The following is a 108,108-nucleotide window of genomic DNA, read 5'->3' as shown; positions in this document are numbered from 1 at the left end:
CCATTTTAATTACGAGAAAGTTACTGACACTTGAATAACCCTCACCTTACTCACTGCTTTGAAATTCATTGTTATCCAACAGAAACCTGTGTGCACACTCAGCTCTAAATCTAAACTCAATTCTGCACTGTCAAGGGTGCTCCAGTAACAATATTTTGTTTGCTGTATGTTGAAATGATCCTAAAGATTAAAAAAGCCTAAAAGTGCTCAAAAATTTCTGGCTATTCTTTTAAATGTATTTTTTCAAATGAACTTTAGAATCCTTGCAATGAGTTCTAGACTATAACAAATTCTGTCATCCTGTTAATTTGAAACCTCAAATTGTATTGAATTTAGATGTTGATTTAGTTCCCCCAAGTTGCAGAGTCCTCAATAAGATTTCCCTGGAATATCCTTGTGTCCAGGCTTCACAGGTGGCTCAGTGGTAAAGAAACCACCCACTAATGCAGGAGATGTGGGTTCGATCCCTGGTTCGGGAAGATCCCCTGGATGAGGAAATGGCAACCCACTCCAGTATTCTTGCCTGGAAATTTCCATGGACAGAGGAGCCTGGCGAGCTATAATCCATGGGGTCACAAACAAGTTGGACACGACTGAGCAACTAACACTTTCACTTTTTTCAGACATCTCAGGTTAATGAATTTAGCTCTTTTCTATTCGGAGGAAGATGGAAGAGTCTGGGCTCATTGAAATCATTCCTTTGATAAGCACCTTTGCTGTCTAGGGCTGGTATTCTGTTCTTTTCCATCTGGGTGTATCCTGGTGGTCCTGATGGTATCCTGGTGACCCCATCTGGGTGCACCGACGGGAGTGGCTGAGGGCTTGGCAATGAGCCATCTGTTTCCATCCTGAGTCCCCTCGTGGCTCATGGCAGGAGAGGGCAGCTGCCATGACTGATGGTAGCAACTTCTTTTGTTTACTGATATGGAAGTAAAGGATTTTCATCCACAAGGAAAATAAGGAGATGGAAGCTGAGATTGACACAGCAGTGGAAGTGCGGAGCCTTAACCACTGCACTCCCAGGGAAGTCCCAAGAAATCATTGAGCCTTAACTAGAATGTTCAGTTCAGTTCAGTTCAACCCCATGGACTGCAGCACGCCAGGCCTCCCTGTCCATCACCAACTCCTGGAGTTTAGATTCATGAAGACTAAAGATCAATCAGAAACAGATACCAAGGAGTGTGGGACTTGAGATACAAATTAGATCCACACTAGGATCTGCCAGTTCCTGAAACAACTGGGACAGAGCTGGAAGCAGCCCCTAAGCCTCCTAGCCCAATGGGATGGACTTTTGTTGGAGGAGTGGGATGAGAAAGCCAGGGCAGTCGTTACTAATTGATTACTGTGCTCTTCCCAGCCAGACCTGGATGTGGCCTCAGATTTTCTTAAACAGAGCTCCAGAATTCCAGAACCAACCAACTGGAGTTGGACATCAAGATGAAGCCTGACCCAACAAAACTATAACTCAAAAAGATGCATGCACGCTATGTTCATAACAGCACCATTCACAATAGGCATGACATGGCAACAGCCTAAATGTCCATTGACAGCTAAATGGATAAAGAAAATGGATATATATATATATATATATATATATATATGCACTGAGATCACTGCAGATGGTGACTGCAGCCATGAAATTAAAAGCCGCTTACTCCTTGGAAGGAAAGTTATGACCTACCTAGATAGCATATTCAAAGGCAGAGACATTACTTTGCCAACAAAGGTCCATCTAGTCAAGGCTATGGTTTTTCCTGCGGTCATGTATGGATGTGAGAGTTGGACTGTGAAGAAGGCTGAGCGCCAAAGAATGGATGCTTTTGAACTGTGGTGTTGGAGAAGACTCTTGAGAGTCCCTTGGACTGCAAGGAGATCCAACCAGTCCATTCTGAAGGAGACCAGCCCTGGGATTTCTTTGGAAGGAATGATGCTAAAGCTGAAGCTCCAGTACTTTGGCCACCTCATGCGAAGAGTTGGCTCATTGGAAAAGACCCTGATGCTGGGATTGGGGGCAGGAGGAGAAGGGGATGGCAGAGGATGAGATGGCTGGATGGCATCACTGACTCGATGGACGTGAGTCTGAGTGAACTCCGGGAGTTGGTGATGGACAGGGAGGCCTGGCGTGCTGCGATTCATGGGGTCGCAAAGAGTCGGACACGACTGAGCAACTGAACTGAACTGAACTGATACACACTGAAATACTACTCAGCCACAAAAAAATGAATAATGCCATTTACAGCTACATGGATGGCCCTGCTGCTGCTAGTCGCCTCAGTCGTGTCCGACTCTGTGCGACCCCATAGACGGCAGCCCTAGAGATTACCATACTATGTGAAGTAAATCAGAAAGAGAAAGACAAATACGACATGGTATCACTTATATGTTAAATCTAAAACACGACACGAAAGAAAGTGAAAGTGTCAATCGCTCAGTTGTGTTCCACTCTTATGCGACCCCAGGGACTGTAGCCCGCCAGGCTCCTCTGTCCATGGGATTTCCCAGGCAAGAATACTGGAGTGGGTTGCTGTTTCTTTCTCCAGGGGATCTTCCCAACCCAGGGATCAAACCTGCGTCTCCTGCCTCTCCTGCATTGGCGGGTGGATTCCTTACCACTGAGCCATCTATGCATAACAGAAACAGACTCAGAGGCATAGAGAAGACTCGTGGTTGCCAGGGGGTAAGGAGGCGGGGGAAGGACAGACGCGAAGTTTGGGATTAGCAGATGCAAAGTATTGTATAGAGAGCGGAAAAACAACAGGGTCCTACTGTACAGCCCAGGGAGCTATATTCAATATCCTGTGATATAAATTGTAATGGAAAAGAAAATGAAAAAGAATATGTATGTATAACTGAATCACTTTGCTGTACAGCACAAATTAATGCATTGTAAGTCAGCTATACTAAAATAATAAGTTTAAAGAAGCTATGACCGAGAATGTTGGAAAAACTAATATACATATATAAGCATTCTCTTTATTCATTAGTCTGCCGATGGAGACATAAAGTGCTTCCATGGATCAGCTGTAGTAATTGATGCTGCTATGAAAATGGGTGTACAAATATCTTTGATATCTTGCTTTGAATTCCTTTAGGTATACACCTAAAAGTGAAGTTGCTAGTAATTCTAAGTTTTTTGGTAACCACCACCACAGTGCTCCTTAGGGCTTCCCTGGTGGCTCAAATGGTAAAGCGTCTGCCTGCAATGCAGGAGACCCGGGTTCGATTCCTGGGTCGGGAAGATCCCCTGGAGAAGGAAATGGCAATCCACTCCAGCACCCTTGCCTGGAAAATCCCATGGACAGAGGAGCCTGATAGGCTGCAGTCCATGGGGTCGCAAAGAGTCGGACTGAGCGACTTCACTTCACAGTGTTCCTTAGTGGCTGCAGCATTTTAAAGTCCCACCAACTGTGTACAAAGGTAACAATTCCTCCACACCCTCCCCAACACTTGTCTTTTGTCTCTTTGATAGGAGCCCTTTCGATGGATGTGAGGTGGCCCCTCCTTGTAGTTCTCCGTTTGTGTTTGCCAACGATTAGTAACGCTGAGCATCTTATCACGTTTGTTGGCCACTTGTATATACTTTGGAAATCATGTCTATCCAACTCCTTTGCACGTTTTTAATTGTAACGTTAGTTTTCTGTTATTGGATTATGAGTTCCTTATATATCCTTACATTGTTTCTGTATATCCTGAATATTAACTCCTCATGTTGTTGTTTAGTCGGTAAGTCGTGTCCAACTCTTTGCAACCCTGTGGACAGTAATTCTCCAGGCTCCTCAGTCCAAAGGATTCTCCAGGCAAGAATACCTGAAGCGAGTTGCCATTTTCCTTCTCCAGGAAATCTTTCCAATGCAAATGTCGAACTCGAGTCTCCTGCATCGGTGGCCAGATTCTTTGCCACTGAGCCACCAGGGAAGCCCAACCCCTTATGAATAATTTTCAAATATATTCTCTCATTCCCTCAGTTACCTGTTTGTTTTTACTCTGTGTATTGTGTCCTTTGGTGCACTTTTAATTTTGATGTAGTCCACTTACATATTTTTATTTTGTCGCTGGTGCTTCTGGTGTCACATCCAGGAAATCACTGCTGACCTTTGAGGACCTACTTTATATTTATAGCACAGGAGACTGTGTTTAATGTTGTGTGGCAGTCTGGGTGGGAGGGAGTCTGGGGGAGAATGGATCCAGGTACAGGTATGATTGAGTCCCTTTGCTGTTCACCTGAAACTGCCACAACATTGTTTGTCAATCGGCTATACCCCAATACGAGTAAAAATTTCAATAAAAATAAATACATAAAAAAGGAAAAAAAAAAAAAAAAAAGCATTGCCAAACCCAATGTCATGTAGCTTTTGCCCTGTTTTGTTCAAGTTTTATAGATTTCGCTTGTATGTTTACATATTTGATCAGTTTTGAATTAATTTTTGTATATGGCATAAAGTGAGGATCCAACTTTATAATTCTATGAATATTTATGGCATTTCTTTCTGTTTCTCCCCCAACCTTGGCCAGTACACAAGCTTCCCACTCTCTTCCCATGTGCATGCCTCCACCGAAGCAGCTGTCTGCACCTGGAATAGACAGCCATGAGGTGGCGCTGTTGTCTCTTGTGAATATTGGTGACGCTAAATCTACATCAGCATAATTATGGAGTGGGCTTCCGTGGGGCTTCCGTGATAGCTCAGTTGGTAAAGAATCTGCCTGCAACGCAGGGGATCCCAGTTCTATTTCTGGCTTGGGAAGATCCTCTGGAGAAAGGATAGGCTACCCACTCCAGTGTTCTTGGGCTTCCCTTGTGGCTCAGCTGATAAAGAATCTGCCAGCAATGCGGGAGACTTGGGTTCAATACCTGGATTGGGACGATCCCCTGGAGAAGGGAAAGGCTACCCACTCCAGTGTTCTGGCCTGGAGAATTCCAGGGACTGTATTGGGTCGCAAAGAGTCGGACACGACAGAGCGACTTTCACTTACAATTATGGAATGTGCTGCAATGCAGGAGACCCAACTTCGATTGGATCAGGAAGATCCCCTGGAGAAAGGAATGGCTACCTACTCCAGTATTCTTGCCTGGAGAATTCCACGGACAGAGGAGCCTGGCGAGCTATAGTTGATGGGGTCGCAAAAAGTCAGACAACGACTGAGACTGATCAACAAGCACAGACAAGGCCTTTCCATAGGCCTTCGCATCACTTGATCCTCTCAATGACCCGCAGAAGGAGGTAGTAAGTCACAGAGAGGCAAAGTTGCTTACCCAAAGTCACAGAGCTAGGAAGTATCAGAGACAAGATTCGATTCCATAAGCCAGAGGCAGAAGATTTCTGTAGTGAAATTGTTGGTGTACCAACACCAGCTGTCCCTGCCTGGGGAAAGGCTATTTTTTTTTCCCTGAAATTAGATGCTTCCTACCCTTTAGGTGTTAAGATGGTTTTTCTTCTATGAAATATGGAGACAGTAGATTCGTGGTGGCTTTTTGTGTCCTTAGTAACCAAAATTAAAAATTCCTGGAAATTCCCTAGAGGTCCAGTGATACAGTAAAAGTACAGCACAGGGATAAAGTGATTTAATATAAGTATATACACACATATATATTCTTTTTCAGAACCTTTTTCATTATAGGTTATTAGCATTTATTTAGATATTTATTTTTAAAAATTTAAATTATAGTTTATTTACAATATGATGTTAGTTTCAAGTGTATAGCATGGTGATTGAGTTATACATATATATGTAATCTGTTTTTGTTTTTTTTTCAGATTCTTTTCCATCTATGTGGAAAGAAAATAGGCCTTTTGGAATCAGGAGTTTGTGACAAACCACAGCAAGGTGCTTGCATGGCATTAGGACATTAAAAAAAATTAAAATATGTGCCCGTGGTTGGAGTTCTGTGCTTCCACTGTGGGGGGCACAGGTTCGATTCCTGGTCAGGGAACTAGGATACCACATGGACAGTGCACAGCCTAAATTAATTAATTACTTAAATTAATTACTCCTGTAGGTAGATATTTGTGGCCTCCACAATATCACTATAGGATTCCTCTTCTAAATAAAAGTAAAATTGCTTTTGTACAACACCACCCACATGTACAAATGTAAGACCATCTTCCCAGGAATAATTGCGCAATCTGAGTTTAATTTCCATACATTTTGCTTTCCTGATTTCATAGGGTCAGAGTCACCTCTTTAAGCCTCCCAAAATCACATTAATTGGATCTTTTAAGGCCCATGTAGCTTCCCCAGACTGTCTCTTGCACTTCAAAATTTAGTTGTTGAGAGAATGCTTCCGGCCCAAAAAGTCTTAAGAACTCCCTAGTTCCTATGAGATAATGGGAGGTGGACTCATTGAAAAATACGCCATGAAAGAGGTGCATCCAGGTATCAGGGATGTGAGTCCCCTGGTAAGTGGTTCTTCTTTTGTGTTTGTTTTTTTTTTTGCCGACCTGCCCCTTTGCAGCACTCAACACTACAGCAGAAGCGAGTGGGTCCCCGAGAACCACAAGCTGCTGTGGGGGAAGAGGGACCTGAACACCTGGAACCCCCCCTCCCCTGCCAGAACACCCCCACAGTGACCTGGGTACCAACAGTACCCCTGTGTTTGCAGGCACGATTGCCCCTCCCTTAAGTCAGGACCCAGAGGTGCATCCAAGCAGAGCCCCCTTGTTGCCAGTAGACAGCCCAGTGATACCAAAGGCAAGGCTGCGCTGAGATGTGGGCTCTGGCCTTTACTGCCGGTGACCCTGATTCTGCCAAAGGCACAGTGAGAAGCAGCCTTGTCGTTAGGGTCCCCTCGCCACCTGCCCAGGCTTTGCTGGACACAGAACTGTCGGGTCATCACCCAGCTCACTTTCCTCTGGTTTGGGATCCACACTCCCAGGGTCTAAGCAGCAAAAGCTGACCTAAAGAACAGTTTGCTCAAGAAGCAGCCAGAGCTCAAGTTCCTGTATCCTGGACCTTGCCTCTGGTCTGTCTTTGTTCCTAACACAAACTTATCTCCCATCTGTGCATCCCTCCAGGAAACTGGAATCCCAAGACCTCACAGAGTGTGTGAAGAGAAGGAGGGAGGCAGAATAAGGCGGAGCAGAAGACACCTACTGCCCAGATCTTAAAAGCCACGCTCCAAACAAAGAAACCAGGCCTTCCTGGAGGAGTAGCTGATTCACAAGGAGGCAAGATTCACAAAACAGCCAGGACTTCCGATTCCTGCTGAGATCTTACCCCATTGTTTTTTTATTATTATCCTTATTACTTTCTATTTTGTGAAAAGGTAACATATGTTTATATAACTTTTTAAAAAGCACACTGCTGGAAAGAGTGCACAATTCAGAATAAGTCTCCCTTCCCTTACGTCAGTGAAGGGAACAGGACCCATCAGCAGAGAGAACGGAGCCACATGCAGCAAGAGAAAATCCATCAGCCTCACACAGCCAGAGATACGGCTGTTTGGCTTGTCCTTTTTGTCTATCAAATCCACCTCCCCCACCCCCTCCATATCTTTCCATCAGCTTAAGTGACTCAGAGCGAGTGTCTTTTCTCTCCCGAGAGCCTTGACTGAGCATCTGCTTTAGCAGCTCGATAACATAATTGTATCACTTCGCTAAATTAACGATCCTATGTACACCAAGAATCTCCATAAACATGATGTCATTTGATGCTTATCCTCACAGGTGCACTGGGAGATGAAGAGACAAGTAAAATGAACACCTGTCCCATTTTATAGATGAGAAAACAGACTCAGAGAATAAGGAATGATGTGCAGAAGGCCATGGCTGTGAAGCAGGAACCAGGCATCCTGGAGCCCTCAGAGACCATCGGGAACACTTTTCAGTCCCTCTCATCCTCTCCAGGCCTCACTCAGAGGCACGTGCTCTGATTGGAGACTTAAATAGAAAAGCTGTACCTATAAAACTCTTAGGAGAAAACATAGGGGCTGCTGCTGCTGCTAAATCGCTTCAGTCATGTCCAACTCTGTGCGACCCCATAGACGGCAGCCCACCAGGCTCCCCCGTCCCTGGGATTCTCCAGGCAAGAACACTGGAGTGGGTTGCCATTTCCTTCTCCAATGCATGAAAGTGAAAAGTGAAAGTGAAGTCGCTGAGTCTTGTCCGACTGTTAGCGACCCCATGGACTGTGGCCCACCAGGCTCCACCGTCCATGGGATTTTCCAGGCAAGAGTGCTGGAGTGGGGTGCCATAGGCATAATCCTGGTTTTGGATATGGTTTATTAGATATGGCATCAAAATCACAAGTAACAAAAAATACATAAATTGAACTTCATAAAAATTTAAAACTTAAAAAAAATAAAAAACATTTTTGCAGTATCTTACTAGGCCACTGTCAAGAAAGAAAAAAGCCTACATAATGGGAGAAAATATTTGCAAATTATATGTGTAATAAGAGTCTAGTATCCAGAATACATAAAGAATTCATGCAGCTCACCAACTAAAAGACAATTCAGCTTAAAATGAGCAAAAGACTAGAATAAAATTTCCCCAGAAAAGTTATACAAATGGATCACAGGCATATGAAAAGATGTACAACATCATTAGTCATTAAGAAAATGCAAATCAAAATCAGAATCAGATACTACTTCACACCCATTGGGATGACTTTAATTTTTAAAAAGGAAAATAGTTTTGGCAAGGATGTGAAAAGAATTGAAATCCTTGTACACTGCTGGTAGTAATGTGAAATGGTACAGTCGCTATGGGAAAGAATATGGAGGTTTCTCAAAACATTAAGCATAGAATGGCCATATGACCGATGTCTTTGTCAGCCTGGACTGTTAAAATACCATAGACTGGTTGGCTTATAAACAGCAGAGATTTATTTCTCACAGTTCTGAAGGCTAGAAAGTCCACAATCAAGACACTGACAAATTCAGTGTCTGACGAGAGCTACTTGCTGATTTCTAGATGGCTGTCTTCTTGCTGTATTTTCACATGGTGCAAGAGGCCAGTGAGCTCTCCAGGATCTAAGGACACTAATCCCATTCATGAGGGATCCATCCCCCTGACCTAGTCACCTCCAAAAGGCCCCACCTCCAAATACTGTCACATTGGGGATTAGGTATCAACACGTAAATTTGAAGAGAACATAAATTCTTAACCTGTAGCACCCAGAAGTTACACTCCTAGGTATCAAATACCCAAGTTAAAAACATTTGTCCACATAAAATCTTCTACGCTAATGTGTACAGCTCCATTCATAGAAGCACTCTATTTGTAACAGCCAAAAGGTAGAAACCATCCAGATATCCATCAACTAATGAGTGGAGAAACAAAACGTGGGTATGTCCACACAATGGAATATTCTTAAGTCATAAAACGGAATGAAGTACTGGTATGTGCTGTAACATGGATGAACCTCAAAAATATTACAGTATGTCAAGGAAGCTGGATATAAGGGCCACATATCAGCTCATTTAATTTAATGAAATCTCCAGAATAGGCAGACTCATAGGTACAAAAAGCAGATGCGTGGTTGCCGAAAGTTGTGGGAAAGGGGGAAGCGGGGAGAGGCTGCTTAATGGGTACAGGGTTTCCTTTTGAGGCGAAGAAGTGTTCTGGAACTAGAGCGTGGTGATGGCCTCAGCACACTGTGGGTAAATGCCACTGGACTGTCCAGTTTAAAATAGTTACAATGGTGAATGTTATGTGAATATCACCACAGTAAATTTAAAAGGCTTGCTGGTGGAGAGAATGTGGGATGAGAAAGTAAGAAGAAAGTCAAGGCTCTCTTGGGCTTTTTTAAGGAGTTGTGGACTGGAGGAGCCTTAAGCACTTACTGCATGACAGTCTCCACCACACCCATTCTCTTCTTTGTCTAGGCATGCTCATTCCCACCCCAGGGCCTTTGCACCTGCTCTCCCACGTGCCTGGAATGATTGAGATCTGCATTTATTGACAGAGAGGGATGTTCATTTTCTAAGTGGAAAAGTAGGTCAGTTTTTTTTCTATTCATGTTCATAGAAACAGATGAACACATTCCACGGAATAATTTTATTAGCACAATGTTTTCAACTGCAAGTAAGAGAAAACTCTGGGTCAGTGGCTTCACAGTGAGGCCATGCTATTGTACCAGTAATCAGTGTCAGTTCAGTTCAGTCGCTCAGTCGTGTCCGACTCTTCACGACCCCATGAATCGCAGCACGCCAGGCCTCCCTGTCTGCTTTTCAATTCCAGATTCATCCTTCCATAATAAATGGAACTGTTCAGGGATCTCTGGCCATAAGCCACAGAAGCTGCCTTTGGCTAACTTAAGCAAAAGGCAATAAACTGGAGGAAAAATGCGTTTTCCCAGAGTCCAACGGAGGCTTCTCGGTAATAGGACTGCATTAACGTTGTCTCATTTATACTGAGCACGATGCTGAGTTTTCTCAGTAGAGGGCGCTAAAGGGACACTGCAGGAGGAACAGGCCTTCCTCACTGGTTCTGGCAGTTGCACAAGGGGTCAGCTGCAGAGGTATGAGACAAAGCCTAGGTAGCAGTGAGTCAGATGGTGGGATTCTCAGACCCTGAAGAGGGCTTTGTGACCCAGGAAAGATTGCCTGCTCTGATCTCAGGGAGATTGCGACTCAACAAGCTGACCTTCGGTGCCAGCGCCCCTAGTGGTGAGTGGTCTAACTGCAGCAGAGAGAGCCAAGCTCAGGGTCCAAGTTCAGTCAGTTCAGTCGCTCAGTCGTTTCGGACTCTTTGCGACCCCATGAATTGCAGCACACCAGGCCTCTCTGCCCATCACCAACTCCCGGAGTTCACTCAAACCCACGTCCATCGAGTCGGTGATGCCATCCAGCCATCTCATCCTCTGTCGTCCCCTTCTCCTCCTGCCAATCCCTCCCAGCATCAGAGTCTTTTCCAATGAGTCAACTCTTCACATGAGGTGGCCAAAATACTGGAGTTTCAGCTTCAGCATCATTCCCTCCAAAGAACACCCAGGGCTGATCTCCTTCAGAATGGACTGGTTGGATCTCCTTGCAGTCCAAGGGACTCTCAAGAGTCTTCTCCAGCACCACAGTTCAAAAGCATCAATTCTTTGGCGCTCAGCTTTCTTCACAGTCCAACTCTCACATCCATACATGACCACTGGAAAAAACATAGCCTTGACTAGACGGACCTTTGTTGGCAAAGTAATGTCTCTGCTTTTGAATATGCTATCTAGGTTGGACATAACTTTCCTTCCAAGGAGTAAGCGTCTTTTAATTTCATGGCTGCAATCACCATCTGCAGTGATTTTGGAGCCCCCAAAAATAAAAACCTGAGTCCAGGTCCAAAAAGCTGAGCAAATCCAGGTCCCATAGATGCCCATCTTCCTGTTGCCACTAAAGCAAGCTTCATCAAATCCTTCCTTTAGGAAGAAAAGCTCCAGGTTTTCAAGGAAGGATCAGTACAAGTCACCTTCCCATGCTTTGAGCTTGGTAGGAGAAGGAAAACTTCCCAGGTAGCATTAGTGGCAAAGAACCTGCCTGCCAGTGCAGGAGACCTAAGAGACCTGGGTTCCATCCCTGGATTGGGAAGATCCCCTGGAGGAGGGCACAACAACCCACTCCAGTATTCTTGCCTGGAGGATCCCAAGGACAGAGCCTGGAAGGCTACAGACCATGGGGTCACCAAGAGCTGGACACGACTGAAGCAACTTAGCACACAAATGCGAGAGAAGGAAAACCACAGGTTTTAGGAAACAGACACCAACGTGGGGCTTGGGTGCCCTACTTTTCTAAAGTAACTCCATCATCTTAGGGGCACAGTCAAGAACAGAACCCCTGGATCAGTCTCTTGGACCCTGAGGTCAGAATTCTGACTGCTGTTCACTTGGTTGTTACATATTTTTGCTAAGAAGCAACTGTTTCCTATTCTCTGGGCTCCAAGGGGACTGCCACACCTACACTGGAGATGGTGGGGTGGTAGGACTGTGAATGAGGCTGCCCTCCCCCAGCAGAGGGCCGGCGTGTGACCCAGGCCAGACCAATCAGACACTCCCTTTCTGCAACAGGACCTCAAATAGATGGAGTTCCTATCACCTGAGGGTGGTGCCCTGAACACCCTGTCTCTGTCAGATGATTGTTCAAGGCTCTCTTGCTGGCCTTCCAGCGCTGCCTTGGTTTCACCCTTTTTCTGAGTCCTCCAGCCTCCCTTGGACTCTGGGAATGCCTGTTATCCTTCCAGTCTATACCCTTTTGCAAAGTTAGCCAAAGTCAGCAGCTGTGGCTTATGGCCAAAGGCTCCCCGACACTGACAAATGGAAAAGAGGGGACTCTGGATCCACAGCTGGATATACTGGAGTGGAGCTGGAATACTGGAATACTAGAGTGGGTTGCCATTCCCTTCTCCAGGGGGTGTTTCCAACCTCTGGTTGGAACCGTATCTCTTATGTCTCCTGCATTGGCAGGCAGGTTCTTTACAACTAGTGACACCTGGGAAGCCCGTCATCCTCGACTTCATGGAGGAGTCTTTTTGCTGGTGGAGGATGTGAAATATTATGGGCACTACCAAAATGTGACAGAGACACAAAGCCAGTCGATGCCCCTGGGGAAATGGCACAGATAGACGTGCTGGATACAGGGTTGCCACAAACTTTCCATTTGTAAAAAGCAAAACCCACAATATCGGTAAAGTGCAGCAAAGCAAAGCACTATAAAAAGAAGTATGCCTACAGCAGTCCTAGTAGTAGTAGTAGTAATAATAATAATAATAATAACAGTATAGCAGCACAGCTATCCTTTATGGTTGCTGGCCCTTTCCCCCTAGATGTGTGTTAAGTGCTTTACATTCAGGACTTAATTTAAGTCTCCTATCATTCCTATGAGGTGATCAAACTATATCCATTTTAAAGAGGAGAAAACAGCTAGGAGACTGTCGGTAGTAGCCCCCCACCCCCGCCCCCCACCGCCACATCCGAACCTGGCACACAGCAGACAGTGACTAAGTGATGTCTTTCCCGGCCCCATAGAAGGAAGGTGGGCATGGCAGTGGTCGTGGTGGTGGGGTTCCCCTTGGGAGGGAGGTGCAGGCGCCGGCTCCTCGGGACGCGCGGGACCGAGGGTGTGTGTCGGGCGGGGAGGAGCCTCCGGGAGGACCTGGGCGGCCCGGCGTGGCTCCCGGGAGGGTGGGGCGGCCGCGGCGGGGCCTGACGTCTGGCGCCTGGACCGTCACTCAGCGCTCGCCCCGCCCCGCCGCGGCTGCAGCAAGCGAGTGGAGCGCCCGGGAGCCGCCGCCGCCGCCGCCACCCGGACTCGGATCGCCGCGCGCGCAACCATGGCTTCGGGGCTGGCGGGTAAGGGGGCGCAGGGTGCGGGGGCGGCGGGAGGGCAGCTCCGCAGCACGGCCCCCAGCCCTGGGCTGAGCGGCCGCCCTCCCGTCTCACCCCACAGAGGCGGAGACCCGGCAGAGGCTGCTGCGCACGGTCAAGAAGGAGGTGAGTGCCGGGCGGAGGCGGGCGGCGCGACCCCCCGGGGAGGGGGCCGCCGCAACCACCCCCAGGGAAGCGTCTCCAAAGACGCGTGGCCAGCTGGGGTGGGGGGCCCACCTGGGTGGGGGCTAACCTCCCGCAGGGCTAGAAGCAGGTGAGTTTGGGGGTGGGAGTAGCGAGGTAGGGGGGCCCTGGGTGTTTTTATGCTGCGTACAGGAGCAACTGCTGCATGAGGGCCCCCAGGCTGGGGGGGTGGCATACCTGGATGTGTCTCGGTAGGATCCCCTCTTGTGGAAGAGCATGTGGGTGGGTCTCATCAAGGTGAGAAACGCACCTGGGGTGGAGGGTGGGGGGGTTGCTGCTGTCAGGGCTTGTTGAGTCGGGGAAGCCAGGATGGGGCTGCAGGCAATGGACCAGACTTCCGGAAGGGGGGAAAATTCACTTTGGGAAAATAAAGCTCCCTACACACACCCCTCCCCTAAATTCAGTCCTAGGAGCCATCCCTAGGAGCCAGGGGACCACTCCCTGAGAGTCCCAGGCCAGTGGGTTAAGTCCACTTGTAGGCATGTGTGCGTGCTCTCCTGGCAGCCAGGGTCCCCTGACCTCCCACCCACCCGACTCTGGCAGGAAGGTGAGAATTAGTCAGGGTTCAGCTGCCCCTCTGACCCTTCACTCTCCGTGGGGTTAGCCCAGTCTAGCCTTCAGAGTTAATAGTTCATGACTTCTCACAGAGCAAGAGAATCTATAGTGATGGGTGCCTAGGGAAGCATTTAGATACCTGGACTCTGTGTGTGTGCGTGTGTCTGTGTGTGTGTGTGTGTGCACGCACATGCCTGTGTGGGTGAGGACGTGTAGCTGTGAGTATGTGTATCTGAGCACATCCACGCATCTCCCTGGAGATATCTAAGTGTATCTCTATGTGTCCATGCATCTGTGTGTTTATCTGTTTTCTGATTATGATGTGTATCTGTGTGATGAAGGAATCTGTGAATGAGTGAGCCAGTGGCTGTGTCTGTGCGTGTGACATGGGATGGCGTGAATCTGTGTGTGGATGAGTGAGGCTGCGGCTGTGTGTGTGTGTGTGTGCATTCCCCCCCCCATGTCACTCTGCATCCCACCACCTGGGATCCCATCAATGCCGAGGCTGCCTCACCTCTGCTCTCGGCGGAGGGGGCTGGCCTGGTTCTGTGCCTCTGTGTGTGCTGAGGGTGTCGGTATCTGGGGGCAGTGTTGACCACCAAAAAGGCTCTCCCCGCACGGTGGAAGCCAGCCAGCCACCAAGGGCAGTCTCAGGGCTGGAACCTGTTGCTGCCCCTCCCCCCTCGGGGAGCGTGGGTGTGTGTGTGTGTCTCCGTGTGTGGCACGTCCCGCTGTTGCTGAAAGGATCCGTTCCAGGCTGATTGCACATTCTAGTGTCTCTGAGTAAAGAGACATACACATGAAATCCCTCAGAAAGGCCCAGAACTTTTACGCTCACAGAGACCCCTGTGGGGACCTGAAGAGAGCTCTGTCTAGAACCTCTTTCCATCGAAAGCTACGCATTCAGATGACTGTTTCAGGGGAGAGTGGGTATAGACCGCCCCCTCCAAAAGCCTTCAAAGTAAAAACCTGCAATTTTTGTGTTCGTTGTTTCATTAAATCCAGATGTTCTATGTTCTCTCCAGGGGTTTTCACCCAGAATGGCTGTGTTTTTAAGGAAATGGTTCCACTGAGGGTCGGGGGCGTGGGGGCCAGGGCTACAAGCAGAAGAGATTGTGAGCATGTTGGAGGGAGTGATTTCTGCTCTGGGCAGGCCTCCAGCTGAGGCCCTAAACCCAGCTCTGCCACCAGCTCCCTCAATGCCCTTACAAGTTCCTTCCCCTCTCCGGGACTCAGTTTCTCCACGTCTGGAGGAGGAAGCACTGGTCCAGTTTCCTTGGAGGTCCCATCCATGTCAGTCTGCTTTGGGCTATTGGCCAGGTTGTGGGGGACACTTTGCCCCTGGTGGTCGAGGGCTGCATTTTCTCCTGTGAGCCTCTGAGTTTGGCGATTGGGATGAGCTTTCTGCCTGACTGGAGGCCAAGGCCATCTGGTCTAAGGGACCTTTGCCATCCCACTTGATGCCTGGGCAGGGGTGGGTGGGGGTGCAGAGGCAGACCTTGCAAGTTTGGTAAAGAACTCAAGTATCCATTGACCCTAAAGTGCAATCAGAGGGCAGGACTTTGCAAGCTGATGGCTGATTCTAAAATTTGCATTTCTCAGGGCTCATCATTTTGGTAATTAGTGCTTCCACTTCCTGGAGGCTAGTCTAAGCTGTATCCTGTGTGCACAGTAATTTTATGAGGTCAGTGAGGTTGTCCCCATTTTACAGACACAGAAACTGAGGCTCACAGAGGAGGCGTGAGTTCCTCACGAGCACACAGCCCAGAAGGGACAGACCCTCCCAAGCCTGGTCTGGCATCAGAGCCAGGCTCTTACCGGCTAAATCACAAACATCCCCATCCACGTCTACACGGCACCACAATCTCAGTATGTGTGGGTGCTATAATTTCCATTTTACAGATGAGAAAACTGGCCCAGAGAGAGGGAGAGATGTTTCAGGGACACAGAACCAGTAAAGGGGAACAGTTTTCTGTCACTGACCCCCCTGTTCAGCATGGGTACCCCCCCAAGGGTATGGAGACAAATCCAGCCACACACACGCCCCCCCCAAAGCAGACCTCCTCTCTCCTTTCCTTCCTCTGACCACCTCCTCGGGGAGCATCTCCAGTGGGAAGGCAAAGGGGAGCTCTTTGCTTAGAAAACTAGGAGTCAAGTCAAGTCTTCCTTCCCTGCACCCTCTGGGTTCAAAGCCACATCCTTCCCTGTCACAGCCTCGCCCAGAGGTGCCTCCCATCCTTCTTTCTGGACCGGGGCAGCTTAACAGCGAATTTCTATAGATAAGCCAAGTGGGTCTGCAAGCTTTTGTCTGAGCCATTGAAGCCACAAAGGCCAGCAGAGGCTGTGGGGCTGGAAGCGCGGTTGAGTGCTGACTCGGCCGGGCTCTGCAGATCCCACGGTGAACTAGATGGGCTGAGTCCTCTTGGGGCTGACACTCCAGTATGGTGGACAGACCCTGACAGACATCCCAGGGGTAATGTAATTAAAGGAGTAATTGCAGGCTGTGCATCAAGGTCTGGAGGAGAAGCAAGCATCACCTGGCATTACAAGAGCACGCATCCGGGAGATGTAATTGCATGCAGGTGGCTCAGAAAGGCTTCCTGGAGGAAGTGGTATTTAAGAAGCTGTGTGAAGGATAAGTAGGCTTTTTAGGTGAAGGTATGAGGTAGCGAGAGATAGAGGAAAAACAGTTCCTGGCAGAGGGAACTGCACACACAAAGACTTTGTAGCTGGAGGGAGAACCACAAACTTGGAGGAATGGGCGCAGGGAGGTGGGGAGGGGAGACTCGGAAATGGCTGGAGTGCAGAGGGCTGCATGCAGAGGGGGCAGAGCATGTGATCCTATCCTAAAAGCAAGAGGAAAGGCATGGGGAGGACATGAGGAACATGGAAAGAAGAGGGTGGAGCTGAAACTGCCCGTCAGTTGTGCAATCTCGGACAAGCATCTGTCTTTACCTTCACACGTGTCTGGATTCTAGTTTATTCATAATGGGGATGAAAATTACTCACCTGTCAGTATAAACCATGTGAAAACACCCAACACGTTAGCCTGAGCTTCTCCAGGACAGGAATCTTTTTTTTTTTTTAAACTGTCTCCCTCCCCAGGGACAGCTAGGGACAGGATGGCCTCAGCATGATTTCCTCCAGTCAAATCCAGCCACTCTCTCCTGGCTCCTTGCTGGCTCCCTTAGCCCTCCCCTCTTTGCTCCTCCCTGCCTCCACCCCTTTAATTTTGTTTTGGTTCCCAGAGCAGCAGGGACTGGCTTCCCGTTGCCATGACGACTGCCATTAAAGGAGCCAGCCACGTGACACGGGTTGATAACGGAAGCAAAGTGACTAACTGCGTTGTTTTCCTGCCTCTTGGCTGGGCCTGCTTGGCCTCTTAACCAGAGGGGAGAAGGCGGGGGCTTGTGGGTCGGCAGAGAGACCCCGGGAAAGAGGCTGGGGATGAGAGGAAGCCGCGTTTAGCTCTGCTCCCTGGAGCTGGCGTGAGGGCTGTTCCGGGGGGGCCATCATCACAGCGGCTGAGCCGGGCTTGTTTGGGGAGCTGAACCTCCCTGCCCCTGAGTGGGCGATCAGGGCAGGCGGGTGGGACGTGCTGAGAAGGTTGGAGGAAGTCAAGAAGGGACACGGGTGTTAGCACTAGACCCTGCGGTGGCGTCCCTCTAACCCAGTGGCTCTTGAGGAAGGAGGGGAGACAATTTCGCCTCCCAGGTAGCACAAGGCCACACAGTTAAATTCAAATTTAAGATAAACAATGAATAGTCTTTTGGAATAAATATGCATCGCTAAATCTGGCAGCCTTACCCCCCACCCACTGGGACATTTGGCAATGTCCGGAGACGTCTTTGGTTGTCAGAGCTGGAGATGCTCTGGCATCTAGTGGGGAGAGACCAGACATGCTGCTCAACATCCTGCAAAGCACAGCACAGCCCCCGGCACGAGGAAGTTTCCAGCTCAGAATAGCACAGCTGGGCTGAGTGGTCCCTAGATGCTTACCTCCTTCACCCCTCACAACAGACAGCCCTAACAGGGAGACTTGCCACCTCCTCTGCTGGATACAAGAGGAGGCACGGAAATGGTCACACGGCTGGCCGGGGGAGAAGCCAGGATTCAGATCCCGCTTTGCCAGGATCTGGAGGGCGGCCTCATGGCCCCTCATTCCCAAAGGGCAGAGGTTGGGAACCACAAGCTTCAGCAGAGTCCCCAGAAGCCAGCCGATGTGTGTAGGGGAAGGAGATGAGTCAGGAGAGGTCCCCGAGTCCCAGCCTGTGCAGCGCTGTGAATGCCCGGCTGCAGCGTCTGCCCCCTCAGAGAGTGGGGAGTTCTGGACGATTTGTGAGCAGGGGAGGGTCTTGCTTGGAGTTGTACCTCAGGAGGTTTCAACTGGCAGCAAGGGCCGAGACGGAGCTTTTCTGCCAGTTCTTAGAAGGAAACTTCCTGTCTCCTTTCCACAAACATTTCTTGAGCATCTACTAGGTGCCAGGCACTGTTGCAGGAAGATTGAGAAACGAATAAAAACAACATCCCTGCTCACATGCTCCTGAGAAGCTGTGCTCAGTCGTGGCCGACTCTGTGTGACCCCATGGACTGTAGCCCACCACTCTCCGGTGTGCATGGGATTCTCCAGGCAAGAATACTGGAGTGGGTGGCCATGCCCTCCTCCAGGGGATCTTCCTGACCCAAGGGTCAAACCTGCGTTTCCTGCATTGGTGGGTGTGTTTTTTACCACTAGCACCACCTGGGAAGCTCTATTGTGAAGCTTAATAAATACATAATAAATAGGTATTAGAAACAACGGGAGCTGTGAGGAAGATAAAGCAGGAAAGGCGGTGGAGCGTGGCGGGAAGCATGCTCCAGAGGTGACTCTCAAGGGCGGCCTCTCTGACGGGGTGGTGTTGAGCACAGTCCAGCCGGGCAGACATCTGCGGTAAGGGTGTCCCCAACAGAAGAAACAGTGCGTGCAAAGGCCTTGAGAGGGGCCAGCGATCCGCGGGGAGGCCAGTGAGGCTGGAGCAGAGTGAAAAAGAATGGAGGAGGAGGAGGAGACAGAACAGGCAGCCGGTCGTGCAGGGCCCTGTGGCCCTCAGAAGCTTTGGCTTTTACTCTGAGTGAGATGGAAGCCGGGGTGGGTGGGGTGCGGGGAGGGGTTGATCACGAGAGGAGTGTGAATTCACCTACGCGTGGCTGCCAGATGGGCAGTACATGGAGGGACAAATGAGGATTCAGAGTGGTTAGGCAAGAGAGGAAACTCCTGTCTTATATTTTCTGAGCTTTCCATTCTTGGGCCGGAAATCACAGCCCTACACTCCCCCGCCGGGCCAAGCGCAGGTTCCAAAAACGCTGGCCCAGTGGAAGGAATGACAGCAGGAATCCTGGGTGGGATATTTTGGGGGCGCTCTGATGCTAGCAGGGTTGACTCAAATCAGTTCACGTGTGTTGTGTTTTCAGGCTTAAGACGGCAGAAGTGCTCATGAATAATGCAGCCATATCTGCACATGGCCCGGTTTGATGCTTGTTCTCGTGTATCTGGCAATGCGGCTTCCTGGAGCTTTTGATAGTGGTGGGCTTGGGGACAATGAGACAGGGGAGTCGGGAAGGATGCTGGCTTTCCTGCTTAGGTGTAGTCTGCCCAGGTCCCCCTGTAGTAACCTCCTGGGGGGCTCAGGAGAGGGTGCTGGTTGGCACGTGGGAAAGGGCATTTCCGCCTCCCCCCAAAGTTGGGCCCACAGTTGTTGGCTGCAGACCCCAGGATGGGAGGTGAGGACACCCGAGTCCTTGTCCCCACGCTGACCCTAACCATCTGTGGCCTCCTAGCAGGCCCCTTCTCCCTGTCTCGCTCTCCTGCTTTCTAAGCAGATGCGGTCGGACAGCTCAGGGATTCTAAGAACCTCCAACCATCTGATTTGGCCGGCATCACTTTCCGAGAGCCAAGTCTCCCCCGTGTTTTCTCTACTCTGAATTTGCCAAGTCTGTATTTAAGACTTATTAAAAAAAAACTCAGTAGCTGATAAGACTTTTAGAGAGCTTTCACTCAAGGAAAACAAGGGCTCTACTAAAGCCATTCTAATGGATTAAAGATTTAAAAAAGAAAAAAAAAGAACAGCATTTACTGGGCATTTTATATGAGTGACCTCACTTAAGTATCTCAGTGCCCCCTGAAGTGGATAAAATGTTCTCCATAACAGAGAAGGATATTGGGGCACAAGAGATGACCTTGCCTGCAGTCACGGAGATTGTCAGTGACACAGCTTGGGAGTTTGGCTCCAGTATCCTGCTCTGTATCACTGCGGAGCCCAAACCAGTGACCCACACGTGGTTGTGAGCGACGCTGGAAGTGTGGAGTTGGGGATAAGGCCAAGCTTTGAAAGCAGACAGCCTTGAGTTCAGGTCACAGCCCTGCCCTTTGGGGGCTGCGGGAACCTCTTGGACTTGAGTTTCCTCGTGTATCAGTCCGCTGGGGCATCATCTACCGCTCTGTTGTGCTATCACCGGAGGGCTCTTTGTGCAGGGACCAGGCACAGTGCTTGGCTCACCCACTTAAGAGTGAGATAGAACCCAGTTCAGCGTGAGAAGGACATTTTGCTCCCCTTTCTGGTCACACTGAACTTGCAGGTGCCCTCAGTGTGGGATCGTGCTCTTCTTGGGTCAGCCTGGGGCAAAGGGGGTGAGGGGCAGGGCCAGGGCCACAGGAGGGGTGCTGTGGACGGGGAAGGGGCGTGTTTGGGGATCCAGAGGGACTGAGCCTCCTGAGTAGGAGTCCGGGAAGCTGAGTCTTGACTGACGGCATCACCATCCTGTGGTGGGCAGCTGGAGCGTCCCTCTGTGTCTGGCCACTCTTCGGTCCCCAGTGGAGGTAATTCCTCTGCCTCAGGAGGTCTGAAACCCTCGTGAGCCTGCCGGCCCTGCTGCTTAGGCACTGTGAGCCCCTGGATGAGGCAGCTAGGAGGGCTGGACTCGAGTGGGGGTGGGTGGCATATTTTCCTTTCTTTTAGTGGTACAAGAAGATAGGAGATGAGTAGTTTTTGCTTGGAGGTTTATTTGGTGCTTTTTCTTTGCAAAATCTTGAAGGAATTCAGTTTCTGGGTGTTTGTAAAGGACAGTGACAGGACCTTTTGCAGTAGACCTCCATACAAAAATCGGATACCTGAAGCCCCAGGAGATCAAGGGGCTTGGTGATACTTTCAGTGTTCAGTGAATTCTCCTCTAATTATTATTTAGTGCATTATGTTGAAATAGAACATTAGAATTACAGCAGCTATTATTTTTATTTTTTAAAAAAAAGAAAAAGACATCTTTACCACTACCATTTATTAAACACTAAGTGCTTAGCTCTGGCTCATTTAATCCACAAAGCAGTCTTCCTTTAGGGTAGGTACAGATTGCAGCTCCTCTTTACTGATGAAGAAACTGAAGCTCAGAGAGGTTAAGAAACCAGACTAAGGAAGGTTGCACAGCTGCGAAGCAGCACAGCTGGGTATTTTAACCAGCCCCACCCATTTCAAGTTGGATCATAACTTGCTAACAAAACTAGTTCAGTAAATAAATAAATCTACAAATATAAAACAGAAAGGGAAAGAGAGGCTAAGAAGTGGATATATTGGTGCAAGGGTTTGGGAAGCTGTGGGGTGACCCGCTTTAGGTACGGCTGTATCCAGGGGTTCCAATGATATCATCTCTCCATCTCTCTGCGCTGCTTTTTCTCAATGTAAGCTTTATGCTCTGTCTGTCTCTATGGGGAGGTCGAGTGTTGCCCAGCCGCTCTCAGGGCACAATCTGCCAGCTTGGCATCAACAGAAACCAAGCTTCCCCTTCCCTGTGGTTCTAGCGGAAGTCTCAGGATTAGATCTCACAGAACCAACTGGGTCGTGTGCTCTTTTTGCGCCAGTGGCCGCGGGACGGATTCCTCCGACTGGTCAAGCCTGGGAGGGCAGAGTGTAGAGTCAGCCCTGTGAGAGTAAAGGAGGGGGCCCAGAGGAGAGTCGAGGCGAAACGTCCAGACAGGGAGGTGGAACTCCGGCCAGGAAACCACAGGCGTCCACCTCGACAGCCTGAGGGCGCTGCGTTTGGAGCTCAGCGCCTCACGGTGGAAGTGGCCGCTCTGATGCCCCGTGCCTGGCTGCGATCCCGGTGCTGCCTGGCGACCTACTGCGTGCAGGTGTCTGCCCAGTCAGAGATTTCTACTCCGGGGTGTGCATACCCTGAAACTGTACGAACACTCTGTACTTGCCGTACAGAGAGGGTATCCTCCCTTCTCCTCAGGACCCATAAAGGATCCACAGCCCAAATACTCCAGTACAGTAGGTGTTCTTCACTGTGGTTTTAAATAAATCTTTCACCAAGTTCATAAAAGAAAACACCCTGCAAGGTGCTGGGATACAAAGATCCCAGTACAGTTCCCCGCCCTCCACATGCTCAGAAATGAAGTGGTGTCTCCTAATTTCTAACCCAGTGAGTCTTCTAATAATAATAACAACCCCTAATAGCAATCATGCTGCTGCTACTGCTGCTAAGTCACTTCAGTCGTGTCCGACTCTGTGCGACCCCATAGATGGCAGCCCACTAGGCTCCTCTGTCCCTGGGATTCTCCAGGCAAGAACACTGGAGTGGGTTGCCATTTCCTTCTCCAATGCATGAAAGTGAAAAGTGAAGGTGAAGTCACTCAGTTGTGTCCAACTCCTAGCGACCTCATGGACTGCAGCCCACCAGGATCCTCCATCCATGGGATCCTCCAGGCAAGAGTACTGGAGTGGGGTGCCATTGCCTTCTCCAATAGCAATCATAGTGAGCATTTATTGGCCACCTACTGTATTCCAGACTGGCACTGTCCAGTGTGAACTACTAGCCTCATGTGCCTATTTACATTTAAATCAAGTAAAATTAAATTTAAAATACTGTTCCTCAACCTCACTGGGTACCTTTCATACTCAATAGCCCCACATGGCAATTATACTGTATTGGACAACGCAGGGATGGAGCATGTCCAGAAAGTTCTGTCATGTTCTAGACAGCATGCTAAGTGCTTTACATCCATTGATGTACGTAATCTTTAAAAAATCCTTAATGAACAGGACCTACCCCTGAGGCAGGGATGTCGTTGTTCTTGTTGAGTCACTAAGTCATGTCCAACTCTTTGCGACCCCATGGACTGCAGCATGCCAGGCTCCTCTGTCCTCCGTCTTCAGAGTTTGCTCAAATTCGTGTCCACTGAGTCAGTGATGCTATTTAACCATCTCATCCTCTGCCGCCCCTTTCTCCCTTTGCCTTCAATCTTTCCCAGCATCAAGGTCTTTTTCATTGAGTGGACTCTTCACATCAGGTGGATAAAGTATTGGAGCTTCAGCTTCAGCATCAGTCCTTCCAATGATATATTCAGGGTTGATTTCCTTTAGGATTGACTGGTTTGATCTTCTTGCTGTCCAAGGGACTGTCAAGAGTCTTCTCCAACACTACAGTCTGAAGGCATCAATTCTTCGGCACTCAGCCTTCTTTATGGCCCAGGGCTTACATCCGTACATGACCCCTGGAAAAGCCATAGCTTTGACTATTTAGGTCCTATTTATCATCCCATTTTACAGATGAGTAAACCAAAGCACAGAGGAAGTGAAGTGACTTGCCCAAGGTCACAGAGGTGGTAAAAACCAGGATTCCACCCAACCCTGAGACACAGTATCTCACTGCTTTTCCTCCTAAGGTTTGCTGGAGGTGGCTACTCCGTTTTCTGGTCCACACTGTGTGTGAACCATCTGGGAATTCCATTTCTTACTTTCCTGTGGCCCCTACACCCCCGAATTTCAGGCAGCCTTCCAGAGAATCTCGGCACCATCTGGAGTCTGTGTGCACCTTCCTCATCCACAAGGCCCGTGGGTCTGCAGAAACAGGAGTGTTGCCAGGGGAGCCACCACATGCAGTGGGCAGGGCACCCGGGAGAAACCTGGTGGGGGTCCAGGGTGTGAACTCAGGATGTGAAACACTTGGGCCCTTTCCCCTAGGGACGGGGGACAGTTGGGGCAGCTGTCTTTGAGGCTCCTCCGTCTCCACCATTGACTGGGTATAGGAGTATTGGCTGAAAGGACATTTTGCCCAAGGTGCTCCCTGGCAAGTGCTCTTAGCATCAGGCACTGGGGGAGGCTTCTTGTCAAGGGGTGTCTAGGGCACCCATGCAGGGCGTCCGGTTGGTGGGAACCCCATTCTCAGCCCCAGAACACCTCTCCTTCCCGGCCTGGCTGGCTGGCTGGCCAGTCCTCCAACTCTTGAGAATCAATGCAGGTTTCCTATTTATATGCACTATTTATAGCACATCAGTAAACCATTAACTGGGGCCGAGCTGGCAGCAGGCTGGGAGAGGCGTTTGCTTCTCCTGCAAGCCCCACAGCCACCTTTAGGGTCGTTAAGAGTGAGGAACCGGAGGGAGGGTTTTTCTAACCATCTGAAGACTCACATGCGACCGTCTATCATTTATTTGTCTGCTCACTCCCATCACACGGATGGGCCGGCAGAAGGATGCCCCTGGGGCTTTGCCTTCCTTACCTGTGGATGTGGCGGGCAGGACGGGAGGATGTGGGCGGGGAGGGTGCGGCAGGTCAGTCCCGGAACTGCAGGTGAGAGAGAGTCCAGAAAGGGAAGACTTGATCCATTCCCTGTGGTCGCTGACGTCCTAACTGAGGTCTTCAGACCTCAGCTCTGCGAGACCCTGAAGGCCCCCCTCGGCCCATGCAGACTGAGGGCACGGAGGAGTGCCTTATCCTGTCTGCCCAAAAGCTGGAACCCCTGCCAACATCCTCCATGAACGGCAGAGTGAGGGAAAGACATTTTAAAAAAAATAGACTTTATTTTTAAAAGCAGTTTTAGGTTCACTGTAAAAATTAAGTGGAAAGTACAGAGATTTCCCTTATACTCCCCACCCCCACTTCCCTTGTGGCTCAGCTGGTAAAAAATCCGCCTGCAATGTGGGAGACCTGGGTTTGATCCCTGGATTGGGAAGATCCCCTGGAGAATGGATAGGCTGCCCAGTCCAGTATTCTGGCCTGGAAAATTCTATGGGCTGTATAGTGCATGGGGTTGCAAAGAGTCGGACACGACTGAGCGACTTTCACTTTCCCTTTCCCCACCCCCACACATGGACAGCCTCCCCTATTATGGACCCTCCGCCACCAAAGTGGGACATTTGTTAACAATGGATGAACCTACACGAACGCATCCTTGTCACCCCAAGTTCATAGTTACATGAGGCTTCCCTCTCAGTGATGTACATTCTGTGGGTCTGGACCAATGCATGAGGACAGGTATCCACCATTAGAGTATCACACAGAATACTCTCGTGCGTGCTTGCTAAGTCTCTTCAGTCGAGTCCAACTCTGCGACCCTTTGGACTGCATCCCACCAGGCTCTTCTCTGCCTATAGGATGCTCCAGGCAAGACTATCGGAGTGGGTTGCCATGCCCTCCTCCAAGGGATCTTCCCGACACAGGGATCGAACCCTGCACCTCTTATGTCTCTTGCATTGGCCAATGGGCTCTTCACCACTGAGCCACCTGGGAAGAATACTCTCAGTACCCTAAAAACTGCCCATGCCCTGCCTGCTCATCTCTCTCTCTCCCCCCAGCCCCTGGCAACCGCCGATCCTCTTACTGTCTCCGTAGTTTTGCCTTGTCCGGAATGTCCTACGGGTGGAGTCATGCCGTATGTTGCCTTTTCAGATTGGCTTCTTTCATTTACTAATAAGCATTTCTGCCTGGTCGTTTCTTTTTGTGACTGTGATTCGGGGAACCGATGAGTGGCAGAGAGAGGGAGCTAGGAGGTAAGCTGGGAGAGGTGAGTGATGAAAGATGCCGGCTGGGGTAGAGTGGAGCTGGCAGGCGCTGCTGGACCGCAGCTGTGACGGTGATGCTGGGCTGCGCCAGGCTGAGAGAGCAGGTGCATTGTCCAGCTGACTGCTGGGGTCCCCACCGTGACCTGGGACTGCAGAGCAGGAGACCTGGATTCAGATCGCAGCCTCTTCACAGGCCCGACGGTCTTTGTCCCTCCCAGGTCCACTGCTTCCTTGGGAAAATGAGAATAAGAACAAGAATACCTGTATTATTGTGAGTCTCTGGGCTCACTTTCGTAAAGCGCCTACACAGCATGCGGGAAGCATCTGTATGTGTCTGTTGAATGAATGAATGCGTCTACTGCGTGCCAGGCTCAGTACAGGGCAGACAGTCATGGGTTTGAACCCCTGCCCTGCCGTTTGAAAACCGTGTGCTCTGGGAAGTCGTTTCGTCTCGCCGAGACTCAGCTTCCTCATCTGTAGCGTGGGGAGAGTAATTGTACCCATTTTTCCGAATTACCACAAGGACTGGATGAGATAAACCCCCTAAACACACTGCCAGGCACAGTGAGGCCCTTATAAGTAAATGCTGGTTGTTCTTACGTAAAACAGATGCAGGAAGCACCTGCTGTGCGGGTGCTGTTACATTCAGTGCTCTGTGTTGAGCTGTCTAAGTGTTTATGTATATTTTGGATATTAACCCCTTATCAGTCATATCATTTGCATATATTTTCTCCCACTCTGTTTAGATTGTCTTTTTGTCTTGTCGATGGTTTCCCTTGCTGTACAAACAGCTTTTAAGTTTAATCAGGCCCCGTTTGTTTATTTTTGCTTTTATTTCTTTTGCCTTCAGCGGCAGAGCCAAGAGATACTGCTATGGAACGTATTATCTTATGCCCGTGAGGCCCTACTAAGACAAACAGTAATGTAGCACTAATGTGGATAGTACTCACTGTACGGATGGGAATGCTCAGGCTCAGAGAAGGGACACGGTTTGCCCGAGATCACGAGTGTGTTAGCTGGGATCTGAATCCTGGAAGTTGTGCTGTGGGTGTTATTCCGTGTGTGTGCGCTCAGTCGTGTCTGACTCTCTGCGACCCCTGTGGCCCACCAGGCTCCTCTGTCCATGGAGTTTCCCAGGCAAGAATACTGGAGTGGGTTGCCCTTGCCTCCTCTGGGGGATCTTCCCGACCCAGGAATCGAGCCCGCCTCTCTTGCGTCTCCTGCACTGACAGGCAGCTTCTTTACCTGGAACAGATTGGGGTGGGCAGAGCCTCACAGCAACTTGAGGGCATCTCAGGAGGGAGTGAGAAGCTCACGTTACCTGGTTCCAAGTCTGAGCATCTGGCTGGTTTTCCAGAGCTGGAGATGGAGGTAGGAAGTAGGGTGTCCGGTGGAGAGGACTTCGGAAGCCAAGGTCAGCTGGTGGGAGTCACGTGGGTCACCCAGAAGGGGTGCACGTGCGACTGGGAAGGGACAAGATTTGGCTGGAAGGGAAGGTGGGGGCCACATGGAAGCGGTCACGAGTTGCAGGGCGGTCCCATCCGGGTCCAGCCCCCACATCTGTGTCTGAGCTTTGGAGCTTCCCAGAATATTCCCGTTCCCCTCCCCCTCCCCCACCTATCAGGCCGGTTCCAGCCCCTCCCACCTCTCACCGCCTGCGCGCCTCGCCCGTAACAAATTGAAAAATGCAGAGCCGCCAGCTATTTCCATGTAGTGCTTTTCCCTGCCACACCGTCCGTACATCTGTTCCTTCCTTTGAGCTCCAGGGCGCCTCTGTGGGGGCAGTAGCAGGAGGAAGCTTTTCCCCTCTGCTTTCCAGTTGGTGAATCCGAAACCCAGAGAGTTCATTTCTACTTGTACTTCAGAACGTGAGCATCACCTCCTCCAGGAAGCCCTCCCTGATCTCCCCACCTCCCCAGTTTCCTTGCTATTATGTTCTCATAGAACCAAGTTTTTTCGCTGCAGAGAATTGGTCTCACTTCACACTGGTTGGTGTGATTTAGTTAATATCTTTCCACTCAGCTGGACTGTGACCTCCATGAGGACAGAGACTGAATCTGCTCACTGCCTGATGCCAGATGCGGAGGAGGTCCCCTATGAATGTTGAGTGAACAAGGGCGTTTTGGTTCATGTGATCCATGCTGGGAAGGCAGGTGTCAGCGGAATGTGGAAGAGGCGCACTTATCCCCTTTTGGGATATGGAGAGTCCAGGAAGGCTCCCGGGAGGAGGGGACACCTGAGCTGAAGCCCAAGTTGCAGTTTGCAAGCTGGAGTGTGCATGGAGGGGCGTCTGGCAGAAGGCACCACATGGGCAAAGGCGTGGAGGGGAGCCCATGGCGTTGCCCCTGGGGACCCACATCCAGGAGTCAGTTGTTCCAGGCAGGATTGGAAATACTGGCCTCTTATGGTGTCTGCATCTTGCTCTCAGCATCTGGAGTGCCTGCAGAGGGGCCCAGCCCATCCACCACTCACGCCCTCACCCCAGTCATCGTTGAGGGGGCCTCTGTGTCACATCCCTCTTCTCCCCACTTTCCCCACAGGCTGAGAGTTATTTTTAAAACCACCTCAAAGGCCCTCCAGGCATCCTAATTTAGCGGTCCTCTCCACTGAGTTTCTTGCAGAGTTGTTAAGAGTCAGGCTGCTTGGGGGCCTTCATCTCAGAAGCTGATGCTGCCTCAGCATTAGTCACCCGCCTGCACGGCCAGGCACCGACCCCCTGAGACCCCAGCTGGGGTGGGAACGCTCCTCGCTGGCCTCCGAGGAGCAGGTGGCAGCTCCAGGGGTGTTTATTTAGGCCTCCTATGGGCCACAGGCACTGCGCTGGGTGCTGTAAACAGGGGGTCCCTGTTTGTGGACGGCTCTTGAGCTGAGAGGGCTTTCTACATTACAAGCAGCTGTAAAAACAAAAGAGACTCATTTAGACCATAGGTGGCTGAAAAGGGGTTTGCCAGATTTAGCAAATGAAAATTCAGAACGCCCAATTCAATTTGGATTTCAACATGCACCATGCACTCTTTAGGACATACTTATGCTAAATATATATTTATCTGAAATTTACATTTCACTGGGCATCCTGTGTTTTACGTGGCAGCCATGCCCCAAAGGCTGAAACATTTGCTGTCTGACTCGTTGTAGAAGTTTGTCAACCCCAGCCTTACACAGGAGCAAACAGGATCCATCAGAAGGGCTTAGGACACTGCCTGGAACTGAGTTCCACAAGCACTGGATGCTGGTGTTAGTGTTATTAATATAATCAGAGTGATCACCAAATATATACCGAACTGCTTGTCCGGTCACTGCCCTAGGGGCTCAGGGTTTACTTGGGAGAGACGGACACTGAGCAGGCAAATCCACAGCTGTGTAGTGACGATCAGGACTTGATGAGTTCTAAGGTGCCACGTATGACGCTCTGTTTTAGGGCAGTTCTGAGTGCTGTGCCTGTTTTGTCTTTGGAATCTCCCCATAGCCCTGTGAGGTGGTGCAAAACATCGTCCCCATTTCACAGATGAGGAAACTGAGGCCTAGGATTTCCCCAGCTAACAGCAGAGCTGGAGTTCGACCGCAGCCTGGTGGCTCCAAACCCATGTTCTTACGTCACTAAAGTGCCTCCCTTTATACCGTGGCAACTGTGTGCTGGGTCCCACTTAAGGCCCCCTGCCCGTATTTTCCACAGCCCTTAATGACAGTCCTGCATAGTGATTCCCATCAGGGGCTTGGAAGGGGTGAACACAGCACAGTGTGGGGAGGCAGGGAGGAGAAGCAAGGTGATTTGGAACCTGGCAGGGCTCCAGGTGGGCACCGTAAGAGTACCTGGGTGTGGGCAGGTGGCAGGTATGAGGAGGAGAGAGGATGGCCTGGGGGGCTCCTCAGGAGCCCCCCTTCCAGCTGTGCAGATTGGCCCGGATTTCCCTGCCTCCCTTCAGAGATGAATCCTCCTTTTATGCTGTTTAAATATTTGCAGGTGGAGGGAGGTTGGAGTGAAGGAGGGTGGGGCATTTTTCTGAATGGTTGCAGGGTGAGGCCAGAGGTACAGGGGCAGCTGCTCCAGGCCTGACGTGGAGCGGGGGCTGGGCCACAGCCAGAGCAAGTTGAGGTTGCTCGCCCGAATAGAGCTGAAGAGCCTCCTAGTTCCTGCACATTTGCTGAGTAACTAACCCTCATGAAAGTCCACCCCAGGCCGGGCAGTGAACCTGACCATCACTGTCATCTCAAGAGTCACTACTGTTTGTAGAATCCCTACTATGTGCTAGGCACTGTGTCCACGATCTCATTCAAGCCTCACGTTGACCTGGTGAGGTGAGGGGTGCTAAGACCCCCACACACACACCGTTTTCCAGATGGGGAAGCTTGTCCAGCGTCAGGCAGGCAGTGAGTGGCCAAGGACTTGGCCCCAGGTCAGTGACTCCACCTCCCAAGCTCTTAGCCTGTCTCACCTGCCTCCTGACATCCTATCCTTAGAGCTGAGAAGCTGGTTCCAAAAGGAGTGAGCTCCCCATCATTGGAGGAATGCAAGCCGATGTTGGAGGACTCCTGAGAATGGAACTGGAGAGGGATTGCAGCTTCCTGACCACTGTGACCTTTGAGGTCCCCCCGTGCCTCTGAAGGGTCCCCACAATGGTTAGCAGAGTCACATCCGAGTGAGCCAGGTCTCCTGACTCCTAGTTCAACGCCTCTTTCCAGCCCCAAGTTGGGAGACACCAAGGAGTCCCGCCTCACAAATTTCTCAGCGCCTGACCCATGACTGGGCAAGACTGGAGGCAGGACTCCAGGTCAGGCTGTCAGGCAGACCTGGGTTCAAGTCCTGGCTGTGTGATGTTCAGGCAGGTCATATAAACTCTCCATGCCTCACTTTATCCATCTTTAAAGTAGGGGATAATAATGGTCTATTGATTAAATCAGACTTTTTATACAGCTCACCTGGCACTTAGTAGGTACTGTTAGTAAACATTTTCTTTAATAACAAAAGCAGAATGATAAAACAAAAAGGAAAATAAAAGCATTTGCTTCACAATGGCCTCTGACTTCTGCAGAGAGAGACAAAGTATTATTAGAACAAAGGCCCTGGGTCTGTCCAGGCACTGGCCTAGGGGCTCAAGGTTTCCTTGGGAGAGATGAACACTGAACAGGTTCACGTAGTGATCCACAGATCCACAGACGTGTAGTGACCATCAGGCCCTGGGTCTGAGTCCCGACTCCTCTTCATGGCCTGGGTCAGATTAGCTAATTCTGTGTTTGTGTATCAGTTTCCCCATCTGTAAAATGGGAATAACTTGGGAAATGGCCTCCTTAAGGTTGTGTTTACAAAAACAGTCCCCAGAGCATAGCAAGTGCCCCCCAAAAAGGTGAGAGTACGCTTTAGTGCCATAAAGCTCCTACTGTGTACTGGCCCGGCCTGCCCTTTCACCAGCGACGTCCCATTTAACGCTCAGCGCAGCCCTGCGGGGTGACAGGTTCCGCTTCACGGTTGAGGAAGCCAAAGTGGCAGCAGGGGTGTGACCTGACCGTGCCCACACGGGACACTGGTGGCTGAGCCGGGGTGGGAACGCGGGTCTGTGCGGCTCCAGAGCAGCGCCAACCACAGCCACCGCCTGCGTGCCGCCAAGACGGGGCATGACTCCTGGGCCTAGGCTTGGGAAGTCACACTGGATGCCAGGATGCCACCCTGCCACCCGCACTGTCTCCACACCACCCCGCGGTCCTTCCTAGCTGTCTGCCTCCAAAGTGGACCGTGCTCAAAACCATGTCTGGTGGCCTGAGAGGGGGAAGGTGGTTGAGAGTTTGAGAGGCCCTCTGTGGCTGCCAGGCCCTCTTCCCCCGCCCACAGTGCTGGCCAGTCCTGGGGTATGGTCTCCCCCAACTCATGCAGGAGTGGGCAGCAGCTTCTTTCTTCCCGCCGCAAGCCCATGCCCTCTTCTGCAGGATTCTCAGTGACCTTCCTGGGCAGGCTCCCACGGCATTGCCTTTTCATTTCCGCCCTGGCCTCCGGCTGTCGGCCTGTTATTAACTTCTGGGGAGACGCTCTAGCCCACATCTGGGAGCCAGCGGAAGTGGGGAGGGGTCTTTACTCACCAGAACCCCTCCTTCAGGCTGAGAACACCTCAGTGCTGCGTTCTCCCCTCCAGCCTCCCACCCTGGATCCATGCCCAAGGCTCCTCCCTGCAGCCAGCTTCCTGACTGTGTGACCTCAAGACCTGAGTTTCAGGATCCACAGCTGTAAACAAACAGTCTTCTCTGCTCCGTAGATTTTGAACTTGAGACAGGGCATGTGTGCAGTCAGGGTGCCGATAGGAAGCAGATGGCTCCCCCAAACCGAGGACATTAAGATGAATTTAATAAAAGGCTGTTGACTACGGCAAGGGAAGGATGCTGAGAGACCGCAGGAAGCGTGCAGCACTCTGTGATATTAACACTGGGGAGCCAGGAGCCTCCACTGCCCGCAGCCTGACCGGGGTGTGCGAAAGGCATTCCCAGAAGGAGCTTGCTGTGTGGGGAGGGTCCCTGGACACAGCCTTGACTGCCGCGTCTCTTCCTTGAGGATTTGGGGGCAGTTCCCTGTTTTATATCCTCCCCCACCCTTCCCTACTCTCTCCTGCCCTCCGTCTCCATCTCCTGAGCTCCTCTGTGCAGTCTGAGCGTGCAGAAGATCACTTGAGGGTCTTGATAACCAGCCCGGGGTTTCTGATTCAGTAGGTCCAGGGTGAGGCCAAGCGTTTGCATCTGTAACCAGTTCCCAGCTGGCGCTGGTGCCTCTCGGCCCCTCCTGGCGCAGCTCTGCCAGTCCCCATTGCAAGTGGCTCTTAGGACTAAGGGCCCCTCCGGCCCAGGACTGTCTGACTCCATCCCCTCAGCTCTCCCTACCTCGAGCTCAGTACCCAAGGGCTGATTCTCCTGCCTCCTGACCAGATGAGTTCCCCCTGCGTTTGTATCATTTGCAACTTGTCCCTGGAGATTGCTGTCCAGACGCGTTGATGGGAGGTCAGTGCTGAGATGGAGATCAGGATGCAGGAGGTTTACGGGGGCCCACTCTTGGGGTCAGGTCCAGGGGAGGTGAGGCGGAGCAGCGGGAGTGGGCGGAGGAAGAAGTTGGGCCCGGAGCTGGTCTCCACGGAAGTCCCTGGCAGCCCCCACCAGCCCCGTAGGGAGCTGGGAGGGCCCCTGTGAGCTGTCCCGTGTGAGGGCAAGGATGCCGGATCTTCACAGCCACATGCATCATTCCCTGTATGGCACCCACCCCCCCCGACCTCGGGAAGGAGCGAGACTTTGGAGGGGCTATCTGTGCAGCTGAGGTGACCCTGTTCCAAGGGGACAGCAGCTCTCCCAGCCTCCGGTCCTCATGAGATACGAGTGGTGCCTTGTGGCAGCTGCCACATCATCAGAACCTTCTCACGGCCCACCCCTCTCCCTGCCCTCCTCTCTCTGTCCCAGAGGCCCATGGCCCCTGAACCCCACACTCTTCCTTCCTCTGCAGCCCCAAACCAGAAAGCCCTCTAGCTAGCACTCAAGTGCACAGAGCAACACCCCCACCCAGTTTTTTTGCCCCCAGAGCAAAACACCTGCCCATGGTTTTGCCACCAGTGGACCTCTGAATCTTCATTTTGCTTGGCCAGGCCCTCCTGCAGCTCCAAGAAGTAAAAGCACCCCCACCAAGGCCCCACCCCGCTTGCACTTCATCACTGTCACCTGCCACGCGCCATGGGTCGGGATGCCCCAGGTCTTCCGGAGAGAGAGGAAGATGGCAGAGGTGTGAGTCTGCTCAGGCTGCCATAGCAGGGTACCACACACTCTGCAGCTTGAACAGCAGGAATGCGTTTCCTCACAGTTCTGGCGGCTGGAAGTCCAAGATCAAGGTGTCGGCAGGACGGGTCCCTTCCAAGGGCCTCGCAGGAAGGGTCTGTGCCGGGTGTCCCCCACCGGCTGCCGATGACTGTCTGCTCCCTGTATCTTCACGTGCTCTTCCTCTGTGACCGTCCGTGTTCCAATTTCCTCTTTGTGTAAGGACCCCAGATGATAACAGATTTGGGCTCACTCTGAATGTCCTGATTTCCACTTAATCACTCTGTAAAGATCTCATCTCCAAATACCATCATGTTCTGAGGAACCGAAGGATAAGATTTCAAGATACATATTTGGTGGGGGGCCAGGGAGGGCCATAGCTGAGCCTGTAACATTAGGGGAGATGACGGTTTAGAGGATTGGAAAGACAGTGACAAGGAAAGGGAAGGGAAAGAGTTTAAGGCATCCTGAGCAGGTATTTGAGGTCAGAGAGAGGGGGAAACCACAGCCCTGAGGGGCGGTGCCAGGCTCAGGGCACCTCTTAGTTGATAGCCGAACCAGAAGTCAAAGCTGAGGGATTTTTCACGTGCCTTCAAGAAGCTCACAGCCTCCTTCTGTGGAGGGAGCTGATGGGCCTGGTCATCTCCGCACTCACTGTGGCGGAGGAGGCAGCGGGCAGCAGGGTCCCCGCGTCAGAGCCACTCCAGAGGGTGACCGGCAGATGGCCACCTCCAAGGAACAGGAGGACGTCGGCAGGAGGGCTATGACCTGCTTAAAAGGGAGCCAGGCCTCTCTCTGGAAGGAGCTGGGGCCTGCCATGGCATGGGGCGGTCAGGCTTTGACCCTCCCCGCCACCCTGCGCTTCCCCCGCAAGAGCTGTCCTGCTGCTAAAAGAAGCACACAGGCCCGCAGAGCCAGACGTTCTTGTGCTCAGTCGGCGAGCTGTGAAAACATGCCCCTCCTGTGTGTTTCTCCTTTGCTCTCACCTGTCCCCCACACAGTACTTTGACAGCGGACGGGTGCGTCTTCTGCACAACAATTCTCTGACACCACCTGAGTGTCCTATAGTTAACTTAGTTCTGACACCATCTACCCAGGCGTGGCATCAGATCCTACAGGTTAAGGGCCCAGTCCCATAATACTGACCCCCACCCCACCCCCCCGATTTCAGGCACCGATCACAAATTTCAGGCTGTTCCTCATACTTCTGGCAGACTGGCTGTAGATTAGGGCTCCCAGCTCCTAACCCCATCATAGTGCCAGTTTGGGTTTCTGGGGATGAATTTCGGAGGACCCTGAACTGCCCTTTGCAAAGGAAGGAAGTGTGCTCCCTCCTCCATCTCAGTTCCTCCTCTATAAAAGGCGAGGGTGTTACCATGCCGTTCTTACGCTGATCCAGAGAGGCGAGGCAGGTAGGAGAGAGCTTTGGAAGCAGTGATACACGCAGGAACTATAATCTTGCTCTCTCTATTTGCTTGCAGCCCTCCTTCACACCCCGTGCGGGCTGCCCTTGGTGGCCGTGTTGCCCCTGGGAGGTTAATTTTGGTTTTGTTTCTAATTTGGTTTTACCTGTATGACGGCATGCTGTAGAAGGAGCGCAACCACTGGCGTGAGGTAAACCTGGATCCAAGCCCTGAAGCCGCTCTCACCAGCTGTGTGACGGTGCGCGGGTCACTCTGCCTCTCTGTGCCTTCGCTTGCTCCAGGGATCAGTATGCTGCAGCTCTGTTTACCAATGATTATGCTGCTGCTGCTGCTAAGTCGCTTTCTGTGCGACCCCGTAGACCGCAGCCCACCAGGCTCCCCCGTCCCTGGGACTCTCCAGGCAAGAACACTGGAGTGGGTTGCCATTTCCTTCTCCAAGGCATGAAAGTGAAACGTGAAAGTGAAGTCATTCAGTTGTGTCCCACTCTAGCGACCCCATGGACTGCAGCCTACCAGGCTCCTCCGTCCATGGGATTTCCCAGGCAAGAGTACTGGAGTGGGTTTCCATGTCCTTCTCCGTGATTATAGTGACTGGAGAATTCCATGGACAGAGTCCATGGGGTCGCCAAGAGTCAGACACGGCTGAGCGTGTTTCACATAGTGACAAGAAAGCTTTTTTGTTCCCCCCAGACTAAAATATTCTACCAAAGCAGAAAGTCCGTCATGATCCTTCAAGTCGTTCATTAGTCAAACACAACTTTATTGAGCACCAGCTGTGTGCTGGAGATACGGTTGTAAATCAGGGAGACATGGAGTGCTTGCCCTCATGGGATCGACAGCTTGGCAAGGGGGACAGGTGCTAACAAAATCAGCATCAATATGATGAGTGTTATGAAAGCAGCCACCGTAAGGACCTCAAGCCAGGAGATTTAACCGAAACAGCTAATGTTTCAGCCAGGATCAGAATTAGCAGTGAAGGAGGCCAAAGGCGAGGTTCTAGGCAGGGCAGTGCCTGAGGAAATACAGCTAGAAGCTGGAGGGGCTGGAGCCACGGTGAGAAACACTATTACAGGTTGGAATTCCAGCTCTGCTCCTTCCTAGCCCTGTGGCCTTGGGTAGCCTAGCTCATCTTCCTGAGCTTGGTTTCCCCATTTGTTAAGGGGGCCAGTTCCACAGGCTTGGTTAGCTAGGGTTCAGGCTTTGAAATGCCGCTAGCAGAGCCCGGCTTGGAGCTTGCTGGGCCGGGAGGTTGGGAGCTGTTCACAAGGCAGGTGCTGACTTGGTTGTGTCAGGGCGGGGGTGGCGTGCCAGCTCGGATGGGCACTGCCATGTGATTCTCCAGAGAACACGGCCAAGGATGCTTTGAGTTCTGTCTTCTTCTCCAGGAGGCATCCAGAAGGAAGGGAGAGGAAGGGCACTGGGAGCCTGACACTGCACTCAGCCCTGTGCATGGATGCGCTGGGTGGGCTGAGTCTGGGTGGCCCTCGGGGCAGCCAGAAAGGGGGCCCATCTATGGGGGTGGATTCCAGACTCCCACGTCAAGCCCTGCTGACGTTAGATCTGGGACCAGGCTTTGATATCGTCTCTTCCCACCTCCTCAAGGTGGGAAAACTGATGACCCAGAGGGGAGAAGCGTTTTGCTCAAAGTACTCCAGTGACTCGGGCCCGAATCCAGCAAGGCAGAAGGGCGTTCAGGCCACCAGAGGGTCGCCTCCATGAGCAGAGGCATGACGGCCCTTTGAGTGCCGTGTCCCCTGTGCCTGGCCCCTCACAGGCACTCAGCATTGATCGACTGAGGGATGCGGTGTGGAAAGCACACAGCCTGGGGACGCAGGCCCGTCTTGAAATCTGTCTCCACTCTGGGCCAGGTCTGCCTTTCTGGGTGAATTTCTGCATGTTGCTGAGCTCAGTTTCCCAAAATAAGACCACAAATCCAGCTGGTACAGGTACCCGAGCAGGGATTTGATCTACCGGGTCTCAGGGCTGATATTTCATATTGCACCCCCGCCCCCGATTTTTTTTTTTATATATGCTCATTTCATTCATTCATTCATCCACTCAGAAAATATTTGTGGAGACCTACTACATACCAGGCCCTGTTCTAGGCTCCAAGGATACAGTGGTGAACGAGGCAGATGGGGCCCTGCCCTCAAGGAACTTACATTCTAGAAGTTGGAGACAGACAGTGAGCAAAGAAATAGGACAGGAAGTACCCTGAAGGAACTATAACGGGATGGAAGAAGTTGGAGGCGGGGTGCCTTAGGTTGTGTAGACGGGGAAGGAAATGACACTTCATGTGCCATCTCAAAAGAAGCCCACTCTGCAGAGAGCCTGAAAACGAATTCATTTCAGGGTGCATTTTGGGGGTAGCAGGAGCCACAGGCCTCAGCCCTACAGAAAACACGGGGAATGCAAGGAGGGAACAGTTACCGAAACGTCCCAAGCAACCGGAGAACGCCGCTCAGGGGGCGGGGACAGCGCAGCCGCCTGGGGTGCCCGCTCCCAGGTAGAGTGGGGTCTCACCCTCCGGCGCCTCTGCCTTCCAGGTGAAGCAGATCATGGAGGAGGCCGTCACACGAAAGTTTGTCCACGAGGACAGCAGCCACATCATCTCCTTCTGCGGTGAGTCAGTGACCCCGGGTGGCCTTGAAAAGCGGCTTTCTCTCTGTGGGCTGCCCCGGGGCCGTGGCAGCTTTCTTTGAGCAGAGGTCCCCAAAGGTCATGCTTTCGCTGCTTCGTAACTGCAAAGTGTTTTTCAGATTCCAAAGAGACTCCATTAGGGAATTTGGAAGTAGGGAGAAGATTAGAGAAGAGATTAAGAATGATATCTGTGCTCCGGAAGGACTTCCCTGGTGGCTCACATGGTAAAGCGTCTGCCTGCAATGCGGGAGACCTGGGTTCAATCGCTGGGTCGGGAAGATCCCCTGGAGAAGGAAACGGCAACCCACTCCAGCATTCTTGCCTGGAAAATCCCATGGACAGAGGAACCTGGTAGGCTGCAGTCTATGAGGTCACAAAGAGTCGGACACGATTGAGCGACTTCACTTTCACTTTCACTTTCTGTGCCCCAGGAAGGGGTAATCACGGTCCACATGGAGAGACAACTCCCCTCCCTTGGGCTCCTTTCACAGCAACCCCACCCCAGGCGACCGGGGGGCTTGCCTCTGAGGGATGGGCTCCGTCCTTTCCTCACCCAGGTAGAAAGACAGGATGGATGGGGACTTTAAGGAATCAAGAAGCCATGGACACTTCCCGAGGGATCGCTCCCAGCTGGCTCAGCCAAGGGGGCAGGCCCGGGGCTCGGAGTGTGACTCAGCCCTCTCCCTCTCCTTGAACCTGTGAGGCCCACGGGGCTCCAGAAAAAGCCTTGCTGCCAGGTTCTTACCGTATCTTCACAATGGCTAGAGGCACAGGTCCTGCGTGTCCCTGAAGTCAGGATTCAGCACATACGCAGCGTGTACGTAAATGTGGGAGTGTTTCTTCCTCCCTGAAGACCTTTTAACCTCATGATTGTGGAGTGTCTCTCCACGAAGGACGAGCTATCATGCCCCTCTCACGGTCTTGGCACCACGGAGGGCCCATCAGCTTCCGTCTGGGTGGCTGGGGACACCGCCCATGGGCCCGCAGCCACCTGAACACACGCCACAGCCTGGGAAACCATGGATTTGGCCGCCCAGCTCTGCTCAGATCCCATCTCTGCCACTTCTTTGCTGGGTGACCTTGGGCAAGATCTTATTTTTTTAGGTGATATATCTTTAAGTATATAAATATAAATGAAAGTGAAAGTTGCTCAGTCGTGTCTGACTCTTTGCCACCCCATGGACTATGCAGTCCATGGAGTTCTTTCTCCAAGCCAGCATACCAGAGAAGGCAGCCTTTCCCTTCACCAGGGGATCTTCCCAACCCAGGGATGGAATCCAGGTCTCCCGCATTGCAGATGGATTCTTTACTGGCTGAGCTACAAGGGAAGCCCCCCTCAAAAAAAAAAATATATGTATATACACATACATAAATAAATTATATATTTGGCCACACTGCTTTGCTTGTAGGATCTTAGTTCCCTGAGCAGGGATTGAACTTGGGCCCATGACAGTGAAAGCACTGGTTCCTGGACCACCAGGGAATTCCCCGAAAAATATTTTATGTGTGTAAAAATACATATATACACATGCCCATATACACACATATGTATATGGAAATACATATCTCCATCACTTCATGGGAAATAGATGGGGAAACAGTGGAAACAGTGTCAGACTTTATTTTGGGGGGCTCCAAAATCACTGCAGATGGTGATTGCAGCCATGAAATTAAAAGACGCTTACTCCTTGGAAGGAAAGTTATGACCAACATAGATGGCATATTAAAAAGCAGAAACATTACTTTGCGAACAAAGGTCCATCTAGTCAAGGCTATGGCTTTTCCAGTAGTCATGTATGGATGTGAGAGTTGGACTATGAAGAAAGCTGAACGCCAAAGAATTGATGCTTTTGAACTATGGTGTTGGAGAAGACTCTTGAGAGTCCCTTGGACTGCAAGGAGATGGAACCAGTCCATTCTAAAGGAGATCAGTCCTGGGTGTTCATTGGAAGGACTGATGCTGAAGCTGAAACTCCAATACTTGGGCCACCTCATGCAAAGAGTTGACTCATTGGAAAAGACCCTGATGCTGGGAGGGATTGGGGGCAGGAGGAGAAGGGGACAACAGAAGATGAGATGGCTGGATGGCATCACCAACTCAATGGACATGAGTTTGGGTAAACTCCAGGAGTTGGTGATGGACAGGGAGGCCTGGCATGGTGTGGTTCATGGGGTCACAAAGTCGGGCACAACTGAGCAACTGAACTGAACTGATATATAAATATAGATGTAGATCTCTGACTTTCTTTTTTCTCCTGGACATTGTTATTTGCAAAAAACTTAATATGCATGTCTGTTTCAGGGCTTGCTAGCATACCTACCAATTAAAGACTTAGAAGATCAAGACTTAGAAGATTTTAGCAAGTGATAAGAATCATAATAATTCTCTAACTGTGATCAAAGTTCAGGGGTGAGAGAAACGTGCTGGCATTAAATGAGGCCTGAAGGATGTCCCTGAGGTTTCTTTTGTCCGTTGTTCCTAATGAGCCATTATCAGAAAAAAATGGAACAATGTCTACCAAGCTGGACTAGATCATGAATTTAATCAATGTAAGCAAATGAAAAGTCCTAGATATTTAGGCAAAATCGAAGCTATTTTAAAGATGATCACCCAGGATATTTTAATTCGATGAGCAGATTAGGCAGTATGTGAACAGTCCTTCAAAGCCAAGTCACAGCTGACAGCAGCAGCAAGGATAGGACAAGCAATCGCCCCGAAACTTCTCAGCGTTTCTCCTTACGCGTGGCATGGCCTCGCCAGGCCCTTAACCCTGCACGTGCTGGTGTCCTCCTCTATGAAACAACAGTGACCAGAACACTGGCCTCTTGAGTTTCACTACAGGAATTAGGGAAGGTGAACCTTAATGCTGGTCTGACGCCCAGCAGGTGCCCAGTAATAGTGAGGAGTAGCTCTTAATAAGCTCACATTCTCCCATAGACATGGATTATGCGCCTAGTGCATACCAGTGTGAGTTCCTAGGCTGCTGTGTAAGACAGAAAGTCAGAAGATAAAGGCTGCTGAGGGACTTCCCTGGTGGTCCAGTGGCTGAGGTGCCATGCTCCCATGGAGGGGGCCCAGGATCGATCCCCGTCAGGGAACTAGACCCCTCATGCCACAGCTAAGCGTTCACACGTCACAACTGAAGATCCTGGTGCAACCAAATAAATACATATTAATTTTTAAATTAAAAAAAGTTAAGGCTACTGAAAGTGTCAGATATGTGAGATAGAGGCCATCAGAATGGCGTGCACACGGCCTGTTTCTTAGAAGGGAACAGTCAGGGGCAGAAAGGGAAAGTTATTTGCCTGAGGTCACACAGCAAGTTAGTGGTAGAACCCAGGCTACACCCCGGGTCTCTTGTTTGAGGAGGGCTGGACAGAGCCTCCAGGGGAGACCCAGAAATGGGAAGATTATGACTGAAACCTCTCTTCAAAGGCCCTTGGTGGAGGCACAGATGTTGTGAGCACACGCTGGGCTCAGACGTGGGTATGGAGGCACAGATGTTGTGAGCACACGCTGGGCCCAGACGTGGGTATGACTCCCAGCTCCATCGCTCACTTGCTGGGTGGCCCTGGCAATTCAGTTCACCTCTGGGAGCCTCAGTTTCGACATCTGGAAAACGGGGATGGTTTTCCTTTCTGCCTGGCCATGGCGGAGATCGAATGAGATCCATAATGTTAGCTGTTACTGAAGGCACAGTCGTAATGACAGCAGCGTGAGGCTTTTAACTGAAATAAAGCTAGGCAGTCGCACGGCCCCGGCTCCCCTCCGTCATTGAGAGGAGTCATAGCTAACTTTCATGAAGCACACACACGTGCCAGGCTCTGGGCAAAGTGCCTTCCATGCATTCTCCCCACCTGATCCTGACAGCAACCTTATGAGGTTACTATTCATACTATCCCATTTTACAGATGAGGAAACTGAGACATGCGGAGGGGAACTGATTCGCCTCACCCCATCACACAGCTGGTTAGTGGCCAGGAGAAGATGTGAACAGAGGTGCTCTGACCCGGGGCAGCAAGCGTGGGTTCACCACCAAGCCCTCTTGCTCCCTTTTGAGGGGCTGGACGGTGGAGAGGCATATAAGCTTTGCCCTATGATGCTGTCATAGTGATGCTACATGAAATTCATGACTTTGGGGGCCCCAGACCTTCAAGGCACCTGTGTGTGACCGAGAAAGCCCAGAACCAGGCTGGGCATGGGGGAGTCATGGGCGGGGCCTGCTGACCGCGGTGTCCCTGCAGCGGCCGTGGAGGCCTGCGTCCTGCACGGGCTGCGGAAGCGGGCGGCTGGCTTCCTGCGCAGCAACAAAATCGCAGCGCTCTTCATGAAAGTGGGCAAGAGCTTCCCGCCGGCCGAGGAGCTGAGCCGTAAGGTGCAGGACCTGGAGCAACTGATTGAGAGCGCGTGAGTACTGAGCACGGGGTGTGGGCTGGGGCGCCCCCAGCGGACAGCCTGTGCTCCTCCCTGGGCTCTGCAAGAGCCTGTGCCTCCCAGCACCCTCTCCACTCTCCATTCTGCTCCTCAAAGCTGCCAGGGCCTTTCACACCCCGGGGCCTTTGCACACGCTGTACCCTCCTCCCAGTTCACACCCCTCATCTTCCGTGGTGGCTCCCTTGTCATCCCCAAGGATGGTAATGTCCTCTAACTAGTAGTAAATTCTAACCCTTGCCCCATTTCTCTTTTGTATCAGTCTGTTTATTATCTTCCCAATTGTTATCACCACCTAAAATTTTTCATTCATTCATTTACTGTTAACCTGATTGTTATCAGTCCCCCCCACTGGCCTCTGAACTCCATGAGGATAGGCAGCTGCATATGTGCTGCTCCCCATTAGGTCACCAGTGTCTGGGAGAGCACCCAGCACCCGGGAAATGCCCAGGAAATGATTGTTGAATGAGTAAGTGCCTACTGAGCCAGGCCTGTGCCAAATGCAGGCAGATCGAAGTTTAATATAACCACGTGGTCTCCATCTGCATGGATCTGAGGCTCACGGTGAAGCAGCCACTTATAGGGGCATTGTCTTAGTGGCTCATGGCCTGAAAATGTGTAAATGAGTGCCTCCCACCAGAACCACCCCGAGTCCCAACTGCACAACCAAGCCCCCACCTGGAGCCTGGTCAGGGGTGGCAAATAGGTTTCATCCCCAGTTGGTGCTGGTGGCTGTGAGGTGGTTTCCTGCCAGAGCTCGTTGCTTTTACAAGAGCCCAAAGACCGGCAGAGAACTGTCTTGTGGCAAGTTCTGGAGCTGTGAGTAGGCTTCGTGGGAAAGAGTGCATGGATTGATTAGCCACATGTGTTACGGGCAAGAGAAGGGAAAGAGAGACAGGCAAGTCATGTGTCTGCCCTCGCCACCATGAGTGGCTGCTCCACTCCACTGGGAGAGAAATGGCCCTTTCCTTGCCCTTCAGACCCTGCCAGCCCAGGGCTGCTGGCCAGAACTGCACGATGGGCAGTGCTCTGGACTTGGCATTGCCAGTTCCCATTTGGAATCTGACTCTTCAGCCACCTGGTCTTTAGGTGTCTTCCAGTCCTTCTGCTAAATTCCCAGGTGTCTGCTGATAGCTTCTTAAAGGAGGTAGATTTCCATGGACCTTCCATAACATTGGGAGCAACTTTCTGATGGAGAAATGAGAGATGTCCATTCCAGGGGCCCATTCATTCATTTTTGCAATCATTCTTTTATGGGAATATTTACTGACCCCCGTACACGCCAGGCACTGTGCTGGGCCCTAGAGGTACAGGCGTGAAGCAGGGCCAAAGCTTGCCATGTGGTAGACTCTCAGTGTTTTATTTAAAAAGCAGTTGAATTGCATAATCCATGCCTTTGAGGTCCCATTGTGGAGGGGAAGACAGAGAAGTGAGCCAGAAGTTAAGCTGCCGAGATCCAGGGAACACAGAGGAGGGGCCCCTCCCCAGCTTCAGCTGGTGCACGAGGGCTTCCTGTCGGAGGGGGTGCCCTCCCTGAGACCTCAAGAGTGAGTAGAGTTCAACCAGATAATAGAGTGGGGAGGGAAGCCAGAAAGAAGCAGCAGCTCACAGAAAGTCCTCAGATGAAAGCTTGGCAGCTTCAGGGATCTGCAGAGATCTCTGGCTGGATCCTGGGGTCAGAGGCAGGGAGTGGTAAGGAGGTGGCTGGAGAGGTGGACAGGGGCAAGGTTGTGGAGCACCCTGCTTGTTGTGTTATAAAGCTTGCTTCTCCAGAGCAATGGGGGAGCCTCCAAAATGAGAGAAGAATCCAAGACTCTTCTTGGCCAGCACTGCTTTCCAGCTGAGAGAGAAAAGTAAGAGACAGAGAAATTTCAGTATGAGAATCTGGCTCACCCATCACCAGTATATGAAAGGGTCAGATTTAACCACGTCTTCAACACTCACTGGGTGTTGTTATTTTTTCAACTCTTTTCCCATTCTCCAGGAGCAGTATGGGCTCCTGCTGTTGTTCTAATTGCCATTCTTTCATTTCTTAGAAAAGTTGGACACTTTCCCATTTGCATATCTATCCTGTTGAATTTCCTCTGTTGTGAGTATCTATTCTCTTTCTTTGCTGGTCTCAAAGGCGAAATCAGATCCAGGGCCTCCAGGAGAATGTGCGAAAGCTGCCAAAACTGCCCAACCTGTCCCCACTTGCCATCAAGCACCTGTGGATCCGCACGGCCTTGTTTGAGAAGGTCCTGGACAAAATTGTTCATTACCTTGTGGAAAACAGCAGGTGAGTGGGAAGGAACACTTGGGTGCACTCTGCTTCCACCTGCTGGCCATCTTGGGAATTGCGCCCTCTCTCACAGAGCGGCTTTCTTTTTGCCCTCTTGATATACACTTGATCTGAAAGTGACTAAGGACCTCCTGGTTGTTTGACTCTAAATTAGCCAAGCTTAGAACCGTGGGAAGATTTGGGTGCTTAATAGCAATGCAGGATCTTCAGAACTGGGGTGGGGTGTAAGACTCTTACAGTCTTAAGAGGTGTTTCTTTTCCCATGAGTTAAGCCCACAGTCCATTCACTCTGTGACCCTAGGGGAGTCATTTAGCGTCTCTGTGCCTCTGGTGTCTCTTCTGGTGAATGGGACAGGATGAGAATTGCTGCCACTCTGGAGAAGAGGTGAGAAAAGGAGTTAGTGAGCACACTGCATTTTGGAAAGGCCTAGTGGTATTTTTTACATTTTCTCTCCTAGCTCAGATTGGCCAGGTATAGAGGTTTTATGGAGTTGCACAGAGTCGGACACGACTGAAGCGACTTAGCAGCAGCAGCAGCAGCAGAGGTTTTATAGTGCAAGTCCTCTTGGCATGCATTCATCTGTGGATCTGTTTACTCATCCGCTAAATAATTAATGAACATTTACGATGCCAGGCACTAACCTAGATGTTGAGGATACACTGGTCTTGCCTGTCATGTTAAGGAACTTGGATATTATGAAGAGAGCAGTGAGGAGCTACTGGCAGATCTATGATCTGAGAGTCCTCATGGCCAGCACTCCTTTCCTTTGCCCGTTTGGTAGGAAAATATGTCTGAAAGTGCAGAGCAAAGTGCTTCCCCTCACGAAGCTCGCATTTAGCAGGGAGAGTAGGCCCATAGTAATCGTGATAATCTGTGATGAGTGTGCCAGGACAGATGATGGGTGGCGATTAGTTTCCTCTGGGTAGTCAGGGAAAGTGTCCTGGAAGATGGGACAGTCAAACTTCAATTTGAAGGGCGTGTTACCCAGCAGAAGGGTGTGAGGAAAAGTGTTCCCAGCGGAGGGAACAGCAGGCACAAAGGCCGGAGGCCGGAGAGGAACTGAAAGAAATCCAGGCTCCTGAGCTCCAGTTAACCTCTTCACCTTCTAGTAATTTATAGCACCTCTCTGCCCCCTGCCTTGCTGTGGGCCCAGGGTCTATGTAGTTATTACTGCCTTTGGCATGAGCTTGAGTTTTCCTGCTGAAAAAATTGGTCATGTTTATTTAGTAGTTTATTCGAGTAGCTTATTTACTTATTAGAGTAGTTTATTAGGGCTTCCAAGGTGGCTCAGATAGTAAAGAATCTGCCTGCAATGCAGGAGACCCGAGTTCAATCCCTGGATCAGGAAGATCCCCTGGAGAAAGAAACGGCTGCCCTCTCCAGTATTCCTGCCTGGAGGATTCCATGGACAGAGAGCCTGGTGGGCCCCAGTCCTTGGGGTCACAAAGAGTCAGACATGACTGAGCAACTAAGACACAGATTAGCAATACCAACGCAGTGTTTCTTCATTAAGCACTTTGGATTTTAGATCCACACAGAATTGAAACAGTAGTACAGAGAACTCTTGCCTACCCTAAGTGTTAACTTCCTACATAACCATACTACAAGTCTCAAAACCAAGACATTGCCATTGGCATAGTATTTAACCAAACTCACTCTTTTTTTTTTTTTTTTTTTTGCTATATAATTCTATGAAAGTTTAATACATGCCTAGTTTCATAAAACCCAACACCACACTCAGGCTACAGAATACTGTACCAAAGAGCCCATCACCCCGAAGAGACTCCCTGGGGCTGCCCTCTAAGTCACATCTTGCTCCCATCTACGCCTGCGATTTTTAAGGCATTATTTCCAGGTTGTGGTCACATAACTGTGCTGATTTGGGGAACAGAAACTGAGCGGTGGACTGGAAAGTGTGTCCAAGTATTAGCTTCAGATCTGACACCGAAATGTATAAACTTGAGGTTGAGCATGTCCAGGGCATGTTGTTCTGCCCCAGCCAGCATTCTGGATGACTGAAGATTTCTCTGGGGTGATATTACGATCATGTCACGTTTAGTGAGAACCTCTTCCGATGTCAGAACATAGTACATGTAGCTGGACATTTATTCCTCCCAGCAGCCCTGGGTGAGTGAGTTCTGTCTTTCTTCCTGTTTTATAGCTAAGGACACTGAAGCTCAGAGAGGGTAGTCACCTGTCCAGGGACACACAGGGAGGGAGGAGCCAGGCTGGGCTCCCAGTTAGTACGTCCAACTCTAGATTCTGGGCTCTTCACCCGCTGCTGTTGAACGGGAAGAAGAGCTGAACTGGCTGGAGGTAGCCTACATCCACCTACTGTGTGGCCTCGGGCAAGTCACTTCCCCTGTCTGGGCCTGAGATCCCTCAGGAGTCAGGACAAGGTCCTTTCCATTCTGGAGTTCTGTTTCTAGACTGTATGAATTTGCAAAGAATTCGAGGCCAGTACGCGACAATTCGGGCTTCCCTGGTGACTCAGACGGTAAAGAATCCACCTGCAATACAGGAGACCCTGGTTCAAAAAGATCCCCTGGAGAAGGGAATGACTCCCCACTCCAGTATTCTTGCCTGGAGAATCCTATGTGGGGTCTCAAAGAGTCGGACACGACTGAGCGACTGAGCACACACAACTCAAACGAACAAAAACAGAAACCATTCAGCTCAAACACTATTGATGGCATCGCGTGTTATTTTGGAGAGTCAGAGGCCAGAAGGCATTTCTGATCATGTCAGGCCAGCATCATCTGCATCGGTTACCCAGACGGGAAGGCCTGTTAGTACAGCTTTTGGGGACACACCACAGCTAAAATATTTTATTGCCTCGATAACATTAGAAGGGCAGACGTCATCTGACCCTCTAAGTGCCTTCCTGTCTGAGATGGAAGATGCAAGAGAAGCAGATAGAATCAGCCAGGCCTCAACAGCCTTCTAATGATTGTTCCTGTTATTATCATTAAGGCTTTTCCACAGCCTTTGTATTAGGCAGTTACAGCCAAGTGCCGTGCTAAGTGCCTGACATCTGTTGTCCCTCTCAAACGTCCTTAGGCAGCCCATAATATTATCATTATGCCCATTTTGCAGATGGGGCAGTTGAGGCTCACAGCAGTAACTGGGTGACCAGAGGGACATTGAACCCAGTCTGTTGGCTCTCAACCATCAGTCTGTAGTCAACTGTGTGCCTTCTGGTCACCATCCAACCCTGCATGTCCTTTCCTCTCTTGCTAGTAAGTATTATGAGAAAGAAGCTCTCCTGATGGACCCAGTGGACGGCCCCATCCTTGCATCTTTGCTGGGTAAGTGGCCCAGCCAGTGCCCTGAGCCTCATCTGGATCTCGGTCTCGGCTCGAGGGGTCACCTCCGAAGGGCCTGTCTCGCCCCCCTCCAGCCTCCCACCTTCAAAACTGGTCCCTGCCTCTCGATTTCAGGCTCCTGCGCTGGTCCCTCTTTGGCAGGAGCCTGGGGTACCCTAGCTGCTGGAGGGGAGGAGTAGGGAAATAAGTGGTCCTTCTGGTGGGAGACGGGAAGGAGGACTCTCTGGGGCGATGGGCTCCCAGCCCCATCTGCTCCGCAGTGGGGCCCTGCGCCCTGGAGTACACCAAGATGAAGACTTCTGACCACTTCTGGACGGACCCCTCGGCTGATGAGCTCGTCCAGAGGCACCGCATCCACAGCTCACACCTGAGGCAGGACTCGCCCACCAAGCGTCCCGCCCTCTGCGTGAGTGGGGAGGACAGTGGGGCCCCGCGGGGGAGTCCAGCTGAGTTCTGGACTCGGCATGGAGGTGGGGAGTGGACTGGGGCCTTGACAGTCACTTCAGGCCTCACCCGCCACCTCCCCGCACGTTGCCAGATCCAGAAAAGGCATTCGAGTGGCAGCATGGACGACCGGCCCTCCCTCTCTGCCCGTGACTATGTGGAGTCCCTGCATCAGAACTCCCGCACCACCCTGCTCTACGGCAAGAACAATGTTCTGGTCCAGCCGGTGAGAGTCCCCATCTTGGCCCAGGGCTTCCACTGCAGGTCTGGCTCCAGGTTACAGAGGAGGGGGGTCCCTGTGGCCCCAGGTTGCTCATCCATCTATCCATCCATCCATTCACTGATCCGCCTGTTCATGCATCTGCCAATATCTCCATCTCTCCATCTGTTCACCCACAGGCTGGTATGTCCTTCTATTCAATCATCCATCCATTCATCTGTCAGTATCCCACCCAGCCAGCCAGTCAACTCTCTTCCAGCTTCTGTATTCACCCATCCCTCTGTTTGTGCATGCGTTCACCATTTTTTATCCATCTGCCTGTATTTATATCCACCCAGCCACCTAATTCATCCATCCATCTATCCGTCATTACATCCATCCATACATCCATCCATCCTTCTATCCGTCATCAACTCCACCCATTAGTCATCCATCCACCCATCTTTAACCTCCATCTGTCCATTTGTCCATTTGTTTTCCAGTCCATCTATCCACTGCCTGTCCACCCTGCTGTCTTATCTATCATTCTCCCTTGTCATCACTCACTCACTCAGTTCCCTCATCTGTGCTGAACCTGCTCTACACGGGGTGCTTAGGATATCAAGGGGAACGTCTTCACAGCCAATGCTTATGGAGTGCAGATACTGGTGTGTATGTAGGAAGGAAGCAGCCTTCCTGTGTACACAGTCACTTTTCCAATCAGATCACAGATCTATCGTCTTTTCGAAGACATTTTAAAAAACCCCCATACTCTGCATGTGGAGTAAAAACCACTACACAGAACCTCATTGAGGGGTCAACGGTATAAAGTCTGTAACTGAGTCTGCACGAGACTGGGCAAGAATGACTATGTCACAGTAAGATAACTGCTGATTATGAGACGCATCCCCACTTCGGGTGCATTAAAATGTGAAAAAACAATTGTGTGCCTTAGATTCGATGAAATACAGCAAGGGTGCTACCTCCCAGGGTTGCAGTGTGGTTGAGATGATACTGGTGGAGCAGAGCCAGGCTCGGTACACCCTGAGTGCCCAGTAAATGTTGGTTGTCTGTCTCCACATGTTTTTGGGGGTGGGTCTGAAAGGAGGAAGGCTGCCTCTTACATGTGAGTCTTGGAGCCCCCTCCACCACACCCCACTTGGGATAAAGTGGAGCAAGTGAGAAGCTCAGCAGATGAATTGGGAAGGCGGAGGATGGAGCTGCTGGGCGGGGAGCATGGAGGGGGTATCTGGGGAGGGGCCTCTGGGTAACATCTGTAGGAGGGGACATGGAGCTCAGCTGTGCTCTCTTTCTCCCTTAAGACTGGCCACAGTGATGGCAGATAAATGCCTTCTGTTTTGAAAAAGGTATTGTTGAAAGGGCAGAGCCCCATTCCTTCTTCTAAAGACCACCCCCCGACCCCACCTCTGCATTAGAGCCCTGGGTACAGTGGGCGGCTCTCACAGCTGGACCCTGTAGAACCAAACCCATCCTGGTGGTTGTTTGCAGAGGGCTTTGTTTCGCACAGCCACCTGGAGGGAGGGTCAGGGTCTTCCCAGTGGGCATGGCCTTGCAGGGAATGAGCCAACCTCTTGGTTCTGGTTGTGTGCCCGCGAGTCCCATAGGCCAGGGCTTGAGTCCACTGTGACTCTGGCACCACGACCAGGCCTGAGTCCTCCTTTCTCTGCAGAGAGACGACATGGAGGCTGTGCCGGGGTACCTGTCCCTGCACCAGACGGCCGACGTCATGACCTTGAAGTGGACGCCCAACCAGCTGATGAACGGGTCTGTGGGGGACCTGGACTATGAGAAGAGGTAAGTCCCTCCCTTCCCCTTAGCACAGGGACGATTGCGCCCTGTCCCTTGTGGCCCGCCCCGGCCCTGATCTGTCTGGTTGTTATGGCCATGTGGCCCAGCCTCCCTGCAGCTGTGGCCTCATGGCTAATTCATGGGATCTGAGAACCAACTGGAAGAGTCTTAGGGGGTGGGAATTAGGCAGTGCCTTGAGCAAACACCACTGGGAGAGAGAAATACTAACAAAGATCTCGTAAGCCCAGAAATGGCAATACTCCCCGGTCTCCAGCCCCATTACCCATCACCCAATGCAAAAGGAAGCTGGAGGTGTTGGTGTGAGCATCTCGTCCAGGGCTCCTGGATGCCCTGTGAGTTATAAGACCCAACAAAGGCCCTGGAGTCATGCTCCTAACAGACCTGGTGGCTGGGGATTCTATTATTATTGGACATGTTCTTGACTTCCTCAGAACTTTTGCTTATGGGGAATTTCTAACATAAAGGGCTTCCCTGATGGCTCAGTTGGTAAAGAATCCATCTGCAATGTGGGACACCTGCGTTCGATCCCTGGGTTAGGAAGATCCCCTGGTGAAGGGAAACGCTACCCACTCCAGTATTCTGACCTGGAGAATTCCATGGACTGTATAGTCCATGGGGTCGCAAAGAGTCAGACACAACCGAGCAACTTTTCACTTTTTCACTTTCTAACATGAAAGTAGAAAGAACTCAAGTACCCATCACACAGCCCTAAACCTCCCCCTCACCCTCCTCTGCCCTGCCTATTGCCCTGCAGTAGCAAACAGATGTCATAGGATTATAGGATTTTATCTAGAAGTTTTATACATACTTGTAAATATAAATGTAAATATATGTATGTGTATATACATGTATGTGTTTATATACATGTGTATGTGCGCATGTGTGTGTGTGTATATATATATACGTATAGAATAAGTACTCTCTTCAAGGGCCATGAACAGCACTGTTACTGTGTTCTGTGTGATGTTAAATCTCAGTGTGATTACCGCCAGGCTTTGGTGTGATTAATATCATTCTCTAAGCTGATCACTTCCTGAGCAGAGGTTCCCATCTGTCCTCAGAGAGGGTCATTGGGAGGTACAGTCAGTCCTCAGCTGGGCCAGATAATTCAGCTCCAGCCAGACACCTGAGTTTCTTATGGAGAAATCCTCTGGGAGCCAGGAAACACTCTTGCCCTTGAACCTTATCTCAGCTTATTCATCTGAAACCTCAATATCAGACCTTCTATGACCTCCCCGCTGAGTTCAGATTGCACGGAGCCCTGAATCTCCTTCTTAGCATTTACAAAATCTTAATAAATCTGTCCCTACTTGTGTTCGGACTGTCTCACCCTTTAGATCTCAGTTCTATGAAGGCAAGGAATCTGTCTTCCTCACATCTTCTCCCCCAGCGTCTGCTGGTGACATAAAACCAAACTCAAGCTGCCTGAAGCATTGGCTCGCATGAACCGAAAAAAAATGCAGGGGTGGGTGGTGGCTTCAGGCGTGGCTGGATCCAGGGGCTCAAATGAGGACCTGACCTCTTTCCATCTCTTGGCTCTCCTTCCCTGACTGTTGACTCCGTTCACAGGCAGGCTCTTCTTGCATAGTGCCCTCTACATCTGCAGACTTCTGTCAGCCTTACCGCTACGCTTCTAGCACAAAGAAGCCCTTCTTCCCCAGAGAGTTCTCACGTAGATCTAATAATTGCGTCTCACTGGTTCTGCTTGGGTCAAGGTCCGGAACAGTGTCATATGATCATCAGCCAAGCCAGGGTCAGGTGCCCATTCCTGGAGTCCTGAAGGGGGAGGGTAGGCGAGGTCAGCCTCAGCCACATAGACTGAGGTTAAAGAAATGTGTGTGTAGGGGGAAAGTTGGAAAACTGGGATACTGGAGCCAGAAGAAGGGGAGATAGAGTCTGGGAAGTCTGGGGACATGGATGTTGGGGGTTAGGTGGTCCTGGTGAGGAGGGTGGAGGAGCCTGTGGGTGGGGCTTCCCCATGACGCATGGGACGGGCATCCTGCAAGCCTGACCCTCCCGCCCCTTCCAGTGTCTACTGGGACTACGCCATGACCATCCGCCTGGAGGAGATTGTCTACCTGCATTGCCATCAGCAAGGTAGGGACCGCGGGTAAACATGGGGCTTCTTCCCCGCCCCCTTATTATCCGTGCAGCCTCAGACGAGTGACCTCACCTCTCTGAGCCTCAGTTTCCACATCTGTAAAATGGGGATAGTAACAGTGTCTGCTCATGGGGTTGTTGTGAGGATCAAGTGACGTTTGTTAAGGGCTCAGCGTCAAAGCCATATGTCAGGCGCGGTTCTCACTATTCACGTTTAATTGTTGCTACAACCCAGTGCTAGAGGCACCGTCGTTCCCATCTTAGAGCCGAGGAAGCAGCATGGCACACAGACAGCCTTTCTAAGCTCCCCAGTCTGGTCCCACATCCAGGCCTTTGTCCCTCCGAGTTCAGTGTTCTGAAAATCAAAGATTTATAACTGGAGTTTATAGCTCAAAGAAGGTATGTACTGAATAAGCAAAAGGCCATCCTGCTTTAGAAAGCAAGGAATCTGCACCTCACCAAGGCATAAAAGATAGTAGTTTAAGCCTATTTAATGAAACACACCTGGGTTCAAATCCAGGCTCTGCTATCACCAGCTGTGTGACCTTGGGCAAGTGACATAACCTCTCTGAGCCTCAGTTTTATCATTTGCAAAACAGGCAATAATAGATATGCCTCACAGAGCTGTTTTGAGTATTACGATAAGACAGTGCCGTTAATACTCTGTGTGTGTATATAGTACGTGCTTAAGGCATGTAATGCATGCCCTGCAGAGGGATCTGTCTGACAGCCTCCATACAGAAATAGGTCAGGTCAACCTGTTGGGGGTGTTTGAGGAGGGGCATCATCTTCCTTTGTTGGGTGGCTGCAGGGAGGCTGCCCACCTTCCTCTTGGCCTTGTCCGGTCATTCTCCAGTCAATGGCCATGGCGGGTAGGATGAGGGAGACTCAAAGGAGGTGAAAACTGCCCCGACCTTCTGCCCAGGCCTTTCCCAGAGCCTCGGAGCGGGACCCCTGGGTCTGGCTGGGAATGTCTGGGGAGGAGGGGGCATCCCCACGCCTCATCGTGACTTCCTGCCGGGTCTCCTCTGGCCGGGTCGCGGCGGCAGTGGACAGCGGCGGGACGGTGGTGTTGGTCAGCCAGGACGGGATCCAGAGGCCGCCCTTCCGCTTCCCCAAGGGAGGGCACCTCCTGCAGCTCCTCTCCTGCCTGGAGAACGGGCTGCTCCCTCACGGACAGCTGGACCCACCGCTCTGGTCTCAGCGGGGGAAGGTGAGTGATCGTGGGGGCCCAGGGAGGCAGGGCTGGGGGTCAGCCGTGGGGGGCCCTTCTTGCCTTTGGGCCCTTGTGTGGCTGCGTGGGCTCATGCACGCCCCACAGGGACCCTCAGGCTGTGCAGGTTGCGGGACAGGTGTGTCCCAGGGGCCAGGCTTTGGGGTGTGTTCTTTCAGGGCAAAGTATTCCCCAAACTGCGCAAGCGAAGCCCCCAGGGTTCATCCGAGTCCACGTCTTCAGACAAGGAAGATGACGAGGCCACAGATTACGTGTTCAGGATCATCTACCCTGGCATGCAGTCCGAACTTGGTAAGCTGCCCTGGCCCTCGGCCCGGGGAATCAATCTGTTTAGCTGGTCCTGAAATTGACTTCAGCTACGTGGGACCAGAGGACAAGAGATGTGAATTCTGGGGTTAGTAGGGGAACTTGGAATCAGGAAATTCGGGTATCTACAGCCTTGATTTTCCCCCAAATGAATAACCACTCTCTGCTTGGCTAACTTAGGTGTCCCTGGGTGTGAGGTGCCATGGGGTAGCAGCTGTGACATGGACTCTGGAATCCTGGGTGAACTTGGGCAAATCCCTTCACCCCTCTGTGCCTTGGTTTCCTCATCTGTAAAATGGGGATGTTCATAGCACCTATTTCACAGGACCTTCACGAGGATCAAATGAGATAAAGTACTTGGCACAGAAAGAACACTCAAATGCTATCATGTGGTTGTCACTGTTATTTTTTGTTACTTCAACAGATTGTTGTAAAGATTCAGTGAGATAATAAGCTGGTCATTGTAGAGCCCATAGAATGAGGCCTCAAGTAGTTGTCAAGACAGCAGAGTGGGTGATTCCCCAGCAGTCCAGTGGTTAGGACTCTGCATTTTCACTGCCGAGGGAGCGGGCTCCATCCCTGGTTGGGGAACTAAGATCCAGCAAGTCATGCAGCGCGGCTAAAAAATTAAATAAAAGACAGCAGAGGGGAAGGGCAACCCTAGACACTGGCACACGAGGCTATAACGTATGTCCTGCCGTTTGCATGGTGCCTGCTGGGAAGTAGATGCTTAGTGAATGGAAACTGAGCTTACTACAAAGATCGTCAATTCCAGAGGGCTGTGGTGGTGATTAAATGAATTAATATTTGAAAAATTCTCAGAAGGAAGCCTGGCATTTGTTAGGCACTGTATGCATGTCTGTTAAACAAGTGAGTAATGAGTTATAGCTTGTTTCTGTAAACCTCATTTTATCTAACCCTCTGTGGCCCTGTTGTTCCCATTCGATGGATAATGGCTCTGAGAGTCCCTTTGTCTAAGTGACCACAGCTGGCAGTGAGGACGTTTTTAAAGCAGACGTCCTCCCTGGTGGGGTTGGACTCCTTGTGCCAGGCCTCCTAACGCCCGCGCTCACACCCAGTCCTGTCAGAGCTGGCGTGTGGGGCAGGCTTGGTGGTAAGGCCTTGGCTTAGCCTGTGTTTTCACCTGTGTTCCTTTATGGCCCGTTAGGAGCAAAGCCTCACATTCCTGTGTCATTAAGAGCCATAGAGTGCCCTGACGTGCATCCCTACATCTGTTCCCACCCAGGACTGAGGTCTGGAGCTGCCCCAGCCTCTCTGTGGTACCACGTCCCCCCAGAGAGCTGATTCATCCGAGGGGCTGGATGCCCTGGGGCTGCCTTCCCTGGCAGCTCGCTCTACGGGGACCCACCCAACAAATGATTTGTAGGCTCTTGCTGGGAGCCAGGCTGGGTGCTCGACGTCTTTCCTCTTTGGGGAATATCCACGGTAGCCTGTCGTGGCCCCGCGTGTGCCAGGGGAGCAGATGCTGGCTGCGCCCACTCACACCCTCTGTGTGTGCAGCTCCACTGCCGTCTGCCGGCTAAGTGTCTCCTTGACTAACGGTTTCTCCAGCCACCAGGGTTCCTTCTGCCCGTGGGTGGGGTGGACTACAATCAGTGCCTCCCTGGAGCAGTCAGCGACTGGAAGGAGCTGTGTATAAACACCCCAGCTCCCTCACCCCTCGAGTGAGAACATTCTGAAACGTGTGTTCTGCACGTGTCCGAGAGACCCCTCACGAGATCAAGTGCCAGTTGTCCATAACAGCAATGTACATGGTGACTAACTCGCTACTCTGCTCGCCCTTCTCCTGCTGGGTCCTTTATCTCTCCCTACCTGTGCTTTTTGGAAACATCTCCCAACTTGCACCTAAATCCTTGTCTTCCTTGTCACCAAGTCAGTGTGTTTAAAACAGGGTTTCTCAATCTTAGCACTACTGATATTTCGGATGGAATAATTCTTTGCAGTGGGGGCTCTCCTATGCCCTGCCCAGGATGTATATTAAAAACCGAACATCACTTTGCCAACAAAAGTCTGTATAGTCAAGGCTATGGTCTTTCCAGTAGTCACGTACGAATGTGAGAGCTGTACCATAAAGAAGGCTGAGCACCAAAGAATTGATACTTTTGAACTGTGGTGCTAGAAAAGACTCTTGAGAGTCCCTTGAACAGCAAGGAGATCAAACCAGTCAATCTGAAAGGAAATCAACCCTTAATACTCACTAGAAGGACTGATGATGAAGCTCCAATACCTTGGCCACCTGATGCAAAGAGCCAACACGTTGGAAAAGACCCTAATGCTGGGAAAGATTGAAGGCAAGAGGAGAAGGGAGCAGCAGAGGATGAGATGGTTGGATGGCATCACTGACTCAATGGACATGAACTTGGGCAAACTTTGGGAGATGGTGAGGGTCAGGGAGGCCTGGAGTGCTGCAGTCCATGGGGTCACAGAGTCAGACACGACTTGGTGACGGAATAACAAGAAAAATTCTTTGTGGTGGGGGCTGTCCTTTGCACTGTAGAATGTTGAGCAGCTTCCCTGGTGTCCACTCACTGGATGCCAAGTAGTGAATCCGTCCCCACCACCAGCACCACACTGTGACAGCCAGAAATGTCTGCAGACATCGCCAAGTGTCCCTTGGAAGGCCGGCAGCACCCCAGTTGAGACCCGCTGGTCTAGGGCAAGGACTGTTTAGGGAGTCAACAGCCAACAATGAAAGAGTATGAAGAGGCTCTCGGGGTCTGATCCTCTGGGTTGGGATCCCAGCCTCACCACTTATTAGCTGGGTAGTCTTGGGCATGCTGCTTAAACTCACTGTGCCTCAGTCTTCCAATCTGTAAAATGGGATAATGGTAGGACTTGAGCTCGGAAAGCGACAGCTGTTGTTAGTGGGAAGAGAAGAAGGGACTTTAGCCAAAGAGACGGGTTATCCCAGTGACGACCTGGTGAGGCTCTGGGTGAGTAAGCTGTCTTGTTGTTCTGAGCCTCCGTTTTCTCTCGTGCAAAATAGGAGACGAAACACATCCCTTACAGCAGGGGTCCCCACCCTCTGGGATCCAATGCCTGATGGTCTGAGGTGGAGCTGATGCAATAATAATAGAATAAAGTCCACAATAAATGTCATGCACTTGAATCTTGCCCAAACCATCCACCCCAACCCCGGTCCATGGAAAAGTTGTCTTCCCCAAATCCAGTCCCTGGAGCTGAAAATGTTGGGGACCACTGCCTTACAGGCTCATCAGGGATGAGGCAGTTCCCTGAATAGTATGGCACCCAGCACATAGTAGGCACTTTATAGATGTCAGCATTGTTTCTTCCTCTAATCAAATACAAGCCAGGGGAACTGTGTGGAGCAGGACAGTGGAAAGGCTCAAGCCCCGGGGAATTGGTTCCCCTGCCTTTTCAGTGTCCTGTTCCACCCCCCGCAGACCTTCCATTTCATTCGTGTTTGTATTTTTGTCTCTCAAGTTGCTTCCAGCCCCCTGGGCGGCACTCCTCCCATCTCTGCGGGCCCTGCCTGGATGGTGGTTCCTGCAGGCCGGTCCGCGTTAGTGGTGGCCAGGGGCAGCCGGTGGGCGCAAGCCAGATGGGACACGACCCTCCCCACGTCACGCCTGAAGCCGCAGTCCCTCAGTAATGTCTGGGCTCCCCTCACCCCTGGGACTGGGCGCCGGCCACCTCTGCCATGTTGTCATTTGAGTCCTGGTCCCCAGGGGGAGACGGAGGCAGGGAAAATTGATGCCTTGCACTGTCTTGCCTTTGTGCTACAAGACACAGCTTGGGGTGTTGTGGGTTCAGCAGCAGAGGGGTCCACGGATGATGTCTGCAGGGTGCTAGAGGCTGGGGCTGGGGGCATGCTTGCCACACCTGGGCACATCTCCTGGTCGGTGCTTCCCAGAGGTTGGCTGAGAACTGACGTTTTCAAGAATGTTTTCATAAAATGTTTTCAAGACATTTTATAGGGGCTGACTGGTCTTTCTTGGCCAGTTCATTGGCGAGTCTGCTACAAAGCCACTTTTGATGGCCCCCAGAACCTCATTCTGTTAGCAGCTTTCTGTTCTGTCCGTGGGTGCGGCAGATGCTGTGAACAAGGGAGCTGTGATGATTGGTGGGGCCGGGTCCACAGCTCCTCCGCTCCTTAGAGCCCAAGGGGAGAGGCCAGGTATTACCAGCCATCCTTGAGGAGGCGCTGCTCATCGGGCAAACGTGTACCCCTCTTAAGTTCCTAAAGCAGGGCTTGGCAAACTAAGCCCAAAAACCGAATCCTCTGTATCGCTCGGGAACTAAGATTGGTGTTGACGGTTTTAAATAACTGAAAAAAAAAAAAAAAGAATATTTTGTGACACGTGAAAATGATATGAAATTCACATTATAGTGTCCATGAATGAAATTTTATTAGAACACAACCCATGCTCATTTGTTTGCAATTTTTTGGGCCACTTTTGTTCTATGACGGCAGAGTAGAATGGTTATGATAGTGACCCGACGTCTTGAAAACCCTCAAATATTGTCTACCTGACCCTTTACAGGAGACAGCCAGCAAGTCCTGTCCTAGAGAAAATAACTTTCTTGCACCAAGAGGCCAGGAAATTAACCATAGAAATGGTAATGCCTGGGTCACCGGTGTGTTTGTTCTGCAGCGTTGCAAACGCCGTGGCTTGCATGGAGCTGGGAAAGAAAACAATATGGGAAACGATGAGTGGTGTATCCTTGGGAGCACCTGATCAGGAACCACCACTGTCCCAGTTAGGAGACCGTTTGTGCCCCTTGGCTCTCAGACACGGCTGCTACCTCAGAACTCTTTCGGAAAGACAGACTCGAAGGCTGTATCTCCAGGAGATTCTAATTCAGTAGGTCAGGCATATGGGTGGGATACAGGCATATGGCTTTTAAAGAAGCACCCCACATGATTCTGGGGGAGTTGCCAACCTATGTGAGGCTCTCTTGGTAGAGCAGCTATAGGAGCAGGACCGTGGAGAGTGCAGGCATCTTCATCAGTGGGGACTCCTCTGGGTCCCCTTGCTACTGAGTGCCCTGCCTCCCCTGCTGAGTCAGGCTCCCTTACATCTCACCACCAAGGGCGCCCCGTGAGACCTGCCTCTGGGGACTTGAGGCCATGGGTCCTCCCCAGGATTCCCCAGCAGGCTCCCCTCCCTTCCTGCCAGCCTCCCGTGAGGACAACTGAATGACAGCATGGTGAGGGGTGGCCTCCTGCTCTGCAATTGGACCTGTCTACTCGGCTCTGGTCTCTTTCTGTCTCTTCAACTGCCATCAGCTCTCCCCATCACCTCGGGGACCCGAAATCTTGGTGGTGGCTTTCAATGGCTTGGATGGGTTCAAGGACCTGGGTCTGACAGTGATTGAGGTCGCTGTTTCCTGGTGTGACATTCAGGGTCTTTCCCTGTCCCTGTGCTGGTGTGGGGGTGAGCTGCTTGCTTTGGGGTGAAGCTTTTGTGACCCACAAAAGCTTTACCAGGGCTTTTCCTCTGCCCTTTTCTACCACCACAGTTCCCCAGGACCTAATGGATGTCTCTGTGAGCAACCTGCCATCCCTGTGGCAACCCAGCCCCCGGCAGTCCTCCTGTTCCTCCTGTTCGCAGAGTGGCTTGGCTGATGGCGGCTCAACCAACGGCTGCAACCACGAGAGGTACGAGGGGCTCGGGCTGTGGACGGAAGAAACGCAAGCACTGACTGGAGGTGTGCAGGCACCCGTTTCTTGCCTGCGCTGGACTCAGGGGAGTTAACACAGGCTATAGAAGTGTCCAGGGCTTCCCTGGTGGCTCAGTGATGAACAACCCACCGGTCAATCCAGGAGATGTGGGTTTGATCCCTGGGTGGGTGAGATCCCCTGGAGACGGAAATGGCAACCCACTCCAGTATTCCTGCCTGGGAAATCCCACGGACAGAGGAGCCTGGCGGGGCTACAGTCCATGGGGTCGCAGAGTCAGACACGACTGAGCGACTAAACAACAGCAGCAACACAAAATCATTCAGATCTCGGTTAAATCCTAGCCTTGTGAAGTCCTAGCTCCCTCATATATATCAGTCAGGATCAACAAGGTGCCGTTGGTGTAACAAACAGTCCTAAAATCTCAGTGATTTATTACAACAAAAATTACTTACCATGCATGCTGCGTGTCCACCATGCATCAGCAGGGGTCTCTGCTTTTTCTGCATTCACGGGCCTGGCAGATGGAGTCACCACCATCTTGAATATCGCGAATCCCAGTGACTAAGGGAAATGCTTCCTTTATTTAGCTGTCTTAAGGACAAATCAAATAATGGTTTACAAGCGGCCAGCCTGTGTACTGGGCACATGGTGATATTCAGTAAATGACACTTCTTAAATTTATTGCATAAAGTTAAATCCCTGATCTCTTGCCTTGTCTGCAGAGCTCTGTCTTCTCAGGACTACTCAGCCCATTCATGAGACTGGTCATATTTCCCACTGACCCAGCCTGGCCTGGCCTGGGAGAGTGGAATCCTTTTTTCCTGCTGGGCCTCTGTCCCAGCGCATGGCCCATTCTTCAGCCGTAGGAATATAAGTGGGGGCCAACATCAAATCTGTGAAGCCACGGAACTCCTGGCTCTCAGTGTGTGGCCTGTCGACCAGCAGCATCATCACCTGAGCAGATTCTCTGCCCCTCACCCAAGAACTGCTGAAGCTGAATCTGCATTTAACACATCACCTAGGGTCCCAAGACGATGTGTGTGCTTTTAAGCTTGAGAAGCACTGAAATGAGTAGAGATCCTCACATTTTAATATCCATCAGAATCACCTTGGGGATCACAGACTGCTTCCTCGACCACTTCCTGGAGATCCTGATTGGGTAGATCTGTGCAGGGCCTAGGAATCCACATGCTGGAGAAACCCCAAATGATTCTGTGACTGATGGTCCACGGATCATTGACAAATGCTGTTCTAACCCAGTACCCCCACTCACAGCATCTGCTTCCACAGCTGCAGTGATGGGGAACTCACCACCTTACAGACAGCCAGGGCAATCTAGGGGGCAGCGATTGGGTGTGACGCTGCCCTTCTATAACCTGAGGGTGCCTGAGCCTCACCAGCCTGAGGGCACAAAGAGGGTAACTTGAATGCTTAGTGCCTCCATGTGCATGCCTGGAGGACTTCAGCCTCCTTCCCAGTCTCCTTGGGCTTTTAATGGGTGTGCTATTCTTTTACTCTGTTCTCTCCAAGAATGTACCACACTCTCTTCAGCAGTCCCGTTTCCCCATCAGTTCTGAGACCATATTCCTCTCTCCTCTTTCACCCAAAACAGCCCCCCTGCCCTCAAATTACCATGCAAGGATACTCTCTGAGGCATTACCTGCTTTGCAATTAGCCAGACTCTGAATCCCAAACTGGCTCCTCTTGGGTTCAGCTGGGTCACTTTAGAAGTCAGAACATTTTCTGCTGGTGACGGAAACCCACTTCCAACTGGTGCAAATGAAAAAGAAAATGTACTGATAGAACTGAGACGTCAGCAGCATGGGGGCTTCAGGCATGGCTGGGTCCAGATGTTCCACACAGGAATGTGTTTCTTGAGCTCTTGGCTCTGCTTATCTCTAGGACAGTTTCATTCTCAGGCAGGCCCTTCCTATGCAGCAGTAAAAATGGATCCTGGCAGCCGCTGCTCTGTATCCCACTGGCTTAGGAACCCAAGTAAAGAAGAGTGTCATTTTTCTAGAAGTTCAACAGAAATCCCAGGGTTGATTCTCATTGGCCCAGGTTGAATCATGTGACCCCCCCCCTCCCCGACCCAATCACTGTGACTCCAAGCTGAGTCAAGTATATTGGTAGAATCAGCTCCATCCAAAGCATAGGAAAAGAATTGGGAAGGAGGAAACTTCCAAGAAGAAGGGGCAGTGATGCTACGCAGGTGGAAACAGCAATACCCCTGGTCTCTCTGACTGGCTGCGTCTCATCCGCTCCCCAGAGATAACGAGTTATGCTCCTGTCCAGCAAGCCCAGGCTATGTGTGGATCAGTACTAAAAGTCTTCCTTTTGCTCCACCTGCAGGGCTCCCTTGAAGCTTCTCTGTGACAATATGAAGTACCAGATCCTTTCCAGAGCCTTCTACGGATGTGCGTATTGGCCTTATTTGCCATTTTTGTCTCCAGGGAGCATTTATTCAGTGCCTACTGCATATCAGCAGTATCAGGGAAATGAGCCTGGCTCTGCACCTCTGTTTCCTAGGTATCTAGTGTTGGTTAAGTTACATTAACTTCCCTGAGCCTCAATTCCCTCTTTCACAGATTGGGCATAAAATTTCTCCCTTGGTTCTAAGAGAAGGCAATGAGCAATGGGGCTCCTTGCTGGAAGGAGCAAGGTTTAATTACCATTGCATCTCTATTTCCCACCTTAGAGGGCATGTTTTCAGGATTAAATGGAAACATACAGAAAGCACCTAACGTTGCTTGCGGTTGGTGCTCAATACATGTCAGTTCTCTCTTCCTATATGCAGAAGCAGAAGAGCAAGATGGCCTAATGCCTTCCCAAGAACTTAAAAACTAAATTAATAACACAGGTGCTCTGATGATTTCCAGTTAACAGATGAGGAGACTGAGGCAAAGGGACTCGTCCAAGGTCACACAGCAAATAACCAACAGAGCTGGAACTCTCAAACCCAGGCCTGTAAAGGCTCTGTTTTTGCCACTCTCCTATTTTGATTCTTAGCAGGTTTTATTTCCCCCACCTCACAGCCTAGATGGGGAAGATAAAACATGTGTATATTTTAAGGAAATCTGGAAAAGTGTTAGTACATCCTGCATAGGCCTGTGAAAAAATAGTGCAGGTCATATCAGCCTGGAAAGAGCTCGGGAAAGTGTGAGCTCCCCAAGGTCAGGCTTTTTGCCTGTTCTGTTACCATCCCTCCACAGTGCCTGATGCAGGGCCTGGCGTGGAGGAGGCTCTGGGCAAGGATTTAAGAAACCACAGTGGAGGAGCTTCCTGGTAGAAGGGGTGGGAGTCAAGGTGGGCTTGATGCCCTCACGTGATGTGGCTCCTCCCTGATGGTGGTTGAGAGCCCAGGTTCTGGAGCAGATGGTCTGTGTTCATATCCCACCTCCACACCTGGCACCGCGACCTGGGCAAGTGATACATGCAGACTGTGCCTCGGTATCCCCATCTGTAAGGTGGGCATAGTAAGAGGACCTGCTTCATAGGGTTGTAGTGAGAATCAACTAAGTTATCTAAGCTCTGGGAGAAGCACCCTGGGGCAGAGTGTGTGCTGTGTGAGTGTTAGCTATCACACCATCGTCATCATAGTCATTGTGATTAGCCCTATTGTTGGCGGGTTGAGTCCTCAGGCTCCAGGTGGTCCAGGGTCCTCTCTGGGGCTTGAAGATGAATTGGGGGTTGGGAATAACCAGAAGGAAAGGGCATGGTCAAAGCAAACACAGGCTAGCGTTTGCTGAATCATGCATGTGGGCCGGGCGCTGTGCCCCCAGGCACCCAGGGTGGAGCAGATGAAGGCACTCTGGCAGGTAATCCTCTAAGAGTGCAGGGCCATCTCTGAAAGCAAACCAGAGCCTTCAGCATCTCCCCTGCTACTGACCTCAGGGCCTTCTTTATCCAGCTGCAATTTGAACGAGTCCTCTCCTCTCCCATTCTCTCTCGATATTCACTGGAGGCACCCCAAGGCACTGAGCCCGTAGAGTCACTTGCCCCTTCCTACCTCCAGCCTGTGAATTAAATGCCTTGATTTCCAGCCCGAGAGGAGCGGGCATCACCCCAACTGAGACTGAGAAAGGTGACGTGACTTCCCCAGGGTCGCAGGGCCATGAAGAAGTTAAGCCAGCAAGTAATTTCGCCCCATCTGAGCCTCACCTTCCTCAACCTAGAAAAGGCGGATGATGAGAATTTGCTGGTCACAATGGTTCAGGCAGATTGCGAGGAGGACAGTACTTTGGAGACTTCGTGAGACAAGGCAGGGGTGCTGGATGGTGGGCAGTGATACTTTCCCTCCCTCCCCACAGGGCTTGCCTACTGCAGACACCTGTCTACCGTGAGGACCCACCTGTCAGCCCTGGTCAATCACATGATCGTGTCCCCTGACTTGCCCTGTGATGCTGGACACGGGCTGACAGCCGGGATCTGGGAGCAGTACCTTCAGGACAGCACAGTAAGGCTTGGCCTGGCTCATCCTGCTGTGGGGCACAGACTTTGGGGGGACAGAGACTATGGGGACCTCTTATCATTCTTCCAAGAATGAAAAATGCAAGTGTACATATTTTTTAAAAGTTTTAAAATATCATGTCTCTGCTACACCTCCCCCAGTTCTGATCCCCTAAATTAATGACTAATATCAGTTTGGTGTAGACTTTGCTATACATTTCCTATACTTATATATTCACAGGTGTGTCTGTATATATATAGCTGGAATTCATTTTTTAATAAGGTGACATTATGTTTGCATTTTGAGTGATCAACTTACTTTTATATGAAGGACATCTTTCAGATCTCTAGGTGAAATACTGCATGTTAGAACCTTGGCCCCTCATATATGCGTGGACCATAATTTAGTCAAATCTTCCTCTAATGATGGACATCTAGGCTGTTCCTGTTTCTTTTTTTTTTTAATTATTTCAGCAGTGCTGTAAAAGCGTATACCTTTCTGTACTAGTTTTCTTATTTCAAGGGTAGATTCTTAGAAATAAAGCTGTTTGATGTCCATTTTAAATTTAAATGGATATGACAGCTTACCTTTCTCGAAAAGTTACAGTGTTCATAATCCCTGGCAGTCTGTGAGCATGATTGCACGTTTCCTGAGAAATGCAAAAGATTTATCGACTTCTGGGCCCCACTCCAGCTTTACTGATTGGCCACTTCTAAGAGCGGACTCCAAGAATTTATGTTTTGGGAGTTTCCCACGGAATTCCCTGGCAGACCAGTGGTTAGGACTACATGCTATCATTGCTGAGGTCCCAGATTCAATCCCTAGTTAGGGAACTAAGATCTCTCAGGCCATGCGTTGCAGCCAGAAAAAAAGAAAGAAAGAAAAGGAAAGTTCCCCAAATGCTCCTAGAGATCTCCCCAGTTTGGGAAGCACTATCCTAAGGACAAATTGGCTGAAACAATAAATAGTCAAAACGAATGTTTTTCATCTAATGCTTCTGCAGCCATTTACTACCTGCGTGGTTGCATTGTTGTATCAGGGCTGCAGTAACACCGTAGTCCCTGCTGTTTTAGTTACTTGGCCCTCTAGAGGTGTATTTCTTACTCATTTGTTAATAACAGCAGTTGGAGGCTTCCTAGGGTTTTGCTTTCTCAAATACGATGCCACGATGGACACCTGTGTCCATGTGGCTCTGCTTGCTCACAGCATGATCTCTGAGGGCCAGGTCTGAGAGGCGGGACCACTGGGCCACAGAGCCCATGCCCTAGTTACATGTTGACTGAGTCTTTGCCTCCCCCACCTACCAGAGTTACGAGGAGCAGGAGCTGCTGCGTCTCATCTACTACGGGGGCATCCAGCCGGAGATCCGCAAAGCCGTGTGGCCCTTCCTCCTGGGCCACTACCAATTCGGGATGACAGAAACAGAGAGGAAGGAGGTAGGTTACCCCAGAGGGGCCAGTGGGGTCCTTGGCAACAGGAAGAGCCAGGGACCGTGGGGCTAGGGGGGCTCTAGTCCCCTGGTGGACCAGGGGGACAGGGAGATATGGGGGAGCCAGGAAGGTTGAGGGCAGCGCCGTCCAATAAATGCATCACAAGCCACAGATGTCGTTTTTTCAAATAGCTTTTTTGAGATAATGATAGATTCACGTGCACTTGTAAGAAATAATGCAGAGACATCGCATTCATCCAACTTCCCACAATGGTTACTTCTTGCAAACTATAATACAATTTATCATAAGCAGGATATTGACATCAACATGGATATATACTGGAAGTTAAAGTCCATATTTTATTGCATTTGTTTTTGTTGTTGTCTATAATAAATATGTATATATTTTAAATTGAGATATAGTTTATTTACAACATTATATTAGTTTCAAGCGTTTAACATAGCGATTCAAAATGTTTATAAATTAGGGATTTCCCTGGCGGTGCAGTGCTTAAGACTCTGTGCTTCCCATGCAGGGAGCGTGGGTTCAATCCCTGGTCTGGGAACTAAGATCCATATGGCACGCAACACAGCCGAAAAATAAGATTAAAAAAAAAAATTGTGTTAAACTAACTGATTAACACAGTGCCTGAAATATAGTAGACATTCAATAAATATTTAACTCAGTCCAGACATCTGGACTTAACAATTAAAAAGTGTTTTTATAAATTACAATCCATTTATAGTCATTATAAAATATTGGGTATATTCTGTGTGCTGTGTAATATTTCCTTATACACACACACACATATATATAATGTAAATATATATATACATGTCAGCCTTGATCAGAATTCCCATTTTACTTGTGCTCGCGTGTGTGTGTCTATTTAGTTCTCCACAGTTTTATCACACAAGTGGGTTTGTGTTGTTGTTGGATGACACTGGCTTTTGGGGGTTGTTTGTTACACAGTTTTAGCGTGGCAATTGATGACCACAGTCAACGTGCTGAACATTTTCTGGTGCTGCTGTGGTCCTCATGTCCTTTTATAGCCACACCCACCTCCCTCCCGCTCACTCCCATCCCTGACCCCTGGCAACCGTTGATCTATTCTCTCTGGCTGACCGTGCATCTACCCTGGCAGGTGGACGAGCAGATTCACGCCTGCTACGCACAGACCATGTCTGAGTGGCTGGGCTGCGAGGCAATTGTGCGACAGAGGGAGCGGGAGTCGCACGCGGCCGCCCTGGCCAAATGCTCGTCGGGGGCCAGCCTGGACAGCCACCTGCACCAGATGATGCATCGGGACTCCACCATCAGCAACGAGGTGACGGGCTGCTCCCAGGGGAGCCAGGTGGAGGGTAGAGGCTGGGATCTGCTTCAGGGGGCTGTTGCAGGAAGGGTGAGAGGGCTGGGAGTCCTAGCACAGACCTGACTCCAAACTCCAGCCCCTTCATTTCTTAGCTCTGGGGCTCAGGCAAAGCAGCTTTACCTCTATGCTTCAGTTACCTCATCTATGAAATGGAAATGATCACTTGTATAGGGGAGATTTGCGTGCAGCTCCAACAAGATAGTATATATAAACTCTCCAGCACAGCATTGGACCTTCACTTATTCGGCAAATGCTGTTGAGTACCTACCATGTGTCAGGCACTGTCAGGAATGTCCTGGAATGTCAGGAATGCTCCAGTGAACAGGTCAGACATATCTGTCCTGATGAAGTCCCAAGTTTAGGAGCCAAAAGCCAGAGGTGAAAAGAAAATCAGTTCCCTTCACCAATGAGACATATCAGTCATCAATTGCCATGCTAAAACTGTGTAACAAACAACCCCCAAAAGCCAGTGACATCCAACAATAACTGTTTCTTTTTCACTCATGAGTCTGTGGGTCAGCTGAAGCTCAGTTGAAAGGTTTGTTGTTCTTTGTTGGGTTCTCACATGTTTGGGGTGACTCAGCCCTGCCCCTCATGTCCATCCTCCAGCCGACTAGCCTGGTCACCTTCTCACAATGAAAGCAGATCTTGAAGAGAAAAAGCAGAAATGCACAAGCATTTTTTATGTGTCCGCCCTGTTGAGTTTGCTAACATCCCATTGGCTGAAGCAGGTCCCATGGCCTAGCTTAGCTTCAGAGTAGACAGAAACTAGAAGTTATAGGACAAAAAGCATGTATACAGGAAAGGAGCAGAGAATGGGCATTAATACAGCCAGCCCTTTGAGTTCGAAGTCTCGAGTGCAGAGCATTTAAAAGTTGCAGGTGGGAGGTGGAGGTCCGGTGGTTTGTATAGCCTCCAAAGGGGCTCTAGGGAGGAGAGATGAGCTCCCCTGCCCAGTTTTATTTGACAGATGGGAAGCTGAGACCCTGAGAGGGGCTTGCTCATGTCAGGAATAGAGATAAGACCACACTTACTGACTCCCAGCCTAGCACTCCATCCTGAGCTCAGCGCGGGGACCCTGAGCCCAGATGCAGCCTCACCTGAGCTCCTTCGTGCCCCCTTTCCTCTCAGTCCTCCCAGAGCTGCAGTTCCGGCCGCCAGAACGTCCGCCTGCAGAGCGAGTCCAGCAGCAGCACACAGGTGACCTTCCAGAGCCCCGCCCTCCACCCACCGCCTCCCCCCAGCCCAGAAGAATGGGATCCGAAGCCCCTCGTCTCCAGGCCACTTAAGATTTCTCTGTTTTAGCTTTTTATATGTCCATTAAAAAGTGAGGTTTTGCCTACCCAAGTAATGCATGAATCTCTTCTGCCTATTAAAAAAATATTGCAGAGAAAACTAAATTTGGTTTTGCCCATCCCTGATCCCCACATGCCCTCCCTAGAAATAACATTGCCATCTTCTCTGAATATACTTTGCCTTCTAGTTTTGACTTTGGAGTTAGGAAAGTGTTTTGTTTTGTTTTGTTTTTTAACACGACTGAAAGCAATTTAATTGAAAATAAATCTTTTTAAAACCAGAAGCACATGAAATTAACAGTAAATCAAGTGGGTGATATAACCACATCGAAGAAATATTTCAAGTGACCTTGGGACATGATCTTACACAGTCTGCATTGATGGGATATGGCCTAAAGACACAAATAGCCACAAATAAATCTTGGATATATATCCTGGAGACTTTTCCATAATATTTCATATTCATCTAAGTGTTCTTGAAAATTGATCCATAAAGGTTAACTACATGGATATTTTTTAAGCCTGTTCCTTTAATTAGTTAACGTAAAAAAACTTTGTGCACATGATTTTTGTATGATGAAAGGTTTTCTTCCTCAGACCCAACTGCAATGCTCCCTGTTTCTTTCTGGATTTTTCTATGCCTGTTGCTGCATACGGAGCACTTTTAAATTTTCTACAAATGGGAGAATATGCCCCACCTTGTTCTGCCTCCGTCTTTTTACTGACCATGTAGTGTTCCCCGGCATGCATGTTCCATATCTGAGCCAACGCCCTGTGGGTGGCTGTTCAGCTTGGTGCTGGAAGCAGCACCACGACAGACATCCTAACTCGTCTGTCTTTGTGCTCCTTGTCTGCAGGTCTTTGAGTCTGTGGATGAGGCGGAGCAGGTGGAGGCAGAAGGCAGGCTGGAGGAGAAACCGACCAAGATCCCCAACGGGAACCTGGTGAACGGCACCTGCTCCCCAGACTCAGGCCATCCCTCCTCCCACAACTTCTCCTCAGGCCTCTCGGAGCACTCAGAACCCAGCCTGAGCACGGAAGACAGCGTCATGGACGCCCAGCGCACCGCCCCGCTGGTGCTTCGACCCAGGGACAGCAGCATGGATGACGGGCAGAGCAGTGAGGCCACCACGTCCCGGGACGAGGCCACTCGTGAGGAGCTGGCCGTGCAGGACAGCCTGGAGAGCGACCTCCTGGCCAATGAGAGCATGGACGAGTTCATGTCCATCACCGGCAGCCTGGACGTGGCTCTGCCCGAAAAGGAGGGCCCCGCGATGGAAGGCTGGAGGGGCAGCGAGGCGGAAAAGCAGAGCCAGGTGGACAGTGAGGACAACCTGTCAGAGGAGCCTGAGATGGAGAGTCTCTTCCCCGCGCTCGCTTCTCTGGCCGTGACCACTTCGGCCAACAGCGAGGTGTCCCCCGTCTCTTCCAGCGGCGTCACCTACTCTGTAAGTCACCAGGATTCTCCTCCACTCCATTTTCTGCAGCCATGGGAGGGTGGCAAGCCTCTGTTATCCAGAACCACTTGTTTCATTGCCTTTTCCCCATCATGGGGGGTTCACTGCAGAAATCTATTTGGAAGAGAAGGTAATTTAATACTTAAAGAACACAGGCTTTGCACACAAACAGTGCTGTGTTCAAATCCCAGCTTAGGCACATCTTGGTTTACACTCATGTCCAGTATCTCTTAAATATTTTACTTTCTTGCCATAAAAACCCAGAGGAAAGAATGTCAACTGAAAGTGTTTTCTGAGCCAAGGATCATGTACCTATTTTGGGGGGGGGGCTTCCCTGGTGGCTCAGACAGTAAAGACTCTGCCTGCAATGCAGGAGACCTGGGTTCAATCCCTGGATTGGGAAGATCCCCTGGAGAAGGGAATGGCTACCCACTTCAGTATTCTTGCCTGGAGAATCCCATGGACAGAGGAGCCTGGTGGGCTATACACTCCATGGGGTCGCAAAGAGTTGAACACAACTGAGTCACTTTCTTTCTTTTTTTAATTTTTTTGGCCGCACAGCATGGCTTGGCAATCTTAGTTCCCTGACCAGGGACCAAACTCATGCCCCATGCAGTGGAAGTGAGGAGTTATAACCATTGAATCACTAGGGAAGTCCCTGCATCCATTTTCTTTTAAAGAATTTGTCATTTCTGTCGCAAAGAGTCAGTCAGACTAGGCTGGATCCAAAAACTTAAAGTTGTCTGGCCCAACTCTGCCTTTCCCCAAGGCAGTTCAGTTCAATTCAGTTCAGTTGCTCAGTCATGTCCGACTCTTGGTGACCCCATGAACCGCAGCACGCCAGGCCTCCCTGTCCATCACCAACTCCCGGAGTCCACCCAAACCCATGTCCATCGAGTTGGTGATGCCATCCAACCATCTCATCCTCTGTCATCCCCTTCTCCTCCTGCCCTCAATCTTTCCCAGCATCAGGGTTTTTTCAAATGAGTCATCTCTTCGCATCAGGTGGCCAAAGTACTGGAGTTTCAGCTTCAGCATCAGTCCTTCCAATGAATATTCAAGATTGATTCCTTTAGGATGGACTGGTTGGATCTCCTTGCAGTCCAAGGGACTCTCAAGAGTCTTCTCCAACACCACAATTCAAAAGCCTCAATTCTTCAGTGCTCAGCTTTCCTTATAGTCCAACTCTCATATCTATACATGACTACTGGAAAAACCATAGCCTTGACTAGACGGACCTCTGTTGACAAAGTAATGTCTCTGCTTTTCAATATGCTGTCTAGGTTGGTCATAACTTTCCTTCCAAGGAGTAAGCATCTTTTAATTTCATGGCTATAATCACCATCTGCAGTGATTTTGGAGCCCAGAAAAATAAAGTCAGTCACTGTTTCCACTGTTTCCCCATCTATTTGCCATGAAGTGATGGGACCAGATGCCGTGATCTTAGTTTTCTGAATGTTGAGCTTTAAGCCAACTTTTTCACTCTCCTCTTTCGCTTTCATCAAGAGGTTTTTTAGTTCCTTTTCATTTTCTGCCATAACGGTGGTGTCATCTGCATATCTGAGGTTATTGATATTTCTCCTGGCAATCTTGCTTCCAGCTTGTGCTTCCTCCAGCCCAGCGTTTCTCATGATGTACTCTGCATATAAGTTAAATAAGCAGGGTGACAATATACGGCCTTGATGTACCCATTCCCCAATTTGGAACAAGTCTATTGTTCCATGTCCAGTTCTAACTGTTGCTTCCTGACCTGCATACAGATTTCTCAAGAGGCAGGTCAGGTGGTCTGGTATTACCATCTCTTTCAGAATTTTCCACAGTTTATTGTGATCCACACAGTCAAAGGCTTTGGCATAGTCAATAAAGCAGAAATAGATGTTTTTCTGGAACTCTCTTGCTTTTTCCATGATCCAGCGGATGTTGGCACTTTGATCTCTGGTTTCTTTGCCTTTTCTAAAACCAGCTTGAACATCCCAAGTTCACAGTTCACGTATTGCTGAAGCCTGGCTTGGAGAATTTTAAGCATTACTTTACTAGCGTGTGAGATGAGTGTAATTGTGTGGTAGTTTGAGCATTCTTTGGCATTGCCTGTCTTTGGGATTGGTATGAAAACTGACCTTTTCCAGTCCTATGGCCACTGCTGAGTTTTCCAAATTTTTGGCATATAGAGTGCAGCACTTTCACAGCATCATCTTTCAGGATTTGAAATAGCTCAGCTGGAATTTCATCACCCGAGGCAGTAGTAGTGACTTATTCTGCCCAAATTATCTGGTGTTTACCCTCATGTCTGTAAATAATATACTTGTATTGCTACTGCTTAATATTTTTTTGTTTTTCTTCAGTTTTAAATATTGTCTGTTGACTCCCCAGTATGGAGAAGAGGTTTCAGTCTTTTTCCTTCCCTACCTGCACACCCTCACCACACAAGTGAAACCATCCCACTCCCCATCCATCCACTATAGTCACAATAATTTTAGTTAAATGATTGATCTTTGTTTATATCATTATAGCAATATAATGGATGTTAAATTGGATATTTTCCTGCAAAAATTTTGTTTTTCCTATAAGTGTTTTCATTTGTTTAATTGGTTTGTTACATGTATATTGTAGCGTATTTATATATACACATACATATACATATATATATATCTTGATCTTACTTTCTTCTTATATAAAATGAGGATAATAATTCTATATACCTCATAGGATTGTGAGAAAAAAGTAAAGAGAATTTTCATCAGACAAAATGAAAGAGGCCTTCTCAGGAAACAACATCAACAAAAAATAAAGTCAGACATCTGGTCCAGATAGAGGAAGTTTTCTCAGTGATGGCAGGAGAGGGCTAGGAGGAGGAGGAAAGAGAGAGACTCTGTGGAAGAGTGCCCCTCTGAGGAGCTGGGGTGGAACAGTTCTTTCCCTCCCCTGTGAGGAGCTGGGGTGTGACTGTTCTTTCCTCCCCTGTGAGGAGCTGGGGTGTGATTGTTCTTTCCCTCCCCTCCTGGGGGCCCGCAGCCAGAGCTCCTGGACCTGTACACGGTGAACCTGCACCGCATCGAGAAGGACGTACAGAGGTGTGACCGCAACTACTGGTACTTCACACCCGCCAACCTGGAGAAGCTGCGGAACATCATGTGCAGGTGGCCGGGGCGGGGGGCGGGGCCTTCGGGGACCGGGGACGGGGGCGGGGCTGTCGGGGACGGGGGCGGGGCTGTCGGGGACGGGGGCGGGGCTGTCGGGGCGGGGGCGGGGCTGTCTGTTGGTGATGGGTAATGGGTGGCGCAGGTGCGGGCGACGGGGAGCACACGCAATGGAGTGAGGCTCCCTGGATTCAAATCCTTTCTCTGCTGTTCATTATGAGGTGTGTGACTTGGCGCATGTCACTTAATTCTCTGTGCTGTATTCTCGTTATTTGTGAACTGCGATAATGATAGTAGCTTTTTCATATGATTAGTTTGAGAATTCAGTGATAAATACATATAGAGTGGACGGAGCATACAGTAAATGCTCAGTAAACAGTAGTTAGGATTATTAAGAAGCAGATGAGAATTCCAGGCAGAGGGAGCAGCTCAGGCAGAAACACGGGGGCGTGAATGTGTGCTTTGTTTGTACAGAGGTAAATGCCTCAGTGCAGTGGGAAGGGAGAAGTCCTGAGAAGTGATGTGTGAGACTGTGAAGGGGGATTGGGAGGAGGCAGTAGACGCCTGGCACCCCAGTGAAGGAGTTTGGACATTGCCTTGTCACGCAGTGAAGAGCCGTAACGGTTCCTGAGCTTTAAGAAGGTCATCCTGGTGACGGCATAGGCTGCTTGAAGAGAATGAGACAGGATGGGAGTACGGGCGGGAGGTTGAGGGAGTTGGTCCCGGTGAGAGATGGGGGAGCACAGCAGGCTGAGAGGAAAGGAGGAGTGGCTTGGAGGGCAGACCGTGGCCACCACTGGCCATCCTGTGTGTCTCTTGCAGCTACATCTGGCAGCACATTGAGACTGGCTATGTCCAGGGCATGTGTGACCTCCTGGCCCCACTGCTGGTCATCCTGGATGATGGTGAGTGTACCCTCCCTGCCCCCGGACTGCGGATGCGGCTTCCTTCTCATGGCAGAGAAGAAAGGATAACCTCACTCTGCGACTCCATAAACTGAGTCAGTGCCAGGGTTCAGAAGACCTGTCCAGTGAACACATCAAGGTCTTAGTGAAATAAAAAGTTCTTTTATTCTACATTGACCAACACTTATTTCCAGGTGCCTGACACCCATCCAAGCTTTTGCTAGCCACTGGTTATATAAACATGAATGAAAACAAAGGAAATCTCAGGCCCAGATGGCTTCACTGGTGAATTCTACCAAACACTTTATGAAAAATGAATATCAGTACTTCATAAACTCTTCTAACACTTAGAAGAGGAGGGAATGCTTCTCAACTCATCCTATGGTGCAGGTCCTTATATGAGGCCCTATTGGTACCCGGATAGCAATACCAGACAAAGACATCACAAGAAAAGAAAATTACAGACCAATATCCTTTATGAAATCAAGGTAAAAATCCTCAAGAAAACACTAACAAACTGAATCCATCAAGATATAAAAAGAATTATATATCATGATCAAATGGGATTTATCCTAGGAATGCAAGGCTGACTCAATATATGAAATTCAATCAGTACAATTCACTACATTCATGGAATAAAGGATGAAAGTCACATGATCATGTCATCAGACAAAATTCAACAGCCTTTCATAAAAAAAAAAAATCAGCAAACTCAGAACAAAAGAGAACTTACTCAACGTGATAAAAGACATCTCTGAAAAACCCACAACTAATACTCAGGGATGAAATTCTGAATCAGTTCAGTTCAGTCACTCAGTCGTGTCCAACTCTTTGAGACCCCATGAACCACAGCACGCCAGGCCTCCCTGTCCATCACTAACTCCTGGAGTCCACCCAAACCCATGTCCATTGAGTTGGTGATGCCATCCAACCATCTCATCCTCTGTTGTCCCCTTCTCCTCCTGCCCTCAATCTTTCCCAGCATCAGGGTCTTTTCAAATGAGTCAGCTCTTCACATCAGGTGGCCAAAGTATTGGAGTTTCAGCTTCAGCATCAGTCCTTCCAATGAACACCCAGGGCTGATCTCCTTTAGGATGGACTGGTTGGATCTCCTTGCAGTCCAAGGGACTCTCAAGAGTCTTCTCCAACACCACAGTTCAAAAGCGTCAATTCTTCGGTGCTCAGCTTTCTTTATAGTCCAACTCTCACATCCATATGTGACCACTGGGAAAACCATAGACTTGACTAGACGGATCTTTGTTGACAAAGTAATGTCAACAAAATTCTGAATACTTCTCACCCAAGGTCAAGAGTATGACAGAGGTGTCCACTTCTGCCACAAAAGGCTCTATCCTGGGCAATTACTGAAGAAAAAGGAATAGAGACATCTAGATTGGAAAGGAAATAAAACCATCTATATTTGCAGATGGCATGATCTTGCATACAGAAAATCCTAAGGTGTCAAAAAAGTATTAGAACTAATAAGTTCAGCAAGGTTGCAGGATATAGGACTTATACCGAAGTCAATTATATTTCTATACTATTGCAATGAACAATCTAAAAATGAGAACAGAAAAGCAATTCCATTTGCAGTAGCCTCTAGAAGAGTAAAATATTTATAAATAAATTTAACAGAAGTACAAGATTTGTACACCAAAAACTTTAAAATGTTGCTGAATGTAGCGAGCCCGAAACACAAAAATTGAGTCATTTTTCTTCCAGTGAGCATGTGATTCTTAATTGACCTGAGGTTGCAAAGAGACAAACAGATCCCCCCAAAAGGAAACAAAGCAAAAAAGAAAAAAGACCATGAAATTGGATTCTTTGTTATTTCCCACCCAACAGAGAACAAACTTTCATTATACACCCAACAGAACTCACCAGGTAGTTAACCATCCAACCTTTGCTATCCCCAATTCAGATTAATTTGTTGAAGGTATACAAACCAGAAATAAAAACAAATACATAGTATCAGTAGAAAAAAAAAAAAGAACTAGAGGGTTAGAAAAGTTAAAGCTCTGTTGCCACCCAAAATTCACTTCAAAAACCAAGAAAAGATGTGCAGGCAAATGGACTTAATTTGTCTCCACTGGATTAATCCCCTCAAACAGCTCAGTGGATGACCTTTAGAACCGATAAAATGTAATTTTCAAAAGGTTACATTACTCTCACATACAAATAAAGTGAACAAAGATTTTATTCTGTGTAGTAATGAGGAAACCAGTAAGGTACGAAAACTGGCTTCAGGAACATTTGAGAAGCCGGGCACATTAGCAACGTCATGGTCAGCTTGCTTCCAGAAAGGGCCAATCTGTAGAGATGGAAAATAGACTCATGGTTGACAGGCAGTGTGAGGAGAGGGCAATAGGTGATGACTGCCGATATGTAGTGTCTTTTGGGGGTGGTGAAAATGTTCCTGAAATTAGATAGAGATGATGGTTTGCAACTCTTGACTATTCTAAAACCACTGAATTATATTGGTTTGATCAAGAATTTTTCCCGGATTTTTCTGTAACATCGTACAGAACATTGTACAGAAAAACCCAAGCAAACATTTTGGCCAACCCAGTACATTTAAAAGAGTGAATTTTATGGTGTGCAAGCCTCCATAAAGCTGTTTAAAAATGAGAAGTATAACTCCCAACTCTTAGAGCTGAGCATAGTGACTGCTTTCCAGAAAGTTCCCTGCAGAAGAGGGTGGGAGGGGAGAGAGAAGCTCTGCAGTGGAGAGACCTGAGAACACTGCCTCTAGCAGGTGGCCAAGGCCGTCCGCCGTCCTCAGCCACATCAGCACTGTACACCCTTGATGTGATGTGACTCAAGTGGCACCTCACCTACATGGGCTTTCTCACCATAACCCATAACCCCGATCTTATCATGAGAAAAACATCAGACAATAGAGGGGCGTCCCGTAGAACACCTGGCATGCACTCTTCATAGCCATCAGGGCCACCACCAAGGAAGGTCTGAGTCACAGCTGTACCCAAGAGGAGCCTAAGGAGAGACGACAGCTGTATGTAATGTAATTCTCAGATGAGTTCTTGGAACAGCAAAGGCCATAAGATAAAAAAAACTATGGACTTGAGTTAATTATGTATCATCATTAGGTCATTAATTGTAACAAATGTACATATTAATGGGAGATGTTAGTAATGAGGGGAACTAGGTGTGAGGTATATGGAAAGTCTACACTCTTCTCAATTTTTCTGTAAATCTAAACTGTTCTGAAAAATAAAGAAAATGAACAAGATTCTGTGGTGACTTGGGTAACCTTCTCATAACTTTCTCTAAAGCTACTTGGTGTTAAGAGGAAATAGGTACTGTTTTCAAATTATTTTAAACACTGGGTTGAACAGTATGAAATGGATTTTTCTTTTTTTTCGGCTGTGCCATGCAGCTTGCAGGATCTTAGGAGTTCCCCAACCAGGGATTGAACCCACACCCTCATCAATACAAGTGTGGTGTCCTAACCACTGAAGCAGGCACTGAACCCATGCCCTCAGTGGTGAAAGTATGGAATCCTAACCACTGGACTGCCAGGGAATTCCCAACATAGATCTTTTAAATTACAGAAACGCTCAGAGCCTTTTTTTTCCTTTGTATATATAGTCACTCTCTATGTAGCATTTCCCAAAGTTATTTGACCCTTCCTTTGCATAACACCTGCAAACAACCCTTCCAGTATTGACAATTGTTATTTTTATACAGTGGTTCTCAGACACGAGAATTTCATGAGCCCCGCAGAAGTTTTTTCAAGACGTGGGACCAAATATCGTCCACTTTTTATTAGAGCAAATAGGGATCTTTAAAAGAGAGCATTTGCTGTCACCATTGTTTCCTAAAAGAAAGGATGCTCTATTTCAACACCTCTCGGGTGGGAGGTACACAATGAAAGAGTGGAGAGCATCCCTTGAAATGGTGTGCATGCGTATACTCCACTTCCTTACGTTTCTTATTTGGCTGTGGACTTAATGAACTGGCTCAGACCCTCGGACCATCACTTTGGGACCTTGGGCGGTGGCAGAGTTGACTCTTTCTCCTGTACTCTTTCCCCAGAGGCCCTCGCCTTCAGCTGCTTCACCGAGCTCATGAAGAGGATGAATCAGAACTTCCCCCACGGGGGCGCCATGGACACACACTTTGCCAACATGAGGTCGCTAATCCAGGTATGACCTTGAGCTTCTCAATAACATAACTTATTCCAGCTCAACCCAATGGACCACAAACGAACTTAATAGCCATTCCTAGTTTAAATTAACTCAGTAACTCAGTCCTACTTCACTCAGCCCAGTTGAGTTAACCTGAAAAACTCAATTCAACTTAACGCTGACTCAATAGCTCAAGTCAACTCCACTGGATTCATTCTTACTGAGCATTTACTTGGCCCAGGTACTGTGGCTACAATGATGAACAAAACACGGTCCTTCCCTTAACAGGACATTTGATTCTATTGGTCCTTTTCTGCAGAGAAGTGGTGGTTGTTTTATCGCTAAGTAGTGTCCGACTCTTTGCGACCCCTCGGACTGTAGCCCGCCATGCTCCTCTATCCCTGGGATTTCCCAGGCAAAAATACTGGAGTGGGTTGCCATTTCCTCCTCCAGACTACAAAGAAATATTTGAGTATATTTCTCTCTCTCTCTTTCTGTCACACACACACACACACACACACACACACACACATGCACGCAGAGCTTTATTAAGATAAATTCATATACTGTAAAATTTGCCTTTTTAAAATGTTTGATTCATTGGTTTTTAGAATAGTCACAGGTGTGAAATCATCATCACTATCTAATTTCAGAACACTTTCATCACCCTGAAAAAGAATCTCTATCCCCTGAGCTTCCCTGGTGGCTCAGTGGTAGAGAATCCATCTACCAACACAGGAGACTCAGGTTTGATCCCTGGGTTGGGAAGATCCCCTGGAGAAGGAAATCAGCTGGTAAAGAATCCGCCTGCAATGCGGGAGACCTGGGTTTGATCCCTGGGTTGGAATGATCCCCTGGAGAAGGGAACGGCTACCCACTCCAGTGTTCTTGCCGGGAGAATCCCATGAACTGTATAGTCCATGGGGTCGCAAAGAGTCGAATACGACTGAGCAACTTTCACTTTCCAGTATTCTTGCCTGGTAAGCCCCATAGACAGAGAAGCCTGGCGGGCTGCAGTCCATCGAATCGCCAAAGAGTTAGACATGACTTAGCAACTAAACAACGACAACCACCACCACCATTAACAGCAGTCCCTCTCTCCTGCTCCTGGCAGCCACTGTCTACTTTCTGTCTCTGTAGATCTACCCATTCTGGATGTTTCACGTAAATGGAGTCACACAATATGTGGCTTTTTGTGTCTGGCTTTTTTCACTGAGCGTGATGTTTACAAGGTCCGTCTGTGTTGCACCATGTATCGATATGCCATTCCTTCCATTGCTGAATGTTCCATTGCATGGATAGACCACATTTTGTGTCCCCATTCATCCTCTGATGGATACTTGGGTTGTTTACACTTTTTGGCTATTATGAATAACGCAGTTGTGTACATTCATGTGTAACTTTCTATGTGGACGTAGGTTTTCGTTTTTGTTGGGGATATACCTACGAGTAAAGCTGCAGCTGCACCATTTTACATTCCCACCAGCAACCCACGAAGGTTCCAGTTTCTCTACATCCTCCCAGGCCTTTGTTGTCTGTCATTTTTATTATAGCCACCCTAGTGGATGTGAAATAGTAGCTCATTATGGCATTTTCCTAATTACTAATGATGGTAAGCGTGGTTCCTGTGCATATTGGTTATTTGCATATCTTCTTTAGAGGAAGACTGGGTTAGGTTGCATCAGATTGATTTCCACTTCAAAATCTTTGGCCATTTTTAAACTCCACCCGGTTGTTAAGGGCTGCGCGGTGTCTGGTATGGGGATGTAGCATCATTGATTCGACTGTCCCCTGTGGCCCAGCCTCTGCCTGGGAGGCTGATGCCTTTCTTTCCTTCCTCTGACAGATCCTGGACTCAGAGCTCTTCGAGTTGATGCATCAGAATGGGGACTACACTCATTTCTACTTCTGCTACCGCTGGTTCCTGCTGGATTTCAAGCGAGGTACGCACTTCCCACTGGGACCTTGTTCCCAGACTCTTTGTAGCAGAATCCCAGGGGGAAAAGATACCACAGCAGTGAGGCTGGGAAGTGTTGGGACAAAGCCACTGGACGAGAGTAACACCTATTTGTTGAGTTCTGACTGCGGTTTACCCGCCTTATCTTGCAGAGACGCGGTAGTCGGTACTGTCACAGTCCCCATTTTACAGATGGGTAAACTAAGGCTGAGAAGAACTAAATTCAGACCTAGCAATAATAGAGCCGGGAGCTGAGCCCCCGTCTGTCTACGCAAGCCCAGTTCCCTACCATTCTGTTAAGCGGCTTATCAGAGGCCAAGAACTCCGAAGCCCGTGGAGTATCTGTCCCATGTGACTGAGAAATGATGTCTGACACAGTGCATTGCTACCATACCAATTTGGGATAATGCTGGTAATAATAGCTAACCTCTGTGCATACATATGTGAGCAATTGTCCAGTCGTGTCCAACTCTCTGCGACCCCATGGACTGTAGCCCACCAGGCTCCTCTGTCCATGGGATTTTCCCAGCAAGAATACTGGAGTAGGGTGCCATTTCCTCTTCTAGGGGATTTTCCTGACCCAGAGATCCAACCCGGGTCTCCTGAGTCTCCTGCATTGGCAGACTGAGTCTTTATCACTGAGCCACCTGGGAATCCCCTAACCCATAAAGGTATTTATTAAGGGCCAGGCACTGTGCCGAGCCGTTTCTATGTATTATTTCTTCAGCCCTTTATTTTTAAGAACTATTTATGTATCTGTTTATATGACTGTTTTGAGTCTTAGTTGCGACACGTGGGATCTTTTGCTGCAGTGCGCAGGCTCTTCATTGCAGTGCAAGGGCTTGTGGGATCTTAGTTCCCCAAACAGGGATTGCATCTGTGTCCCCTGCATCCCAAAGCAGACTCCTAACCACTGGACCACCAGGCAAGTCTCTTCAGTCCTTTATTACTATTGGCATCACACCATGTGAAGTTCCGTGGTGACTCAGTGGTAAAGAATCTGCCTATTGATGCTGGAGACTCAGGTCTGATTCCTGGGTCAGGAAGGAGAAAGAGATGGCAACCTCTGCCAGCAACATCACAACGCTTACAGATGTGGAAAAGGAAGGGCTCATGGAGGGGAAGTAACTAGCCCCAGGTCACCTTGCTCATAAGTGATGGAGCCAGGATTCAGACTGGCACAGGAAGCCTTACTCTTCTTCATCCTTACTCTGTTGTCTCTCTTTACTAGACTCAGAAGCAGCAGCCGACTCTGCCTGGGTGCAGGGGGAAGGGGAGGTACCCCATGGGTGCTCAAAGAGCCGGAGGGTGCAGGCAGAGAGCAGGACACTGGCCCAGGGTCAGGGCAGGGACAGATCAAGGAAAACTAAATCTGCACGTGTGCAGTTCCTCCACTCACGGGATGTTGGAGCTGGAAACATGCAGCCCACCTAGTGTGCCCAGCCTATTCCAGCAAAAGGGGAAACTGAGGCTGCTGTCAAATGACAGTGCCCGGGTCTCCCGCATCCTGGCCTGAGCTCTGGCTGCTGCCCCAGGACAGAAGCACAGAGCACAGCCGGCCTGGGACCCTTCTCGAGGGCGGGCAGCACTGTGAGCTCCGTGGGGGACCCTCCCCGTGCATGCGTGTATGTTGGTGTCTTGGCAGAACTCATCTATGATGACGTCTTCTCCGTCTGGGAGACCATCTGGGCAGCCAAGCACGTCTCATCCGCCCACTACGTCCTGTTCATCGCGCTGGCGCTGGTGGAGGTCTACCGTGACATCATCTTGGAGAACAACATGGATTTCACAGACATCATCAAATTTTTTAATGGTACCCACGTGATCAGGGTCTCATCCGAAGGGGGCAGGCTTCTGGAGGGCCCCTTCCTGGGTCCTGGAGAGGGATGGATGGAGAGTCCCTGAGATTGATTCAAGATGAAGGGGACGGAGCAGGCTTATGCCCACCTCCGGTGGCTATTTCCCAGTGGATGAGTTGACATCTAGTAATGCTGAGTGCTCCATGTGTGTTTCTCTCAGGATCTGGCCGAAGGGGCCTGGGTGTTGACATTAGGCTCAGGGGCCAACCTTGGCTCCGCTGGGAACGAGCTGTGCCGTAGACACGTCACTTCCCCTCTCTCTAAACATCTGCTTCCTCACCTGGGAACAGAAGGGAGGGTGTCTGCTGCAGAGGGTTGACGTGGAGGGAAAGCAGACACAGGAAGGTGGCATGGAAAAGGCACAGTCTTGCCACCCGGGAGCTGTGTGACCTTGGGCAAGTGACTTCACATCTCCACGCTTCAGATTCCTTGGGAATAACATGGTACTGACACCTCCATCAGAGAAATGTCAGGAGGATTAAATGAGACCACAGGGATGTCAGGCCCATCAGTCACGTGGTACTTGGCTCACAACTGTTGCTTTGAATAGAAGCTGCTGCTATTATGACTATTAAAACATTTTCTTAAACTAAAGAAGGTTTTGGATAAAGCAAAAAAAGAAAAAAGCCACCAGTGATGACCTTACACTGGAAACATTATTAGTTATTATTATTAATATATTTTATATTTTAATAATAATAATAATAAACATTATTAGTTATTATTAGAAAAAAATTTCAAAGATAGTACAGAGAGTTTCCTGTACCTTTTAACGCAGTAGCCCCTAATGTTAATATGTTACCTGATCCTCACACATGTATCACAACAAAGAAATTAACGCTGATATAGTACTATCAACTAAACTACAGACTTACTTGATTTCACTTGGTTTTTAACTAATGTCCTTTTTCTGCTCTAGGATCCAACCCAGAAAACCATGTTGCACTTAACAGGTTCATTTAAAAATATTTATTTTTTCATTCAGTCTTTTCCAAACTTATGTACATGGTGGCTAAGCCATTGAGAATCTACCTGCCAATGCAGGAGACACCCAGAGACAATCCCTGGGTCGGGAAGATCCCCTCAAGAAGGAAATGGAAACCCACTCCAGTATTCTTGCCTGGGAAATCCCATGGACAGAGAAGTCTGGTGGGCTACAGTCCCTGGGGTTGCAAAGAGTCAGACATGACTTAGTGACTAAACAACAACCATCACAGAATCCAGTTGTATCTAGGCTTTTTTCCACTTGATATTTTTAAAACCATTTTCCATATAATAATTTTTTGAGAAAGCAGAATATACCTCAAGCACCTGTTCATAACTTACTGAACCATCCTTTCTGGTTTAACATATACGTTGGTTTTGGCTTGAGGTTGTGAGAACCCAAAGCAATTCATATCTTAGCGTGAAGGTTTTCAAACTTTCTTAGTTCATAGCACCTCTAGTGTCTCTGTGAAATTTTCATGGCATCCCGGACCATTCAGTAACTATTGAATAATTAAGTCCAAACCACCTGATAAGTATATCTATCCTAACAACTTAGTAGCCATTTGAAAAAATAGCACATGTAAGTCAAAAGAAAATAATACATTTTATATTTAAACAAGTAGTTTCTAATGGGTGTGCTCACCTGTTGGACTTTGCCCAACTTCTCAAATTTTGGAATCAGTTTGAACTCACCACCTTCACTTCCTTTTCCATAGTGATTTTCACATGATACTTGCTTTTATCATGGCAACTACTTGCTGAAAACTTGGTTTTTTTGCAATGCTATAAAGCCGTTGATAGGAGCGCAAATTGCAAACTCACTCACTCCCATTAGCAGTTTATGTGGTGGTCAACAGGTGTGGAGGATCGCTGTATTTCCCCCCAAATTGCCATGAGTTCACAGCGGTACCCTGGGCACCCAGTTTGGGAACCATGGTCTTAGTGTCTTTCTCTCCTACCAGATGATTTCTTTATGACAAATAATTTAGGATTATTATTTTTCAGAGAGCTGATCATTGTGTGTTATTCTTGACAAAATGGCTATTTGTGCTTTCTCCCCTCCCCTCCCCACCTCCTTCTGTTGCTTCCTTTCCTCTCTGCTTTGAAACATCCACCGTGTACCCAACATTGCTTTCTTAAAAGGTGCCCAGTCCTTGTGTCTGTAGGAGGATGGTGAGAAGACCGAACATTTTTTAAACACACACAGACACACATTTTTTTAAACAAACACATTTCATCCCGTTTGAGCTCACAGTAACCTTGTGAAGTAGGTATTGTTATGGTTCCCATTTCACAGATGAGGAAACTGAGGTCTGGAGTCGCAGGCCGTCCCCAAAGTCTGTGCTTCCAGAGCCACTCTGGGGGTGATGCCAGTTGGTGATGGGGATGGGGGTGCCCCAGAGACCTCTCAGGGTCTCTGCTGGAAGTGTGGCCCAAGGATCGACAAAGAGAAGGCTCATGTGGTTCTGCCTTCTGCTCTTTCAGAGATGGCCGAGCGACACAACACCAAACAGGTCCTGAAGCTGGCCCGGGACCTTGTGTACAAGGTGCAGACCCTGATTGAGAACAAGTGAGGGCCGCGCCACCGCCCGCCCACCCGCCTGTCCCGCCTGCTTCTCCTCCCAGCCGCCCGGGGAGCGAGGTCCTGACGTCTGTTCCCGAGCATGGACTTCTGTGCAAAGAGCAAGCACCCCAACCCTGGCCGCTGGGCAGGTGGGGTGGAGGGGTTGCCCCTTCAGTTCAGCCTTACGTTTTCCTGTTTGACCAAAGATCGCCCAAGCCTGGGGCTTCTCCCTTGTGGGAGTTGGGGGTTGTTGGTGGGCAGAGGAGCATCTTTGTTCGTGGTCTCCAGAATGGTCTCCTCCCCTTTCCCTCCCATCCCTCCAAGCTGTCTTGGATGAGACTTGGGTTGGGAACTTTTCGGAAACGGGTATAGGAGAGGTCTGTGGGGCTGCCTCTGAGCTCTGAAGGGGCCTTTGGAGATGTTCCAGAGCGTGGCTGGGAGCAGAGCGCTGCTGACACGGAATTCTTCTATGAAGGACACTGTCCTGTGCAGTGTCGGGGGTTGAGCAGCATCTCTAGCCTCTCCCTGCTAGATGCCAGTAGTGCCCTCCACCCCCCGCATCCCCCCCTCCCCCCGCCGCCTTATGACATCCAGAACTTCTCCAGACATTGCCAGCTGGCCCCCCGTTTGAGAACCACTGGCTTGGAGGAGGGACTGCAAGTGTTTCTCCCTCCCCACTTTCTTTGTACCTGAGCCACCTGTGTCCTGAGACTCCCCCCAGCCCCCATTTAGAAAAGGCACATGGGGTCCTCTGCACATCTCTCCTGGGGTCGGGGATTTCAGTTGTTGGGTTTTCTCATCTTTTCCTCCTCCCCCTGGCCCCAGGAGAGACTTTTTTCTTCTTTCAACAAAAGGCTGTGAGAAGGGTCTGTAAGCTTGAGACAGGCCTCTTCATGGTCCTGCTCAGAGCCCCTGCTCTTGGCAGGGCAGAGCCCACATCCCCTTCCTCTCATCCTAGGGAGGACCTCGCCTCTCCTTCCTACATTGGGTCCGGAGTTCCAGAAGCTTGGAAGGTGTGTGTTGGTGCAAGCCACTTGTTCAAGGAGGCTGGCATTTCCTTAAGTGCCCTTGCTTACTCAGGACAAAGGGAAGAGAGGAGGACAGAGGTTGGCCAGGGTAGGGTGTGGCGGGTATTCTCCTTGGGGAAAAAAAAAATGAGATGATGAACTGGCATCTGGGTCACAGCCTAGCCTGGAAATGGTTCCCTCCATGTCTTCACACAAAGGGTCACCAGCCCCCTAAACAGACCCTAGGCAAGCTAGTTTACCCTGCCTACATGTCCTCCTGGGAGAGCAGTCGTGCCAGCCCTTCTCTGCTTCGGAGAATGGACCAGAGTCAGGAGAAACAGAGAGAGTCCCAGAAGGATGTTCTTCCCAAGAATGGCAGGTAGGATTTTGAAGAGGAGAGGAGACTCATCAAGCACATTGAAACCTTGACAGAGAGGGCGCATCTGTCCTCCCATCCTGAGCAAACCAGGAGGGGGAACAGTCCCTGCCTGGCATGCTTGTGAAGGCGCTTCCCTTGGACCCAGCACTTTCGGCTGCATCTGAACTTCCGCCCAAGCGGGGTGTCCTGGGTGGGATGGATGAGAGATGGACCTCGCTTCCAAAGAGCACTCTGTGAAAGTTTCATCTCCCCGCCCTGGCCCTCTGCTTCCCGAGACGGGTGATCATGTATGAAATCTCCCTCTAGATAAGAGTTTTATTTTGCCACTCAACTCTTCACTACAGAGGATGTTATTTTAGTAAGACCCAGGTCCTAGACCTTCCGATTCTTATTTATTTTTTGAGAGACTGGTCTGAAAGTACAGCACAAGATCTCTTCTCTGCCTTCTCTCGTGGTGTTCCAGAGAGCGTGGTGGTTGTGATTTGAAACAATGCTTATTTATCTGGCTTACTGTGTTTGTTCGGGTCTCTGTACGTTGAGTGTGTGTCCTTGTGTCCCCGAATCAAATGCGTGGGAGTCGTTTTATCTCCGGAGTGCCCTCCTTTTCTCAGTGCTGCCAACATATCTTATTACTGTTTACTGAAGAGTCGTGTCTAAATAGAGAGAAAATATATATAAACAGAACTGTGTGAACCTGGGTTATTTCTTGCCTCTGTGTTTGGGGATTTTCTCTTTGATTTGAAAGAAAGAAATGTTTGCTGCTGAAGAGTGCATCCTCATACCCTACTCCTCCCAGCCCACCCCAGTTGACCCAGACCCAGAGAGGGACAGAGACTCATGCTAGCTGCCTGATCTGTCCCCAGAGAGCTCAAGGCTGGGGAAACTGGTCTCATCCTTTGTATAGTTAGTTGTTACCACAAGTGATGCTGTGTAACAAATGACCCCAAATCTCAGTGGCTTAAGACAGCCATTTATTTAGCTTGTGATGACTCTTTTTTAATATTTATTTATTTATTCGTGTATGTGCGGCGCGTGGGGTCTTCAGTTGCGGTGCTGCATCTTCTTTTAGTTGCGGCCCGGGGAACTCTTAGTTGCAGCACGTGGGGTCTGGTTCCCCAACCAGGGATTGAACCTGAGCCCTCTGCATGGGGAGCTCCTTGTAGCCTCGAGTGCGTGGATACTGTCTGTCTCCATGTCTTCACCTGAATGATGCTGTTCCCATGTAGGACAACATGCTGGGTTTAGGCCCCTCTGGCTGCTCCACGATTTCCCTTCTAAACCATACTCCCTTTTCTTTTCACCTCAAGCTTTCCGTTTGGCGTCTGGGAGAGTCCACGGGGACAGCTGAGAAGCACTTACACAAAGAGTTGAGGAGGTCCCGACCATCCCGTTTCAGAAGGGCCAGTGCCCATGTGCGCCATCCTGTTCCATCTTCCTCCTCCTCTCCCAGGCCTGAGGTTCCAGCAGCCTGGCAGGGAAGGGAGGTGAGGGTACAGCTAAGGGCAGGGGGAGGAACTACTTTAGATCTCTTCTCTGTTTTCAAACAGATACTCAAGTTAGAGAGACATTAGATCCATCAATCAATGAGTCTTCTCCCCAAGTTTTATGACAGCTTCTTCCAAACTCAACTCACCTGCTGTCCCCCTTTATGATTTGGACCTTATCTGTGTGCTATTATATCTTTACTAGTTTTCTTTAAATCAACTCAGCTTAAAAAATTTTTTTTTCACTTATTTATTTATTTGGCCATGCTGGGTCTTAGTTGCAGCATGTGGGATCTTTAGTTGTGGCATGTAGGATCAAGTTCCCTGACCAGGGATCGAACCTGGATTCCCTGCATTGGAAGCATGGAGTCCTAGCCACTGGACCATCAGGGAGATCCCATAAATCAACTCACTTTTTAAACTTCAAGCTAAGAGCAAGCCAGGATCATTTGCATAAACAGAAGATGGTTGTAGAAATGAATACTACTATTTTACCAAAGTACTGTTTCCCACTGAAGGCTCTCCTGAAGCCTACTCTCTCGCTGTTAAGAAGAGATGTAATAAGGGTCTGAGAGGTTAAAGACAGCACCAGACAAGCTTTTCTTCTTGGAGGACTTCAAGCAGGATTGATGTGGGAATGACTTTCTCACTGCACCAACTAAAATTGCATTCTGTATCTTTGTCCACATGTTTGGGGAGTGATGACTTAGGATCCCAAGTCTGCCAGCTCCTGGCTATGTGATTTTGGGCAAGTGATTTTATCTCTCTGAGCCTTGGTTTTCATTTTTGCAAACTGGAGGTAGTAATGCCTCCCTTGGGTGTGGATTCCCTGGTGGTTCAGATGATAAAGAATCTGTCTGCCATGCGGGAGCCCTGGGTTTGATCCCTGGGTTGGGAAGATCCCCTGGAGAAGGGGAACAACTACCCACTCCAGTATTCTTGCCCAGAAAATTCCATGGACAGAGGAGCCTGGTGGCCTATAGTCTGTGGGGTTGCACAGAGTTGGACACGACTGGGTGACTTAACACTTTCACTTTTTTTGGCTGTGGATTCAGTCCTGGCCCTCTTCTTTCACTGGGACCCTCTGGCCCGAGCATCACTGGGAACGATTTCCTGGTAGAGACCTCAGTTTCCCTGAGTTCCCATCATCTCTTGCTCAGGTTCTCAGGGGAAACTTTGAAACCTGAGGATACAGCTCCTGGAGGAGAACTGGGGGAGGAATGAGCTCTGAGCCCTCTCGGCTGTGACAGAGCCCCTGGAGGGGGTATGGTGAGGCCATCAGTTCTTGGCAGGAGCAAAACCCACGCCAACTCTGCAGATTGCACTGGGTTCTGCTGACTCAGGGAAGGGCTCTCGGGGCTCTGTGCTGCTGGCTTTGAAGCCGCTGGAATCACTGAGAGCTTGAGCCCAGGACAGGTGTAGACTCTAGAGGGAGCACAATCAGATCCTCGGAGTCAACCTAGCAGAATTCAGATGACCCTCCGAAACCTGCAGTGCCCTGGGGACTTTCCATTACATCAGGGCGTTAGGCAGGACTCCTCCGGTATCTTCCTGGCATCCTTTACTCAGACTTGTGGAGCAAGCACAGTGGTTTCCAGCCTTGGTAGGGGCAGGGCTCCTCCAAACAAAGAGCGCCTCTTATTATGATGAAGAGAAAAATGAGACAGATCTCTCTGTCTCTTGTCAAATAAAGATGGTGTCTGTGGAAATGCTTCTGCTTCATAGGCTGAAGAATCGCTCCCTTTGGCATTGCTGAAATTGTTGAGAGAGAAAATGAAAGGGAACTTCCCCGGCGGTCCAGTGGTTAGGACGCCACACTGCCCGAGGGCCCAGGTTAAATCCCTGGTCAAGGAACTAAGATCCTCCTAGCCACGCTGCATGGTCAAGAGAGATGATTAAGGAACTTGGATGGCAGGGGACTGTTGTAAGGTTATTACACAGAGGAGGCGGCTCATCTCAAGCGCAGGTGGGTGACCTGAGGCTGTTTGGGCTGCTTCTTGTTGGCGTCTATCTGCTTGCTGCTTTTTGCACTGGGGATGCTGCTTGAGTGAGTGAGTGAGTGAGTGAAGTTGCTCAGTCATGGCCGACTCTTTGCAACCCCATGGACTGTAGCATACCAGGCTCCTCTGTCCATGGGATTTTCCAGGCAAGGGTACTGGAGTGGGTTGCCATTTCCTTCTCCAGAGGATCTTCCCGACCCAGGGATTGAACCCTGGTCTCCCACATTGCAGGCAGACCCTTTACCGTCTGAGCCACCTGGGGATGCTGCTTAGGGTTCCTGAAATCTTCCCACTCAAGCCTGACCTCCATCAATGTGCTTCTGATGATACTTGAAACATACCAGGGGTCTTCGAGTCCATCTGCACACCATGAGGCGGCTTCCTAGGTCTTCTATTACCTTATTCCGTTATTCTGTGACTTTGTAAAAGTAATTATAGTCCTTATTTTCTGAGAGATGAATGCAGGCTGCATTCTCAGTGGCCGATGTGTTTTTCAAAATAATAGAATTGCTATAATAATATAGTACTGTTGTTTATAGATGGTCTTAGTTGAATGTTTAAAACCAAAAGAGTTTGATGAGCTAGGTCAGGGCAGAGATGGCATTCTGCCTCCATCACAGAGTCTGACAGCCCTGGATTCAAATCCCAGCTCTGCCACCAATCAGCTGTGTGACTTTGGGCGAGTGACTCTGTCTCTCGGAGCCACAGTCTTCACGTCTGTGAAATGAGGATAACCAAGTTTCCCTTAAGGAGAGGAGTTGGGCATTGAAAGTTTTTCGCTTGCTCAGCATCCTTGCCCCATTCCAGGACCAGCAACTTCTCCCATCTTCTGGGAAACTATATTGCCTACGTTATAACTGTGGCCTTCTAGTCTAGATTGCTGACAGCCCCCTCTCCCCAGGGGGACTCATGACCCACTCCTGGCCAATCAGCTTCCTTCCCTGGGAAGAGAGTGGCTCACGCTTTCTTCCCATGCAGCCACAAGCTAGAGGGATGCCAGCCTGGAGCTGCCTGTCACCATGGGTCCTGCGGGTGGGGGAGCAGGCGTGGCTGGATCCAGGTAGTCAAGTGAACTCCTTAGCGCTCCATCTGTGTCCATCTCGCGGCTCCACTCTCCTCCATGCTGGTTTATACAGGTCCCAGGCCCATCTCTGAACCAGTCATTCCGACCATTCCTCATTGGCTAAGCAGTCAGAAAGTGGCTGAGGGTCACATCCGAAGGGAGGATGAAGGTGCTGCTCCCAAAGCAGGGCACTGGGTCATGATCAGCCAAGGTGACAGGCTGGCTCCAGCACCCCATGGCAGAGAGAGCAGTGTGGAGCTGTGAAGAGACCGACTGTGGGCTCAGAAGTCAGCACGGCCGGAGGGAGAGGCGCGGGGTCGGGTGGGTGACAAGAAAGAAGCTGAAAAGAGAGGTCAGGACTGGGTCTCAAGGGGCCTCGTATGCCCCAAGTAACGGTGAGGTTTTCACATCAGTGGGGTTATTGCATGAAGGGGTGAGGCAGGTCCTTAACACCTGACCCCACTCCCCGCCAAATCCCCACCCCAACGCTGGACCAGCTCTCATTTATCAGGGGACGTTCTCATTGAGGGGAAAATGAACACTTTCCAGATTCACCAAGAGGAGGAGTTATAGAACTGAAGGGAAGAGAGAGAGAATATGCATATACCCATTGAAAGGTATAGTATCTGAGTGATGACCGTGGATCCAGAATTGCCCCCAGGCACTTTTCATGAATAGGTTTATGCTCACCACAATCCTCCTCGGGGGTCAGGATTACAATAATAATAGCTAAAGTTTGCCTAACATATGCTAAGGGCTTTATTTATACACAGCATCTTAATTCTCATAACTGCCCTCCGAGATAGGCATTATTTCAACCCCCTCCCCTGCCCCATTTTACAGAAGTTATACACTGAGGTCCAGAGAGATGAGGCGATTTGCCTGAGGCCACACGGCAACCAAGCAGCAGAGGTGGGATTTGAACCTGGGTGTGTGGTGATTTCATACAACTCTAGCCTGGGCTCTTTTTCTCCTCCTGAGATATTTTCATTTGGTCATTTCTGGCACAAGGATGATGCTCTCAGTGTCACTGGAGAAGAAGATGGTCCTCCGCTGGACCTCAGTCACGTGGGGCCGCCTGATCACGGGCAGGAGGCTGGCCAGGACTGCGTTGAGGATGGCGGTCACATAGCCCCAGCCTACCTGGCACTGACCACCGTGGTACATGGAGGAGGCTACGCAGGCTTCCTTGGCGAACGGCGAGGCCAAGCTGATGGGGAAAACCAGCAGGCCCATGATGGTGGCGATGGCTGGAGACAGCAGGAAGGAAAGCCAGTGTGTTGGTTCAGGGGCCCTGGGCTGACTTTGCATCCCAGTCCTCCCATCCACTCACTCATCATCCATCATCCATTCACTTATTCATTGGCTCACCTATCCTTGTATCCACCTATCACTCAAGCAGCCTTCCAGCCATCTGTCCACCTACTCACCCATCCTTTCAACCACATTCTGGTCCACTCAGGCTCTCCATTCCTCTACCTATCCATTCACTCATCCATCCATCTGTCCAACCACCCACTTAGCCCCATGCCCCCCACCGATCCCTGCATCCATCCATTCCTCCATCCATTTTCCCCATCCATCTAGCCATTAATCCATATATTCAGTATTACATCTACTGATGCATCCATCCATCAGCTCATCCACCTACTTACACACCCCACTCCACACATCCACCAACCCACCCATCCATCCATGTAATCATTCCGCAAAACTGTCAGGGGCTCTGTGGAAGGCACTAGAGATACTAAGCAAATGAACCAGACACCTCCTCACTTTGGAGGCAGTCCCAGCACAGGAGAGTCATGGGACCTCCAGCCCCCTTTCAGCCACACTTGTCCACTTGAAGTTTCTTGACTGTGCCTTGCTCTCTTGTCTCTCTATGCCTTTGCCCCTGATGTTCGCATTACCCGAAATGCCCTTCCACATTTGGTTAACTTCCCACTCATCCTTCCAGATTCATCTCAGTGACGCCTCCTCCAGGAAGCCTTCCTTAACACCCCCTCCAAACACTGAGTCAGGTCCCTCTTGGAGTTTTTCCTTACATCCTGTGCTCATCATTGTGCCAAATATCCACCGAGTTATAACTGCCACCCCCACTAGACACTGTGCAAGCTGATGACAAGGACTGTGTCTCCACTCATTGATTCGACAAATATCTAGTGAGCTCTATGTGCAGAGCACTGTGTCAGACGCTGGTGATGTCAAGGCAGACGTGTCAAGGCAGACGTGTCCTTGACCTCGCAGAGCTGATGTTCTCGTGGAGAGAGATGCACAACAATCAGGTAGGCAGATGAGATATTTCGGGCTATAAAAAATAGAAAGCAAGGCAAGAGGAAAGAGACTCTAAGGAGAAGGGGAGCTCCCTTACCTTGAGGTCATGGGAGACCCCCACTGAGAGAGGTATTTGAGCAGTGCCCTTAATAAAGTGGGAGGAGCAAGCTGTGAAGATCTAAGAGAACATTCCAGGCAGAGGGAACAAGCTTGGTGCTTATGAGCAACAGAAAGCAAGCCAGTGTGGCCGGCATGTGCTGAGCCTGGCGAAGCCAGTTAAGAGATGAGGTCAGTGAAGGAATAAGGCCTCCTCAGTGGAGCCTCATGGGTAACAGGAAGTCATTGATGCGGTGGCTTGATCTGATTTCAGTTTTAACAGGTCTCACTTGGCCAAGGTGTGGCAAACAGACTCTAGGGGACAAGGGTGGCAGCAGAGAGATGCATGAGGTGGTCAGCTCTAACCCAGGTGGGAGATGGTGGAGAATTAATTGGATGAGGGTTACCACCAATCCTGAGCTAGATCATCCAAAGCCGATGTGTGAATTAGAGAAAAGCAACCCTCGGGACTTGGGGGCTTTGGAGGTGGCTCAGTGATAAATGATCTACCTGCCAAGCACGAGATACGGGTTTGATCCCTGGATTGCGAAGGTCCCGTGGAGAAGGAAATGGCAACCTTCTCCAGTATTCTTGCCTGGAGAATTCCATGGACAGAGGCACCTGGCAGGTACAGCCCATGGGGTCACAGAAGTGTTGGACACAACTTAGCGACTAAACAACAGAAACAACAACATTTCTTCTGGGCAAATGCAGCTCTCAGCCCTCCCAGCCTCAGCTGGATGCCCTTGTGCAGTGCCCAACCTGCCCAACTGTATATGTGGTCCTGGTAAAAATGATGCAAAGTGGATGCTCAGGAGAGAAACAAGGAGGACAACTTTTAGGATTGGGCTTGGATAAGGGCCAGAGAGAGTGATGTTAAGGATATCATTCCCTACCCCCAATTTCTGGCTAAAGGATCAGGAATAGTCTGCAGTCGTAGGGTTTATCTCTGAAATTCAACCAAGAGGCAAGTCTCTGCTTATAGGCTCGCTCATTCATTCATCCATTCATTCCAAAAACATGTCTGGAACACTTATATGTGACATCAAATTTACCTGCTGCTGCCTGTACCGCTGGCACTGGACCACTGCCCCTCCATGGGCACAGTCCTTTGGGGGCAAGGGCCCAGGACAGGAGGAGAATTGCACTGAAAGCCAATAGGAGCCAGCCTCCAAGGAGCATTGCAGCTGAAACCTGCCAGGAAGAGAGAGGAGGACAGTGTTGACTGGGGTGGGGCAGTCATGCACTCCCTCTGCTTAACTGATCAGCTGCTGAGTCCTCGAAACCCCCCAAGGTCTGTGCTATTATTACCCCTGTTTTGTTGTTGTTATTCTTTAGTCACTAAGTCGTGTCTGACTCTTTGCAACCCTATGGACTGTAGCACGCCAGGCTTCCCTGTCCTTCATTATCTCCCTGAGTTTGCCCAAACTCATGTCCATTGAGTCAGTGATACCATCCAACCATCTCATCCTCTGTCGTCCCCTTCTCCTCCTGCCCTCAGTCTTGCCCAGCATCAGGGTCTTTTCCAATGAGTCGGCTCTTCACATCAGGTGACCAAAGTATTGGAGCTTTAGCTTCAGCACCAGTCCTTCCAATGAATATTCAGGGTTGACTTCCTTTAGGATTGGCTGTTTTCATCTCCTTGCTGTCTAAAGGACTCGCAAGAGTCATCTTCAGCACCACAGCTCAAAAGCATCAATTCTTCAGCGCTCAGGCTTTGCTATGGTCCAATTCTCAAAGCTGTACATGACTACTGGAAAAACCATAGCTTTGACTATATGGAGAAGCCTGGTAGGCTACAGACCACGGGGTCGCAGAGAGTCAGACACGACTGAGCGACTTCACCTTCACCTTTTCTTTACTGAGTACCTGCTATACAGCAGGGTCACCAAGAGAGGCACCTTTGTATTGGTTTTGAAGGCTGTGTTATCTTCCTTAGGTGGGCTTCCCAGGTGGCCTAGTGGCAAAGAATCCGCCTGCCAGTGCAGGTGACGCAAGAGTCCCTGGGGTCAAAAAGAGTCAGACTGGACTAAGCACGCACACAGGCTTGCTTAGAGGTGCTGAACTGGGCGTCCCAACCCATTGTCGCGATTGTTGAATTGGTAATTCGCATCAAAACAGAGACTTTCAACATCTTAGCAATGGTTTTCAAACCTAGCGGTGCTTAGAGGGTGACCAGGCAGGTGTGTACAGATTGTGCACTGCACAACTCTAGGAGCTGGGAGTCAGCACAGAAATGCTTATTGATTATAGTAATTCTCCAGCAGATGGCCGTACAGTGTCCTGAGCAAGGGGCACCATTTCCTAATTTGTATAAAGGTACTGCATGGGCCAGCAGCTGCCTTCAGAATCATCCTGGGTGTTTGCTAAAATTCACATTGCCAGACCCCACCCCATACCTACAGAGTCAGAGGTTGGAAGGGAGGTGGGCAGAACTTGGCTTTTTTTTTTTTTTTTTTTTTTTTTTTGCGCTGATGCATTTGAGAATGCCCTGCTCCCGACCCCTCGAAGCTGCAATACATTGACAAGACTACGTCTCACCTTCCAGGCGAAGTCAGGAATATCATCCAGGGACTGGAAGTTCCCACAGCTCTGGTTCCAGCTGTCACCCTGAGGCCAGGAGCAGTAGGCGAGGACACCGAAGGAGAAGGTGGTGGTCTGGAACCAGGCAGGGGAGACGAGGCTGACAGCTGAGATGCAGGTGAGGGAAAGCCCCAGAGCTGCCCACACACTGCCCACCATCAGGGCATGTCAGTGACCTAGGAGTCAACAGACAAGATTTGTGGAAGGAGGAAAATGGGGTCTGGAAAGGATGTCCCCGTTTTCCCCACCAGCCAGGCATCTGGTCCTGTCTTTGGATCCCAGGTCATTAGCCTCGCTTTGGCCTGGGACGCACTGGCAGGTCTTCATAACTGGGGTGGAGCTCTTCCCTAACACATTCTGGAAGTTGAAACTCCAAATTTTAGAATAAACGTTAGTGCTTACACAGACTTTGGCACACAACCAGTCCTCCTGGGAAATGAACATCACTGGTCCATGCAAGCCCCCTCTCATGTCTCACTCATTCATTCGTTTCTTTATTCATTCACTCTGCCTATCAAGCCTTGCACTGTCCCTAAGGTCTGCTTCTACACAGAGAGGGGACCTTTCTCAAAACCACACACAGATGCTGTGTTTCTAGCAACCACCCTGCTCATCGGCTACCTCCTCCCAATCTCTGACCATTATTTAATGTTTCTCTTTTTGTTTGGAGGTATTTTTGCAAAACTGATACTGTTCAGTCTGTGTGTATTTTTCATGTACACAAATGGCATTGCTTTATTGCTGTTTAATGTGTTGCCACAGAGGTCAGGTAGCACCTGGACTCATCCTTAAATGTCTCTAAACCATAGGATGCCGAGAGTTATTTAGTTTTCAATTCTTCTTCAACCCTTCAAGGAGAAAGTTTCTGTAAGAGCTGCAGGGTCTTAAACACCCCCCAATCATCTGTCAGTCTCCTCTGTTGAAAGACGGGGAGCCTTGAGGAGGCAACGGAGTCTAGTGAGACTTGGGGGATGAGGTTGGACTTTTCTTGTATTTGTTGTAATGGTTTTATTCTACTTATTAGTTATCTAGTGGCACCCCACTCCAGTACTCTTGCCTGGAAAATCCTGTGGACGGAGGAGCCTGGAGGGCTGCAGTCCATGGGGTCGCTGAGGGTCGGACACCACTGAGCGACTTCACTTTCACTTTTCACTTTCCTGCATTGGAGAAGGAAATGGCAACCCACTCCAGTGTTCTTGCCTGGAGAATCCCAGGGATGGGGCATCCTGGTGGGCTGCCGTCTATGGGGTCGCACAGAGTCGGACACGATTGAAGTGACTTAGCATTTGACATTTAAATTTATGTTAATGAGAAATCGAGTTGCTTTCAAGTTCAGTCTTACCAAAATAATAATAGAGTGTTGGAGGAGGAGGCTAAGGCAGGAAGGTGGTTTGCTAATAGCCAAAGTTGTCACTGATGGTCAGAAGCAAGGTCCAGCAGGGCTGAGGCAGCCCAGGGGCACCGAGGGTCAGGAGCCACTGAGCCAGCCAGGTACATTGGCACGGAGCTTCCAGGACCAATGCTCTTCAACCCTGGGTTTCACTTGGGGACCCAAAGCCCAGCCAGCACGTACACTTGGCCAGAGTCCTGGGCTTGGAGGCCAGCCAGTCCCTCTAGCGTTTCCCAGCTGTGTGACTTGGAGCAAGTTACCCCGTTGCTCTGGGCCTCGGTTTCTCCATCTGTAAAAGCAGATTCTAAATCCAGGGGGCAGATAGTGTTGGGTTCGATCACTGAGCAGGGCGATGAGGTAGAAAGAAACACATGAACCACCACGTTTCCCCGGGGTGACCTCGGGGAGGTCACCTCATCTCTCTGGAAGTGGGGCCATCAGGGTTGTTGTGAAGGTTCTTTGGGGTCAGATGCAGCTGTGTTGCAGGGAGAGGGGGCTGAGCTAAGCCTGAGAAGGGAGGTCGGGGTTAGGTGGCATACACACTTTATTCCCAAGCTTAGAAAAACCTCATGGCAGCCAGCCAGCAAATGAGATACAGTGCCTTGAAGTGAGGGAGGGTGGGTTTTTTTTGTTTTTTTTTTTTTCCTACACTGAAATCAGCCTCAACTTTGGGGTTGGCAGGATCCTGAGGGGTGTAATTCCAGCCAGGAAGCTGGGGAGCCCAGAGCAGACTGAGGCCCACGATTTTGCCTCTCTCTGGCTGCCCCAGTGCCTCTCCAGGCATTTCTGACCTTGAAAGGAGTTTTGTTCTCCAGATAATATGCTCTGTGTCACCTGGGAAAATCACACCAACCATCCAGGTGCCCAGAAACTTAAATGAGGCATTATAACCCAAAACCACATCCGGCCGGGTTCCAATTAGCTGGAATTCACCTAAGGGAAACTTGAAAGGGATTGGATATTTTCTCCTCCAGCTCGGGGCTTTGCTGTTCAAGGCAGTTGACAATTTTCTTGAGCACTCTTCAAGGCCCATTCTAAACTCTTTCAGTGCTTCATTCGGTTTAAGCCTCATGGTTCCCCCATGGTAGGGTAGGTACTACTCTTATCTGAGTTCCCATTTGACAGATAGAAGCCTCAGGAAGTGAGCAGAGGGCCAGGGTCTCAAATTCAGGGAATGGGACTGCTGACTCTGAGCCCTAAACCCAGAGTGATATTAAGGAATTCGTTTAACGTCAGATACCCTAGCGTTTTTCAGGGGCTATCCAAGGTTAAAGTTTGGTCAACCCTCTCCCCTGCTCCAGCCAGGGAGCCTGGATGGGCTCAGGGGAGCCATAGACAGCCATGGCAGGAGGGGACCTGGGACTTGGGAGTTTAGAGGTGGCTACTAGTGTCTTACTATGTCCTTGTAAGTCCCTTTCTCATTCTGGCATCCATGTGTCCTCATCCATCAACTGGAAGGAGTTGATCATTCGTTCATTCAGCTTTTGTTACCTTCATAGATACAGCAGGGAACAAAGCATCGTGCCTGCCCGCGAGGAACTTCAGGTTTGGAGGGCAAGACAGGGAAACAAGAGAGAACAATATGGTCCATCCGTCCATCCACTCAACAAATTTACTGAGTATCTCCTATGTTCTAAGAACTATTCTGCTGCTGCTGCTGCTAAGTCACTTCAGTTGTGTCCGACACTGTGCGACCCCATAGACGGCCCACCAGGCTCCCCCGTCCCTGGGATTCTCCAGGCAGGAACACTGGAGTGGGTTGCCATTTCCTTCTCCAATGCATGAAAGTGAAAAGTGAAAGTGAAGTCGCTCAGTTGTGTCCGACCCTCAGCGACCCCAAGGATTGCAGCCTTCCAGGCTCCTCCGTCCATGGGATTTTCCAGGCAAGAGTACTGGAGTGAGGTGCCATTGCCTTCCCAGAAGAACTATTCTAGTGCTGGGGATTTAGTAGTGAGGAAAACAGACAAAAACAACCGTCCTCATGGAGCGAGCCACAGAGAAAAATGAAGCCAGGAAGGGAGATGGTGAATGGATAGGGAAGGGTCATGGAAAGCCTTGTGAGAAGGTGACCTGTGCAGGAGCTGAGGGAGGAAGCCGTGTGGATCTATGGGGGAGGAATATTCCAGGCAGAGGGCCAAGCAGGTGCAAAGGCCCTGAGGCGAGCCTGTACTTGGCATGTTGCAGGAAGCAAAGAGGCCCCAGTGACTGGAAGGGATGAGGAAGCGGGGAGAGTGGGAGGCTTTGTAGGCAATGACAGATCTTTGGCTTTTAATTTCTGAGTTAGATGGGGAGTCTGTGGGTGGTCTTGAGCAGAGGTGGGACATGACTTGTCTCAGTGTTTTAAAAAGGTCAGCTTTGGCTTCTGGGTGGAGAAGAGGCAGAAGAGAGGGCAAGGGAGAAGGAACAGGAAGCAATTTCAGTGGGTCAGGTGAGAGACAGTCAGTGGGTCGGATAGAGAAGACACAGGGAGGGCAGGGGCAGATTTGGGATCTATGTTGAAGGTCAAAGGTAGGTCCCGCCAACTGGATTTGCTTATGGACTGGACTTGGAGTGTGAGGGACGGTGGGGAGGCAAAGATGCCTCCAGGGCTTTTGACCTTGGCACCTGGGATGGGCGAGCTGTCCTTACTTCTGCCGGGGAAGCTGTGGGAGGGGCTGGTTTGTCAGGAGAAGGGAAGCTCTCTGAGCGTGGTGTAGCCCAAGTGAAGTCTGAGGTGTGTATTTCACCAAGCCATCAATCAACGGATGCAAACAGACACAGCATCACACCAGGGGACAGCCCAGGACGCCGTCGGGGGCAGGCGCAGAGCAGGGGCCCCTGGGTGCCAGGCGGACATCCACGCTGGAATCTGAGGATGCGCGAGTTGGGGTTGGGTCAGGACGCTGAGCCGCACTCCTTGTCTCATCCTCCCAGCCACACAGCCTGCTCAGCCCTGGCTGCTCGTGCGTTTCCAGCTCCGGTACAAGCTGGCCGTGTGCACTGGGTCAAACTGTGATGTAACGTAATGACTCTAGCTTTTGTTTCCCCATTGCAGTGGACTGAATGTTTGTGTGCCTCCGAATTTATATGTTGAAATTCTACCCCCAACGGTGATGCTGGAAAAAGGTGAGCCTTTGGGAGGGGATGAGGCCATGAGGGTGGACCTTCCATGAAGCTTAGAAAAGAAACCCCAGAGACCACCCTTGCCCCTTCTGCCATGTGAGAACGTAGCAAGAAGACAGCCATCTGTATACCAGGAAGCGGGCTCTCACTAAACACCAAAATCTCCCTGATGTTGGAATTCCTAGCCTCTGGAACTGATGGAAATAAATTTCTGTTGGTTATAAGCCACGTAATCTATGGCACTTTGTGTATAGCAGCCTGAATAGACTAAAACATCCACCCCCAGAAGGATGGCTACATCCTAGACCAGGGGGACTTAACCTTTTGGAGGTGATGGAGTCCTTTGAAAATATGATTTAAAAGCATGGCTATATTCTTTATGCAGACTTACTTGCACACACACACACACACACACACATACTACTGTAATTTCAGGGGCTCGTGGACCCTTAAAGCTCATTATAGCTCCCGGACAATACTTTCCTCTCCCCCTAGTCTTGACCTCACCTCCCTCTTCTCTCCAGACTCACCTACTTCAGGTCAAGACCCTCCAATGTGGCTACTTCTCAGGCTCCAGTTTTGAACGTAAGTCTGTGACCTGGTGACAGGTGTCCTCCCGTCCAAAGGAAACAGTCAGGCTGGTGAACAAAGCCCAGGAGTGCGATAAGCTGGCGTGTGTGTTTTTCCTTCCCAGTTTCTTAAACTGACAGCCTGTCACTGGGCTGCTGGGTGGGCTGGGCAAAGAGAGAAAAGCCAGCCCCAAATCAGAATGGGGTGAGGGCGTGGTGTTTCCGGGGTAGGAGAAGGTGTGAATGGGGATTAACCGAGATTAAACGCCAGGTGTTGAAATTCTTGCCATTGTGCTCTCTGCCTTTCTGCCTTGGTAGTTCTAGTTGAGGGATATTTCTCTGGGATCTGAATATCCACCCTGCGGGCTGTGAACTTCCAGAGGGTAGGTTCCGGATCTGAAAAGCCTTTATCCAGTAGGTGCTTGTCTTGCCTTTTGCTGTAAATGATGGAAGTGCAACTCCAACTGGCTCAACAAGAAACGAGAAATGTGTCAGCTTACATAACTGAGAATTCTGTGGTACAGCTTCAGGCACAGCTGGCTCCAGGTAAACAAGCAGCGGCCCCCCGCTCTCTCTTTCTCTCCATCTCTCAGCTCTGTTCCTGCTAAGGCGGGTTTACCCTCAGGCAGATTCTCTCTCACAGTGTTGGCTTCTGGTGCCTCCAGGCTCAGCTGCTGTGGCTGCTAAGTCACATCAGTCGTGTCCGACTCTGTGTGACCCCATGGACGGCAGCCCACCAGGCTCCCCTGTCTACGGGATTCTCCAGGCAAGAATACTGGAGTGGGTTGCCATTTCCTTCTCCATTGTCTGAAAGGTAACCAAAGGTAATTAACCCCAGAGAAAAGAAAGCTCTTCTTCACACACAGTGGCTGCAATTCCTGTGATTAACTCTCACGGGACAGACGTGGGTCCCATCCACGAACCGAAGACTGTGGCCAGGGAAATGGGATCCTCTGATTGGCTGGACCTAGGACCTGGGCTCAAGGGTTAGGGGTCGAGGGTGGGAGACGGGGGATGAGAGCAGGCGTGTCCTGACATCCACCACACTGGAACCACACGAACGAAAGGCGGGGCGTGGGGTGGTTTCTAGGAGGACAACCAGGGTGCTGTTACAGAGGACAGGGAAATGGATGCTGGGCAGGTGAGAACAAGAGGCATCACTCTGAGGCCATAAATGCTGACACGACAAATGAGACAAAGGGGAAGCAGGAGGATTGAGACTGAGACTCAAGTCCTAGCTCTGCGACTCACTCTTGGTGTGGCCTTACAGCATCTCTGCTTTACTGGGCCTTAGTCTTTCCACTATAAAATGAGGGCGTCTGGAATACACCAAGGTTTTGGAGAGATGATTGCTAGGGTTTTTTTTTTTTCCTCCCACTCAGTCATATATTAATTCTCTTTTTTCTTTCAGTCAATATTTGTGGAAGGGCTTCGGGGTTAGTCTCAACTGGATCTGAATCCCAGTCTGATTTCTGTCAGGCGTGATTGTTGCACCTTCTCAAGCGTGCTTAGCTGTGTCTTTCCCGGCCACCCAGCAGCCCTGGACGCCATCCAGCCTCTGCTTGCCTGCCCCCGCAGGCGGCCTGGGTCAGACTGCTGCAGTTTGGCCTGGGTCAGGTGGCCTGGGTCAGACTGCTGCAGTTTGGCCTGGGTCAGGCGGCCTGGGTCAGACTGCTGCAACCACTTGGCTAGCTTGGCCTGCGGTGATGAGGCCTGAGTCGTTCTGCCAACAGCCCCAGCTGTGGTCCCAGCTGACCTGGCCGGAGCTGAGGCCAGGGCTTGGGGCCAGGGTTCTGGCGCCTCCTCTCCTAGACTCAGGTGAGCTTCTGGGTGCAGAGCTGGTTTTCCTCATGGCTGCCTGGAGGCATCAGTAACACAGCTCAGATACGAGGAGTGGTTGGGTCCAGTGGTCACTAATGGCAGAGGGGAAACGGGACAGGCCAGCAGATGAAGTTCTTGCCCCTCATCCCTGCCCATTTCATGTGGCTTCCCCCAGAGATGCCCTGAGTGGTGGAATCCCTGGTTGCATTTTCTTGAAAAGCTGTGGCCAATTCAGTCAAGAATGTCTTATATTTGCCCTCCCTCCTTCTCAGTCTCACAGTCCTTTTTCCTTCACTCTTGTTAGGCTGGGATTACATCCCCAATAAGGCATTAGTTTGTTAATCTTGCCTCAGGCTCTGTTTTCTAGGGAACCCAGGCTGAGATCTTAGCTGTGTGACTTTGAATGATTCACTTAACCTCTCTGAGCTTCAGACCCTTTACCTGTGAAAAGGAGATAATAGAGCATCTCTTACAGGACTGTTGTAACATTTAATGAGACAGGCAAAGTACTTAGCTCAATAAATGACATACTTCATTAGTATAATTTCCGTGAATGAGGCACGGGACTGTATTATGTGAAAATATTTATTCAACATTAAACTTCATGAGTACTTATTGCAGGTCAACTCTATTTCAGATATTATGCTAGTGTTTTCTCCCAAGCTCACAGTCTAGAAAGTGAGACAGAGAAGTGATTGGGCAATTACACAACAGGGTCATCAGTGCCCAGTTGGGGCTAGAAGATTCAGAGGCTTTGGCATGGGGGTTGGGGATGGTAGTCAGGGATGGCTTCTCGGAGGAGGTGACATTAAAGCTAAGATCTGAAGGACACGTAGTAGCTATAGATGATGGGCAAGCAGAGGGCACAGTATTCAGACAGAGGCCATGGCATGGGCAAAGGCCTGGTGTTGAGAGAAAACATTTCAAAGAACACACTGGCTCTCAGTCTCAAGAAGCAGGCGAGTTACAAGAGAAACAAAATGAATACGCACCAATGAAAATATGTGAATATGGTCTTTGCCAGGGAGTGTGTGAGTTCTAGAGCTATCCTGTTCAATGTGGTAGATCGATGTAGCCATGTGTGGCTATTTAATTAAAATTAAATACAACTAAAAATTGAGCTCCTGGGTCACACTGGCCGAAATTTAAGTGTTCAATGGTCATCTGTGGCTAATGTTGGACAGTGCAGATATAGCACATCCCTGTCACTGCAGAAAGTTCTGTTGGACAGAGCTGCCAAATCAAGACAGACTTTCTTGAGGAGGGGGCAGATGATGGCAGAGAAGGAAGGAGTCCTGGGAAAGTCCCTGGGAGGCACTGTCCTCTCTCCTTGGGAAGAGAAAAGCCAGGACTGTGAGTAAGGGGTGAGGTGTTGGCTCTGAAAACAATGTACAACCTGACACCTCTTTGGTAAGGGTGTAATCGCTGGGTGTGTGCTGGCTGGCAGCCTCTGACCTGGGAGAGAAGACACAGGAATGCAGGGAGAATCTGCTAAGTTGGGGCTGAACCAGGAAGTCCCGCCCCTCCTGGGGCCAGGAGGACTCTGGGAGTTGTAGTTTGGCACTTTTGGGACTCCCCCCACCTCAAAGCCCCATGTAGGTAGATGCACTGACACTGGGCATGGGCTGGGCATTCCTTGGGGTGCAAAATTGGGAGTGGGCTGGCTAGGGCTGGGGCCACATCTGGGTTTGGGGTTTCTGTGATGAGTGGCAGAAAAAGGACTGTCTTCTCTCTCCCCCACTTAAGTTCTGGGATAGAGAGGAGATGCCAAGATGGAGGACTAAGCTAAATGGGCCCCTCAGAGACATCCAGTTTCAACAGAACCCTCAACCCACACATTCTGGTGAATTGAGATTTGCCCAGAGAGACAAGAAGTTCCCATAAGGTTAGGGGGTAGAGGTAGCAGTCAGTACTCTATTAAAACTGGTGGTTATTCATGCGTTTAATCCAATTAAGCACAGTATTTTCTGAGTACATACTATTTGCCAAGCCCTGCCCTAGGCACTGAGAATCAGGAGTGAAATAGAGACAAAAGCTCCTGCTTCCAGAAGTTCTAGAAAGGGCAGCAAACAATCAACAGGGACTTGCCTTTGCTGATATAAAACACACATAATGGGAAAACCCTACTTTAAAGGTGGATTTTGAGGCATTTTTACTTTCAATCCAACTATTCTCCATACCTCAAAGACACCACTCTGGGCATGGTTGTCAGATTTACTTTTTATTTATTTGTTAAAATATTTATTCGGCTGTACCAGGTCTTAGTTGTGGCATGCAGAATTACGAGTTGTAGCATGCGGGATCTTTTTTTAGTTGCAGCATGCAAACCCTTAGTTACATATGTGGGACCTAGTTCCTAGACCAGGGGTTGAAGAGAAGGAAGAGGTCCTGGGAAAGTCCCTGACTGCTACTGTCCCCCCTCCTTAGGAAGAGAAAAGCCAGGGCTGGGAGTAGGAGGAACATGGAGTCCCAGCAATTGCACAACCAGGGAAGCGCCTGGTAGTCGTATCTAAAAGCCACCGAGTTGGATCCTACTGACGACTGTTCTCCAGACATCCAGCTGATACAGGAGATTATTCTAAGCTGCAAGACGTCATAGAACCACTACCTCACCACTTCTGGGTTCTATCAACGTGGACAAGTCTCCTAGGGAGCCTCAGAATGCTCCTTGATAAGATACGGAGGTGCTGATCCTTGCTCCAAAAGTGCAGATTAAAAGAAACAATGGATATGATGTATCTCCTGTAACAAGAGTCCCTTCTTACACACACACACACACACACACACACACACACACACACAAGGGCAGATAAGGGAGCTCCCTGCCAAATCTCCTGGAGCCAAACAGCATTACATTCTTTTTTCTTTCTTTGACTTCACTGAGGTCCAACTGATATTTTTAGTTATTGTCTCCATACATTTCCTTCCTAAGGAAGGACGCACGAGTCCCAAATGCAATTCAACTTATTTGTGCAAATACTGTTTACAGTGTCTGTAAGCTCTACGAAACTCTGTATCACCAGTGAAGTCCCCGCCAGTATGATGGGTCCCTGGCATCCAGCATACTGTAGGAGCTGAATAGAAACCTATGGAATGAAATGAGTAAAGGAGAGTAAAACAGACATTTTATCGTTCAGGAGAGACTTCCTACGATTCTCTCAGCTTGTCCAAAAAGTCTCTATTCTGCTCACCCTTCATCCCCCACTTCAGCATAAGGCCGCAGGGATGATACACACTGTAGGTGCTCCAGAGGAAATGAGCCGCCCCGGGTGCGAGTCCCCTGCTCGCCGCGAGGAGGCGCGAGCACTACGCACAGACCGGGCTCGCTCCGGGCGCCCGTAGCCCAAACGATTCAATGGGCGAGGCTCTCCCGAGCTCCCAGGCTGCACTAGGCTCTCGGGCGCAGACCCGGCGGCGGTTCGCGGTGTGTGTTGTGGGTGACTCCCGGCCAAAGCCGGGGGCTAACCCCGGCAACGCAAGCAGGCATCACGTACAAATGTTCTGAGTCAGGCGAGGCAGGGTCGGGGCTCTAGGGCCAGGAGCGCTTCCGGGAGGAGTTTCGGTGGAAACTCGCGACCTCTGACCTGCCGGACCGTCCCCCCGGTCCCGGCGCCAAGCGAGAGCTCGAGTCCGCGGGCTGAGCTCCGCCCCGGGGCCCTCCGCGCAGGCGCCGCCGGCCGCGGTTCCCATGGCGACGGGGGGCGCTTCCCAGCCCGAGGCCCCGCCCCCAGCAGGCTAGGCTGCGCGGGGCCGCGGGCGACGCAGGCAGGTGCCGCGGGCTGCGGGCAGGTGGCGGCGCGGCGCGGACCGGAGGCGGCGGCGGCTCTAGGGTAGGTTGCGCGGCGGCCGCGGCGGATCGGGGCCGGCCATCAGTCCCGTGTCCCCGGCCTGTGAGGGGATAGAGGAGGCTGTGGCCAGCAGTGGCTGCCAAGTTTCTACTCCGCTGAGGCCCCCGGAGAAAAGTTGACAAAGTTAGCCTGGAAAGAGGTGGGGACCTGGTGGATCTCCCCGGGCTCTGGATCTCCGGGGAAGGGGCATCCCGACTTGAGAGCCGGAAGGTCTGTCTCTCCAGACTTGGGAGTGGAGCCCGCGGGAAGATCCAGCACTGGGCAGCCAATGGATCCCGCGCCACTTGGCTGGGGACCTGCGAGTCGATATTCGGAGTGGATCTGGCGCCGGTGGCCCGGGGTCCCATTGGGTCCCCAGCCTCGGGTGACTGTGGATGGTGATTGAAAACTGGGAGCTAGTTGATCCCTCTCCCCTGCCCCCCACTGGTCCGAGCCTTGGAAGTGATTCCGAGAGGAGACCTGGTGGCCGGGAACTGGGGGATCGTTGGAGATCCGGGCTACTCAGCCTGCGACTGCTAGGATCTGGACGACCGTGCGGGTTGGAGGCCCAGGAGGTGGACACTGGGAAGCGGGGGTGCGGATCGAGGCGGAGCCGGAGGCAAAGGGATCCTGCGGGCAGCGGAGGCGGTGGAGAGAGCGGCGCGCCGGGCCCCGCGGGCTCCGGACGCGCCCTCTCCACCGGGCCTGCGCCCCCCTCCGCTTGCCTTCCCAGGGCAGAGGCTCCCTGATGAGATTAAGGCTCAATCCCCCTGCTCCCCGGCAGGCTCGGCTGGCTCCCACCCCGCTGGCGGCGCCGCCTAGGGCTACAGGCGGGGCCCTGGGGAAGGGAAGCGGCGCATTGACCCCCGACCTGGGCCCGACCTTTCCACACCCTCCTAGCAAGCACCCGGCGCGTAGCCGGGGCGCCGCGCCCCGAAACCCTGCTTCTCCTCTGGTCCGTGGCGGGTCCGTAGTGGCGCGGGCGTATGACCTGCGCGCGCCACCTGGGTGGCCAGGGCTTCCTGCCCGCGGGACTGAACTTTCTCCAGGCAGGAACTGCCACTACCTTTAGGAAAGGAAAGGACTGTACCTGTTGCACAAAGAAAGTGATTTTTCTTTGCAGCTTCTTTGTGACCTTGGACAAAACTCTTAACATCTCTGAGCCCAGATCTCCCTTCGGGGCACAATGGAGTGGGGGTGGGGTCGCAGTCCTCCCTTTTCTGGGTAACTGGCGGGATTAATAGGTATAAAAGATGTGAAGCAGGTATGGGCTGTGTAAATACTAGTGGACCCTCATTCTGTGACCTCTCCTCTCCCTTGTCTCATCCCCTGCCGCCTCCCCTAGGGTATCTGAAGGAAGGTTCAAGAAACTCAACTTGCTATCTTTTTAAACTGCAGGATTAGAGAGATATTTAACTTGGTCTTTCTTCCAAAGGGGTTTAATTGCCCCTCTGATCCCCCTTGCAGAGAGAAGCTCTGAGGGTTTGGCTAATCAGTAACCTGGCCATTTGGACAAGACTTCTCCTTTGGCCCAGCTTTTCCTTTGCTAATGCATCAGAGCTCCTGGGCAGACATGCATTCACCCCCAGACACTGACATCTCACCCATGGGACAGTTCCTGAGGGAGTTGTGCAGACACTCGTTGAGGTCCTCGTGGTTTTAGGGGGAATCTTTTTGAAAGGATTGGCATGCTTGACAAGGGTGCAATTATCCTAGAGAAGTACAGGGTTTCATTCAATACTGTGTCTAGGTACGTGAGCGGCTCTTTGGTCAACTAGGGTGTGTACTGAGCACTTACTATGTGGAGGACACTAGAAATGACGCGATCCAGAGCAATATAGGATCTGTCCTTCTGGCTTGCAGTCTAGGTATGAGCAATCAACTTGCCCTGTAGTTGTAGAGACAACTGTACTGATTCTTGATGTTGGGCGTACAGCCCTCACCCCAGATTCTGGAGGTGCCCCACCCGCTTTGAAGGCCCTGGGGGTTGGTTTTTATTCAGGACTGATCTTGGCAGGAGAATGGAACAGTCCACTATCTTGTCCTGAGCCTTTCTCCCCTCTCAGCACCCCCAGAATACATCTCTAACCAACTCAGAAAGAGAGCCCCAAAGGGAATGTTTTAAAAGGGCATTCATTCATTCATTCAAGAAATATTTCAAGACAGTGTGTCAAAGAGAAGGCTAGTGGTCACACCCTTAAGGGGCAAAGTCTATGTGAAAAGAGGCAATTGTCTGGGAGGAGGGGCTGAAGACTTATGGCCTGGGGAGGGATGGAAGGCAGGGAAGCTTTCTTGGAGAGCTGGTCTACCAGTGGGGAGAGGATGGTGCGCTGTAAAGAGAACAGAAAGGCCTGGACAGAGGAAGGAGTGTGGGGTGTTGGCAGGAGAAGCTGGAAGGGGCCAGGTCAGCTATTCCCAAGGATCTGGACTTTATTCCAGGGC

The 108,108-nt window shown here is 50.2% G+C and overlaps 2 protein-coding genes and 1 non-coding gene across 5 annotated transcripts; 1 reads left to right on the top strand and 2 right to left on the bottom strand.

The window, feature by feature from the left end:
• The first annotated feature begins 13,126 nt into the window (after positions 1–13,126).
• SGSM1 (small G protein signaling modulator 1) lies at positions 13,127–86,150 on the top strand. 3 transcript variants are annotated; one of them, XM_006055583.4, is made up of 26 exons: positions 13,127–13,266; positions 13,364–13,407; positions 37,596–37,671; positions 41,935–42,097; positions 44,247–44,399; positions 47,644–47,711; positions 47,990–48,135; positions 48,268–48,399; positions 50,063–50,187; positions 52,232–52,299; positions 53,352–53,515; positions 53,695–53,827; positions 57,308–57,472; positions 59,348–59,486; positions 61,863–61,927; positions 63,821–63,966; positions 65,268–65,396; positions 66,535–66,717; positions 67,894–67,962; positions 68,915–69,505; positions 72,527–72,651; positions 73,474–73,556; positions 77,613–77,722; positions 79,551–79,647; positions 81,307–81,474; positions 83,993–86,150. In XM_006055583.4, exons 1-26 carry the CDS (start codon positions 13,248–13,250, stop codon positions 84,079–84,081), a joined length of 3,450 nt encoding a protein of 1,149 aa, XP_006055645.3. In that variant the 5' UTR covers positions 13,127–13,247; the 3' UTR covers positions 84,082–86,150. The 3 variants fall into 3 exon arrangements, with proteins under 3 accessions (XP_006055645.3, XP_006055646.3, XP_006055647.3); XM_006055584.4 differs by lacking the exon at positions 57,308–57,472; XM_006055585.4 differs by lacking the exons at positions 13,127–13,266; positions 13,364–13,407; positions 37,596–37,671; positions 41,935–42,097 and adding an exon at positions 42,113–43,974.
• Positions 86,151–87,261: 1,111 nt separating this feature from the next.
• TRNAW-CCA lies at positions 87,262–87,334 on the bottom strand. The gene has a single exon. It is a non-coding gene; the product is annotated as a tRNA-Trp (tRNA).
• Positions 87,335–90,525: 3,191 nt separating this feature from the next.
• On the bottom strand, positions 90,526–95,141 carry TMEM211 (transmembrane protein 211). Its single transcript, XM_006055586.4, has 3 exons — positions 94,916–95,141; positions 93,430–93,568; positions 90,526–91,254 (listed from the first exon to the last, which is right to left on the bottom strand). The coding sequence occupies exons 1-3, from the start codon at positions 95,114–95,116 to the stop codon at positions 90,992–90,994; spliced, it is 603 nt and encodes a 200-aa protein (XP_006055648.1). The 5' UTR covers positions 95,117–95,141; the 3' UTR covers positions 90,526–90,991.
• Positions 95,142–108,108: the final 12,967 nt, after the last annotated feature.

Source organism: Bubalus bubalis, chromosome 17 (genome assembly GCF_019923935.1).
Source record: "Bubalus bubalis isolate 160015118507 breed Murrah chromosome 17, NDDB_SH_1, whole genome shotgun sequence".
NCBI classification, from domain to species: domain Eukaryota; kingdom Metazoa; phylum Chordata; class Mammalia; order Artiodactyla; family Bovidae; genus Bubalus; species Bubalus bubalis.
The sequence above is the reverse complement of the archived record's forward strand: the minus strand, read 5'-3'. Positions and strand labels throughout refer to the sequence as shown.

Bases quoted from the DNA above. Each gene is read 5' to 3' on its own strand.
- SGSM1 (XM_006055583.4), top strand. The intron at 37,672-41,934 runs GTGAGTCAGTGA...GTGTCCCTGCAG, and splicing joins CCACATCATCTCCTTCTGCG to CGGCCGTGGAGGCCTGCGTC. The intron at 42,098-44,246 runs GTGAGTACTGAG...CTGGTCTCAAAG, and splicing joins GAGCAACTGATTGAGAGCGC to GCGAAATCAGATCCAGGGCC.
- TMEM211 (XM_006055586.4), bottom strand. From the start codon at position 95,116: ATGGTGGGCAGTGTGTGGGCAGCTCTGGGGCTTTCCCTCACCTGCATC. The intron at 93,569-94,915 runs GTGAGACGTAGT...TCTTCCTGGCAG, and splicing joins TTCCTGACTTCGCCTGGAAG to GTTTCAGCTGCAATGCTCCT. The intron at 91,255-93,429 runs GTAAATTTGATG...TGCTGTCTCCAG, and splicing joins AGCGGTACAGGCAGCAGCAG to CCATCGCCACCATCATGGGC.